Below are 144,179 nucleotides of genomic sequence, written 5' to 3' on the forward strand. Positions count from 1 at the left end.
GACGGCTAGCAAATTGCCCAATCAAAACGCGAAGATTTCGATCCGGGTAGGTGGTATAAAAAGGTGGAATTTTCTAATACATGTGCTCATTCTGCTCAACGTTGATGATCGCCTTAAATCGTCTCGTTATTTTTTACTTGTTTTAATTATGTCGCGTCCTGCGAAATCCAATAAACCGAAGGTTCCACAAAGTTCAGTCTCCTCGAAAACCCAAAGTTCCTTTATGGCGCAAACTCGTCAGAACAAAGATGTCTTCGCAAGTGCGTCGGTCAGCCAAGACCAAGCTCCGCTTCAACTAACCTCGCCGTGCAACAACACCTTAAAGATCCAACAGACACAGAGAAACGAGTCCGAAACTTCGACTCCTCCGACTCCAACAAAACGACCAAGTTCGCCACTAATCGCTTATGTACAAAGCCTGTCCCCTATTAAACGCAGTAAGAAAGGATCTCTGCTGTACTTCAATCTGAAGCTCCAGTCGGCATCCGCAACGCATCCTGCCATGTGCTTCTCGCGCTCTAAACGAAGCTTTTTGGATGACAGAGCTGCTACCAAAACCGCACTGAAACTCGAACGATACAACGTCTCAGAGGATGGCCGAACGATCATCATAAACGATATGACTAAGCTGTCTTCTCCAGCAACGTCCGAATATAACTTCCAGTTCACTGACATCCAGAAAACTGCCAATTCGACATTGCAGTCGATGTTGCAGAATGCAGTCGATATAGATATCGTTGATGTAACAGCTAAAGTTGTCTACAAAGACAATGAACCGCAAATCGTTGGAGCTTCTAAGCTAAAGAAAAGCAACTGTTACATTGCTGATCAAACTACTCAGTTAAAACTGATACTATGGGAAAAAACATCCAAGAAGTAAACGTGGAAGAGGTGTACTCCTTTAAGCAAGTCAGACTACGTAGAGATGGTCAAAGGACTGTACTTAATACCACTGTAGACACAGTAATTGAAAAGAAACTTGACGCCAACTTGAAGCAACTTGTAGTGGAAAGCGCTACACCCCAAGAGGAGTCGGAACCTAACATAAAGGTAGATTCTATTTATTCCATAGAAGAATTGTCTCGCTTCAAGCAGTGCTTGCATTGCAACAAAAAGGTCAAACAGGTTACTGTTTCTGCAGTCATTAAGTGTGATCATTGCGGTCACGTTGTAAGAAATTCGTCTTGTAAAGAAAATTTAATGGCTAAGTTTCTGGTCCAAAATGACAATTCTGATGAAAGGTTCCATCATTTTGTAATATTTCAAGAAGTTCTTCAACAAATGATCGGTAACTCTCTCCAAACCATGACAGATGACATGATCTTTGAAAAGTTGCTGCTCTTGAATAATTTCACCATTTATTACAACAACCAAAACATCGTTAAACGTGTCGCAATGTAGCAAAAAATTACTTGTCACAACTAAGTTTTGTTATTTTTGTTGTAGTTCAAAATTGTTTCTACTCATTATAGTTTTTCATTTCAAAGTCTACATTTGTCGTTCCTTACATAAATCATGTAAAACACGGTCTTAGTGGGAAATAATTCTGTAGTAATGTGGCAGAGAATTACTAACCGCAACTATAAACTGATGCACGTTTAGCACTTTTTTCCACTTCTGTTGTAGTTAATTCTTGCATTATTTTAGCTCGCCTAAAGTTTTTCCGTCACTTTTGTCATTGGTTATTTAACAAATCATGTAAAACACGTTCTTGGTGCGAAATAAATATTGTTGAGTTTAAAATGGCTGATTCATTGACTTAAATCAGTATACCTTAACAATTGCCAACTATCCTTTCCATTGTTTTTGGCATGATTTTCCAAGATGAGCTTCACTGAAACATTCAAATAAATAGCATGCTAGCCCAATAAATAGCAAGTGATTACAAATAAACTGTTTGACCCAAGTACAAGATCTAAGCAAATATGTCATACCTCCCCTTTTTATACCACGTTCGCCCTTTTTTTGACACATCCACTCACTAGTCCAGGGTTCACATGGGTCTTGTAAAGTCCTTGAATTTTCCCCAGTAGTCCTTGAAACTTACTAAATGCTCCTTGAATACGTTCGACCGTCTGAAACAGTCATATTTTGGAGACAGAAAATTTTAAAAGCTCAGCTATACACAGATTTTCTGTGTAAAATTACACGCAGTTGTTCAACTGGAATTGTTATTAACTGCGTGTAATGAGAACAAAATATTAACAGTACATGTAGTGAAAACAAAACATTTACCGTGTAACATTAACCGTACCGTGAACCGCGAACAAAATCGATCATTACAATTTTTCCGTGTGAAGCGACAAAAGGTTCCGGTAACTGACGAAATTAAATGTAAACACGAAAATGGCCTTAAGTTATCCATTACATTTCTAAACCTGTACGCGTATATGAGAAAGTCTCAAATGTTCGCTGTTTATGCAGAAGTGTGGGCAATTTACTTACTAAGAGAGGGTGACCGAGTTTCTGTTTGAATCTGTATTTTATAGTAATCGAAAGAACAAGAGTTGAACAGTGAATTAAATTTCGTGCGCGCGTAAACATTACGAGGTTGTGAACATCGCACAAGTTTCAACAAAACAAAAGCTCAGGCTACTATAAATTAAGAGAGGGTACCGTAAATCTTCGAATTAGCGCCCGGGGCGCTTATTTCAAATTTAGGAGAAGACGGGGAGCGCTTATTTAATTTTTCCCAAATCGTGGTCTGACATGATTATTTTTTAATAGCTGTTTATTGACATAGAAAGCTCATCCTTAAGTTTAAATCGCGGCACCGCTAGTACTTAACGTGTTGAACATTTTCCGTAAACGTGTTCAGAAATTGAAACAATGTACAAATCTAATACTACATGACGAAAACTATACATCTTTTGTTGCCTCATTACTCGTCCACAAAATGGAGGGGGGGGGGGGGAGGGGAGAGGGGCGCTTATTCGAGGGGGAGGCGCTTGTTTTAAATTTCGGCCGATAGGAGGGGCGCTTATTCGAGGTGGAAGGGGGGGGGGGCGCTAATTCGAGGATTTACGGCATTCGTTTGATATTTATTGCTCATTTATACACGAACTATTTCGCTAGTTTATGCAGTGCTTTAAAATAACTTTTTTTATTTTACTTCTTTTCGTTGTGAACATTGCAAGTAACGTGTCTCGGATGCGTGTATAAATAACAAAGACTTCTTCCTCCAATTTAAATACACGCATACGCGTAAAATTACACGCAAATACGTGTAACTACCAGGGCCGGGTTGTTCGAAAGCCGGTTAGCGCTAACCCAGGTTTAAAAGTTAACCAAAGTAGTAATTTTCCTTGTATAAAAACGTTTTTGACTACTTATGTTTTATGTAGTTTGAGATTATTCAAAGTCAAAACTGAAAGAAAAACAATATCAACAGAAAACCTCACCGAAAATTACCAAACTCAAATCCGATTTGAAGTCCAAAACTATCGGACATCCGGTTAAGTTCCGCCTAGCTCACAAACACGTGCCTCAATCGACTCGCTTGTGTTTTTCTTTAGCCTGCCAGAGCCCCCTGTTTTTTCAACACTTGTTTCATACGCAAAAAAATAAGATCCCAAATAGCCAGCTGGTTTGCCTCAGGCCAGTTGAGATTCTTAATAATGTTATGTTAAATTTGAATTATTTGTTTCAGTTGTTTGCTCGGCCCCCACTAGCGTTTGTGCTGTGCCGAGCCGAGGTAAAAAAGATATTATTTTATAATATTTTAATAATTATTAAGAGCGTAAATCCGAAAATATCGAGAATCGGCCGACAGAAGCGAAATAACGATATTTTTCTTATTTGACCAAAAGAACCCTTTTGGTTAACTGTTTTCGGAAATGACATCAAAAGGTTCGATTTCCTTTCTTTTCTTCAAAATTTGCAAAACTTGAAAATTCGGCCACAGGGCCTTCAGCGGCGGCCATGAGACTTGAAATTTGGCACATGTTTAACATACTCGTATGGACGTACCAAACGTTTTCTTAACATGTCCTTTACACAGTTTGTGGGGCATCTCTTAAACTTTACTCGGGACTAAATTTTGTTTAAAACTGTGTTTTTTGTACAAAATAGTTAACCTTCGGAAGCTGAACCATTTACGGACCTAAAGTGATAAGGCTAATATTAGCAAACTTTGAACTTGTCAAATGCTGTCTGTTATATTACAGTTAAGTAAATAAATATAACCAAATAAAAGCAGGTTCTTTATTCTACTCGCCTGGAAAAAATTACAAATGGCCCGTAAACACTCTTCCGTTGAGAGAGTTTTCCGTGAGGTCACTTTGACGCATATCTCACTTAATTATTCAATTGTTAATCATTGCGCAATTGTTATTATTTCCGACTATTTTTTTTTTTATTTTATACATTCCCAATAACTCTTGGACGGTAAAGAATTGAACGAAATCCAAGATAAGAAGTTCAAACAAGTTTTTACAACTCAGCTCAACTCTATAGACCAGTCTGTTTGTTTTTTCAATAGCACTAGTACTTTATCATGAATCACGCAAACTATTTCACACGGTAGCGAACTTGACTATGGCTTCGATGGATCCTTTTTAAGATGGGTCATATGCATTCTAACTAATAATTTTGTTTTAACGAGTACATATAACCACTCAAGCAATGGAAATACAAAATTCGTGAAACGTAAAATCGATATCTTTAAACATAGACAACAACTGTAATTAAATTAAACTAGGAACGTATCATTACCACTACTAAACACTTGCCTGCTTTGCTGTACTATTTTCAAATGCAAAATTTCCATTCAAGAAAACGTTTGAGATATGGTATATTCCATAATCTGTGTATATTAGTAAGACGTTATTTATGTTTCTTACTTTATGATTAAATATTTCACTCGAACTTCGGAATAAACTCAGTAGACATTATTAAATTAAACGGAAATCCTTGAGAACGTTAATTAACAGATTCATTCCTGGCTTTGGAGTTCTCAATACGCTAGTCACTTTGGAGCTTCATCGCATTGCTACTTTTTTCATAAAGTTTACCTTGATGAAGATACGATTTTCAGGCTAGTGAAAATACTTGCTCCTCAATCACACCCCTAACTTGTGTTGCATGACAATGTGATCAGCAATTAATTTGCCCTAGATGCGGATCGATATAACTAGCTACTGAGCGTGAGTGGTTCAGGTAAAAGTTATATAGAGCGAACACTTCACTTCACAGCGAACGCTTTCTGACTAACTATTTATATTCTATCATGGCATGCGCGTGTGATTATTCATCGCTAGTGGGTGGAGAGTGCGGCTCGAGTAAAGAGAGACCCGCTGATATAAAATGCGTCACCATACGAGAGTGTACAAAGGAAGTGTATAAATCATCTTGCATTTCACAATATCAGCGATGATTTCGGTGTTGACTCCGAGTGGAAGCTGCCTCTTGCAAGGGCAGGTAATGTGCAATGGCCAATTTACTGTAATCCTAAGACACCATTTTGACCTGCCTTTCCAACAAATTATAACTCTTTCGCTGGCATAAACTTTTTTTTTTTTCTGCGTGCAGGTGTATTTAAAATTGATGCCTCTCACTTAGAAATGACCATCTGTCCACGCCATCGGGGCTTATTTGGTTCACGTTGGCAATCTGAAAGGTCTATTTGCACTATCCCCGATGAAATTACTGCTCACAAATCCTTGTCAGCAAAAGGGTTGTGTGGCTTGCGGAGTAATCAGTCGGCATATGGTTACAGGTTCAAAACAGTCGTTACACCAACAACAATGGTTTTGGTACTTTAGTACCATGAGGCTTACGTGAGCCCGTTGGAACAAGCTGCTGGGTTTTAAAGTAAACATGTGCCGACTGATTACTCCGCAAGCCACACAACCCTTTTGCTGACGAGGATTATAGAATATAAATAGTTAGTCAGAAAGCGTTCGCTGTGAAGTGAAGTTTTCGCTGTAAATAACTTTTACCCGAACCACTCACGTTCAGTAGCTAGTTGTATCGATCCGTATCTCAGGCACGCAACACAATTCAGGGGTGTGATTGAAGGGGTGGCGAATGGTAAATGCGAGACTTTGCGAGACGGCGAGACAAGCGTTTTTCTTTGCGAACCCGAGACATTTTGACTTTTTAGATTGCGAGACCGAGACTTCAAAGTGTTTTGAGTGCGAGCGCTAGACGTTCAGACTCTTAAAATTCGAGTCCCAGATTTAGTTGAGAGCTACAATGAGCTTGTACAGTCTTTAGCCAGCTTCTCGGAATGACTGGAACTGGAAATTCGATTATAACACACTACGCTATGATATCCTAGAGAAAAATAACTGTTTTTCTGGCGCCAAAACGGACGTTGCGGTAGATTTTGTACCTTTTTGTGGAATTGAGACAATTAGGAGAAGTGTTATGAGAAAATTCGCCGTTGCACAGGCATTTCTTTATTATTTGGAAAATTATAGGAAAAAACCTAACGGTAGCCTCTTTTCAGTTAACAGCTGGGAATCTTAAGTTTTGTTCTTCATTGTACTTTGCGGATTCTTTGTATACCTGAGCGTGTGCAACGCTGTTTCACTAACTTTCATTTAGAAGACAAGTAGTTCGTTATCGGGTCATTTGAGTTTCTTTTTATTATTGAAATATACCTTCCGTTCCCTCAGAAACTAGCCAGCTGAACTACTTTTCACTAACGAAGTTTTATTAGTTTTCTCGGAAGTTAACCAGCTGAACTACTTTTCACTAATGGAGTTTTAATGCTTTCTATTCATAGGATAATTTTTCCTTGCTGTCGGTAACACCAATTCAGAAATTCATATTTAAGTATCTCACTTTTAATTTCCTAAGTTTGTCTATCTTAATCTCAGCCTGTGTAATTTTAATCCTAGCACTCTATTTTTAATTTTGGAAGCCTCGTGGTGTTGATTAGAATTCGCTATCTTAATTAAGTACTTTCCGCTCGTATTGTATACTTGAAGTTGCATTAGCATATTGGAAACACTTGTCGTGTGAAGGATGATATATAAGCAAGTACGTTTGTAAAGCTTTTTGGATTACATCGATTACATCGATTACATCGATTACATCGGCTACATCCTTACGATTTTTACAGCGGCTACTCCGCCGAGTATGTCAGTTTCACCCGCGACGTTAGAGTGCAGAATAAACTACTGTTGGACCAAGTTATGTCTCTTCCTTGACGTCCGTAGTGAAGACCATTGAAGTAGATCCTCGTGTACCAGGAAATTGTGACGAATTTCCGTTCCCGCAGCAAAGCAGTGCTCTCCAGAGTTAGATTCCCCCAGTTGTCAATTCAAGTGTCCGTTCAGTCCGAAAATTTACAGTGTTGCAGGAAAAACCTATCGTCACAGTAGCTTACCGAGAAAACCTATCGTCACAGTGATTGGAGAAGAGTGGTACTTTGTGGATCTTCCAAGGACGTTATCAAGGCGCCAGAGCAGATTCAAGTTCACCAAAGACGCTAGTTGTTGTAATCCCTTGAGTGCGAACAAAGGATAAAAGCCGCTCAAGTAACGTGAGTACAAAATCAATTCTTTGTCCTCATATATGAAGTCCGTGAAGAGAGTTTTTAAGAAGAAACTTTCGCCGTATAATTTACGAAGTAGGAAATCAGCCGTCCCCGTAGTTAAAGCCAGTACGCCTAAAGTAAATAAAGAAGTACAAGCTTCGTTGTCAGAAGAAGAGAATTGTACATTGTTGTGTGAATTACCATATTATCGAAGTGTCGTCCACGAGTCGTCGACGCACGCGTTAGATTTAAACGAGGAAATCCAGCCAAGCAAACCCAGCGACGGCCCACGTTTGTCCACCGCATTTTCCAGTCCAAGTCAGGCCGATAGTACGAACAGAGAAGCCATAAATATCAGTATAGATCAACGCCAAGAGTCGTCCATTGTTCAACCGAGTTCATCAAAACAAGCCACTCCCTGTGGACCGCGTGTAACAAGCGATAGCAGTTCCTTAGAAGACTTCACTCCAATTGACTCCAGGCAGTTACAGATTGGCCCTCAGATTGCTTTAGAAGTCGGAGAAATCAGCGAACCCGAAAACGAAGAGCCAGATCCAGAACAGAACTCGAGTTTAGCACATAACTCAAACCTGTTAATTAATTCACAGTTGACTAATCACAGTCAAGTAGGAGATAGCATAAATTATAAAAAACCAAAACAAAACAAAACAAAGACTCGCAGCGACTCTGTCCCTAGCGCCGACTTCAGATACACAGAAACGGAAAGCGAGCGAGAAGATTCAGAGGATAGCGAACACGAAGAAAATCAAACAATAACAAAGAAAAGAGAATAGAAAGCGAGAGAAATCAACCCGACCTATCAGTCATCATGGAAGCTGAAACACTTAGAGAATTAAGAGAACAAATGGCTACTCTACATACCCAGTTGAGGTTACAACAGAGGGCCCAACAGCAAACAGCCAGTGCATTGGAGCAAGCACCAATTCCAGAAACAGTCAGCACGCGAAGACCAGCCCCTTTCCATGGTTATGACTCTGAAGATGTGAACCGATGGTTGGATAAAATAGAAAATTACCTAACTCTTCGCCGCATAGACCTAACCAGTAGAACAGCACAGGCGGAGCTGGTAATGAATCTAGCCGGACCCGCAGAAGATTTCTATTACTCCTTACCCCTTGATCAGAAGTCCACGTACGCCGACCTGAGGGATTCTTTGAGAGAGAGGTTTGCAAATGATAACCAGAGCTGGATAATTTGGCAGGCAGTTACCACTCGCCAACAGGGAGCAATAGAACCTTTGGACACATATCTAACTGACTTAACAAACAAGTTCAGGCGGTTGAGCATTACTGACGCGGAAAAGATGCGTTACTTTGTCCAAGGGTTACGGCCAGAAGTCAGGGAGACAGTACTGTTAAGACAACCCAAGTCATTCCGCGAGGCTGAAGAAATAGCAAGGCTGACTTGTGCAGTGAAAAACACCATGGGTTCTCCTGTAACTGGCGTGGCGCGACAACCGAGTCATCCCACTGGAATAACTGAGGCAAGCGCGACCAGCCGTGCGCTCTTAGCAAAAATGGAAGAGATAAGCGAAAAACTTCAAAAAAATAAGGAACCCGCTAAGGCAGAGGATACGTTAACTGACGCTAAACTCCTTGCCAGGCTTGATGCATGGATTGCAGGCCTCCCGGCTAACCCAGGTATACAGCAACCGTCGCAATTACAAGCAAAATTAAATGAACTTGTAGAGAAAACGCCATCCAAGGGTGACAATACAGCGATTCTGGCAGCATATGCAGAACCAAACAGGAGAGAAAATCCAGATTTCATGCGCGAACTTCGACGAATGGAAGATAAATTAGAAGAACTTTCTCGCCAAATGGATGCTCGGATTAAAGGGCTGGCTCGACGAAATCCGCCAAATCAGGTTGATCAGCCGAGACAGCGAACACGAGAAGGTCGACCCATCTGTTATACTTGCGGAAGAGTTGGACATATTCAACAAAATTGTAACCAGAGATCTTCACGCGAAACCAGTAACTACGACCGATTCCAGCCGAACCAGCAGCGACGTCAAACAAGTGAAAATTATCCTTCCCGCTCAGGCTACAATCAATCCCAACGACGGAGCGAATTGCCTTCTCAGTTCAATGCAAGTGGCCCGCGAATGGCCGTGCTCGATGATGGAGATTACGATGATAGTTTCGTCGCTCCGCTAGAACAAAATACAATTCACCAGACAATTCCAAAAGAAGGAGGCGAGTTTCCAAGAATAAACTGGAGCGATGTCGGATCGCAAATTGGCAAGGAACTATCTCGGCAGTTGCCAAATACGTCTCACTTGGTCCCAGAAGTGTTCCAGCAAGGTCAAGTGAAGGAAAACCAGTCGCCAACTGTGGTTAATAAAGTATCAAAACCAAACTCCGAAAGTGGTCAACAAACAATGGCGCCGAATAATGAAAACAAAGCAACTGGTGAAGTAACAACCGCTGCCCGTCCCGAGCGCGAGTTACCTGGAAGCCTGGAAACTAAGCCCAAACCGGAAATCCGTCAGCCCCTGGTCACTAGTCCGCTGAAACCGAACAAACTCAGTGGAGACCAAAGGAATAACCTACCACAGAGTCAGAAAAACCATGATGTCCCATTTCCTAACGCTGTACGCCGTACCAAAACCAGAATTTCAGCGGATACAGATGTTGTTGTTGACCTCTGCACGGACGAGAACATCCGGAATCCCTCGGACCCAGATCTCTCTCAGCCAAGACATAGTACTTCCGCCGGAAGAGAATCCACTGAAGTCAACAATGACAGCTTGCCTAACCATAAGCCAGATCCTGCCCAGACAGAACGTGAAACTTCACCTTTAACCGATGAACAGTGTAACACTACAAATAATCAAGCTAAGCTACGTGACCTAACAGTCACCGCCCAGCTAAATGGCCAAGACATTAAGTTACTCGTAGATACCGGAGCAGGCGTGTCAGTAATTGATGAACAGTTTACACGAGATATCTATAAAGGTGAACTACCCAAGTCAGGCTTCCCAGGTAACCCAAGCAATCAGCAACCACTAGAGTTGCAAACAAAGTTGGAGAAACTCAAAGTTGGAGAAAAAGTATCAAGAAAATTTGACGGAAATCACGTCAGAGATGGAAATACAGGTAACATCGCCGCGTTTTCAGAAGCCAACAATAGAGAGACGTGGGAGTTGCTGAAAGAAATTCGCCGAATGGAAAACGGTTTAGAAAATCTGAACCAACGAGTAAATCGCATGGACCGCCTCGCCCGACGTAACCGCACCGTGTGCTATAGGTGTGGACGCACTGGCCATGTCCAATATAACTGTTACTATTATTACCAGCCAGGAAGCCCGTGCCAGAACCAAGAAGGGAGCCAAAAGTACCATGCAAATTACAATCAGGAAGAAAATCAGCGTCTGGCAACTCATCCCTCGGCGCGTTTGTCCGCATTAGATGCTCAGTATGCCCAGCGAGGTCTAAATTACCATGACAACAAAGTAAGGAGTTCAGGATCAGCTGAACAAAGCTCCCGTCAGCCAGTACGCACTTGCAAACTAACATTTGAAGGAGAAGAAAACTCGTCAGATCGTGTGTTAACCGCGCTACCAAAGCAAGAGAAGACAAACAGCCAGGAAAAAGCAACAAGTGCAACACAGTCACAACAAGAAGTGAAGCTGACAAGAGCCAATAAGCGACAACCACAAATCTCGCATAAGCAAGTATCTTTGCCCGCAACAAAACACCGTCAATCGAAGTCAGCAGCTCAGCCAAGCAACGATTTCTCGTCTGGTAAAAAGGATTTCAAGCTAAAGTGCAGTGATCTAACTACAGAAGGTGAAATAGCAGGCCAAGCAGTTCAGTTACTCGTGGATACTGGAGCGTGTGTATCAGCCATAAACGAACAGTTTTTCACGAAGATTTATGGTCAATTCCGGCCTAATATGAGCGAAGGTTCCTTATCGTCTGTCCAGACAGTAAGCGGAGAGAAAGTCCCAGTCTTAGGAAAGTTTACGATACCTTTACAGTTGCAGGCAAGAGAATATACCTGTGAGTTTCATGTCATGCAGAACCTGACCTACGATGCTATCCTTGGTCGAGATTTTCTACAAAAGAACGGAGCCCTTATTGATCTGGTAGACGGTACTCTTTCCTTGAAAGGAACAGGATACGTTCGAGAACAAGCCAGCACAAATACTGTGCCAGTGATGGGAACCTTCCTTTCCCAGCAGAAGTTGAAAGAAAAGAACACCGTGGTCAGTGATGCAAATCTAGCGCCTTTACCAGAGATTTTAAAGTCCAAATTTGTTCAACGTAATGAAAAGAACAAACTGATGTTTTCTCACCAGTCACTCCTACTTTTGCTGCTCATTGTCCTATACCTACTGACTGCTTCATGCACACCACCCACGGAAAACAACGACAAGCCCGTTATTCAGAAACTACCCAAGTTCTTCTTCCAGGAAACCCCCAATGATATCCTTCAAGGTGGTCACGAAATTTGTACCCCACTTAGCCTAGCGAATTACAAGAGATCTGACCAGAGTGAAGCCCAAAATGAAAGAAACGTACCGAGAGTTAAAACGTTGAAGTCAGCCGTATCGCTCTTTGGAACCGGTGACGTTCAGAAAACCTTAAGGGCCATGTCTTCAAGCAAAGAAAACAGTTCTAGGTTACCACAAGAGATTCATGTCTACCGAAATGTAAAGAATCAAGAGAGCCAGTTTACCATTGACCAGGAATTTTGAGAGAGGAAGAGGTGTTGATGACATTGAAGAAGTAACGCATTATTGACGCATATAGACAAACAGGTTAATGAGAAATATATCCTCACAGAAATGAGATTATAGGAGGGATTTCAGTGTCGAAGTAGACAAGTAGACAGTTTTCCCAAAAGAGACAAGCTAATGGAACGAAATTTGATAAGGAATATTAAAGTACCAAGAAAGATTTTTAGGAATTTTCTGGAGACCATTTTAACGCTTGTAAACCATGTTCAGATAGTCAAGTTGAGTTCTAAATTCCTTTTATACGTCTTGCTCGACCAGGAGGTCTCGATTTTAAGGTGGGAGGAATGTTATGAGAAAATTCGCCGTTGCACAGGCATTTCTTTATTATTTGGAAAATTATAGGAAAAAACCTAACGGCAGCCTCTTTTCAGTTAACAGCTGGGAATCTTAAGTTTTGTTCTTCATTGTACTTTGCGGATTCTTTGTATACCTGAGCGTGTGCAACGCTGTTTCACTAACTTTCATTTAGAAGACAAGTAGTTCGTTATCGGGTCATTTGAGTTTCTTTTTATTATTGAAATATACCTTCCGTTCCCTCAGAAACTAGCCAGCTGAACTACTTTTCACTAACGAAGTTTTATTAGTTTTCTCGGAAGTTAACCAGCTGAACTACTTTTCACTAATGGAGTTTTAATGCTTTCTATTCATAGGATAATTTTTCCTTGCTGTCGGTAACACCAATTCAGAAATTCATATTTAAGTATCTCACTTTTAATTTCCTAAGTTTGTCTATCTTAATCTCAGCCTGTGTAATTTTAATCCTAGCCCTCTATTTTTAATTTTGGAAGCCTCGTGGTGTTGATTAGAATTCGCTATCTTAATTAAGTACTTTCCGCTCGTATTGTATACTTGAAGTTGCATTAGCATATTGGAAACACTTGTCGTGTGAAGGATGATATATAAGCAAGTACGTTTGTAAAGCTTTTTGGATTACATCGATTACATCGATTACATCGATTACATCGGCTACATCCTTACGATTTTTACAGCGGCTACTCCGCCGAGTATGTCAGTTTCACCCGCGACGTTAGAGTGCAGAATAAACTACTGTTGGACCAAGTTATGTCTCTTCCTTGACGTCCGTAGTGAAGACCATTGAAGTAGATCCTCGTGTACCAGGAAATTGTGACGAATTTCCGTTCCCGCAGCAAAGCAGTGCTCTCCAGAGTTAGATTCCCCCAGTTGTCAATTCAAGTGTCCGTTCAGTCCGAAAATTTACAGTGTTGCAGGAAAAACCTATCGTCACAGAAGTTAGGGTTAACTTTCTCTCGGAAAATTTGTAAGTTACTTCATTGAAATTCCATATCAAGTTAAGAGAAGCCGTCATTTATAAAAACAGATAAAGGAACGAATTGGGACTTCGAGACCCTTAGCTTTGCGAAAAATCGAGACTCTGAGACAGCTTCGTAGAAAAATCGAGACTACGAGACGCACCTAACCGCTAAAAAAACGAGACTGCGAGACCCGTGAAATTCGACTAAAACTTTATGAGACCCAGAGCTTTTGAAGGACCATTCGCCACTCCCGATTGAGAAACAAGAATTTTCACTAGTCTGAAAATCGTATCTTCATCAAGGTAAACTTTGTGAAAAAGTAGCAATGCGATGAAGATCCAAAGTAACTAGCGTATTGAGAATTCCAAAGCTAGGAATGAATCTGTTAATTAACGTATTCAAGGATGTCTACTGAGTTTATTTCGAAGTTCGAGTGAAATATTTAATCATAAAGTAAGAAACATAAATAACGTCCTACTAATATTCACCGATTCTGGAATATATCATATCTCAAACTTCTTCGTGAATGGAAATTTTGCATATAAAAATAGTACAGCAAAGCAGGCAAGTGTTTAGTAGTGGTAATGATACGTTCCTAGTTTAATTTAATTACAGTTGTTGTCTATGTTTAAAGATATCGATTTTACGCTTCACGAATTTTGTATTTCCATTGCTTGAGTGGCTATATGTACTCGTTAAAACAAAATTATTAGTTAGAATGCATATGACCCATCTTAAAAAGGATCCATCGAAGCCATAGTCAAGTTCGCTACCGTGTGAAATAGTTTGCGTGATTCATGATAAAGTACTAGTGCTATTGAAAAAACAAACAGACTGGTCTATAGAGTTGAGCTGAGTTGTAAAAACTTGTTTGAACTTCTTATCTTGGATTTCTTTCAATTCTTTACCGTCCAAGAGTTATTGGGAATGTATAAAATAAAATAAAAAAATAGTCGGAAATAATAACAATTGCGCAATGATTAACAATTGAATAATTAAGTGAGATATGCGTCAAAGTGACCTCACGGAAAACTCTCTCAACGGAAGAGTGTTTACGGGCCATTTGTAATTTTTTCCAGGCGAGTAGAATAAAGAACCTGCTTTTATTTGGTTATATTTATTTACTTAACTGTAATATAACAGACAGCATTTGACAAGTTCAAAGTTTGCTAATATTAGCCTTATCACTTTAGGTCCGTAAATGGTTCAGCTTCCGAAGGTTAACTATTTTGTACAAAAAACACAGTTTTAAACAAAATTTAGTCCCGAGTAAAGTTTAAGAGATGCCCCACAAACTGTGTAAAGGACATGTTAAGAAAACGTTTGGTACGTCCATACGAGTATGTTAAACATGTGCCAAATTTCAAGTCTCATGGCCGCCGCTGAAGGCCCTGTGGCCGAATTTTCAAGTTTTGCAAATTTTGAAGAAAAGAAAGGAAATCGAACCTTTTGATGTCATTTCCGAAAACAGTTGACCAAAAGGGTTCTTTTGGTCAAATAAGAAAAAAATCGTTATTTCGCTTCTGTCGGCCAATTCTCGACATTTTCGGATTTACGCTCTTAAACAGGATGCTCTCGCATGCTAGTTCTTCCGATCATTTTCATTGTTTTTAAAGCCAATGAAAATCAAGGCTGTAACAGAACTAGATATTCTTCGCTGTCGATACTCTAGACATCTTGTTCATTCTATATTCTTCACCATCGGCATACCTACGTTGGTTACATGAGCTGGAAGTCTGTTCTGCTCTTTTTGCTTAATTTTCTCGCATTTTTCTCGGCTAAGAAAAATAACCCTCGTTTCCTCGTCGCCGTCTTGCAACTTGAAATGAAAATATTGCCTACACTTTTACATCAGAAACTTCCATCGAAAACGTCGTGAACGTGCCATTGTACGTCCTTACAAAGAGGACCTGAAAACACCATTTTGCAGCAAAAGTTAAAACTCGAATTTAATGTGAGAATTTTACAATGGGTAGCCTGACATACGTATGTTTTGTCCCTGCCAAGGGACTTATTAGAGACCTTTCAACTCATCAAACATCGCGTTTGAAGTCCCGCTAGCATCAAAATGATGGTGGCAGTCTGGGCTTATAACACTCAAAACTCGTGTCCGTTTATCTCATTTGATAAAGACAGAATGATTAATGTTTTCATTAATACAGTATTGCCTTGATTTTTCAATATTTACAAAGCTAGACGGTAAATTTCACTTTTCACCCACATTTACTACCAACTTTTTCTGTTGAACAAACCAGAAACAAAACTAAAACACATGACATCATCCACCCTTATCAAATTTAATACCATGATCATTTCAATTGTAATGCCATCTTATCCTTAAGTTACTTTGTTTTTTTTGGTACATTATTAGCGAACACTGAACTACGGCTCGTACTCTAAATATGACAATCAACCACAAGAATTCCCTAAACCAGATAACATTAAACATAATCCAAAAACTAATTTAATTCATCTGTCCAATTCACCAGTTTGCTCACAGAGCACTTTGATTCCTTTCGGGAGGGGGCGGGGGGAGGATATTAAAAGCTATTTCTCTTTTTTGCAGGTTTATGGACCAAGATGCATGCGAGGTCTATAAACATGCAACAACAAAAAAAATAAAGAAAGAAAGAAAACACAGAGCGAGACCAATATTCTCTCAATAAGGTGTTTATGATAATACTTTTTTTAATCTGCTGATAAACTGATGCGTTTTGGCCATCCGTTCTCGGTAAATGCGCGAAACTTAAGCATTTATTTACGTTTTTCGCGTCGCTTTTTTGAACTTTTAAATAAATTGCCCTTAAGACATGAAGGTAAAAGTGTCTGCTAGCAAAACAAAAAAACAAAAAAAAACCAGACTGTTTACTTTGAGCTATGGATAGAAAAGGCAATCCATCCAGCGGCCCGTATTGCAAAATTCGGACTACTAAGGGAACTAATCATAGTTATCATATCAACTAGTTTAAAGAATTCCCCTCCTCCTAGTAAAATCCTGCCTGATCGTTACTCATACACACTGTAAAGGGTACCCTGGGGAAACCACATCTTTTCCATTCGAAGACATCGAAAGACAATTAATGACCTCACGTTTTGTTGACGAGTTTGCAACTTCTTCGCATTATTTAGTTTCTGATTTTATTGCATCGGAAGACTGCTGCTTATTCACAATATTTTGATATCATTCCATGTGATGGCAATTCGCTAGTACGCCGCAACAAGCTTAGTCACAATTTTAAAGAAACAGTTCAAAGTTCAAAATCACTTTAATCGTAGACTCATTTGCCTGCTAAGTAACGTATGGCTTCCTGTGTTTCAATTAAAGGTAACAGCAGTCTTTTGTTTGTTCAAAGACAAAAAAAAAAAAAAAGAACTAGAGGTAAGAATTACGGCACTGGATCAAACAATAAAAAAGCAATTATTAGATATAAAGTTCAATTTGCTATCAATTTTGACGTCGAGTGTACCAGTTAAAATCACTTTTTTTTTTTCAAAATTTTGGCTACTGGGATGGCGGTACCTCTTCTACCATTATCCGGGACACTCGATGCCATCCTGTGTAAGCGTTACCCAGTGAATAACCAGAGCACTTGCCTACCCAGAGTTCAACGCTAACCGTGCCGCGTGGAAGGTTCTCACAGTAACCTTCAAGGGAATGATGACGGTGGATGTTTGGAATCCCTCCACTCCAGTCAGTGTAAAGCACCGATTCAATCGGCAAGGGACCACTACATTCATTGCCGTTAAACTTAAAATACCATCTGTTGCAAGCAACATCAGAGTATACTCGAATGTTTCCTTGGTAGGAGACTTTGAGGGCCGTATTGTCGTACAGCTTATTAAAAGAGCAGTCCTAAAACAGAAAAGAAAATGTGAAAAAAAATGCAGAAAAGCTATAGCCAAAAAAGAAAAACATGAATAACTCAAGGTTAAAATTAAAACTGTAAAGCCGTATAAGTAGGTTAAACATTAATCCTATAACAACTAACATATCGCCGCTCAAAGCTCGTCATGGGTTTAAGTTAGAAAACAAGTTGTTGTTTTCACCATCTTGTGGCTAAGTCCTGTCTGTCCGTTTGTATAAAGGCTGGTTTTTACTTCCGCATAAGCAGAAGCAGGAACAACATACGGAGACACAGTCAAATATAATTAATGCTGATCAACATAATTAATGTCTTTTGTTAGGATAACTTCCTGAACTTCACAGCCCCTTACTGCGTCTGCCCATGTTACTTACGCTTAGTTATTATATCTATCAGTTAGAAAGCGCGCTGTAATTGGTCAATTTAGCGAGCCGTAATCTATTGTACGGCCCGCTAAAATTTTAAACTGATTTTGTTGCCAAAATGTTTCGTGATTTATCGTCAGGTGTTCTCAACTTTTTTAAGCAAACTTTCTTTTACTTCTGAAATTGTGTAGAAAAACCTGCTAACGACTTAAGAGTCACTTAACGATTTCAAATTGACTCGTTTTGCTTTCGAGGTGCGTGAGAAATTTGAAGCCCTTCCGCGTGAATACAAATCGTTCTCGAACTCGTCAGACACACAGTAGAGATAAAATAAATACTCTACTAACCTCGTTTTCTCGGTCCTTGCTGTAAGTTACGGATCCTAGTTTTTCCCCTTCGATTTATGGGCCGAGCGCTTCGCACTTGGGCCATAAATCGATGGGGAAATATCTTGGTGGTATATACTTATCTGGTAGTGAAAAGCTGCCTTAAGGGGGTATATTATTATTTTAAAATATCATGATCAAATACGAGAGACACTTTCAGCACCGAAAAGAGAGTTAGAAATATTACGCGCAGTGTGGAAATGTAAAAAAGTAACTGTCTCCAGTGTTTGATATAATATATTCAATACGAAAGACCGTCCGAAAGAAATCATGAGCATGACATTCAGGAGGCCCAAACTTGCAAATGAGCCTCCCTTAAACTACATACATTAGTACTCAGGCTACGCAACAGTCGAAATATTGAGGATTTTTATGGGGGAAACGGTTGTATTTTTAAGCCTGAAAAATAGCAACTATGAATAAAGATAAACCTGCCTTGCTTTAGGTGTGTGTTTCTTTGACTCCCTGTGAGGTTTCTACGCCAATCAGTGGCAATTTATTTGGTCGTTAGCTTCACTGCTTTGACCTCTTCATATGCTTTCCCAAGGTTGCCCCCCCTCCCCACCCTCAGGGTGGGTGGGAGGTACTCCCAGAAAAATTGGGCGGGGGTGTGCGGCTCCCTTGCCAAAACCCTTACCATATTTATGACAACAATCTGCGATATTTCCTACCCTATCCTGCTGACCTGACCAAAAATTCGATTCCCTATTAATGACCGTTGCGATCGGCGCAGTTGCCCTAAACATAATTTATGAACGGCTTTTGTTGATGGCCTTATCAATAATGAAAAAAAAGTATCTTCTTCTTAAAAACATACCCAAATTAAGACTACCTTATTATATAAAATGTTAAAACGATTCACGTTGGTAACGAGTTAGTAAAGTGCATCGTTAATTTCCTATGATAAGTGCGAAAACTATACCCAATTTGTGACCAAAACGGCTGAAAAACCATTCTTTTGGGGGCCGCACCTACTTATATAGCCCATAAAAGGAAGTACCCCAAACAGTTAACAAAAATCTCAGAGATAAATTACAGTGGAACCTCGATTTAACGAAGTCGCTGGAGACCGGCCAAATTTGTTCGTTAAATCGAGGGTTCGTTATATCGAAAACCTCGATATAACGAATTTGAGGGGAAACGACCAAAATGTTCGTTATATCGAGGTCATAGTTAGTGACTGATTTGTAACACAGGTGACTTCTGTCACGCAATTCAATGCAATTTTCGTCACCCAGAAGTGCCGCGTTTTGAGATGCAATTCATTGAGTATGGTGGCTTTCAGTATCAATTATTTTCACTTTTTAGGAGACGCGCAGCTTTTGTTTACAAAAGAACGACACTTTCAGAGTAGCTATTTAAAAATGTTGGAACATAGAGGTTATACAGAAAATTGTCTATGTAAACAAGGAAATCGGCTTTAGTGTTGGTATGTTGCACTACCCATCATTTCCACTAAAACTAAACAAGCAAATGACATAGTTCTTAAGGAAAATGAAGTTCCCATCATAACTAAGAAACAGATTGCGGAGTTGATGAACAATCACTTCGTCAAGGTGACGGAAAATGCTGATGATGTAAAGGAAAGTGATTTGGAGAAGACTTCGTGAATCATCCGAGTATTTTGGCAATTCGTAATGCGCAAAGACATGCACCAGAACAGTTTAGCTTTCATCACACGAGCATGGTGTTGGTAGAAGAAATGCTTAAACACATGAATACACGCAAAGCATGTGGGTACGACATGTTACCACCCAGGCTGATTAAGGATTCTGCTTCTGCGATCGCCAAGCCGCTAACAGTGCTATTCAACTGCTCTATTGATCAGAGTAGGTATCCGGCATCTTGGAAGATGGGACAGATTACACCACTATTCAAAAAGGACGATGAACTAAATAAAGCAAATTACAGGCCGGTTACTGTACTTCCTGCGCTAAAAATATATTTGAAAGACTCCGGGCAGCGCAACTTGGTGATTTCTATAGCTTGATTCTCTCGGACTATATCAGCTCTTATAGGAAATTTCACAGCTGTGAAACTTCCCTGCTATGCATGACGGAGGAATGGAGAAGGATGAGAGATCAAGGGGACACTGTGGCAGTTGTATCTATGGACTTGTCAAAGGCGTTTGATGTAATCCAACACTCTCTTCTTTTTGCGAAGCTCGAAGCCTACGGATTGGACCAGGCAAGTTGTGCCCTGATTAAGGACTACCTTTCCTCAAGGAATCAGAGGGTCAAGATGGGGGATACTTTTTCAGAGTGGCTACATGCAAGACGAGGCGTGCCTCAGGGAAGCGTCCTCGGTCCCATGTTTTTCAATATTTTCATAAATGACATTTTCTTGTTTTGCGGGGATGTTAAGTTAAATGTTTATGTAGACGATCACCAAATATATTTATCGGACAGTGATCCTGTTGCGCTAGATGGGCGCATGCGTAACGCAGTCGAGACAGCAAACCGGTGGTACCGGCAAAATGGAATGTTGGCCAATGAAAGCAAACATCAGGCTTTGATCCTGGGAAAATCGGAACACACCTTCTCGTTTCCTACAAAGGTCTCAATTGAGATTTTGGGAATGAACATTGATAACAATTTAAATTTTCACAATTACATATCTCTTATTTGCAAAAGAGTCAACAACCAGTTTAATGTAATGCTTAGGTTCAGAAACCTTATTTCCAAAGACATTTTAGTGAAACTGTATAAGGCCTACATACTCCCTCATTTTGATTATTGCTCAACAGTTTGGCACTTTTGCAGTGCAAACAACAGGGACAAAATAGAAGCTCTTAACAAAAGGATTCTGAGATTCATTCTAAGCGATTTTGAATCGCCTTATAATGTGCTGCTAGACGGGGGTAAAATGTCTCCAACTTCATGATCAACGCATCTGTAAATTCCTTACTACCTTGTACAAAAGTCTATTTTTCACTAGCTATCCGGCCTATATGAGAAACATGTTCTCGTTCCGTTCTACTTCATACAACATGCGTGGAAACTATATACTGGAAATGCCCAAACCTAAAACAACAACTTTTGGCCTCCACTCCTTTACTTATCTGGCAACAAAAAAATGGAATTCTCTACCCAATTTTATAAGGTTATGTAACTTCTCAGACTTCAAAAAGCACATCAGTAAAACCAATTCATAAAACATGTAAATGACAATTTTATAATTAGTTAACATAAGTCAATTGTAAATATGTGAATAGCAATTTCTATTTTAATTTTTCATTATCAAATATTTTGTTGTTCGGAAATATTAGCTGGTCAAGCTACTCTGAAATTCGAGCTTAAATAAAGTTTATGTATGTATGTATGTATGTATGTATGTATGTATGTATGTATGTATGTATGTATGTATGTATGTATGTATGTATGTATGTATGTATGTATGTATGTATGTCCGGATTTCAAAGAAGATAGAGCAGAAGTTAATTGATGTCGAAATACTATAGTGCCAATGTCTATGACATATAATAAGCTGTTGACTGAAAGGTTGCTGTGTCTTTACCATAAGGATTACAAGGATTCGTTTACTGTTGATCTGTTCAGCGTTTATCTTCTGTCGCATATTGACCTTGTAATTCGTTATATCGAGGTAGATTTTACGTTTGGGCTTCTGGATTATGTTCGTTATATCGAAGAATTCGTTATATCGAGGTTCGTTATATCGAGTTTCTATTCCATACATTTTACTGTAACTTTGGCCGGGACATAGAATATCGTTCGTTATATCGAGGACTTCGTTGAATAGAGGTTCGCTAAATCGAGGTTCCACTGTACCATTGCATAAAAGTCCTTGTTTACAAAAGTTAAAAATGTATTTTGATCACTGCAAAACGTTTCTTTTAAAAGGCCTTGGGAGGGTCGCAATGGGGTTAATATAATTTTTGGCTTTTTTACGCCCAGAGGTTAATTTATTTTCCTTATGGTTAACAGAAGTCTTACAAATTAATTACCATTATTTATTTTGATTACTGTAAAACATATTTAGGGTCTTAAGACCATTCCGGAACGGAAAAAAAGTATGCTTATAAGAATTGTACATAGTGTAACATTGCTAATAAAGCACAAAACAAAAACACTGTCAAGGCCATGATTTCTTTTGAAGTATGTTTCCAGTCGAGCCTCAACCTAACAGGAAGACAGACAAATTCAGTGGCAGAGTACATCGGCTATTAAATTAACAATACACAGTCGAAAATCCCGTAAGCGACCACCCAAAATGTCAAGCCTAGGTGGTCGCTTACAGGACTTGGTCGCTTACGAGGGCTTAGACCATATAGAATCAAACTTCTGTTTCAGAAGCGTATGGTAACTGTAGAGACTTAGTGTCAGCGTCCATCTAAATTCATATAAAAACTTTTAGTGGTCACAAAAATATTTAAGCTATCCAAAATATTTATTCAGAGTATTATGGTTCGCTTCCGATAAACTACAACGTCCTATGATCCAATTTCCGCTCAATTATCTGTCAAGTTATGAATTATGAATTATGAATTATTCATTTATTTATTTTACGCCGGACCCATGTTGATAGCAGTTTTTATAAACGTAAATGGTCATCCTACATAAATATGTTTATTTATTATCCATTATTATTATTATCATTATTATTATTATTATTATTATTATTGTTGTTGTTGTTGTTGTTATTATTATTAAGTGGTCGTTTTGAGGACTGGGCTCGAGCCGTGAAACATGGCGGACACGACACGAACGAGCTCCTAGAATCTTTTGGTAGCCACAGTAATGGTTGTTATATCTTAAATGTGACAAAATGCCTAACGAACAAACTAATAGAAATGACGTGAAGGAGAAAGGGAGGAAAAGAACTCGAGAAGGAGGCTCCCAAACGGACAAAGAAGACTGCAGGCAGCCATGTGGACAATGCAGCGATGCAACGATCTCAAGACTCAGAAGCATTGAAGAGAAGCTCAACTTGCTTGTAAGTGTCCTTCCCGAGTTGGAAAATTATAAATCCAGAATCAATTAACTCGAAGAAGAAAATAAATCCCTACAAACAAGCCTGCAATATGCGGCAAGATTTCAGTATAACCCCATACATTTATTAAGCATACACGCGATGGCCGAAACTCCGGATCCCGTCCGATTATAGTCAAAATCTCCGCTTATCAAGACAAGAACTTCATAAAGTCGTTCATCAAAGCCTTCCCAAAGGCACCAACATTGGAATATCCGAGGCTTTCCAGAAGAAGTGGATGAGATAAGAAGGAAGTTATACCCCGTTCTCAAGGCAGCCAAACGTGAAAAGAAAGAAGCGTACTTTAAGGTAGAAAAACTTTTAATCAACGGCCCACTCTACCGAGGACCGGAAAAAGCTCTTTTCCCTCTGTACGGATGTTTAATGAACGATTAGTTTTAAATATGTTTAATTGACTCTCTTGCTCCGCCGTACAACTCAACCATTGCTTAATTGTTACCGCTAGTACCCCAATTTTGACCCAGTCAGTGAACGCCGCACAAAAGCATAGGTAAGTCTCAAGTAGTGAGTAGCTTGTGTTGTGTGTGTTGTTGTATTTCTGTTGTAAGTATGTTCAAATGTATTTATCTATCTAATTTTAACTCGGTCAACAAAAGAAAATTAATACTAAGTTATGATATCTCGCCGCACAGTGAGAACTATAGTATAAACAAGTGCTTAATTTTTTCTCTGGAATATTGTGACTTCGCCTTCTGCAGAGAATCTAAATGTATGAAATTATATCGCTAAATGCAAGAGGGTTAAACGGTTCGAGAAAGCGAAGACAGGTTTTTCGCTGGCTACATCAACAAAAATCGGATATATTTTTTTTTTGCAAGAAACTTATTCCTCGCTCGATACTATCGGAAGATGGGAGACGGAATGGGGAGGCAAAATCGTATCTAGCCATGGGTCGTCTCATAGCAGAGGAGTTATGATTCTTTTTAAACCACGGCTTGCCGTAAACATTGAAAAAATTGCCTCAGATGATCACGAGAGATATATTTTAGCAGAGATTGTTATTGATAATACAAAAGTTGTACTGGTTAATGTTTATGTACCAGACGATCCAAACCAACAGGCTGTATTCCTAAGGGGGCTTTCAAATAATCTCCTCGGCAAATATGGAAATGAAAATCTTGTGTTAGGGGACGATTTTAATTGCGTAATCCGCACTTTAGACAAAAGAGGCGGCAAACCTGTTGACATTAGAAAAGCATCGACTATTGAACTCAAGGCTTTGATTAAAACGCATAATCTGCTCGATACCTGGCGCTACAAAACCCGGACTCATTTGGCCCTACGTGGGCGAACCCCCCAATGAAAATACAATGTAAACTAGATCACCTCTTCGTTTCAAATCAACCGAGTAATCGACACGTAGGGGCCAAACCACCCCCCTAATGTTTCATGAAGGCTATATTTGCTTGGTTCATATATTTCTGAACCAAGTTTGGCCGAAGAGCTTTCTTTGTTCTCCAGTTTATTTTAATTTAAAAGTTGTGACAAAATGTCAGATTATGACGTCATAATTGATGACGTCACCACAACGTGCTATAAGTTTTTTGTAAAATCTGATGTAAAGATTATGTCATTGGAGAGGCCTTGACTTGAGGAGTAAAATGCCGGAAACCGTTTTTTGCTATGATGATTATTTTTCGAGATATGGTAAATTAAATATTTTTTTGCTGTCCCCCCCGGAATTTGCTTAACCATACTGTCCTTCTTAAGTCAGTCTCTCTGGTTTATTTTTTTCAGTTTTTTCTAGGAAGGCTAATAATCTAGAAAAATAGAAAGCTTGATGTTGTCAAAAATCGTATGGTTTTAGGAATTTGATTTTCGGCTTTGTTAGGATGATATTAACAGTTAAAAAACGGGTGACGTCACAGGTTATGACGTAACAAAACTAATTTTAACGCAATAACACTAGAGGGACAATTTTTTATTGAGATTTTCTTCTTTATTTTTGCTTTAGTCATCTGACACATCACATGTGCAACATAGCTGCATTTGCTGGAACAAAATTACAACTCCAATTTGGGGATTTTTCTCAAGGGGGGGACCCCATACTTTGCAGAGTTATTTTCATATTTAAAAATGCCATATTTCATTTAATTTTTGTGATATGGACAAAATTTTTTCAGCTTTCAACTCCCCTTGATGTGCTCTTTCGAACACATTGTAAAAATATGCATATTAAAAACTTCAAAACTGGCAAGAAACATGACGTCATCACTGTGACGTCACAACTTTGACATTTACTGACATTTTTCACGTAAATATAATTGGCAATAGGTCTCCTGCTTATCTGCCAAGTTTGGTGTAGAAAGAGTCAATACTTTTTAAGTAATGCGAAATAATGTGAAATATCCAAGAACTGACGAAACATTTGGGGTGTGGTTTGGCCCCTACCTGCGAATTTGCGAGAGCAAAATAATTCGAAATATTTATTCTGATCACTCTGCAGTCGTGCTCTCTATATCTTTCTCCGAACACGAACCCCCTCGTGGGCCCGGCTTCTGGAAATTTAACAACTTGTTGTTGTCGGACTCGAAATATGTAGAATTACTGAATTTCTTAATTCCAGAGTTCGCCAAAAAGCATCAGGGAACTGAGGACAAGGGTTTATTCTGGGAAATGATTACAATGGAAATCAGAGCATTTACAATAAAATTTTCGAAAAAAAAAAAAAAAAAGCAAAAAGCAAATGTGACGAAGAGTCTGCCCTTTTGTTGGAGATGATCAAGCTGCAGTGCAAGCTCCAGACAGCGTACAGCGATTCCCTAAGGAGTGAATTAGAACGAATAAAAAACAAGCTTGCAAAAATAGCAAGCGTTAAGACGCGTGGCACGATTATACGTAGCAGAGCACGCTGGTATGGACATGGCGAGAAAAACAGTATTTCTACAATTTAGACAAAAACAAACCAAAGGGAAAAAACATAACGGTCTTAAAAGTCAATGATCACGCAAAATTAATGAGCGCTTTTTTAAACAGGTATATACATCAAAAAACACGAATCCGAACGGCTCGGAGTTTATCGAATTCTTTAATACGGAAGATGTATTGTCAGAAGAAACTGCAAAAGTTTGCGAAGGTATGATGTCTATCGATGAATGTAAACGAGCGCTTATGACAATGGAAAGCAATAAAACACCAGGTACAGATGGCTTCACTTCAGAGTTCTATCGCTTTTTTTGGAACGCTGCCAGTAAATTTATGGTGGAAAGTTTTAATTATGCATTTCACGGATCACTTTCTATCTCTCAACGACAAGGTATTATTTCTTTAATCCCAAAAAAGAATAAGAACGCGGAATATTTGACAATTTGGAGACCAGTATCGCTACTTAATGTTGACTACAAAATTGCGACCTGACTAAAACTATTGCTCTTCGCCAGGAGCCATAATCGGGGACGGAGACCGTAAGCCTTGGGATCCGCGCGCACCTATGATATGGGACAATTTTTCTATTTTTAGAGCAAATTGCGCCATCCCGACGTCATATATCCGCGCGGATCCACGCACATGTCGGGGGGCTCTCGCGGGGATTTTGTCACGTTGCGTGATCAAATGGTGAGAGTTGAGAGACCTTGAGAGATTATCTTGCGTATTTTTCACAGCGATGGTAGGGAAAGAGGCAGGGAATACGAACCAGGGCGCTTATATGTAGTTTTATGCTCTGAGCTAACGGAAAAGGTGGGTTTTTCAGGGTCGAAAACAAGACTTCAATCTCGCGCTGGGAACGAATAAGATCTGCTCACGCTGGTTTTAAGCTTACGCGTATGTTTTTGCGTTTGTTCTGACTTAAGAATATAGCAAGAAAACTCTCTACTCTGGTATCGAGTTAATTTGTGAGTTTCTCAGACAATGGTTAATCATAACCAAAACCTGTTTTGATGGTTTCTTATTGTTTTTGCTTTTTTGGTGAGTTTGCAAAAGTTTTTGAAAGGAAAGTCTGACGCGTACAATTAGCTCATTTGCATAGTGCAGCTCGTGCACTTTCAAGTCCGAGTCGGTGTTTTCAATTCTCAACAAATCTTGACAAAGATTTCTTTCTTTATCTTTTGTGCTGAGATGCTGCAACAAATTTCACGAACGCAAAAAAGGCTACTAACATCATGTGTGTTTCTTCAACATAAGCATAGTGAAGTTTTACACTGCGAAAATGAAAATAGACAAGGAGTTTTGATAACTCGATCAACAAAATCAAAATCGTTATTCGAAGTTGATTGAAGAAAGCGTCATCGTAACTTTGCTGATTATTTCTGCTTTATTCACATATTTTCAGCTTAGCTTTTAATATGTTCTCAAACATTTATCAATCTTAAACATATTTAAAACTATAGAGTTATTGTTTGAGTTCGATGTACGCTTTCACACGAAAGTGCGGCGGAAGTACAATTTGTCATGTATACTGACTGTACAAAACACGCATCGGCGGGCGCTCTCATTCATTGACAACAGAGAATTTACTGGATTTTTACACGAATAAAACTGAGCAGTATCTACGGACGTAAAGTTATTGGGCCTTGATGAAACATCAAGCGTTGCTCACAATTCAGGCGAAACTCAAACTGACCAAACTAGCAATTATTTTGTTTTACTTTTTCAATCGCGATAGACTGGCAAATTCCTCGCAAGCTTGTGGCAAGAGGAGCTAGGAAAGTATGAGGTCCTGAAGCTCTGCTATATCTAAATATATCCAGCTAGGTTTTTGCAATCGTGGTGGTGGTTGCAACCGGAGGTTCGACTGTATTTCTAAACACCCAAGCGATTATAATTTTTCTTGTTTTGACTTGAGCAATATTAATCTCATAGACGAAGTTTAAGCTTGGCGATTGCTACGAAAAAAATCTGACTGCTTTAAACTTTAAGCGCTAGCGATTCAGTATCTATCGCGGAAATGAGTTTTAACCAAGATTTCTCAGCCTGCACAAAGTTGGAGAAGATCAAAGATTTAAGAAGAGCAATATTCTCTGAAATGACTTGACCTAAAAAAATTAATAGAAACTAAGCTGTTACCAACCTTTATTTTACCGTCATCTATGTGAGTTGCGCCTCGCCATGCGCATTGTTTCCAATTAGCTCTCTGTCTTGGGTCCATGTTTGCTGTGTCTCCTTTCTCTCCCTTTGCTCCGATGCCATTTTCTCCCTTGGACCCCTTTAAGCCCCTGAGGCCAATGTGCCCAGGGATACCCTTACTCCCTTTTGTTCCTATCGAACCTTTATCCCCTCTGGATCCTTTAAAGCCCCGTGGACCAGTGTTCCCAGGGATACCCGCATTTCCTTTCGTTCCCATCGTTCCATTTTCTCCTTTGGATCCTTTTAAACCCTTGGGGCCAATGTTCCCAGGGATACCTGAATTTCCTTTTTCTCCTATCTCCCCTTTGGATCCTTCAGGACCCCGTGGACCAATTTTCCCTGGGATCCCTATAGCGCCTTGTGAACCCCGCTTTCCGATGCTGCCCTTCTCTCCTTTGAAACCATCTCTACCCGGAGCACCCGGAGTTCCCGGGATTCCTGGGACGCCAGGCATTCCTGGCATTCCAGAATGAGGATCAGGCTGTTGAAACAGAACAAAAAAAACTTCATTGTTAATGAGCTGCATTAACTGATTGTGGAGTGTTTTTAACCAGGCAATAGGATCCTTTGTTTTCCTGCGCCGTGCATTGTGAGAACTTGATAGTCATTCACAAATAAAACATGTTTAAGAGACCAAGTTGTTGTCGCTATGTTGTAAAAGAATTGGTTCATGCTTGTAACTGGGGGGTATATCGAGTTATGGATGCACGCGGGAAGTATGGAGAGCACTCAAGAAGTTAGAGTTGCTCTCGGCTATCGTCTCGAGTAACTCTTACCCTTCTCTCGTGCTTTCCAAACTTTCCGCGTGCATCCATAACTCGATATACACACGCTAAGTATAAACCAATTCTTTAATTTTCATGCATTGATTTTTTTACATTTTGGATCGTTTGCTTTCCTTTGAGTCATTTTTGGCGGTTAGATGACGTTTTCAAAACTAACGACATCTAAAATGACGGATCCAAGACGGAGGCTGTTTAGATAAGGTGACATAATTACCACGTGACATGACGTCACACAACCAAATTGCATTCTTGAAAGAAAGATCTTGCCGCCTTTCCGAAAATCATAGCTGACCTTCTGTCGGTACCCAGACGAAATATTTATCAATCCGAAAACAACAGGCATAAAATAACTCATAGCACAAAAGTTCGATGTGACAATCTGGAGACAATCAAAGGGGTTGAAGACCTTCCGTACAGATAAGTTATCGAAACGATCCGTTATGTGCCCCTAATCAGTGATCGCTTATAACCTGTCCTTGAACGAAACTTCGTCCCTACCTTGCATTTGGATGTCGATGTGTTTGACTGCAGTTCGTTGGCGTCCGTCAATGTCAGCAAGAAAATAACCATAGGGATAAAAGAGAAGGCACCCTGCATGTTCAGCTCAATCGCTCGTGAATGCTGTGGACAAACTTGCTTTCAGCAATACTCTACAGCAAAACTGATCTTTCCACAACGAAGAGGGCTTTTTTTATAGCTTCCCGTCAGCTTGTCTCCTCAAAACAGGAACTTCATTCCACTGATCTGGAATGGGGAAGAGATTCGCTACTTTGAGTTGTACGTGACAGATCAGATGCAATGCTTTCAACGCATAGTTATATGAAGCGTGGTATAAGAGTTCAGTTGACACACGTTAAACTCAAATCTTCAGTTTCAGTTTACACTGATTGGTTGCTTTAGACTAAACTTGATTTTCTATTTTTTAATTAGAAAATATTTAAGCCACATATGGTCATTTAACATGTATGGAATGCAATGCTAAAGGATATCCTGAATTGGCATAAAATTATTGTAAACTGCCAAGATTTCTAATGATATTACTTTATATCGTAGTAGTGTTACAAGGGATTCTTTATAATTCGATATTTGCCCTTCGATGGCCTTGGGTAGGGGAATTTTACCACTTGGAAACAATCCGACATAAAACATGCGACGGTTATATTATGTTCCTTCAAGTGAATCTCCAAATGTTGTTTTCTAACACTTTAAATAAGTTGCGTGTTTAAAAGAAGAAAACTCTGCAAAGTTTATGTATAATGAGCTGAACTCTTCTTCCGCCTAAATTAAACTGATTTCGTGGAGTTAGTTATTTTTGACTTTGGACAATGATGAGGACTTCTTTTTAGTGCTTCCCATCAGCTTGTCTCCTCAAAACACGAACTTCATTCCACTGATCTTAAAGGAAGAAAACTCTGCAAAGGTCAAGTATTATCAGTGAAACTCTTCTTCCGTTTTCATTAAACTGATTTTGTGGAGTTAGTTATTTTAGACTTTGGACAACGAGGAGGACTTCCTTTCATTGCTTCCCGTCAGCTTGTCTCCTCAAAACAGGAACTTCATTCCACTGATCTGGAATGGGGAAGAGATTCGCTACTTTGAGCTGTACGTGACAGATCAGATGCATTGCTTTCAACGCATAGTTATATGAAGCGCGGTATAAGAGTTCGGTTGACACAAGTTAAACTCAAATCTTCCGTTTCAGTTTACACTGATTCGTTGCTTTAGACTAAACTTGATTTTCTATCTTTTAATCAGAAAGTATTTAAGCCACATATGTTCTTTAACCTGTATGGAATTCAATGTTAAAGGATATCCTAAATTGGCAAAAAATTATTGTAAACTGCCAAGATTTCTAATAATATTACTGTATGTCATGGTAGTATTACAAGGGATTATTTATAATTCGGTATTCGCCCTTCGACGGCCTTGGGTAGCGGAATTTTATTACTTGGAAACAATCCGACATAAAACTTGCGACGGTTATATTGAATTTTTTAAAGTAAATCTCCAAATGTTTTTTCCTAATACTTAAAATAAGCTGCGCGTTTTAAAGAAGAAAACTCTGCAAAGGTCATGTACAATCACTTGAACTCTTCTTCCGTTTTATATAAACTGATTTCGTGGAGTTAGTTAATTTAGACTTTGGACAACGACGAGGACTTCATTTTATTGCTATCCGTCAGCTTTTCTCCTCAAAACAGGAACTTCATTCCACTGATCTGGAATAGGGAAGAGATTCGCTACTTTGAGCTGTACGTGACAGATCAGATGCATTGCTTTCAACGCATAGTTATATGAAGCGCAGTGTAAGAGTTCAGTTGACACACTTTAAAGACAAATCTTCTGTTTCAGTTTACAATGATTAATTACTTTAGCGTAAACTTGATCTTCCATCTTGTTGCGAGAACGTATTTATGCCAGGTATGGTTATTTAACCTGTGTGGCATAGAATGCTTAATCAACGGATATTCTAAAATTGGCACAAAACTATAGTGAACTACCAAGATTTCTAACATTATGGTACTACTGTATAGTATCATGGTGGTATTACAAGGAGTTATTTATAATAGGGTATTTGCCCTTCGATGGCCTTCGGTAGGGGAATTTTACTACAGCTGGAAATAGTCCGACTTGAAACCTGCGACAGTTATCTTGGGTTCTTTAAATGAATTGCCCAAATGGTCTTTACTAAAACAATTAATTGAGCTGCGTATTTAAAAGAAGAAAACCTTACAAAGGTTATGAAAAGTAAACTGAACGCTTCTTTCGTTTTAAAATTTCGCAGAAGCGAATAAGTCATTTTAGACCTCGAAAATGACCTATGTTTCCGCTATTGTATCCAGTCGGGCCTTGAAACAAAATAACTGTTATCTCTATTTTCTTGTAAATGATTGCACTTCTTTACTTTCTCTTGTTCTCTTAATCTTATTCCTTTTTTGATCGACGTACATGAATGGAACAAAGCTCAATTAAGTCTAACCTAATTATAACCGTAAAAAGAAAGTTCTAAAGTAAGTAGAAAGTTCCATTCCTAGCTTGATTTCCGTCGCTGGTGAATGGCTGCCTAGCAGAAGGTTTCGTTAATTTCTACTCATATTGAGTCAAGACATTTGACTGGAGTGGAAACAATATTATAAATTATGGATTTTAGATAATTGGCAAGCAATTGAGAAATTTAATGCTACAGCGGGTAATACGGAGATCAAAGGGACACGAAAAACTGTCTGTATTATCCGGTTCCCTTATCGATCGCGTGCTCTCAGAATAAACGTTACAGACGCATGGTTTATCCATGCAAAGACTAATAGTTCGTCACTGTGAGAAAATCTGGGATTTGATTCCTAAATTCCAACAAGGATTTTGCGTAATTATTTGCATCATATAGTAAACTTCTATGCGACCCCTTTGAATGTTCTCGGAAAAGAAATCATTGCTAGCAACACAAAATGTCGAAGACAAATTTTGAAGTTTATATCAAACACCTGAAAGTACTGTTGAAATGACACTGATAATGTAATTTTACCTGTGTTTGCACAATTTCTCTGAACTTTGAAATTTATTTTTTCGAGTTCCTAAGAGAAATTGATCTTTGTGTTATTTTAGGCAATTTTTTACAGCTTTCAGAAAGTGCAATAAAGATATTAATAAACTTAACATTATGGCAATATTTTTGTCCACTAAAAACAGATGCACGATTTCCTATCAGATTTCGTCTCAACATTTAACCCATGCAAATGATAATATATCATGTATAAACAGTGTTGACGGTAAAGTCAAGTCAACCATTCGTAATGTGAGCGGACGTCCGTTTAGCGGGGTGCCATTAGTGAGTCCGTGCATAGCTTTTAGTCTCTTTATTTGTTTGCTTAGTCCCTATTGGGTCTCTTCTAGGCCTTTATAGTCAATTCATTTCCGTGACGTATAGCCGAGAGGTACGGCCTAGGACCACGTACGTGACCTGGAAGAGATTTACCACGTTAACGGGGAAATATCACCAAGGCATAATAGGAATCATAGAATGGCTGAACTGGACGCCATGAAAACGAAGATTTCTGGTTAGTTCCCTTAGCGGCCTAAATTTTACAACACGGACCGCTAAGATGGACCGTTCATGAATTAATCTCGGTAAATTTCATTTTTTAATTCATTACGAAACATAAAAAGTGTTTTGTTAAGTAGATATCTTGGTACACTCAAGTTTATTAAGGCCTCACTTCGAGTAACAAATCCCCCCCGCAAGGTTATCCGCGAGATCCCTCGCAACCCGCGCGATGTGAAGGTGCTCATCTTTGGAGGACAATTTTAGCGACGCAAGAAACGTAGATGAATGCTTATTTCGCGCGTTAGTCAGCAACTTCATAAAGACATTGAGCCATGCTTGATGTTAATTTGACCCAATTTGGCAATCTCATGACTACACCAGAGTCCTTTGCAGGGGAGTAATAATAATAATAATAATAATAATAATAATAATAATAATAATAATAAAATATTTATATAGCGCCAATATCCTAAAAGTTCAAAAGCGCTTTACAGTTAGAAATATTAAAAACACTTAAGACAAATAAAGTAAAAATAAAAAAATGTCGCTAAAAAGTTATAAAAATGCTTTCTTAAAAAGGAACGTTTTTAGTTTATCACTGGAAAAGTTGAAAATTTACATGGACATGTCAATTGTAATTTACAGTATGTAAATCTTGATTTACATTCTTTGTAAATTACAATTTACATGTTAGGGTTTTGTAAAATAAAATTACAGGAAATTTACAGCTCTTAGTACAGCATGTAAATGTTCTGTAAATAGTGATTTACATTGTCTTTGTCGACAATGATCATTTGAAGAACATGTAAAAACTTGTAAAATATTTTACGCACTTTTACAGTATCTGGCTTTGTAAAAAACATGTAAATTGCTTTGCTAAACCATGTGAGGAACGTGTAAATAATTCAAGCGAATGCTGTAAAAAGTCTGGAAATGTTATGTTTGTAACCCTGTAAAAACCATGTAAATGAAAAAAGGGGGCCTGTAAGAAACATGTAAAAACCATGTAAATGAAAAAAAGGGGCCTGTAAGAAACATGTAAAAACCATGTAAATGAAAAAAGGGGGCCTGTAAGAAACATGTAAAAACCATGTAAATGAAAAAAGGGGGGCTGTAAGAAACATGTAAAAACCATGTAAATGAAAAAAGGGGGGCTGTAAGAAACATGTAAAAAGCATGTAAATGAAAAAAGGGGGCCTGTAAGAAACACGTAAAAACCATGTAAATGGAAAACCTAGAAGTTGCACGGGTGCGACACCGCTCTAACGAAGCTGTCTTCTTGTGAACTTTCCGCGCACCCACAACGACAAAATAAAACTAGAATTGTTACTGCACATGCAGGCGTCCCAAGCTTACGTCTCTAGAAAAGAGAAAAATTAATTCTCGGACACGGACGTATTTATTCATGAAGGACCATGAAAGCGTCACGTGTTGTGTGAGGTCAAGACGGAAAGAGCCCTGGTGACCGAGTTTGAACTGACGCGGAGTTAGGCTAGGCAGGGAACCATAAGGAACACCCAACGACCGTTTCCTCTCGAATGCTTTTCAACGCTGTTTTAGGCTATCTGGTGTACTTTCAAAGCTCTGTAGGTTAATTTTAGGTTGTGCAAAAAAAATTTATCTGTTCGGTTATTCTAGAGGAGCTTGAGTATTCTCGAACTTATTAGGGCTTTTTTGTCCATTTCCCGAAAACATTAGGTCTTATCGCCTTTCCGAAAATGATAGCTGACTTTTTTTCGGTACCCAAAATGACATTTTTAACAATCCGAAAACAACAAACATTAAACTTCTCATATCGCGAAAGTTCGAGGTCACAGTTGTGCCCCTGAACCGCTGAGAATGAACGAAATATCATCGATTTAGAGCGTTAAATATTCCGAAACATGCACATTCTACAAGTAAAATTAATACAACTAAGTCTGCCCTTGCATGTTCACTGTTTCTTTGTTTTTTGTTTTGTTTTGTTTTGGTGATTTCTACCGTTTTGTACTTTCATTGCCATCACTGTTATCCCAGTCCCTTTATAAGAGCATACCAGCCTTGTGATTGCCCGATCTCCAACAAGCAGGAATCAGCGGTCTTCATGTTAGGTACCAGGTTCTCTCGGTTCTCCCGCCATGTTTGGCAGTTCGTTGGAACTTGCATCGAACTCGAGCTCTGTTTTAGCGGGCCAAAATCCACTCTACCTTCGCTTCGTCACCGTGCACGGTTTCAAGGCAAAGTTTACCGTTACCCAGAAGTTGAAGATAGCGATTACAGGCAACAAAAACAACAGGTAAGCAAGTTTTGCATAAATTGAACGAGCAGAGTAAAGTAACGTCAAGATACGTATACATTTCGTTTTGCCTTTGGTTGTGAATGTGTCATTATCAAGGAGAAGTTACATTGGTTGTGGAATCGACTTTGGTGATGTTTACCTGCCGTACATAAAGAGCTTTATTATCTGTTATTATCTGTTCTCGATAACTGAGCATGAGCATGCGACATTTGTTATTGGCTTATATGCACCTCATGATTCTTTCTGATGCATGCTCTTGTAAGGTTATGTTGCCCTCTGATGTGAATGCTAGTAAGCTAAAATGTAATGTGCCATCTTCAGCAGAGAAATTTCTCTTATGCTAGAGTAAGTATTCTGAAGTCACTCAAGTGTCTACAGTTGTACCTACATGCAAGTTACAATATGCTGTTATACACAACTGTACATGGACATTGCACCCACTGGTGCTGATACTGTAGTAAGTTAAATGTTGTGGTATTTTCTTTCACAAAAAAAACACTATGATACTTTATGAAGAGGTATACATGTACCTCAAACTGTCGTGAAAACTACACAGGACTTGAAAAAAAGGAAGAGTAACTTGCCCAGGCAGGAAAATCTACTTGTCTTGGATGACACAGTATAGTCAATTGATTATTTCATAATAATCAATAGAAATTAGTCAATGATATCAGAAATCAATAAAAGGATTCATCATGAGTCATCGATTGTGATCAAATTTTCAATAAGCATTATCAATTTTGCTGATACTAGCTTATCTTTTAAGTAACATTTAATAAGAAAGAAATGAACAAAAGATTTAAAGTGAAATATGAAATCATGAATACAACTGCATAAAAACATAACATTGTATCTCGTAAACAGAATATTTTGCTGGCATACATGTATCAGGGACTATGTTTTGGGGGTTTTTGGTAGTGCCTTTGAAATCTACATAAAAAAAGTTACAATCAAACACTGTGTTGAGGGACAATTTTTCAGACAGTTTAGGTGAACTAACAAAGAGAGACCAACTTTCAATTGATTCTCTAATGACTGATAAATTTGGTAAAATCAAACTGATAACTTGAAACTTTTCTAGCATGTGAGTACGAATTTCTTTCAATTGATTGATAGCACTGATAACACTTACATTAATTTCAATTTATTGATTTATATCAATTTATGGATCAATTTCAATCGATTACCTTACCCTGGGATGACCAGAGAGCACTTTAGAGCCCTGTCACAGCTGTACATTTTACTTGTACGAAATTGGGCTCATACCAAATACATGTAGGTTTCATGTGTCATGCATCTGTTCATGCATCTGTAGCAGGGCAGGAAAAAAAATTGTAAGTCACTTGCCCAGTGGGCCAGTCAATTTCAGTTTTCACTTGCCCCACTTAAATATTAGTTGCCAGTGTGGTGGCCAGTAAGGAAATCAGAGGACAAATGGGAATGAAGTACACTCGGATTCCAAACTAATTCTTGCTTTCAACCTAATAATTAACTAATCTTTAGGTGTTAAGTTTTGAAATGGAATGACTGGAAATTATCATTTATCAAGCTGGCATTTTTAGTCAGACTCACAAGACTACTGACGCTACATTGTAATTTCACTTGCCCACTGGGCCACTGAACTTTTTTTTTTCGCTTGCCCAAGAGCAAAATTTACTTGGCTGAGGAAATCAGACCTGGGTTTTTTCCTGCCTTGAGCAGATCACAGATAACATCAAAATGTGGTAAAAACAAAAAATAGTCACATAAGCCATTACTAGAGTGTGTCACAGAATCTGTGAATTTTTCAGGTGTGTGTCACTGATGTTTTTACCACATTTTGATGTCTTCTGTGATCTATTACTGAACAGATGCACAACAACATAGAATCTGTCTGCTTCGTAATACATAACAAAGAAGCAAAAACAAACTTTTATGACATCATCTGTACCTTTGTCCACCAATAGAGCATAAGTGCACGTAAGAAACAATCAAATTGTGCCTGCAAATAACTTGACTTATTATTTAAACGTTGTTTGATAGGAGTTTGATTTATTGTTCATGATTATTACAATGTAGGAGATAGTGAACATTGAATAGTTACTGCCATGGATTTTGAGTTTAGTTCTTCTACATCCTCTGACATTCAGTGCCTTCCAATCAGAGATGCAAATTTTTTGTCACACAGTAGCTACAGATGTAGATGTATGATCTGTTTGATTGATGGATATTCAGGGCTCAAAATAATGGCCGGTCAACGGGCAATGTCTGGCCAGAATGGTGACTTGACCGGCCAAAAACTTCACTCGCCGGTCATGTTCACCAGTCATGTCATGTTGAGACGGTCACGTTGTTCATTCTTGAATAAACAATCAAATCCCCAACTGTAAATCTGAGAGTTTTTATCTCTTTTTTTATCATGACCTCTAATGAAAACATACACCAATGCATACATGTATCTGTTCAAACGGCTAAAGACCATTCGCTTGGTGTTTGTCATGCGTTCAAGATCGATAGGAATGCCATTCGAGCGACTGGGGTTAAATCTGTTCAGAAAAATGTTAAGCCAATCTTTAAATGGTCTAGCAGTGACTGGAACAAACAAACTATATTTGTGGGTTTAATTTAGCTCACATTACGTGTACTTGATTTTTTCGTAAATATCTTGACCAGTCAGAAATGAGACGTGACCGAGCTAAAATTACTTTGGCCGGTTAACATGACCGGCTACAGTCCGATTTCAAATGTCACAGTATAAATTGGAATAATAAGAAACAAAATAATAACTCCAGTGTAAAATTTGCTGATTGATATCATACACAGAATTTGCTGATTCATACTCAGACATAACTTATCTTATTTAACGAAATGTTTTATGTTACTTGTAGGATGAAGTAAAATTGAGAGTGGTCAATACATGCATACTCCTTGGCATTGATGCTTGATCAGGAAACAGTCAGCCACTGAGAAGTCTACAGTACCTATGACTCTATAAGGGGTCCGAGGTCCATTTCTTGAAGGCCCTGGAAACTTTTTGGGCCCATAAAGCCATCTTTAATTGAGCTGTGTCTAAAAACTAAGAGCTGTATATGCCTGAAACTTCTTGTGTGAAGGAAACCTCTGTTCATATTGAGAATAAGCGAATAAAACAGCTCTGTAAGCATAAGATTTCAGATTTTGGTATGGCTTTCTGGGTGCGAAAACTTTTTGGGACCTTCGAGAAATGGGCCCCTGGTGCATTACAGTCTAACATGGTGACCTTCAACACTTTCTGGCATTTTGCTCTAAATCACATCTTTTTCTCAGCCAATGAGAATGGGGCAGTAAAACGAAACAACAAATCTGATTTCAAGATAAGTTTAAAGTAATCAATAAATTTCAGGAAAATGAAAGGCAAAAAGCCATTGTGTGGAGAATTTTGCAACTACTATCGCCAAAACTTTGTTGCTATTGTAGTGTTTTTCTAAAAAAAATGACGAATTTAATCAATTACAGTTTCTGAATGACGATTATGAGCTCCTTCAGGATGAAGACCTACTTTAATGGAAGTTTCCAACTTTCAGTGTCCATTTTGACGAATGTTTTGGCGATTTTTCTTCAACATCTGCTCAAGATCCGTATGATACCGAGTCCAGTAAAGCATAAACAAACGAAAACCACACAACAACAAATTCAGAGCCATTTCAAGGAGGTAGATGCTTCCACTGAGGTTTCCGGTAGTTTCAACCGAAGCAACAAAACAGCTCAACTCTGTCGCTGTGAATAAACATGGTCAAAATACGCCACACAGCACAAAATAGTAAATGAACGAACGTCTTACGAAGCCGGTGTCAGTCCCGCCATCTTGGAAATATCTTAAAACAAATGGCGCCGCAAGAACTTGACAAGGTCCTGACTATTGAGTCCTACGCCGAGGTCACAAAAAGAAACGGAGATGATAACGAGCTGGACTCCCTTAAAATCATGCCATTGAACGATATTTAAAAGAAACAAAAACGTACTATCCACTGGGCATCGTGCACTCGAGGGAGTTTCACAACTCAAAAGAAATCGATCGCAGAATTACACAGGATATGCACCTTTCAATTCCTTCTCCAAAGACAATGAAAAGTCTTAGCCTCAACCACAAAAGAAAGGAAGGCCTTCCATAATTGATTCAGGCGACGAGAATTGAACTTTTATACCTGAAGTAGACTATTTTCGTTCTGACTTCAGAACTGCTTGTTTCTTTGTCATGCTCGAATGAGTTTTCGTCACATGACATCGTTTTGCATACTAAATGAGACGTAAAGACGTTTCCGGTTCCGCTTTTTTTTAACAAACCGGCTACAGTAACAATACACCAAAAATTTAAAATTTAAGGCGATAAAATTGTGCGATTTCAAAATGAATCTAATAAAGTGGAAATTGAACTGAGTGGAGTGCAATTTTGGTCTCAAGTCATACTTGTGATTTCAAATCGAACTCGCGCTGCGCGCTCGTTCAATTTTGAAATCACGCGTATGATTTCAGACCAAATTCCACTCCACTCAGTTCAATTACCATTATGTATAGCGAATAAACAATCATTATTAAAAGTATATAAACTTGGATATGCATACATGGAATTTTCGCTAATTAAAATCATTTAATCAAACTGTATTCCTATCAAGTTCTAACGTTAATCGCTTATACAGCTTAATTTTATCTTTTTCCCAGTTATGAATATAAACAGCACTACTGGGATGGCGGTACTTCTTCAATCATAATCCGGGACACTGAATTCCATCCTGTGAAAGCGTCACCCTGTGTGTACCCAGAGCACTTGCCTACCCAGAGTTCAACGCTGACTGTGCCCCGTGCGAAGTTTTCACAATAGCCATCAAAGGAATGATGACGGAGGATGTCAGAAATCTCTCCAGCCCACTTAGTGTAAAGGACTGAGTCGATCACCAAGGGACCACTACATTCATTGCCGTTAAACGTAAAATACCATCTGTTGCATTTGGCATCTGAATAGACTCGAACGTTTCCCTGGTAGGAGACTCTAAGAGCGGTATTGTCGTGCAACTTGTTGAAAGAGCATTCCTGAAGTAGTAAAAAAAAAGTGACTAAAGATGTTTGAATAATGATACAGGTTACAAAGGAATTACTGCATGCATAAATTAGGGAGGTTTATACTATAATTGTAGTACCACGTAGGTAAACTACACTCTTTTTCTTTATAAGAATATATTTTATAAAAATATTCAGGCTGACATTTGCAAAATATTAAGAATATTTTAAGAATAAACCCGAAGCTGAGATTTTGTGAACAATTTAATTTTGTGCTTTCAAAATTTTTAAATATCATGCAATAATAATCTTCGTGTCTTTAAATGGTAAAACTAGTCAAAGAGCAATAAAAAAAAAAGGAAAAAAACATCATGCCCATATCACCAGCCGTATGTTCGATGCTAGTAACATTTCTAAAAGAAGGTATGTGCGTCATATCAGGCTTTAATGCCCGCAGGCTGGCTCCAAAATTACTTTAACATCAGCCAGACAACAAATACATTCCAAAACAGAAATCAGATCTTACACTATGACCTTAGAATATTCACAAGAATATTTTGCCTAAAACCGGCAGAAAAATAAGAATATTCAGCCTCGGCCGGACAAGCAAGTTCCTTATAGAAAAACTACGAGTATGGTCTCTCAATCGCTCGTGACGCGAAACAAAAACGCGCGAAAAAAGTTGCCGCGCGAAATCCTGGGGGCGCGAAAGGAGTCTGACGTCTTAGTGCGATTCTGCCAACAGGCTTTGGAAAGAGTTTAATTTATTAAGTTATTTGTTTGGAAAAGCTTTCCGCCGTGAATGTGTTGGTGATTTTGTCGCTCAATAGCGTCATATCATCGAAGAACAAGTCAGTGAACTGACTCAGCTTGGCCTGTCTGCCGTCCATCTCAAAGATTGAATGAAATCTATGCAGAATGCATGAAAGGCTCGATTGCCACCGCTCTCTCCAATCTGGATATCGAGACTAAACGTTTGGCAGCCATTTATAAAGTTAAGTTTCGCAAAGTTTCGCTGCATTTTTCGTTGTTCGTCTCGCCGGAGCGATATCAGTAGGAAGAATTTCAAACTTTGTTGACATAAGAACACGTAGGGCCTGACATCGAAATTGTTAATTGTCGTTGATGAATCATCACACACGGTAGAAATATGAAAAATGAGATCGGAAAAATGGATCATGAATTTCCTCTTGGATTGGCCGCGTTCTATCTACTCAGATCAATCAGTTGCCACGTATCCAGCATGGTTGCCACGATGGTGTAGCGACTAGTATGCGGGGAGACGCGGGTTCGAATCCTGCTTGGGACACGAATTTTCTTTCGTTTCAGAGACTTTCTATTATTGTTTCTAATTCTTTGTTCTGCCAGTCGATTAACATGTACATATAAGCCTAACCTGTTTTCAATTTGCTTACTAACCTCTCTTTTTGAGATAAAAAAAAAATAGAATAAAACAAAATAAAATAAAACATACGCTATGGACTGTCGAACCGTTGAAGTTCCGGGATCGGCTATTTACCGAGTTAGGAGTTGAGTTCAGTTTGAGTTGAGTTTGAGTTAAGTTTGTGTTAAGTTTGAGTTAAGTTTGAGTTACCGTTTTTTAACACTTTTGACTAAAAACGTACTAAAGAAAAGTTTCGCATCCCTTTTTCCTGAAAATAATTAGGTATTTACATTTCTTCAATACGCCTCAGTGCTTATAATCTATGCGCGGCGACTTTGTGCGAGCGCTCACACGTTTCGTTTAAATGTGTCGGAGTTCTGGGTTAGAGCCGTACAAGTTTCGTCTAAAAGTTATGATCATGGGATTTAAGGTCGTTAAATACGTTTCCTGGCGATTGCCAGTCCGGGGATCTTCGAAAAATTTAAATATATCAAGGTACTGAAATAATCATGCATTGCTACTATTCTTGCACAGTTGTATGACGAGTCTGCGCTTAGCTCCTAACATTCCATGGTGCTAAGACCCTGGGAAGGGCCGTCGATAAAACCAGGAACATGGAACATTCCGGAACATCCTGGAACATTCCGGAACATCCCGGAACATCGAATAATTATCATAATTATGCGAAAAATATGTAAAATCAAATTTTCAAAACTAAAATAAAACAAAAATAAAACTGGTATCAGCTCAAAAATGAAAAGATATTATTGGGGATAGGGGAGTCGCTAAGGGAGGGGTAGGAAGCGTTGGGTTTTCATTCAACTGGCTACAATGAGTGCAGGCATCTCTTCTTTGCCGCCAATTGCTTCACGTCGCTTTACAGCACTCTGTTTTTCAACACAAACATGGACGATTCGGACGATGAATGCCAGGTAATTCATTGATGAATGCCAGTGTAATTCATTCAACACAAACATGGACGATTCGGACGATGAATGCCAGGTAATTCATTGCGTCTTCTTTTTTGATCCCTGGTTTCTTCAACATCTGAGGTGTTCGTCTAAGCATTATACAGTTGCTTGTTAAGTCGGTAGCCATAGTTTTGTCACTGTTCGGTCTTCATGTTGCTATTTATCATCCCCAGTTTTCGCGCCGCTCCGCTAGGAACGTCTGACACTATGACCCACCAAGCCTTTCCGGAAGCCCGAGTAACAAGCAAGTTATTATTACCTAGTAGTAATCAAAGATTAGGGCAGCGCGTTCACTCGCACGCACGTACTTCGCATGTCTGGTCTACTCTGGTGGTCTACTCTGGTGGTCTACTCTGGTGTTTGATCGAATGCCAGATAACGATCTGCACGTGAAGTTGAACTAGCGATGAATAGATTATAGGCTGCGGTAAAAGTATTTTTAATTAATTAAGTATTGACTTGTACTGGACAAAACATTTTCCACTTTCAGACCGCCAACACTTGTAACAAATATTTCTTGAGACAATAAAGACAAGAGAGCGCGCGCGTTGCCAGATGTTTTTAAATTGTGTGTTTGTAGTTGTTTACACTGTCATCAGAGCTCGAGAAGTCCGAACTAGTTTAGACAAGAAGCTCAATGCCGAAGAGTTTCTATTTCTATCTCACGGAGAAACTATTTCTTCATGAGAAATCGCGTATACGGATATCTTTGTATTGACGTAATGAATTGAATAAAGAAATCACACTCGTACGTGTACCCATATTTTTAGGTCTGATTAAGGAGTTCGAACGCCCCCACCTTGGTTTTCTGTGAAGAACGAAATCTGGGAATAAGGGACAGTCACGTGATTAAACTGACGGCGAACGACTGGAAGGAATGGATTACTCTTCTTAGTTGCTAGCCTTCACTAATTGCAGTCACTTTCATTTTTCTTTCTTTTTCCCCCTTTTTTTTGTTATGTTTTTGTTTTTATTTTCCGAGCTGATACCAGTTTATTTTTGTTTGATTTAATTTTAAAAAAATTTAATTTTGCATATTTTTCGCATAATTATTCTAATTATTCGATGTTCCGGGATGTTCCGGGATGTTCCGGAATGTTCCATATTCCTGATTTTATCGACGGCTCCTGTGAAGTGTAATTGGAAAACTACGCACTCGAATTTCTCGAAGTGAGCACGTCGTGTGTTCCTAAAATTTCATTTGAAACCGGCTGGCCCCAAACCGAGGTGCGCAAAACCAGGCTTGCAAAAACAGTTTTCAGACGGAGACATTTGTATTTCAGTGCATGCTCTCTCTATATATATATCGGCTAATGAAACAGCTGATTGAAAGAGCTTTTCGGTGGAATTGAACGTACCTTTCGATTTTGTGCAAGAAAAGGGTGAATCAACACTCAACCAAAACAGAGTAATTTGATTCTGTCTCCAATAACTGTCTGCAGTCTGCATTTTGTACCTAATCTGCATTTAATTTTGTACCCGGTCTGCAGTCTGCAGTCTGCATTTTGTACTGACCGGTGAAATTACCTGCTTATTTTCCGTAAAAGGTGATCTGGACCGCTCATTTAACGCTTGTCTTAGTGAAAAATATAGAATACGGTATCTCAAACTTAACTCAAGCTTAACTCAAACTTAACCCAAATTCAATTTAAACTCAACTCAAAATCAACTCAACTCCTAACTCGGTAGTTCTCTTATCTCTGAACTTTCTTCCTCCTTCGGTGAATCTTTCCTTCTTAAATTTGCAGAATTTCCTGAATGTGGCAAACCTGACAGTCGCTTGAAACGTTCCGTTATGGACGATCTTGCGGCGCAAGAAATCCATGCCCGTCAGATATAATGTTATACGCTCATGAATTCAACAGTGATCCGAATTTTAGTGACACATTTCCTCCACACTCGGTTTTGATTCAGATATGTTTTTTGTCGGCAGAAAAATCAAGTTCTGTGACCCAATCGGCCAGACGACATATTTACATTGCTGCACCGACGTTTGAATATCTCAAATACATAATGTCAATACTCGCTTGAAATTCCCCGTGGACCAATTTTCCCTGGGATTCCTATAGCGCCTTGTGAACCCCGCTTTCCGATGCTGCCCTTCTCTCCGTTGAAACCATCTCTACCCGGAGCGCCCGGAGTTCCCGGGATTCCTGGCACGCCGGGCATTCCTGGCATTCCAGAATGAGGATCCGGCTGTTGAAACAAAATTTAACGCAAATCTTCAGAATCTTCACCCTTGCTCAATTAATTAGTGTATTGTGGCGATCAATAACATTGAGCAGAACGTTAGCAGCTCGTGTATTATGTAATCAGCTTGATTATTTTCATTTCTGGCGATTCATGGTGGATTTTTTGTTACCTTTATTTTATGCTTGTCATTTCATACATTACAGCTTAGCAAAATAACGTTTTTAATTGACTCTTAACCTGATGAATGTTCTTGATACGTTCTTAACATTTTCGTTAATCTCAGCCTCGACGTTCTTACAAAAAAGGTTCTTATATATAAAAAAAAAGAAAAGAGTGTAGTACTGTTCGTTACATATTTTATTACTTGCATAAGATTTCAGTTATTCCCGAATTGCAAAGGTCCCGTACCTGCCTTGACAGATTAGCTTTTAATCAAAAGTTTGATTCTGCGGATGCTTAAAATTATTGTGAACGGATCACGTAAAGCGGGAATACAAAATTGACCAAAAGAAAGTACATCTGAGTATATCTATAGTACTATCTGTATCGGTGTATCTCATCTAGTGTAAGCTCCCGTTGAAACAAGCAAGTTCTTAATTAAAACAAAACCTCAGTTTTTAACAGAATCTCATTGACCTTACCTACCTTACATGTAGAAGTCGAATCGTTTGACTGCAGTTCCTTCGAGTGCGTTCGTGTGAAGAACAAAAGGAAAACGGCGACAAGGGAGAAAGAGAGCATGTCTTTCATTTCTTTTAGCTCAAGGTACTCGTGTTACGGACTAACTTGCCTTCAAAGTTATCAAAATCGATTGCAAGAGGAGAGAGACTTCCCTGTATTTATACGTTCTCCTTCGGCTTGTTTTAATCTGTCACAAAGCGATTGGATTGGTTACTTTTGTTTAGACAAGACACAACAGATGCAGTGGTTTCAGCACAGATTCAGCGTGGAATAAGAGCTCAACTGAAACACGTTTCCTCTTAACATGTGTTCAGTTCTCATAACGATTGGTTAATTTGTGCTAAATTTGACAGATCACATGCGGTGCATTCAGTTACCGTATCATGCGTGATCAGCGTGATATTAGCGAAAAGCTCAAACACGATTCAATTCATTTTGTTGTTGTTGTTGTTGTTGTTGTTTACTGTCAAACACATGACGGCTTGTTCCTTTGGATTGAGGTTCACAGATTACATGCATATACATGTCAGCTCTCACGTCTAAAACGTGGCTCTCACGCCCTTGGTTCGAAAACCTCTACCTTGCGTTTACTCGCGCCTATAGCTAGGGACAAATCTCTCTCTCATCCAGACGAACATTGAGCTCAGTTACAGCCTTTGATGATACACTTTCGAAAACAAAAGTAAGCAGGACTAGTAAGAAACGTTTAGCCCATCAAACACACTCTTTTAAACCAGAGAATTAAAAGCAACAGAACAATCTTTAATTATATGTATGGAGCTTAATTTTAAACTAAACTGAAAGCCTTGCTCTCATTCAAATATGTCAAGTGTCTCGCATGGAGTTTTGCCAGAGTCGAACACAGTAAGAAATGAAAACAGTTGATAAACATGTCACGTTATTATACTACTGTATTGGTGATAACATCATTTAACATTGAACACCTGCAAATGATAATATACAGTGCACTGAGAATTAGTGTCGGCGGTAAAGTGACGTCGACCATTCGTAATGTGAGCGGACGTCCGTCTAGCTGAGTTCGACTGAACCTGTGCATGGCTTGTAATCTCTTCATTTTCTTGTATAGTTCCTGTAGGCTTTCTTTCCAGGCTTTTATGGCCAGTTCATTTCCTTAACATAGCCGCGAGGTACCACCATGGACCACTTGAACCGGAAGGGATATTGATCCCGGGAAATATTGTCGAGACATAATAGGCATTATTAAGGACGTTCGCGCGAACATTTCCCTGTCCATAGGTTTTTTTTTTAAATTTTTACTGCTGTCAGGTAATGAGTTACTTGTGTCAGAAATGCAAAAAAACATTGAGGGTCATGTTTGCTAGTGAATTATAACGTACACCGTGATTGGTCAATTGAGCAGTCGTGGCGGCTGAAATATGAAACTGCTTTTGCCGCCAAAATGTCACGTGATTTATCACCAAGTTTTGTTAACATTCACATCAAATAGACCTGGTAAACTTTTCTTTTCCCTAAAATTTTGACGTCATGTATTAACCCGTAATAAGGGACCGTTCATTTTTTATGAGGGAGGGGGGGCTGGTGGGATTTGGGAAGCACCATTTAAAAATCGCATGACCCCCCCTCAGCTTACCAATTTTTTCACATGCCCCCCCCCCTTATAGCGGTCATTTTTTGGGATGACCCCCCCCAAAAAAAAAAATTGAACAAACAATATTTAGATTTCAACTTTTTTAATATTTCTCTATTATCCCCCTACTTCACGTTATTGTGCTCACTATGAAGACAATATTTACAATCTCTATACGACAGAGAGCTGTTGTTTAAAAAACAAATCAAAAGAAAGAGAAGTCAATTTCGGATCTCCTAGTTATGGCTCGCCCTGAGCGTGTGGCATTTGGCCTCTCATTGGCATCTTCCTCATCTGAATTGATGAATGCAAGAATGACGTCACTTGAGTCATCTTCTCCCCCAGAGTCAATGGCATCACTGTCATACTCATCATTGTCACTTTCATCCGTTTCACTGCTGTCAGCACTTGCCCTGTTGTCATTTTGTGTCAATGTCTTGGCATTTCTCAGTGTTGGTTGGCCAGCTCTGAGAGGACTCTTCTGCTGCAAGCATGAATGTCTTACAATTGCCTTTACTTTCTCACTCTTGCTGCTTTTCAAATGCTGGTGCTGGTGGTTTGAGTACTTGTTTAGTTCTGGAACACGTAGCTTTTTAAGCTTGGTTAGATCTTCGCACAACTCAGTCCAAGGATAATCCTCCTCCCTACTTAACTTTGCCTTTTCTTCTGCTCTCTTTTTCCTTTTAAATTCCAGCACTTCGAGATGCTGAAGATAATCCACCACAAACTTCGATTTGACAATAAACTTATCTGCAAATAGAACAACGCTCTCTGGGTCAGATAAAACCAGCCTGCCACTTCCATGCTCTTTCTTCTTTATATTGTTAATCCAATCGGGGAAAGAGCCCATTACTACATGAGCATCATGAAAGAGGCTCATTCCAAAATGCGCAATAATGGCGAAAGCGACGAGTCGTTTAAGAAAAGGTTTACAGCTGAACGATCCAGGCAGTTTGACATCTTACAAGCAAAAGAAGCAATTTTTCTAGGTGCGGATGGTTGTTCAGAAAGGGCGAGTGAGTTTTCCATGCAAGGGTACCAGTTGAAGCCCAGTGATGGAAGAAAACTGAACTTCTCCATCAAAGAGCACAGAGCAATGTTGGAAAAGTTGAATGTCATATTGAAAGATGTAAAGGAACACGATTCCACACTCTTTCAGTCCAATGGGCTTGCTTTAAAGCAGGGCGAAGAATTTGCCCACAGTTTTAATGTAAAACAGATCAAATGTACAGAAGCTAAGTTGACGAAGGTCACGCAGGACATGGAAGCACTAGAAAATAAGAGGAGCAATTATAACAGCATATTCAAAGGCATACTCAAACAGCACATCAACAAAAGGAGAAGGAAAAAAGAAAACTGCAGAAAGTCAAATGAAAGAAAGAGGAAGTGGACTGAAAACAACGTCCAACGAATTTATGGAATCTGTGTTGGAAACCCGCTAGGAAATGATCTTCCACAATGCCTTGTGTACCCTCCTAGAACGGCCGTCCCGGAAGAGTGTCTTAAAGTTGAGGATGTTGCCACGTCGATATTTAGAAGAGATGGGCCATACATCGCACAGCTCTTGGAAGGGAATTATTTCACCAATGCTGCAAGAAGCAGAATCACCACCAACCTTGAGCGGGAAGTCAGAGATTATGTTTACACCTTCATGTACCCTGAAGAGTACACTCTGACGGAAAGCATTGCTGCTTCTTGCAACATTGGTGAAAGAGACTCCCATAGCAGCACAAGCGGCGACGAAGAACTCGACGACAGCGGAGATGAAGATGAGTGCCAGTGAAAGTTGCATTCGAAAATAACAGTGTTAAATACTTCTTTTCAGTAGCTACAAATGCTTTTTGTCGCCAAACGTTTTTTTAAAGCAGAAGGAAAGTTTGTAATAAATTGGTATCCTGCCTTCTATGTTTATTCTATAGCAATTTTTTTGATATTCAAACATTATGCCATTTTAAAGTTTTACTAAAATATTTCACGTGACCCCCCCCCCCCTTTTCCCTTATTTTTTTGGGATGGCCCCCCCTCGAAAGCCATTTTTTTTCGCATGCCCCCCCCCAAATCCCACCAGCCCCCCCTACCTTATAAAAAATGAACGGTCCCTAACGACTTAGCAACGGTATGCAATTGACTCCTTTTTGCTTTTGACGTATGTCAATCATTTGAAGATATAATAAATATCTGACTCATTTCATCTTCTCGGTCTGTGTTGCAAGTTACAGATCCTTTTTTTATTTCCTTCGACTTATGGCAAGCGGACTTCGCGCTTAGTCGGACCATAAATCGACGGGGAAAACATCGGTTGGTGATGGCTGGTTTCCATATGATCGCTACCGAAACACTCACAGCCAGAGATTATAGCAATCGTTGAACCGACAACGATCGCTGAGATAGATACTAGTTCTATGTCGACGATCCGGTAACTTTTTTGTAGCGATCCCAATAATGGCAGCGATTGTAGCTCGATATCGATCATATGGAATCCAGCCTTGATCGTCTCTGCGTCAAAAATCGAAGAATTCAAAAATAAACTATCTGAATACGCCAAAACAAGTTTAAAGAATAATTGACAGCGAATATGATGACTTGGTTATTCGGAGTTTTTGTTACCGATAGCAAACTTAAGAAAAAGAACTATCGCTAAGAACTGGGTTCGTGCTCTGTAAATGAACCAGAAATAAGAGTAAACAAATTTTATTTATAGATTTATTTTATCTATTTAGGAGCCACCGTCCAGTAAAGTGTTAACACTATGCACAATTTTGCACAAATAGTATCTGAAATAAGGGCGAGGAAAATTGCATAACTTTCGCATAAGTTTTTTCTAGTAGTCTGTTATTTCATTTGTTTTTTTCTTTTTCAATAAAGATTTTACTAACACATGTAGCTATAAAAATTTGTAGAATATAGGTTTAGACACTACACAACGTTAAGATACACTTTTCTTCAAAGAGAACAGTCAAGATCAGATACAGATTAAACTTTTCATGTTCTGCAATAAATGTATTTTACAATGTATTATATCAGCAACATTTCTATGCGTATCACGAGCAAACAGTTATATCACGAGTTATATCACAGTTACATCACGGCTGCATCACGAACGAACAGTTGTAATGGACAGTATATAAACTTGGCTATGCATATATGGAATTTTTTCCTAATTAAATCTAATAATTAAATCCAACTGCATTTCTATCAAGTTCTCACACTGATCCCTTATACCGCTTAAACTACACTTCTTCCCAGTTATGAATATAAACAGCACTACTGGGATGGCGGTACTTCTTCAATCATAATCCGGGACACTGAATTCCATCCTGTGGAAGAGTCACCCAGTGATTTACGAGGGCACTTGCCCACCCAGAGTTGAACGCTTACTGTGCCCCGTGCGAGATTCTCACAATAACCTTCGAAGAAATGATTACGGAGAATACTAGAAAGCGGGTCTCCATTCCAATCATTGTAAACGACTGAGTCGATCGGCAAGGGACCACTACATTCATTGCCGTTAAACTTAAAATACCATCTGTTGCATTTGCCATCTGAGTAGACAAAAGTGTTTCCCTGGTAGGAGACTCTAAGAGCGGTGTTGTCGTGCAGCTTGTTGAAAGAGCATTCCTGAAATAGTAGAACAAAAGTGACTGAAGACGAGTGAATACTGATACAGCTTACAAAGGAATAATTGCATAAATTAGGGAGATTTAGACAAGAGTTGTAATACCATATATATAGTAGACTACACCCTTTTTATATTTTATAAAAATATCGAGGCTGAAATTTGCGAAATATTTAAGAATAAACCCGAGGCTAAGGTTGTGAAAGGAACATAATTTTGTGCGTTGAAATTGTATAAATACAATACAATGATATGTTTTAGACTAAGCCGTATAAAATTCTTCGTTTCTCTAAACGGTAAAACTAGCCGGCCAAAAGGAAAAAGCGCTAGCCTTATGTTCGACGCTAGTAGCATTTCTGAAATAAGGTATGTGGTACTATGTGCGTCATATCACGCTTCAATGCCCGCAGGCTGGCTCCAAAATTACTTCAACACCAACCAGACAACAAATACATTCCAAAACAGAAATCAGATCCTACACTATGACCTAAGAATATTCACAAGAATATTTCAACACCTATAGCCGGCAGAAAAATAACAGTATTCAGCCTTGACCGGAAAAGCAAGACCCTTATAGAAAAACAGTGTACGAATATGGCCTCTCCATCGCTCGTGAAGCGAAAGAAAACCGCGAGAAAAAAGTTGCCGCGCGAAGTCCTTGGTGCGTGAAAGGAGTCTGACTTCTTGTTGTGATTCTGCCGACAGACTTTGGAAAGAGTTTAATTTATTAAGTGTTTTGTTTGGTAAAGCTTTCCGCCGTGAGTGTGTCGATGATTTTGCTGCTCAATAGCATCATATCATCGAAGAACAAGTCAGTGAACTGACTGAGTTTGGCCTGTCTGCCGTCCATTTGAAAGATTGAATGAAAACGATGCAGAATGCATAAAAGGATCGATTGATGCTGTTCTCTCGGATCTGGTTATCGAGACTAAATGTATGAAAGCCCTTTATAAAGGAATGTTTCGCTTCAGTTTTCGTTGTGCGTCTCACCGGAGCGATATCTGTAGGAGGAATTTCAGAATTTGTGGACATGAGAACACGTAGGGCCTGGCATCAAAATGGTTAATTGTCACTGATGAATCATCGCAGACGGTAGAAACATGAAAAATGAAATCGGAAAAATGCATCATGAAATTTCCCTTGGATTGGTTGCGTTCTATCTGCCTAGATCAATCAGCTGCCACGTATCCAGTGTGGTTGCCTCGATGGTGTGGTGAATATCACTGCACCCGGTGTAGTAGATGTCACGACACCCTGTGTAACGGATACCACGCCCGGCTAATATACGGGGAGACGCGAGTTCGATTCCTGCTCGAGACGAGCCTATCCTATGTCGAAAGCCGCCTGTAAGTTATGTGCATCTTTCTCTTATTGTTTCTAATGCTTTCCTGACTCAAAAAGGTTTTATTCTACTAGTCGATTAACATGTATATATAAACCTAATTTGTTTTCAATATGCTTACTAAACAAAATAATATAAAACATAAGTTATGGACTGTCGAACCGTTGAAGATTCTTCCGTTGAAGATTCTTTCTTGCTTAAATTTCCAGAATTTCCTAAAAGTGGCAAGCCGGATATTCGCTTGAAACGTTCCGTTATCGGCAACCATGTCATCAAAGCTGCGGGAAGATCTTGCGGTGCAAGAAATCCACTCCCGTCAGATATAATATTACCATCATGTAAACACCAGTGATACAATACCCCATGGGGGGATACTCCCAGGAAAATTGGGTGGTATTGTGCGGCCCACTTCCCAAAAGCCTTACCCTATTTGTGACCAAAATCTGCGATTTTCCCTTCCCTACCCTATGACCTGACAAAAAAAAAAATAGATTCCCATTAATGACCGTTGCGGCTGGTACAGTTGCCCTAGACATAGATTACGATGGGCTTTTGTTGATCGTCTAATTGATAAAGATGACAAATTAGCTTCTTCTTAAAAAACACACCCAATGCAAGATTAGAATGCAAAAACCATACCCTATTTTTAACCAAAATTGCCAAAATCGATGCCCTATTTATCACCAAAACGGCTGAAAAACCATACCGCTTGGGGCCGCACACACATCTCTATAGGCCATTTAAGGGAGTACCCCCCTCGGGTAAAATACCAGGTTAGCCTTCGCGCTTAAACAAGATATCTTTGCACGTGAAAATAATGTTATTTCACACGCTCACAAGTGAAAAGATCACCACTGCTTTGGTTAGATAATCCCTTAAACTGTACTTAGACGTGTTGCTGTATGATCGAAACATCGTCGCATCTGCCTCGGAAATCTTCGGTTATTTTCGGAAATCTTCAGTAATTTTCGGAAAAGTTCGGAAAATGTTCGGAAACGTTTGTCTGGCCTTCGGACAACTTTTGGAGAATCTTCGAACATCTTCAGAAAGTGTTCGGAAATCCTCGGAAAATCATCAGAAGAGTAGTCACTAGTATGTTTATATAATAAACAAAATAATGCATGGCTGCTTGTAGATATGGAATTTCTCTACTGTACTTGTGTTCAACTTTATATTTCACTCTTTAGCTGGGCCCACTCGTGAGATATCAAGTTGAACACTCGAGGAGAAACTCCATGTGTACGCGCACCCAGTACCTCTTGAATTCAACAGTGATCCGAATTTTAGTGACACATTTGCCACACCCTTGGTTTTGATTCAGATGCGTCTTTCTGTCGGAAGAGAAACCAAGTTCTGTGACCAAACCGGCCCAGAGGAAATTTTTACATTCCTGCTCTTTTGAACATCTAAAACCAAGAGATTATCAAGGTAAGAGAGTGAATCCTTCATATAGGTCCTCTAACTAAGGTAATCCCTCTTAAGTTATTTTTAGACATTGTACCCAGTTCTTACGCGGATATTACTCGCCCGTTTTGTAGATGTTTTCTTAGAGGATCTGTTTATGTTTCGGTTGGTTTCGTTTCAAAGCAAAGGAAAACCTCCAACGCTGTAAGGATGTCTTCTTTGACATTTTTATTACAATTCAAGCAAAGGAGCTTCGGCTCTCGGTATGTTTTAATACATTTCGAAACTTTACCTGGGGTTTAAATAAGAGGCGGATGTCCCCTGCACAAACAATAACAACTGAATGAACGGTGGAGAAATGAGTAGACAAACGAAAGCAAAGCAAACAAACGCCGGAACACAAGCTGGGCAACCGAACAAACAGATGGTCGAAAGTGTGGGAAGACGCTCGCTGCCCAAGTAGCAAAAGCAGTTTAAGCAGCAACGACAACAACGCCGAAGGCGACATGGATTAAAAAACGACTTAATATTCAATCTACAAATCTCGCGAGAACTAGATTCGTTCAGTTTGTCTATACAGTCAGAAATATTTCAAACAGAATATGTAAGACAGCGTCAAAATTCGAAAAAGAAATTTTAAAAATTGGTCGTCGTATAGTTCACGTTCTCTCAAATATGCAGAATGTGGCTATTTTACGTTGTTGCTTTGTGACCTTTGGTAAACAACGGCAAAGAAATGAACAAAGAATTATAACGCACGCTTACACGTTCATTGTACTCGTTGCCGTTGTCGTTAAAGTTTGCTTAATTAAACTTCCTAAACCCGAACAAACAGCCAAATGATGAACAGCCAAACGAGCACAAAACAAACGAAAGCCCGGCTGAACAAAAAGACGGCTGAGAGTGCGGAAAACATCTCTGGTCTGAAACGAAATCAAAACATATTAAATGAAGTTCTCGCCATTTCGTCTCAGGTGGTTTCGAGGAAATCGCTTCGGCTGTCCACCCATCGCGCGAGTAGCATCACGGGAAGAACTGGGTACAATGTCTAAAAATAACTTAAGAGGGATTACCTTAGTTAGAAGACCTATATGGGAGATTCACTCTCTTACCTTGATAATCTCTTGCACAAACACATAATGTAACTTCTCGGGTGAAATTCTGCGTTCGAAATCTCCGTAATAACTTTTAACTTTACACCCATAGAGACAGCAACACTCTTTGCAAGACGGACTCTTCGCCTCCTTCTCTTAACAACTTCTTTAGCAGTTTCGCTTAACGTAGCCTGAGGGCAGGCTCTTCGGGTGGCAAGAAAGAAGGACCCATATTTTTGCCTCACTACTTGAAGTGTAGAGCGATTTTTTTCAACACTTCTCCTGGGGCTAGGCGATAATGAGCAGTTGTTAAGATTAGGAATTCTATTGGATACAGTTAATAAGCTTAGAAATTCGCATCAAAAAAATCACTCGGCCATGAAAGGTCAAACTCTCTGTCTTTGTCCGTAGTCTCTCCTTTCGCGCTTCTCGCTCCCAGGGGTTGCCGCGGCCATTTATATTCTGGCGACTTTTTTTTTTCGCGTCATGCACGACGGACTATACCATCTTCCTAGGTAGGGTGCAGTCCTATCAATCAATCAATCAATCAATCAATCAATCAGTCAGTCAGTCAGTCAGTCAGTTAGTCAGTCAGTCAGTCAATCATTCAATCCATTAATCTATCAATTAATCAATCAATCCATTCATCAATCAATCAATCAACAAGTTAAAGAAAAAGGACTTCAATTTCAGCATTAATTTGCAGTGTAGACTGACAGAGTTATAGTCAAAAGACAAGATGCTGTTTTTCGTCATCTCGGGGAGCGTTTCCATTTGTTTTTGTATTATTATATTCAGCTGGACCATCTTACTTTTACTTTACCGCTATCAGTTTCCGTTCCTCCTCGCCATGCACATTGTTTCCAATTAGCTCTCTGTCTTGGGTCCATGTTTGCTGCGTCTCCTTTCTCTCCCTTTGTTCCGAGGCCATTTTCTCCTTTTGACCCTTTTGAGCCCCTGGGGCCGATGTTTCCAGGGATACCCGTACTTCCCTTTGTTCCCATCAAACCTCTTTCGCCTTTGAACCCCTTCGGGCCCCTGGGGCCAACGTTCCCAGGGATACCTGCACTTCCTTTGGTTCCCATGGAACCTTTATTTCCTTTGGATCCTTTTAAGCCGCGTGGGCCAATGTTCCCAGGGATACCCGCACTTCCTTCTGTTCCCAGCGTTCCATTTTCTCCTTTGGATCCTTTTAAACCCTTGGGGCCAATGTTTCCAGGGATACCTGAACTTCCTTTTTCTCCTATCTCCCCTTTGGATCCTTCAGGGCCCCGTGGTCCAATTTTCCCTGGGATTCCTATAGCGCCTTGTGATCCCCGCTTTCCGAAGCTGCCCTTCTCTCCTTTGAAGCCATCTCTCCCCGGAACACCCGGAGTTCCCGGTATTCCTGGGACGCCAGGAATTCCTAGCATTCCAGGAGAATGATATGGCTGTTGAAACAAAACCAAAAAACCTCAGTGTTAATAAGTTGAATATAAGGCCTCGCCTTGCCAGGTTACTCAAGAACTTAATTTTTAACCCTATTCAGGCAAGGGGTAACAATGAGTGCCAACGCTAACCATAACCTTCTAAAGCTTTTTCACGATTTAAGTACGACATGCCAAACTTATCTCTACCTTGAGGTATCAGCAAGGGGAAATTTTGCAATTTTGCGTAATTTTACTTTTTTAAGCGGTTGGATAAATCTTAAAGTAATCTTTAAGATAAAAAAAAAAAAAAACTCCAAGAAAAAATCTTATATCTGCCGCTAGTTATTGCGCGAGAAAGATTGTTTTGCATATTAATGACTTAATTGAGAGTTGACAAGTTCTGTCAAATGAATTAATTATCGAGGCAAGAAGTCACATGACATCAAGATCATGCTGAGTTGACACGCGATTCGCGCGCCATAATCAGTGGCGGATGTCTTCGAAGAAGACAAAGCGATCTTGCTCGTTTTCATCGTTAAAGGAAGGCCAAAGAAGGCGAAAAACACTTTCAACAAAGAGTGGGCCGCTAAATTAGCGGAAAGCGGCAAAGGGTTCGTTTTACAATCAAGAAAAATTGCTGGATGAACGCGACAACGATCGCGATCACGAAGCCAGTGAGCAAGCCGAAATGAGCGCAAGCCGCGCTAAAATACTGTTGCAGGAAACTGTCGAAGCAGAGGAGATTGACGAAGAGAAGTGGACGAAATTGAAAGGCAGATCGATTGTACAAAATTAGAATCAGTAGTCCAACATTTTTTTTTCTTACCCAGCTATTGTCATTTCTTCCAGTATCTTTGCCTTTGCATCAACATCAGTCGATGTAGTCCCTTTTACGACGTCCTCTCCAGCGTTTCCCTTTGAACGCTTGCTTTTTCTCGGGAACCTTCTACGGGCCTTCGGCATGTTAACAGTGACATGGTCATAATTTTGAAGATTAGTCAACCGATACGTAAAATTTCGAACGCTAATATGGTAAATCAAAAGATAATTTCACGTTTACTAACTTTGGAATGCTGACTTCACACATAAAAAAGCGGTTTATTCACTGGTGAATAATTTACCGCGCGCCGTAGCGGAAATTTGTACCTGTTCTATGTTAACTGTCACAGTCCTATTGTTATACAGAAAGTTGATTCCTCTGCGGTGTCTCCCTTGGGGTGATAATCTCATAACACTTGGATGCCGCCGAATTTTATTTTTTCTCTGTTTCTCGAAAGTAAAAAATAGGCGAGTTGTACGTGCATTTCGAGTTCCAGGTCGGCAGCCCCTGGACCAAATTGGCTGAAATTCGGAGAGAATGTTGTCAGAACGATCGCTGACAAAACCGTGTCTGCGAATTCTGATTACTCTTTTCATCAAAAAGTTATGCCTTTTTTTGGCGGGCAGTCCTATTTTTTTCCCTTTTCTAACTTTATCCTCTTGCAAAATAATAACAAACACATGTGCCAAAAATCTGAGACACGGTTTTTGAGGTCAGTGTGTGAAGAAACGGATGCCATGTTAATCGTTTTCTCCGACCTAAATTTAGCGGGCGTATACCTTGATTTATGGGTTCGTGAAGCTTTATAAATATTTTCACATTTTCGAAACACGGTAAATTTTTACCGTTTTAAACAGGTCAGGTCATAATCTGTAGTTATTAAGCTTCCAGTAAATATACGGTTTATATGGGTTTTTGTTAAAGCCACGAACGGTAGAGCGGACCGCGCGCGGATGGTCAAATGGGTTATACTGATACCTTAAATTCGTCTGGGAAAAATTTGGTATGACAATATTGTTTTCGGCGCTTGCTGCTTCTACTGTAACCTTATTTTGCCAGGCATGTTATTCCAAATTTGGAATTTCTTGTTTTAGGAACAAAAAGGTCACCTTCGTGCTGTCATTTTTCTGTGTGCGGAGCTCACACTAAGTTAGCAGACAGAGTTTACCTGTTTACGAGAGTCACGTGATCGAAAGGGTGAGATGACTGGGCACTAGTTTAGATCCTATAAATGAGAGGATTGGGTGCTAGTTGGCTTGTGCGAGTGGATTTTCTTCCTCCTTCGTGGTGACCGATTTGCTTTTGTGTACCATTTATCGGTTTTTGGATACTTCATTTTTATTTTCCCAGCTTTCAGTTGCCAAGGTAAGCTTTTTTCTTTTATGGTTTGTTTTGAAATGCGGTACGTTGTCGGTTTGCATGTATCGAAAATCTATCTTCGTATCCTTCGTAATTTTGTATGTAATTAAGCTTATGCTTAATTGCAAGTCCATTTTCATTTATCGAAAATCCAGCTTCCTAATTTTTTCTTGTGAGTTTTGAAAATATTGGTTGCAGTTGTATTGTTAATTGATAGCTTCCTTTTATCATTCCTTCAGGTGTCCATGTCGGGAGTTATTTTGCTTACGCAAGCCAAATCAAGACTCGGCTTGTGGTTGGTGCAGGTTGCACAGGGGCTGATATGCTTTTGAAAGCTAAAATTTATCGGCCTGAACGTTCGGCGCGGGTTGCCCTAAACAGCGAAAGGAGTCATTGTACTTTTGGAAGTCAATATCTCGCTGGCCAAAATTTATATTGACTTGAACTGATTGATGTAGGCAGCACTTCGAAGTGAGGGATATTGTCAGGGATTGTCAAAGATTGTTAGAAACTCTCAGAAACTGAAAAAGACTGCGGCCTTACACTTGCATTGTATTTGCATTGTTAAAAATACACTTGAAGAATGTTTGCAGTCACCCTGCTGTTACTTTTTTCAAAATCAACAGTTAGTATGCAAATCTCGATTGAACAATATCGGTCAAGGATCGCCATTCATAATCGTTTTGTGAATGCAAAGGATGCCTTATCGCGTTTTAAGGATCAGTTCTGGAATATGATGCGCGTGGCGCCAATTACGGACAACGGGTGTCTTATTGTGGAAAATTCGCTGCAATTTTCTCTCACGCCAAAACTGAAACAATTTGTTACACAGTACAAAATGTGGAATGAAGTGATGCTTTGGTTGACAAAAATGATGCACTGCAATGTTATAAGGCAAACGAATGATGTGGATGACAATCTAAATCCTACAATTTTTGATGTGACTGATCCGACCGTCATTTTCTGCAAATTAGAGCATGCATGAAATGACTACGCATATCAACTAAACGTAAACGCTCTAAACGTAAACACTATCTAAGATTACTTGTGTGTGGCTTCCGGAATAACTAGCTTGTTTGTTTCAACAAACTTCGAGGTAATACACTTGCCACAACACATTCGATATCAAAACAAATATTGCAGAGGGATTATTAAAGTTCAAGATAAGAATACTACTCCAAATAACTAAAATACTATTTTCTAATTAAAACTCCTCGAATTACTCCAATTGTGATTGTACAAATGTCATTGTGTCCTAAAGTAAAGTTAAAAAACTTGCCTTTGAAAAGTGTTTAATGGAGTTGACAACGTTAAGTGCTTTGACAAAATCGACACGGGTCAATTCAGGCCTCTTAGATTCCTACTTTCAGCATCTGCTTTTCTTTACAAGATCTTATCAACTTCAATGCCGCACAAAGAAGAAAAAAAGAGACAGCTAACAACGTCAACAACATCTCACTCAAAACCCTACCATGACAATCAAAGCACAAAACTATAACAATATCATCTGATAATTTCCAGCTCAAATGTGTATCATTCTTTGTAGCACGATATTCTTATTTCGCATATAATAAACCAAAGCTCTCTCTCTAAAGCTCTCTTCCTCTGAAGGTCTTTCACAACTGCAAATATTTCTCGTCAAAAAAGGCGCAACACTGCGACAACGGTACAGATTGACGTAATAGCGGGGCTAACGAGCTCGCTTAAGGTCATTCAACTGAAATAGAACCTGCACTGAGATTTTTGTGAAACTTTGCCTATTGCTTGTTTATATTATAGGAACTTAAATTTTGAAATAAAAATGAGGGGTCCCCGTGTTCGTTTAGGAGCAAAAGCACCTTGTTTATACCCATATAAATCCTTATAATAGCACCATGATTGTAGTCACGATTGCTTGCTAAATTCACGTTTCCGACAATTGCTTTTTGTTCTACACTGAGAATTGGTCCATATCTATTTTACACAGAGAAATTTATCACTCAGTTCAAAACGGCAGAAAAAAATGATAGGTCACCACACTCGTTTTCGAGAAAATGACGATTTACCTCTATGGCGAGGTCCAGCTGTAAAGTAAAAGCCGCCATTTTTTAATGCGCGCGCTAATCACGCGTGAAATTATGCGCAGTAGGAATGCGCAATGCAATACTGGAGAATAACCTTAAGCACAGTACCTATTTTCTAAACACACTAACACAAATAGCCTGCGTTGCAGGCGTCAGAACGGGGAAGGAGTAGGGATCGGGTGGCAAAAAACGCGAGGAAGAAGGGGAAGGAACAGCACCCTATCCGGATAAAGAAGCCCGTTTCCAATAAGCAGCCCAGTTTTCAAAGAGGCAGAAAAGGACGTTACGCACACACAAGTACGAAGTGCGGAGCTATTTTTTTCTTTTTGATGTTAACAGGAGCCATAATCGGGAACGGAGACCGTAAGCGCGCGCCATTTCTAGTATTGGGGCTGCCCCTATGATATGGTACAATTTTTCTATTTTTAGAACAAATTGCGCCATCGCCTGCGGCACTCGTGAGTACACGCTGCGAAGATTTTTGCGGATGTCGCGCGGGGGAAATGGCGTCCGAAATTTTCGAAATCTTTTATGCTTTTGGCCCACAATTCAATCCGTTTATGTGTGTTGGAGTTTTGCTTAAGTATTTTCGTCGTAAGCTGCTCCAGTTTGAGTGAAGTAAGACAGTGTACATGTCGAATTGAGATATGTCCCACTTTAAGCTTATATCACTGACCAAGTTTTGTTCCGCTGCTTCTTTTACAAGAGCTCTACATTACTTCACTCTAAATTTCACATATGTTGAAGAATAACAGCCTTTTCATGACACGGCAAAAAAAAATAGTTGGATATATTTGACTATAGCAGAGTTTCAGGACTTCAAAGTTTCCTAGCTCCTCTTGCCACACGCTTGCGAGGAACCCGCCAGAGTCTATCGCGACCAAAAATAAATAATAATAATAATAATAATAATAATAATAATTGCAAGTTTGAGTTTTACCTGAATTCTAAGCAACGCTTGTTGTTTTATCAAGGCCCATTAAGTTAACGTCTGTAGATACTGCTTAGGTTTGTTTGTGTAAAAATTCAATAGATTGTCTGTTGTCGATGAGTAATAGCGCCCACCGATGCGTGTTTTGTATAGTCAGTGAAACATGACAAATTGGACTTCGGCACTTTCGTCATCGAACTCATACAAAACCTCTAATTTTTAAATAGTTTAATGTTGATAAATGTTTGCAAACATATTAAAAGCCGAGCTGAAAATATGTGAATACAGCAAAAATAATCAGCAAAGTTAAGATGACGCTTTCTTTAGCCAACTCGAACAACGATTTTATATTTCTTGGTTGAGTTATCAAAACTCCTTGTCTATTTCATTGTCGCAGTGTAAAATTTTACTATGTTGAAGAAACACACATGATGTTAGTAGCCTGTTGGCGTTGGTGAAAATTGTTGCAGAATCTCAGCAGAAAACATATCGAAAGAAATCTTTGTCAAGATTTGTTGACAATTGACAACACTGACTCGGACTTGAAAGTGTACGCGCTGCACTACGCAAATGAGCTGCTTGTGCGCGTCAGACTTTCCTTTCAAAAACTTTTGCAAACTCGCCAAACAAGCAGAAACAATAAGAAACTATCAAAAACAGGTTTTGATTATGATTTGAGAAACTCACAAATTAACTCGATACCAGGGTAGATTGTTCTCTTACAAAAGTTAACTTTTCTTTACAGAACAAACTCAAAAGCATACGCTACAACTAGCGCGAGCAGATAAGCTTATTTATTTATTTACAGCGCGAAATTGTCTTGTTTTCGACCCTGAAAAACTCACCTTTTCCACTAGCTCACATATAAGCACCCTGGTTCTTAGTCCCTGCCTTATTTCCTGCCATATTCCCAAGAGAATCTCGCAACTCTCACCATCTGATCACGCAACGTGACAACATCCTTGCGAGAACACACGACATGTGCGTGGATTCGCGCGGATATATGTCGTCAGGATGGCGCAATTTGTTCTGAAAATAGAAATATTGTCCCATATCACAGGTGCGCGCGGATCCCAAGACCTACGGTCTCCGTCCCCGATTATGGCTCCTGATGGTGGTTTTCTGACGTTTTCGAAACATCAAAAATCCAAGATCGCATCGCAGATTCAAGACGATGGTAGTTTACGAAACATGACTTAAGTAGCCGCGATATGACGTCTTAATCCCATGGACATGTTGTTTACCACAAAGAAAGCAATTTTAGGCTTTTAATGATCCATATATGTTCCCATTCTCACTGGTTAAATATTGTTCAAGTTACCATGGGACGAAGGGGTGGGCTGGCGGAAAAATACTGTGTTCAGATGATTCTTTATTGCGATCGTATTTTGTCTAGTCAGTCAATAAGTCAGTCAGTCAGTCAGTCAGTCAGTCAGTCAGTCAGTCAATCGGTCAGTCGGTCAGTCAGTCAATCAGTCAGTCAGGCGGGTATTTTCGGCCATCTGGGGTGTGTTTAAAGCTCCGTAAGTTAATGTTGAGCTCTAAAGTTTTTACCTATCCAGTCATTTTAGAGTGGAACTTAAGTCTTCTCGAACTCATTAACTGAAGGGTTTTTATGTCCATTTTACAAAAAGCTTATGTCTTATTGCCTTTCCAAAAATCATAGCTGACCTTCTTTCGGTTCACAAAACATTTTTATCAATCCGAAAACAAAAGGCACTAAAATTTTCCTTGTCACGAAAGTTCCAAGTGACAATTCTCTTCAGAAAATCGGAGGGGTTAAAGACCCTCCGTACATATAAATAAGTTACAGAAACGATCCAATGGTTGTCCCTACTACATACTCGCTAATAATTTAATTGTTCGTGATAAAGAAAATGTTCTTGAACGACACTTTAATTTTTTCCTACCTTGCATTTGGATGTCGAAGTGTTTGACTGCAGTTTGTTGGCGTCCGTCAATGACGAGGACAACAAGAAAATAACCATAAGGATGAAAGAGAAGAAACCTTTCATATTCAGCTCAATTGTTCGTGACTGCAGCAAACTTGCTACGCTCCGCAAAGTTGCTCCTATACACTTCACTGCAAAACTGATCTTTGGATAACGCACGACGGAGACCTCCTTTTATTGCTTCGCGTCAGTTCGTCTCTGCAAAACAAGAATTTTATTCCACTGATCTGAATGGAACGATTGGCTTTAAGCTGTACGTGACAGATCATATGCAATGCTTTCAAGGCATAATTATGTATAGCTCGGTATAAGAGTTCAGTTGACAAACTGTCAACCCAGATCTTCTGTTTCATTTTACACTGATTGGTTAGTTTAGAATAAACTTGTTTTTCTATCGTTTAGTTAGAATACATTTATACCATATATGGTTATTTAAGATGTCTGGAATGCAATGCTGAAGGATATCCTGAATTGGCACAAAATTATTGTAAACTGCCAAGATTTCTAATGGTATTACTTTATGTCGTAATAGTGTTACAAGGGATTATTTATGATTCGGTATTTGCCCTTCGATGGCCTTGGGTAGGGTAATTTTATCACTTGGACCGACATAAAACATGCGACGGTTATGTTGAGTTTTTTCAAGAGAATGTCAAAATTTTGCTTGATAATACTTAAATTAACTTGCGTACTCAAAAGAAATATAAAACTCTGCAAAGGTTATGGATAATCAACTGCACTTTTTTTACCGCTTTAATTAAACTGATTTCGTGGAATTAGTCATGTTTAGACTTTGGACAACGACGCAGGCTAATCCCTTTTATAGCCTCACGTCAGCTTGTGCCCGCAAAACAGGAAATTCATTCCACTCATGTGGAATGCGGGTTGAAAAGATTGGTTATTTTAGACTAAGTGTGATCTTCTATATTTTTATCAGAAACTCTTTAAGCCATATATGGGTATTTAACCTGTATGCCATGTAATGCTAACGGATATCCTGAATTAGCACAGAATTATTGTAAACTGCCAAGACACCAAATGGAATTTAAATATAAAATGGAGTTTAAATCGCAAACATAGAAGCACACAGTGCACTGATACGTCGACACAGTGAATTTTATAGCCCATGACGACAGGGACCTGATACACACCACAACGGCAGAGAAAACGTCGCAAAACAAAGGGTTGAATGAGTGGTACAATGGCTCTGCACGCGTTATAAATCTTTGTACATTTCTTTCTGGGATGATCGTGGTGATGGCGGCCAAAAGAACTAGCGCTAAATAGAAAATTGCGAATTTACATACTTTCCGAAAAAAAGGCCTGACATCCTTGCGAGGTATACCCAAATTTTCAAAAACAATTATAGGGAAATTTCTGTTCCATCTGATTTTCATTCACGAATTTCCAAAATTTTCGGCTGAATAGTTCGCTTTTCGGAAATGTAACAATTTCCGGATTTTCTAGAACCTTACCGAGAAAATTTCCCTACCATTCGTCTCCGTTTCAAAAATTTCGGAATTTCTGGTTGAATGGAAAGCGCCCTATGTCATGGTATTATTACAAGAGACTATAAATAATAAATTCGGTATTTACCCTTCGATGGCCTACGACAGAGGAATTTTACCAGCTGGAAATAAACAATCCGATTGAAAACAGGCGACTTTTATCGCGAGTTTCTTCAAGTGAATCTTCAAATCTTGTTTGCTAATACTTTAAATAAGCTGCGTATTTAAAAGAAAAAAGAAAAAAAAAAACTTTGCAAAGGTTTTGTATAATCAGCTGAACTCTTCTTTCGCTTTAATTAAACTGATTTCGTGGAATTAGTTATTTTAGACTTTGCTATGAGCTGCCAGCTGTCAGATCGGATGCAATGCTTTCAACACATACTTATATATAGAGCGGTTTGAGAACTCAGCTGACACGCTTTCAACTCAAATCTTCTGTTTCAGTTTGACACTGATGATTGGTTACTTTACACTAAACTTGATTTTCTAATCTTTTTATCAGAAAGTATTTAACCCATATCTGGTTATTTAACCTATGTGACACTGCAGTGCTTTTTATTTAACGGATTTCTCTTTATTGGGCACAAAATTATAGTCAACTGTCAAGATTCCTAATGGTATTTACCATAGCTCATGGTAGTATTACAAGGGACTATTTATAATTCGGTATTTACCCTTTGATGGTCTTAGCTTGCGCAAGGGAATTTTGCCAACTGCAAACAATCCGACTTAATACACGCGACGGTTATCGTGAGTTTCTTGAAGTAAATCTCTTTTTTTTTTAATTTATTTTTTTTTTTTTTTTGCTAATACTTTGATTAATTTGCGTATTTAAAAGGAGAAAAATATCTGCAAAGGTTATGAAAAATCAACTGAACTCTTCTTCCGCTTTAATTTAACTGATATTCGGTTGGAGGAATAAGGTATTTTAGACTTCGATGATTAGGTATTTTAGCCTTTGGTCTCGGACAACGACAAAGCTATTTTATTTAACAGATGTCAGACATTAAAACAACGTAACTACTAGTTCTTCATTTGTTTGTAAATGATTGCAGTTCTTTACATAGTTATGATTGCAGTAATTACTTTCTCTTGTTCTCTTCTTATTCGTTTTCTGGCTGTCGCGTATAATTGGAGCAAAGTTCAATTAAGTCTAACCGAATTATAACTGAAAAAGGTATGTTCTAAAGTCAGAACAAGGTTCCATTCCTAGCTTGATTTCCGTCGTCGGTGAATGGCTGCCTAGCATAAAGAAGCAGCAATGGTTTCGTTCATTTCTACTGGTGTAGGGTCAAGACATTTGACTGGAGCGGAGACAATATTACAGATTATGGATTCTAGATAGTTGACAAGCAACTGAGAAATTTAATGCTACAATGGGTAATACGGAGATCAAAGGGACACGAAAAAATGTCTGTAATATCCGGTTTCCTTATTACGCGTGCTCTCAAAATAGATTAAACGTTAGGGACGCATGTCTTATTGATGCAACAACTCAATTTGGGAAAATCCAATATTCAATCCTTAAATCCCAACCGGATTTTGTGTTTTACTAATTAACGCATTTATCTCAAGATCACTTGAATTATGGAACATCAGAGAAGCCGAAGACCACTTGCTTAGAATGGATTGTTCAGTGTCATGCACCATGATGCGAGTGATCTTGAATTAATCTCTTTAGTTAAAAAAGGAAAAAAAATAATGTTTTTGGATTTAAAAATTCAATCTTCGAATTTCCCGAAAAACGCATTTTGAACGATACAATTAAAAGCTCAAGAACAATCTTTAATCAATGTGGTAATTGTATTTCATACTAAACTATAAACCCTACGCTTATTTACATTGTCAAGTGTCCCGCATCGAGGTCCACAAGAGTTAAACTCAGTGGGAAATAAAAACAGTTGTTAAACATGTCGCGTTATTATACTACTGTATTGGTGATAACATCATTAACATTTAACCCCTGCAAATGATAATATACAGTGTACAGATAATCAAAGTAGGGAAATATCGTCAAGACGGTCTGCGATGAAAAGGAAAATTCTATCTGATTGGTTCCCTTAGCAGTCTAAATTTTGCAACACGGACTGTTAAGATGGGCCGCTCCCGAATCAATCTCGGGGAATTCCTTTTTTTTTTCATTCCCTACAAAAAAAGTATTAAAAAAAGTATTTTGTTAAGTAGAAATCTTTGCACCTTCACGTTCGGAGTACAATTTCGGTTAAATGTCGACAAAAGCGACGTGAGAAACGTAAATAAAAGCTTATTTCGCGCGCGTTAGTCATCAACTTCATAAAGACGTTGACCCATGTTTCATGTTAATTTTTTCATCACTACGCCATAGTCCTTTGCGCGTGAGTAAACGGCCTATGAGACTTGAGAGCCCAATAGGCATTCCACCTTTAAAATCATGTTTAAGACAAGTACGCAGAAAATAAACAAGCAATTTTGAACGGTCTGCTTTTGAATCCCAGCGTTTAGTCGCCAACATTTTGCCCCGAAGAAGTTTGATCCCGAAGCGTTCAAGACAGTACTGATTACAAAACTTGATGGCAAAGACTTTTTTAAGGTGAGTGACCATTCTCGGAGGTTATTTTTCTTGTTCTTGTTGTCAGGAAAGATCGGGATTTTGATTTCGGATAAAGGAAGACAGTGGCGGATCCAGGCCTTGTGCTAAGGGTGGGGTGGGGTGGGGGGGATTGTTTGCTTGTTTGCTAGCCCTGCCGTCTTTTCTTCTTTCTGTTGTTTGTTCTTCTTTTGCCTAAAATAAGGGGGAGGGGAGGGCCGGGCCCCTCCCCTAGATCCACCATGTACTGGAAGATGAAGATGATAGACCGAGACAAAACAAACTGAGAAAACTTCCTTGTTGTCTTGTACTTGCCAACGCATCGCTCTGAGAAAACGCTTCTTCAATATTAAGCCCTTCCTGCCCGAAAATCAAGTTTGTAGAAAGTATTCTTATTTGCACTGGCTCTAATGTGAAATTAACGGAAGTGCGTTGATATCAGAACAAAGTTCCTATAAGTATTTCTGATATAAACCAAGTTTGGTAAATTACAATGATTTCTACAGCTTAGAAAAATCATGTCATTCCACTGCAAAGATAGTATATATTGTTTCTCATGTGAAGTAACATAATCCATAACATCTTCTTAACTGGTGAGTTATAACGTGCGCTGTGATTGGTCAATTGAGTGAGGGTGGCTGTTGAAATATGAAACTGCTTTTGACCCCAAAATATCTTATGATTTATCACCGAGGTTTGCTAAAGTACATAGCAAATTAACCTCTAAATCATTTCGAGCTCCTAAAATTTTGGTGCAGTGTTTTAACCCGTGCAGTGCTAAGGACTTAACAATGATTTCCAGTTGACTCGTATTTCTTTTCACGTACGTCAGTCACTTGGCACCATTCCGCGTGACTTTAAATGTTTTCTCAAACCCATCAGACACTCAGTAGAGATGTAATAAATATCTTAATAGTAACCTTGTCTTCTCGATCCGTATTGTAAGTTTCAGATCCTCGTTTTCCTTTTCGATTTCTGGTACGCCAGCTTCGCGCTTGAGCCATCGAAGGGGAAAACATCGGTAAGTAATAGTTGGTTTCCATATGATCACCACTGAAACGGTCGCAGCCATCACTACAATGGTTGGATAAAAACATTCAGCGACCGTTGGCATCAAATGAAAACTATACTCTTCAGCGATCATAACGATAGTTTTCACAACGATCGCCGAGATAGATATTAGTTCTATGTCGACGATCCGGTAACTTTTTTGTAGTGATCCTAATGATGGCAGAGATTGTAGTTAGATAGCGATCATACGAAATCCAGCCTTGATCTTCTCTCGGAGGTATATATAAAGTTTCTGGGTCAAAAATCGAAGAATCTGAAAATAAATTTTTGAATACGCCAAAACAAGTTTAAAGAATAGTTGACAGCAAATAAGATGACTCAATCGTTATGTGTTTTCGTTAACGATAGCAAACTAAAGAAAAAGAACTGGCGCAAAGAACTGACTTCGTGCTCTGCAAATGAAACACAAATACGAGTAAACAAATTTTATTTTATTTATTTAAGAGGCACTATTCACTAAATTATCGATAATATGAACAATTTTACAAAAATAGAAACTAAAATAAGGGCGAGGAAAATCGCATAACTTCCGTATAGCTTCAGTCTGTTATTTCATTTTTTTTCTCTTTTTCAATAAAGCTTTTACTAACACATGTAGCTATAAAATCTATAGAATATAGGTTTAGCCGCCAGCCAACGATAAGATACACTTTTTTTCAAAGAGAACAGTCAAGATCAGATACAGATTAAATTTCCATGTTCTGCAATTAATGTATTCACAATGTATTATATCAGTAACATTTCTATGCGTATTACTAGCAAACAGTTATAATACGAGTTATATCACAGGTATATCACGGCTGTATCACGAGCAAACAGTTGCAATGGACAGTATATAAACTTGGATATGCATATATGGAATTTTCCCTAATTAAATCTAATAATTAAATCCAACTGTATTTCTATCAAGTTCTTACACTGATCCCTTATACCGCTTAATCTTATCTCTTTCCCAGTTATGAATATAAACAGCACTACTGGGATGGCGGTACTTCTTCAATCATAATCCGGGACACTGATTTCCATCCTGTGTTAGCGTCACCCAGTGAGACACCAAGGCACTTGCCTACCCAGAGTTCAACGCTGACTGTGCCCCGTGCGAGGTTTTCACAATAACCTTCGAAGGAATGATGACGGAGAATTTGGGGAAGCCCTTCAGGCCAGTAGTTGTAAATGACTGAGTCGATCGGCAAGGGACCACTGCATTCATTGCCGTTAAACTTAAAATACCATCTGTTGCATTTGGCATTTGAATGGACTAGAGCGTTTCCCTGGTAGGAGACTCTAAGAGCGGTATTGTCGTGCAGCTTGTTGAAAGAGCATTCCTGAAATAGTAAAAAAAAATTGACTAAAGATGTTTGAATACTGATACAGGTTACAAAGGAATAACTGCATACGTAAATTAGGGAGGTTTAGACAAAAGTTCAAATACCACATAGATAGTAGACTACACTCTTTTTTTTTTTATAAAAATATACTTTATAAAAACATCTAGGCTCGCATTTGCGAAATATTAAGAATAATTTAAGAATAAACCCGAAGCTGAGATTTTGTAAAGAATATAATTTTGTGTTTTGAAAATTTGTAAATACAATGCAGGATATTCTTCGTTTCTTTAAACGGTAAAACTAGGCAAAAAGCAATAAAAACATCACCAGCCGTAAGTTTGATGCTAATAACATTTCTGAAATAAGTTATGTGCGTCATATCAGGCTTTAATGCCCGCAGGCTGGCTCCAAAATTACTTCAACACCAACCAGACAACAAATACACTCCAAAACAGAAATCAGGTCGTGCGCTATGATCTAAGAATATTCACAAGAATATTTTCAGTCTAAAACGGGCAGTAAAAAAAGAATATTCAGCCTTGGCCGGAAAAGCAAGATCCTTATAGAAAAACAGTGTACGAATATAGTCTCTACATCGCTCGTGACGCGAAAGAAATCCGCGAGAAAAAAGTTGCCGCGCGGAATCCCGGAGGCGCGACAGGAGTGTGACGTCTTCCGTCTATCTCAATATCTGGAAATAGAAATCTTTGAAACCGGAGCAAATCGAAGGGTCGGAATAGTGTGTAGCAGTTAGTGATGTTGCGATTCTGCCAACAGGCTTTGGAAAGAGTTAAATTTATCAAGTCTTTTGTTTGGTAAAGCTTTCCACCTTGAACCCGAATGTAGGTGTGTTAGTGATTTTGCGCTCAATAGCATCATATCATCGAAGAACAAGTCCGTGAACTGACTGAGCTTGGCCTTTCTCCCGTCCATTTGAAAGATTAAATGAAAACGATGGAGAATGAATGAGAGGCTCAATTGCCGCTGTTCTCTCGAATCCGGTTATTGAGAATAAATGTATGAGAGCCATTTATAAAGGAATGTTTCCCTTCATTTTTCGTTGTGCGTCTCGCTGGAACGATATCTGTATGAGAAATTTCAGAATTTGTTGACCTGAGAACACGTAGGGCTTGACCTCGAAATGGTTGATTGTCGTTGATGAATCATCCCACACAGTAGAAACATGAAAAATGAGATCGGAAAAATGGATCATGAATTTCATTTTGGATCAGCCGCGTTCTATCTACTCAGATGAATCAGTTGACCACGTATCCGGCATGGTTGCCTCGATGGTACGATTAGTATACTGGGAGACGCGGGTTCGAATTTTGCTTGGGACACGAATTTTGTTTCGTTTCAGAGACGTGTGTCGAATGCTGCCTTTAAGCTATGTACATCTTTCTCTCCTAGTTTCTAATTCTTCCCTGACTCAGATAGTTTTTATTCTACTAGTCGATAAACATGTACATATACGCCTGTTGTTGCACAGTTGTATGACGAGTCTGCGCTTAGCTCCTAACATTCCATCGTGCCAAGACCCTTGGAAGTGTGATTGGAAAACTACGCATTCGAATTTCTCGAAGTGAGATCGTAGCACTTTCTTTCTGTCGTGCGTTTCTAAAATCTCATTTGAAACTGGCTGGCCCCAAACCGAGGTGCGCAAAACCAGGCTTGCAAAGACGGTTTTCAGACGGACACATTTGTATTTCGGTTCGTGCTCTATATATACCGGCTAATGAAACAGCTGATGGAAGGAGCTTTGCGGTGGAATTGAACATACCTTTCGATTTTGTGCAAGAAAAGGATGTATCAACAGTCAACCAAATTATAGTAATTTGATTGTGCCTCCAATAACTGTCTGCAGTCTGCATTTTGTACCTAGTCTGCATTTTGTACCCGGTCTGCAGTCTGCAATCTGCATTTTGTATACTGACCGGTGAAATTACCTGCTTATTTTCCGTAAAAGGTGATCTGGACCGCTCATTTAAAACTTGTTTTAGTGAAAAATATAGAAAACGGTATCTCAAACTTAACCCAAGCTTAACTCAAACTCAACTTAAACTCAACTCAAACTCAACTCAAACTCAACTCAAACTCAACTCAAACTCAACTCAAACTCAACTCAACTCCTAACTCGGTAGTCATCTTATCTCTGAAGTTTCTTCCTCCTTCGGTTTCTTCCTCCTTCGATCTTTCCTCCTTAAATTTGCAGAATTTCCTGAATGTGGCAAACCTGGCATCCGCTTGACACGTTCCGTTGTCGGCAAACTTGGATGATCTTGCAGCGCAAGAAATCCATGCCCGTCAGATATAACGTTATACGCTCATGAATTCAACAGTGATCCGAATTTTAGTGATCGACACATTTTTCACACACTCGGTTTTGATTCAGATACGTTTTTTGTCAGAAGAAAAATCAAGTCCTGTGACCAAACCGGCTAGACGGCATATTTACACTGCTGCACCGACATTTGAATATCTCAAATACGTAATGTTAATTCTCGCTTGAAGTTCTGCGATTAAAATCCCGGTAATAACATTTAAATTTACGCCGACAGATAAGCGCTGAAAAATCGTTGAATTGCAAGATGACCCCTTCGCTTTAATTCTTCTTTTCACAAGTTCTTTGGCAGTTTCGATTAACAAAGATCGATATACTCCTCAAGGCATGTATTTGCCTCGCTACCTGAGTGTTGAGCGACTTCATTTAACACATCATCCGCGTTAGGCGATAATAAGAGCACGTCAATATTAGGAATTCAATTGGATACAGTTAATAAGCTTAGAATTCCATGCCATACATTTTTCTCGCGGTTTTTTTCGTTTTTTTTTTTTTTTTTTTTCGCGTCACGCACGACGGACTAAGCGAAATAGGGACTACACGTAGTCTACATAGGTAGGGTACAATCCTATCAATCAATCAATCAATCTATCTATCTATCTATCTATCTATCTATCTATCTATCTATCTATCTATCTATCTATCTATCAGTCAATCAATCAGTTAATCCATCAGTCCATCAATCGATCGATAAATTGATGAATAAATCAATCGATCAATCAACAAGTCTGAGGAAAAGGATGATTTTGTCATTTGCAGTGTAGACTAATAGTTATAGCTAGAACACAAGTGGTTATTACTTTTCGTCATTTCCATCTGTTTGTGTATTATCTATTGAGCTCGAACATCTGACTTGGCCATCATATACCACGGAAATAAGCTTTAAACGCTTTTACGGGTACCAAGCTTCCTACCTCTACTGACACAACGATCAAGAGGGATAGAAAAAGAGAAAGATGCCCTGTAATCGGACAACTGGAATTTAACTTCCTCATTGACCGCAAGTCAGTAAGCCAAGAAGTTTAATAGATCCAAATATGATGACTTACCTTTATTTTACCGTTGTCAATACCCGTTTCCGATCGCCATGCGCACTGTTTCCAATTAGCTCTCTGTCTTGGGTCCATGTTTGCTGCATCTCCCTTCTCTCCCTTTGTTCCGATGCCATTTTCTCCCTTGGACCCTTTTGAACCCCTGGGGCCAATGTTTCCAGGGCTACCCTTACTTCCTTTTGTTCCTATCGAGCCTCTTTCTCCTTTGAATCCTTTAAATCCCCTGGGTCCAATGTTCCCAGGGATACCCGTACTTCCCGTTGTTCCAATCGAACCTTTATCTCCTTTAGATCCTTTTAAGCCCCGTGTGCCAGTGTTTCCAGGGATACCCGCACCTCCTTTTGTTCCTATTGAACCTCTCTCTCCTTTGGATCCTTTCTGGCCACGTGGGCCAATGGTCCCAGGGATACCCGTACTTCCTTTTGCTCCCATCTCACCGATTTCTCCTTTCTTCCCCACCTCCCCTTTGGGTCCTTCAGGGCCCCGTGGACCAATTTTTCCTGGGATTCCTATAGCGCCTTGTGAACCCCGCTTTCCAATGCTGCCCTTCTCTCCTTTGAAGCCATCTCTACCCGGCGCACCTGGAGTTCCCGGTATTCCTGGCACTCCAGACATTCCTGGCATTCCTGGCATTCCAGAATAAGGATCCGGCTGTTGAAACAAAAGATAACGTCAATCTTCAGAATCTTCAACCTTGCTCAAGTAAGTAGTGTATTGCTGCAATCACTAACTTTGAGCTAAACGTTAGCAGCTCCGGTATTATTTAGTCCGCTCAATTATTATAAAGCGCGCTCCTTGTATTGGTTGAGCTCAGTTTGCTGGGAAGAAAGATTACGTGACACACCCTGCCATCTTTTGGCCACCGAAGTGGCCGTTTATTTTTAGTAAAATCTATGCCAACTCAGATGGAGCTTACTTTAAATGAAACTGTTCCCAGCAAAGGTTAGGGGATACCCGAACGTGTGCTAATAGTAGTTTTGACTGGAAAAACAGGGATGGGTGGGTGGGAAAAGTGTAGTTGGTTTCGCCTTGAATGTTTAAGACAAGAAGGATGAATATAGCTCATCTACGCCTCATAACGAGGAGTTAAATTGCAAGATCGTATTACTATCAACTGACGGGAAGCCTGAAAAGATTCATTGACCACAAGGAGCATAAAATCATTTATTGCTGGTTTTCAGTGTCACGCAATTCAAAATAGATCAAAATAAAAAAAACAAAACCGGTCAATAGATAAAGTCCAGAATCTGGGAAATAAAAGAAGGTAAATATGCAAAGACTCTCGCCAAAATTCTGGTCACAGAAATTTTTCTTATGCGAGATATGCGAAGAAATTTTTTACCCAAATTTACAGAAATTAGTATGGAGACGCCATGCTGGTGCCCATCCGTATGGGCACCAACATGGCGGCCGGAAACCACCAGAAACATCTGTCACTGAGTTTTGCTACAAAAGCGTGAATTTATCCCTCGAGAAACTCTAAAACATTAAAATAATACTTTTTCTAAGACATGAACTGTTCAGATAGCCAACTTCCCCGAAATAAGTCACTTTTTTAACCATGATGACAGCTTTCTAGGCCGTCATGTAAATGTCGCGTCACGCAAAAGCTTAGAAATTCAAGCGTAGTGTATCACAAAACCAAGAACCTATTCGGAGCGAAAATTTGTATGAATATTAGTTTTCAGCTGCTCTTATACATCATTAAAGTAAAATCGCAGGAAGATCAATAGTTTTGTTGTTTGAATTTTAGTGACGTCACGTGAAAACCAGCTATTTGCTAGATAAACATCCTTTCTGGCTATTCATGGTGGATTTTTTAGTACCTTTGTTTTATGCTTGTCAAATAATACATAGAGATTAGCAAAATAAAAACGTTCTTAATCGACTCTCAGCCTGACAAATGTTCTTAATACGTTCTTAAAATTTTGGTTAATCTCAGCCTCGACGTTCTTATAAAAAAGGTTCTTAAATATAAAAAAAAGAAAAGAGTGTAGTGCTGTTCGTCACACCTTTTATTACTTGTGTAAGATTTCAGTTACTCCTGAAGTACAAAGGTCCCGTACGTGCCTTGACAGATTAGCATTTAATCAAAAGTTTGATTTTGCGGATGCTTAAAATTATTGTGTACGAATCATGTAAAGTGGGAACACAGAATTGACCAAAAGAAAGTACATCTAAGTATATCTATAGTACTATCTATATCGATGTATCTCATCTAGTGTAAGTTCCCGCTAAAACAAGCAAGTTCTCACTTCGAACAAACCTCAGTTTGTAACGGAATCTCTTTGACCTTACCTACCTTACATGTAGAAGTCGAATCGTTGGACCGCAGTTCCTTCGAGTGCGTTCGTGTGAAGAACAAAAGGAAAACGGCAACAAGGGAGAAAGAGAAGATGTCTTGCATTTCTGTTTGCTCAATCTACGTGTTACGGACTAACTTGACTTCAAAGTTATCAAAATCGATTGCAAGAGGAGAGAGAATTTCCTGTATTTATACGTTCTCTTTCGGCTTGTTTTAATCTGTCACCAAGCGTTTGGATTGGTTACTTTTGTCTAGACAAGACACAACAGATACAGTGGTTTCAGCACAGATTCAGCACAGATTGAGCGTGGAATAAGAGCTCCGTTGAAACACGTTTCCTCTTAACACGTGTTCAGTTCTCAAAACGATTGGTTACTTTGTGCTAAACTTGACAGATCACATGTGGTACATCCAGTTAAAGAATCATGCGAGATCAGCGTGATATTAGCGAAAAGCTCAAACACTGTTCAATTCAATTTTGAGTTTTTGTTTACTGTCAAACACATAACCGTTGGTTCCTTTGGATTGAGTTTCACAGATCACATGCATATACCTGCCAGCTCTCGCGTTTAAAACGTGGCTCTCACGCCGTTGGTTCGAAAACTTCCATCTTGCGTTCACTCACGTCTATAGATAATAATAATAATAATAATAATAATAATAATTTATTTCTAGCCCATTACGTTAAAAAATCTCAATGCTCTTACAGAATAAAAATGAGAAAAACGATAACGAAACCAATATAAGGAAAATATATTAAATTACAATGATGATAAAATACTAAAATTCATTAAGTACTAATGGGACCCTAATAAGATAGGGACCAATCTCTGTCATCCAGACGAACATGGAACTCAGTTAGAGCCTTTGATGACACACTTTCGAAAACAAAAGTAAGTAGGAACTAGTAAGAAACGTTTAGCCCATATAAATTGACGAAACACATCCTATCGGACTTTGCCCGGAAAAAGTTTCGATTCTCGTCGTGAGCGTTCGACCTCATCGTACGGTCGGGTCATTTTGAAAATTCCACTACTTTTAGGATAGTAAATTAAACATTACGAACTCATGTTTAATCGATGCAAAGACTAATGGTACGTTATTTTGGGAAAGCCAAGATTTGATTCCTAAATTCCGACATGGATTTTTTGTTACCTTAATAAACAGATTAATCCAAGATCACACGGGCCATAGTGCATCAGCATCCTAGTCCAGAGTGGATTCTTCGGTTCCTTTGATGCACCATGATCCGAGTGATTTTGGATTAACCTCAAGTTAATAAAAAAACGCAAAAATCTTCGATTTAAATTTTCAATCTTAGATTTTTCCAGTGAAACGCACCCTTTTAAACCATACAATTAAAACCAACAGAATAATCTTTGATTATATGTATGGAACTTGATTTCAAACTAAACTGGAAACCTTACGCTCATTCAAATATGTCAAGTGTCTCGCATGAGGTTCTGCCGGAGTTGAACAAAGCAAGAAATGAAAACAGTTGTTTAACATGTCACGATATTACACTACTTTATTGGGGATAACATCATTAACATTTAACCCCTGCAAATGATAATATACAGTGCACTGAGAATTAGTGTCGGCGATAAAGTGAGGTCAACTATTCGCAGTGTGAGCCGATGTCCGTTTAGCGGGGTTCGACTACCGAACCTGTACATGGCTTCTAATCTCTACATTTTATTGCGCAGTCCATGTAGGCTTTCTTTCCAGGTCTTTATGGCTAATTCGTTTCCTTGACGTAGCCGAGAGGTACGGCCAGCGACCACGTGACCCGAAAGAGATATTGATCACAGGAAATATCGTGGAGACATAATAGGCATTATTAAGGATGTTCGCGCGAAAATTTTCCTGTCGATGCATTTTTTTTTTTTAAATTTTTGCTGAGTCAGATAATGAGTTACTTGTGTCAGAAATGTAAAAAGACAAAAAAAAAAAATAAAAAAAAATTGAGGGTCACCGGTTTTGTTTCAGAGATAAAAGCGTGTGGAAAACTACCCTGATTTTGAACAATTGGCGCATGTAATTAAAGGGGTTCATAGTTAAAAATATCGAAGATGTGTCAAACAAAGCAGACAACCTTAGTCATATTTTGTAGACCTGGGTCCGTTGCGTAAATAATTCCAAACGTTACCAACGCTTTCACAAAACTTAAACCTTCAAGAAAGCATTTGAAACCTCCGCACAGATAAACGAAGAGCTAAAAAGAACGAAATTCAATGGTGCATTTTGCAAAAAATTCAAACTTCTGATCGATAGATTTTCTTCAAACGTAGAACATCACACGTAGAAAATCGTAGAAAATCAAACGTAGAAAATCGGTAGAGAAAAGGATCCATGAAGAGAAAAATAGGGGTCATCGAACGTCCAAAATCGTTGAACTAAGGCAAAGCTATAGCAACGGTCATCTGCCCTATCATTGTTCATTTTATGACTTAGCGCGCGCATCGATGCATGACGTGGAATGCGAATTTGCATGCGCAGTAAGGATGCGCAGAAACCATTAGCGTGAACGTCCTTAAATGGCTGAACTGGTCCGCGACGAAAAGGTAAATTCTATCTGATTGGTTCTCTTAGCGGTCCAAATTTTGCAACACGGACTACTGAGATGGACCGCTCACGAATGGGCAATTCCCTCTGAGACGTGCTTGTAGGTAATCATGGTAGCTGTATTCATCAAAACAATTATCCAGTCCGAGATGATAAATGCAACTACAATGATTCCTTGCAGGCACGTCTCAAAGAGGGAATTGACCATTAATCCCAGGGAAGGGGGACTCCCATATAAAAAGGACAGGGGGTGTCCGTCGAAAACTTTAAAAAGAACCCCTAAGAGAAACCAAAATCCTGCTTTGTGGGCGTGGCTTGAATTTCTTTTACCCCGTAAATCCCTACAAGGTACCGTAAAAGCTCCCGCCGTGGACCTTTTGAGGCTAAACACCCTAAGGGGCACTGAAACCACTCCCCCTCCCTCTTCTCCAGCCCCCCCCCCCCCCTCCCCGCCCCCACTCTCTGGGCATTAATCTCGACGAATTTCTTTTTTTAATTCATGCAAAAATGAAAAAAATTATCTTGTTAATTACAAATCTTCGTACCTTCATGTTTGGTGGACAATTCCAATTGATTTAATGTTCATAAATGGAACGAAAGAAAAGTAAATAAATGCTTCTTTCGCGCGCGTTAGCCAGAAACTTTATAAAGACATTAATCCGTGTTTGATGTTAATTTTGACTTAATTAACAATTTCATGACGACACCAGAGTCCTTTGCGCGGGACTAAACAACCTTTCAGATTTAAAGGCCCGATAGATATCCCACCTTTAAAATAAAGTTTAAGACAAGTAAGTGGCAGAAAATAAACAAGCATTTTTTGAACGGTCGGTTTCTTAATCCCAGCGTTTAGTCGGCAACATTTTGAGTTTCATTTCAGATGATGGAAGATGAAGTCATAGACTGAGACATAACGGCCATCTAACACTTTTATCTACTTCCTATCTTTGTCAGCTTAACAGTCCTTTAGGGAAGGATATCAAGCGCTTACTTGTTGTCTTTTACTTGACAACGCATCGCTCTTATTAACTACGTAATCGTCCAGAAAGCCACACACGTGGAAACTATTTTTACTTGGCTCTATCGTGAAATTAACGGATGTGCGTTGATATCAGAACAAAATTTTTACAAGTATTTTTCATATAAACCAAGTAACATGAATTACAACGATTTCTTCAGCTGAGAAAAGTCATGCCATTCCACTGCAAAAGATAGTATATATTTGCTTCTCATGTGAGTTGACATAATCCATGACGTCATGTTTGCTGGTGAGTTCCTGCGTGCGCGGCGAATGGTCAATTGAGCGGGCGTGGCCGTTGAAAAATAAAACTACTTTTGCTGCCAAAATGTTACGGGACTTATCACTAAGTTTTGTTAACCCTTTGACGCTCAAGGAGCCATACACGGCTACTTAATGGTCGTGCTCTTTGAACCACTTGTGACGTCAACAATTTAAATGTCAGCACATATTCTTGTTAAGGAGATAATAGAGCTAGGATAGATCTACCCGCACAACAGTCGTTTATGGATATTGACGGCATTCTGACGTAGCAAACTGAAAACCAACGTTATCAGTTTTAGTGCAAAAAAGGTGGTAAAATGGCCCAGTATACCTATAATTGATCAAGGTGCCATTTCCAGGATTTGCCCATAATTAACACCCAACTTTTTAGGGCAGCCAGAAAGAATATGGAACGCAAAAGGTAGCGAGAGTAAAAAGGTCGAGAAAAAGGAAACGAAAAAGACAATAAAAAAATTCGGAACGGGCAATCGCAAAAAAAGGACAAAGTTTAGCTTATGCGCATCCACCAGATTAAAATATTCTACATTTTTGTACCTAATCTTAGGGAAATTTACGTGTTTGGTAAAAAAAAAAAATAGCTTTTTCAGCGTCATGGCAGCCAAAATACTGATTTAACGCTTAAAAACGGCTTTTTTGGGGTGTAAATTTGGTCCTGAAGACGACATAGACATCACCAGATGGGAGGACTGTGAACCAAATCGATCACGTCACCATCGGAAGAAAGTGGAGGAGAAGCTTGCTGAACGTTAGAGTCAAACGAGGAGCAGACGCAGCCTCGGACCATCACCTGGTGGTGGCAGACCTGAAAGTCAAGCTGAAAGTCTACAGAGACCGAGTAGACAGGCCATCCTACAAATACAACGCACACAGCTTGAAAGACAAAATAAAGGCTGATATCTATCAATGTGAACTGAGAAACTGGTTCAGCGCACTCGCCCACCAACCAGAAGAATCAGTAGAGGAGACATGGCGTGGCCTGAGGGACATCTGGAAGGCCACATGTAACGAGGTCCTAGGGAGGAAAACTAGACAACACAAAGAGTGGCTGTCAGCCAATACCTGGACCCTCATCAAGGAGAGGAAACAGCTGAAGAACGACATCAACCAGACCCAAGACCTGCAACAGAAGCAAGATCTACAGGCCCAGTACTGGAAGTTGAACCGACAGGTCAAGAAAAGCACCAGAGCGGACAAGGCGAGCTTCATACACGATCTCACAGAAGAAGCAGAAACAGTAGCTGGCAAAAGAGACTGTATGAGATCACAAGAACACTGTCAGGGAAGAACAAGGCCCCCTCAAGACCAGTGAGAGACAAGAACGGCGAGACCATCACAATTGAAGCCAAAGAGAGAGCAAGATGGGCAGAACACTTCCAAGAGACTCTCAACAGACCCCTACCTCAAGTCCCACCTGACATCCCACCAGCAGCAAACCCGCTAGAGGTGAACATCAATCCACCAACCAAGGCCGAGGTCAGCAAAGCCATCAAGTCCTTGAAGTCAGGCAAGGCAGCAGGCCCAGACGGCATTCCACCAGAAGCACTAAAGGCGGACGTCAAGACCTCCAGAGAGATGCTCCATCCACTCCTGATGAAGATCTGGGAGAACGAGCAGATCCCGGAGGAATGGAAGAAAGAGTACTTGGTGAAACTGCCGAAGAAAGGGGACCTGTCGTCATGCAGCAACTGGCGAGGAATCATGCTGCTCTCCATCCCAAGCAAGATCCTGACAAGAATCATCCTGGAGAGACTCAAGAAGGCCCGGGACGAAACTCTACGAGAGGAGCAGGCAGGTTTTCGCCAAGACAGATCCTGTACAGACCACATCGCCACGCTGCGAATTATCATCGAGCAGTCGCTGGAATGGCAGACCCCACAGTATTCAATATTCGTCGACTTCCAAAAGGCATTCGACAGTGTCGATCGAGGGGTCATCTGGAGGCTCATGCAACACTGCGGCTTCCTCTCCAAGTTCATTTCCATCATACAGCAACTTACCGTCGTGAGCGTTCTACATCATCGTACAGTCGGGTCATTTTGAAAATTCCAGTAATTTCAGGATAGTAAGTTAAACGTTACAAACTCATGCTGCGTTACTTTGGATTCTTCGGTTCCTTTGATGTACCATAATCCGAGTGATTTTGGATTCAACTGTTTAGTAAACAAACGCAAAAATCCGGTTCTCGGATTGAAACTTCAATCTTGGATTTTTTCAATGAAACGCACCCTTTTAAACCAGACAATTAAAAGCACCAGTACTATCTTTAATTATATGCATGGAAATTGATTTCAAACTAAAGTGGAAGCCTTACGCTCATTCAAATATGTCGTGTTTCGCATGGAGTTTTGCCAGAGTCGAACACAGTAGGAAAAAAAAGCAGTTGTTAAACATGTCACGTTATTATACTACTGTATTGGTGATAATATCATTAACATTTACCCTTGCAAATGATAATATACAGTGCACTGAGAATTAGTGTCGGCGGTAAAGTGAGGTCAACTATTCGCAGTGTGAGCCGATGTCCGTTTATCGGGGTTCTACTACTGAACCTGTGCATGGCTTGTTATCTCTACATTTGCTTACGTAGTCCCTGTAGGCTTTCTTTCCAGGCTTTTATGGGAAACTCATTTCCTTGAAGAGCCCAGAGGTATGGCCAGGGAACACGTAACCTGGAAGAGATATTGATCACTGGAAAATATCGTCGAGACATAATAGGCATTATTAAGGACGTTCGTGCGAAAATTTTCCTGTCAATAGATTTTTTTAAACTTTTTACTGCAGTCAGATAACGAGTTACTTGTGTCAAAAATGCAAAAACAGTTGAGGGTCACCGACTTCGTTTCAGAGGTAAAGGGTGTTTAAAACTACCCTGATTTTGAAAAATTGTCGCAGGTAATTAAAGGGGTGGTTAAAAATATGGAAGGTGAGTCAACGAAGGCAAACGATCTTAGTCATATTTTGTAAAAGTGGGTATATTACGTAAATAATTCCAAATGCTACCAACGTTTTCACAGAACTTAACCCTTCAAGAGGCATTTGAATCTCCATGGAGATAAACGGTGGCTCATTGTGCAAAAAATTCAAACCTCTAATCGATAGATTTTCTTCATGTTTACGCTAAACGTAGAAAATCGGTAGAGAAAATGATCCATCAAAAGAAACATAGGGGTCACCGAACGTCCAAGATCGTTAAATCCAGGCAAAGCTATAGCAATGGCCATCATGCCCTATCATTGTTCATTTTATGAGTTAGCGCGCGCATCGATGCATGACGTGGCGTGTAAATTTCCGTGCGCAGTAAGGATGCGCAGAAACAATTAGCGCCAACGTCCAAAAATGGCTGAACTGGTCCGCGACGAAAAGACAAATTCTATCTGATTGGTTCTCTTAGCGGACCAAATTTTGCAACACGGACCGCTGAGATGGACCGCTCACGAATGACCAATTCCCTCTATGAGACGTGCTTGTAGGGAATTATGGTAGCTGTATTCATCAAAACAATTATCCAGTCCGAGATGTTGAATGCAACTACAATGATTCCTTGCAGGCACGTCTCAAAGAGGGAACTGACTATTAATCCCAGGCAAAGGGGACTCCCATATAAAGAGGACAGGGGTACTCGTCGGAAACTTTGTAAAGAAACCCTAAGAGGTGCCAAGAGCCTGCTTTGTGGGCGTGGCTTGATATTTTTTTCACCCCGTAAATCCTTAAAAGGTACTGTAGAGGCTCCCCCCTTAGACGTTTTGGGGCTGAACACTCTAAGAGGCACCAAAACCGCTCCTCCACCCTCTTCCTTCTGGGCATTAATCTCGGCGAATTGCTTCTTTAATTCATGGCACAAATGATATAAAAGTATTTTGTTAATTAGAAATCTTTGTACCTTCATGTTTGAAGGACAATGCCAATTGTTTTAATGTTCACAAATGGAACCTGACAAACGTGAATAAATGCTTTTTTCGTGCGTTTTAGTCAGCAATTTCATAAAGACATTGAGCCATGTTTGATGTCAATTTGACTCAATTGGCAATGTCATGACTACACCAGTGTCCTTTGCGCGGGACTAAACAGCCTCTGAGATTTAAAAGCTCAATAGACATTCCATCTTTAATATCATGTCTAAAACAAGTATGTGGCTAAAAATAGACAAACATTTTTTAAATAGTCGAGTTTTAATCCCAGCGTTTAGTTGCCAACATGTTACCCCCAAAGAAGTATGATCTCGAAGCTTTCAAGACAGTAATGATTATAAATATTAACCCTTTGACGCCCAAGTGGCCATCTACGGCCACTTAATGGTCGTGCTCTTTGTACCACTTGTGACGTCATCAATTTAAAGGTCATCAGATATTCTTGATAAGCAGATAGTAGTTCTAGGCTAGGCCTTTCCGCACAATGGTCAAGTCCAAATTTTGGCTTATGCGCATGCCCGGAATTGAAATTTTGCTCAATTTTGTGCTTAATCCTTGAAAAATCTTTCCTTTTAGTAAAAAAAAAGCTTTCTTAGCAAAACTTAGGCTTATTTAGCGTCATGGCAGCTATAAAACCTGACTAAACGGTTGAAAACGCTATTTTTTGGCTAAAGTTTGGTATTCAAAGTGCTAAAAGATACCGCTTTTAAAAGGTGAGTGGCCATTCTAGGAGGTGATTTTTCTTGCTCTTGTTGTCCCGAAAGACCGGGATTTTGATCTCAGACGATGGAAGATGAAGTCGTTAGACTGACACATAACGGCAAACTGACACTTTTGTCTACTCCTTTTCTTTGTCACCTTAGCAGTCTTTTAAGGAAGGATATCAAGCGCTTACTTGATGATTTTTACTTGCCAACGCATCGCTCTGATTAACTTCCGAGCGGAGATTGAGCCACGCTTATGAAGACTATTTTTACTTGGCTCTATAGTAAAATTAAAGGAGGTGCGAGGCAGCAGAACAAAATTCCTATAAGTATTTCTCACACAAACTAAGTAACATGAATTACAGTGATTTCTTCAGCTGAGAAAAATCATGCCATTCAACTGCAAAAGATAGTATATCTTTGTTTCGCATGTGAAGAGACATAATCAATGACGTCATGTTTGCTAGTGAATTACAACGTTACACTGTGATTGGTCAATTGAGCAGTCGTGGCCGCTGAAATATGAAACTGCTCTTGCCGCCAAAATGTCACCTGATTTATCACCAAGTTTTGTTAACATTCACATCAAATAGACCTAGTAAACCTTCCTTTTCCTAAAATTTTGACGTCATGTATTAACCCGTAATAACGACTTAGCAACGTTATGCAATTGTTTTTGACGTATGTCCATGATTTGGAGATGCAATAAATATCTGACTCATTTCATCTTCTCGGTCTGTGTTGCAAGTTATTTCCTTCGACTTAAGCTTATGGCAAGCGGACTTCGCGCTTAGTCGGGCCATAAATCGAAGGGGGAAGTATCGGTTGGTGATGGCTGGTTTCCATATGATCGCTACCGAAACAGTCACACCCAGAGATTATAGTGATCGTTGCACCGACAACGATCACTGAGATAGATATTAGTTCTATCTCCACAATCCGGTAACTATTTTTGTAGTGATCACAATAATGGCAGCGATTGTAGTTCGATAGCGATCATATGGAAACCAGCCTTGATCTTCTCTTGGAGTCTCCGAGTAAAAAATCAAACAATTCGAAAATAAACTATTTGAATACACCAAAATAAGTTTAAAGAATAATTGACAGCAAATATGATGACTTAATCATGCGAGGTTTTTGTTACCGATAGCAAACTTAAGAAAAAGAACTAGCGCAAAGAACTGGGTTCGTGTTCTGTAAATGAACCAGAAGTAAGAGTAAACAAATTTCATTTATTTATTTATTTTATCCATTTAGGAGGTACTGTCCAGTAAAGTATTAATATTATGCACAATTTTTCACAAATAGAAACTAAAATAAGGGCGAGGAAAATCGCATAACTTTCGTATAGCTACAGTCTGTTATTTCATTTTTTCTTTTTTAATAAAGCTTTCAGTAACATATGTATCTATAAAATCTATAGAATGTAGGTTAATCCAGTACACAACACGTTTTCTTCAAAAAGAACAGTCAAGATCAGATACAGATTAAACATTTCATGTTCTGCAAAAAATGTATTTTACAATGTATTATATCAGTAACATTTCTATGCGTATCACGAGCAAACAGTTACATCAAGAGTTATGTCAAAGTTATATCACGGCTGTATCACGAGCAAACAGTTATAATAAACAGTATATTAACTTGGATATGCATATATGGAATTTTCCCTTATTAAATCTAATAATTAAATCTAAGTGTATTTCTGTCAAGTTCGTACACTGATCCCATATCCCACTTAAACTACACTTCTTCCCAGTTGTGAATATAAACAGCACTACTGGGATGGCGGTACTTCTTCAATCATAATCCGGGACACTGAGTTCCATCCTGTGTAAGCGTTACCCAGTGGTTTAACAGGGCACTTGCCTACCCAGAGTTCAACGCTGACCGTGCCCCGTGCGAGGTTCTCACAATAACCTTCGAAGGAATGATGACGGAGAATATTGGAAAGCCCTCCAGGCCAGCGATTGAAAAGGACTGAATCGATCGGCAGGGGACCACTACATTCATTGCCGTTAATCTTAAAATACCATCTGTTACATTTGGCATTTGAATAGACTTGAGCGTTTCCCTGGTAGGAGACTCTAAGAGCGGTATTATCGTGCAGCTTGTTGAAAGAACATTCCTGAAATAGTAAAAAAGTGAGCAAAGATCTTTGAATACTGAGACAGCTCACAAAGGAATAATTGGATGCATAAATTAGGAAGGTTTAGACAAAAATTGTATTACTACATAGATAGTAGACTAAACCCTTTTTCTTTTTAAAAGAATTTATTTTAGAAAAATTTCGAGGCTGACATTTGCGAAATATTAAGAATAATTTAAGAATAAACCCGAAGCTGGGATTTTCTAAAAAATATAATTTTGTGTTTTGAAAATTTGTTAATACAACGCAATGATATTCTTCGTTTCTTTAAACGATAAAACTAGCCAAAAAGCAATAAAAACATGACTTGCCGTATGTTTCATGCTAATAACATTTCTAAAAGAAGGTATGTGCGTAATATCAGGCTTAAATGCCCGCAGGCTGGCTCCAAAATTACTTCAACACCAACCAGACAACAAATACATTCCAAAACAGAAATCAGGTCGTACGCTATGATCTAAGAATATTCACAAGAATATTTTCAGCCTAAAACCAGCAGAAAAATAAGAATATTCAGTCTTGGCCGGAAAAGCAAGATCCTTATAGAAAACCAGTGTACGAATACAGTCTCTCCATCACTCGTGACGCAAAAGAAAACCCCGGGAAAAAAGTTGCCGCGCGTAATCCTGGAGGCGCGAAAGGAGTGTGACGTCTTGCGTCTGTCTCAATATCTGAAAATAGAAATCTTTGAAACCGGAGCAAATCGAAGGGTCGGAATAGTGTGTAGTAGTTCGTGATGTTGTTGCCATTCTGCCAATAGGTTTTGGAAAGAGTTTCATTTATCAAGTGTTTTGTTTGGTAAAGCTTTCCACCTTGAACCCGAATATCGGTGTGTTGGTGATTTTGCCGTTCAATAGCATCATGTCATCGAAGAACAAGTCAGTGAACTGACTGAGCTTAACCTGTCTGCCGTCCACCTGAAAGATTGAATGAAAACGACGCAGAATGCATTAAAGGTTCGATTGCCGCTGTCCTCTCGAATCCGGTTATCGAGACTAAATGTATGACAGCCATTTATAAAGGAACGTTTCCCTTCATTTTTCGTTGTGCGTCTCGTCAGAGCGACATCTGTAGGGAGAATTTCAGAATTTGTTGACATGAGAACACGTAGGACCTGACATCGAAATAGTGGTTTTTGTTGGTGTATCATCGCACGCGGTAGAAACATGAAAATGTGATCCAAAAATGGATCTTAAAATTTCCCTTGGATTGGCCGCGTTCTATCTGCTCATATCAATCAGTTGCCACGAATCGAGCGTGGTTGTCTCGATGGTGTAGTGAATATCACGACACCCGGTGTAGTGGATATCACGCCCGACTAGTATGCGGGGAGACGCGGGTTCGAATCCTGCTCGGGACACCGGTTTTCTTTCCTTTCAGAGACGTGTGTCAAAAGCCGCCTGTACATCTTTCTATCATTGTTTCTGATTCTTTCCTGACTCAAATAGTTTTTATTCTACTAGTCGATTAACATGTACATATAAGCCTAACCTGTTTTCAATATGCCCACTAACCTCTCTTTTTGAAATAAAAAAATGAAACGAAATAAAATAAAACATAAGTTATATGGACTGTCGAACCGTTGAAATTTCGTACTTCTTCGGTGAATCTGTCCTGCTTAAATTTCAAGAATTTCCTGAATGTGGCAAGCCAGACATTCGCTTGAAATGATCTTGCAGTGCAAGAAATTCATGCCCGTCAGATCGATATAATGTTATACTCTTAAGAATTCAACAGTGATCCGAATTTTAGTGAAACATTTTTTCACACACTCGATTTTGATTCAGATACGTTTTTTGTCGGAAGAAAAATCAAGTTCTGTGTACAAACCGGCCAGATTTACACTGCTGCACGTTTGAATACCTCAAATACGTAATGTTAATTCTCGGTTGAAATTCTGCGTTTGAAATCCCCGTAATAATATTTAAAGTTACACCTACAGACGAGCGCTGAAAAATCGTTGAATTGCAAGATGACCCCGTCGCCATAATTCTTCTTTTCACAAGTTCTTTGGCAGTTTCGATTAACAAAGATATACTTCCCAAGGCATGTATTTGCCTCGCTACCTGACTGTCGAGCGACTTTCTTTAACACCTCATCCGGGCTAGGCGATGATGATAGAACATCAAGATGAGGAATTCTACTGGATACGGTTAATAAGCTTAGAAATCCATGTCACACATTTTTCTCCTGGCTTTCTTTCGCGTCACGCACTACGGACTAAGCGAAAGAAGGATTACTCGTAGTCTACATAGGTAGGGTACAATCAATCAATCAATCAATCAATCTTTTAACCTATCAGTCAGTCAGTCAATCAATCTATCAGTCAATCAGTCAGTCAGTTAATCCATCAGTCCGTCAATCGATCGATAAATCTATAAATAAATCAATCAATCAATCGACAAGTCTGAGGGAAAGGATAATTTAGTAATTTGCAGTGTAGACTGATAGTTTTAGTTAGAGCACAAGTAGTTATTGTTTTTCGTCATTTCCATCTGTTTGTGTATTATTTATTGAGCTCGAACATCTGACTTGGTTTTACCTTTCAGCGCTAGCCATCATATACCACGGAAATAAGCTTTAAACGCTTTTACAAAGTTTCCTACCTCTAATGACACAACAATCAAGGGGGATAGAGAAAGAGCGAGATGCCCTGTAATTGGATCGCTGGAATTTTACTTCTTCATAGACCGCAAGTCAGTAAGCCAAGAAGTTTAATAGATCCTGATATGAGGACTTGCCTTTATTTTACCGTTGTCAATATCCGTATCCGATCGCCGTGCGCAGTTTCCAATTAGCTCTCTGTCTTGTGTCCATGTTCGCTGCATCTCCCTTCTCTCCCTTGGACCCTTTGGAGCCTCTGGGGCCAATGTTTCCAGGGATGCCCTTACTTCCTTTTGTTCCTATCAAGCCTGTTTCTCCTTTGAATCCTTTAAATCCCCTGGGGCCAATGTTCCCAGGGATACCCGCACTTCCCGTTGTTCCCATCGAACCTTTATTTCCTTTAGATCCTTTTAAGCCCCGTGGGCCAGTGTTCCCAGGGATACCCGCACCTCCTTTTGTTCCTATTGAACCTCTTTCTCCTTTGGATCCTTTCTGGCCCGTTGTGCCAATGCTCCCAGGGATACCCGTACTTCCCTTTGTTCCGGTGGAACCTATATCTCCTTTGGATCCTTTTAAGCCCCGTGGGCCAGTGTTCCCAGGGATACCCGCACTCCCTTTTGTTCCCTTCGTTCCATTTTCTCCTTTGGTTCCTTTAAAGCCCCTGGGGCCAATGTTCCCTGGGACACCTGAACTTCCTTTTTCTCCCATCTCCCCTTTGGATCCTTCAGGGCCCCGTGGTCCAATTTTCCCTGGGACTCCTATAGCGCCTTGTGGACCCCGCTTTCCAATGCTGCCCTTCTCGCCTTTGAAGCCATCTCTGCCCGGAGCAGCCGGAGTTCCCGGTATTCCTGGCACACCGGGCATTCCTGGTATTCCAGAATAAGGAACCGGCTGTTGACACAAATATATGCGTAAATCTTCAGAATCTCCACCCTTGCTCAAATAAGTACTGTATTGCTGCGTTCAGTTACTTTTGAGGTAAACGTTAGCAATTCGTGTATTTTTTAACCAGATCCATTTTTTTTGTTTCTGGCGATTCATGGTGCATTCGACTGTTCGTCACGTCTTAATACTTGTTTTAAGATTTCAATTATTCCTTAATTACAAAGGTCCCGTGCCTTACTTGACAGATTAGCTTTTCATCAAAATTTTGATTGTGCGGATGCTTAAAAGTATAATGTACGGATCACCTGGAGTGGAAATACATAATTGACCAAAAGAAAGTACATCTGAGTATATCTATATTACTATCTATATCGGTTTATCTCATCTAGTGTAAGGTCCCAATGAAAACAAAGCAAGTTCTTAGAACAAACCTCAGTTTGTAACGGAATCACTTTGACCTTACCTACCTTACATGTAGAATTCGAATCGTTTGACTGCGGTTGACTATAATCGGCAAGAAACGTTTAATCCATATTAATAGCATTGCTGCCCTCGATTCTTCATTTTTTTTTTTTTTTCTTTTTTTGCACTGAATTACTAGGACAACATTATTTTGATGAAACAAGTCCAAAAGAACCGTGCCCGGGAAATATTTCGAACGTCTTCGGGAATCTTCGGAAGTCATCGTACGGTCGGGTCGTCTCTGAAAATTCCAATACTACTAGGATAAAAGTCTTGAACTCGTAGAACGTTGTGAGGGTTTTGATTGAGGTACTTTCAACATAGACTTGTGGTGATATAAGAGCTTACACGTAGCTCACTTGACTGCGCGGGATTGTGTTCTTGACCCTAAAAGTTTAGTTGTTTATTTTGCAATTTGTTTAGTTCATTATATCATGTATCTTAATTTCCGGTGATTTATGATGATTAATTTCGACTATCCGTCAGGGCTGACCACTTGCACAAGATTTCAATAATTCTTGAATGGCACAGCCCCGTACATGCCCTGACAGAATGGTTTTAAATTATTTCATAAGTTTAAACACACGTAGCGGTTTATAAATATAATTATGAATTAATGGACCACGTCAGGGTCGAAGCCAGAGAAAAATAATACCTGAGGGAATGTTCGTGGTCATGGGCTCCTGTCGTGGTTAAATTATCTTCCTCGGTATTAAGGGTGTTTATGATGACTATAAATAACAAAAACGAAAACAATGACTGAGGCAAGTACCTGGGTTTGCCTGTAGCTGGCTACGGGCCTGCACGTGGAATTGATAACAGAGTTAACCAAATAGATGTACATCTGAGCTTAGTTTAAATTCCCGTTAAAGAGAGCATGTTTTCTGAACGACACCTCAGCTTGTAACGACATTACCTTCTGTCTTACATTCAAAAGTCGAGTCGTTCGACTGCAATTCTTATGAGTGCGTGCGTTTGAAGAGCAAGAGAAAAACAATGCCAAAGGAAGAAACAGAAGATTTCTCGCATTTCTGCTGCCTTAGTACTCATGCGTGACGACCTTAGTTGCCTTCAAAGTTATCAAAAACGATTAGAGGAGGAGAGAGAATTCCCTGTATATATGTTTCCCTTTAGCTCCTACACGTTTTAATCTGTCACGAAGCAATAGGATTTGTTACTTTTGGCTTAACGTGGCACAACAGCCACAACGTGGCAGCGATTTCACCACAGATTCAGCGTCGAATAGGAGCTCCGTTGAGACACGTTACCTCTTAACACGTGTTCAGTTCTCATAACGATTGGTTACTTTGTGCTAAATTTGACAGATCACATGCGGTACATTCGGTTACAGAATCATACGTGATCAGCGTGATATTAGCTAATTGATGAAACACTCTTCAATCCAAACGTTTTTTTTTTTTTTTAGTTTACTGTCAAACACATGACGGCTGGTTCCTTGGGATTGAAATTCACAGATCACATGCATATACCTGCCAGCTCTCGCGTCTAAAACGTGACTCTCAACCCTTAGCACCTAAAACTTTGATCTTGTGCTCACTCACGCCTAGGCACCAATCACTCTTGTCTAGACAAAAAATTGAGGTGTTTATAAAAGCTTTGATGACACACTTAACAAAAAAAAAATGTAAACCAGACCCATCGTTACTTCCTTCAATTCTTCAAACTTTCCACTAAATTACTGACGACAACATTATTTTGACGAAACTCATCCTATCCGGATTTTTTGCCCGGGAAACATTCGGCATTTCCAACGTCGTCGAGAATCTTCGGAAGTCAACGCACGGTGGGGTCGTCTTTGAAATTTCCAGTACTTCCAGGAAAGTCCCTCGCCTTGGTCTCGGAAAACGTTGTTGAGGGCTTCGATTGCAGTACTTTCAGCACAGACTAAATGTGATACAAGAGCTTACATGTAGCTCACTTGACCGCGCGGAATTGTGTTCTTGACCATCTCATATCAAACGCGTGCTCATGGAATAATTGTTAATTACAGATCTTAGGTAGTTGGCAAGCAATTGAGAAATTTAATGCTACAGCGTGTAATACGGGGATCAAAGGGACACGAAAAACTGTCTGTATTATCCGGTTTCCTTATTAAGCGCGATCGCGTGCTCTCAGAATAAACGTTACAGACGCGTGGTTTATCCATCCAAGATTTGATTCCTAAATCCCAACACGGATTTTGCGTCACCTTGATAAACATATTAATTCATGAACACTAGGATCATGGTGCATCAAATGAACTGAAGAATCCTAGACCAGAGTGGATTCTTCTGTTCCTTTGATGCATCATGATGCGAGTGAGTGTGTTAATTTGTTCAGTAAAGAAACGCAAAAATCCGTTTTTGGATATAAGAATTCAGTCTTGGATTTTCCAAAACAAACGCACCCTTTTAAACCACACAATTAAAAGCAACAGAACAATCTTTAATTTGTTATGGGAATTTGACTTGATTTCAAACTAAACTGGTAACTTTACACTCATTCTCACTGTCAAGTGTCTCGCATCGAGGTCTACAAGAGTCAAACACAGTAGGAAATGAAAACAGTTGTTAAACATGTCACGTTACTACACTACTGCATTGGTAACACCATCTTTAACATTTAACACCCGCAAATGATAATATACAGTACACTGACAATTAGTGTCGGCGGTAAAGTGAGGTCAACCATTCGCAATGTGAGCCGATGTCCGTTTAGCGGGCTTCGACTACTGAGCCTGAGCATGGCTTGTGATCTCTACATTTTCTTGCGTAGTCCCTGTAGGCTTTCTTTCCAGGCCTAACGTACCCTAACCCTAATTTATTTCCTTGACGTAGCCGAGAGGTACGGCCAGGAACCACGTGACCCGTGAGAGATTTATCACGAGGAAATATCGTCGAGACATAATAGGTATTGTTAAATGGCTGGTCTGGTCCGCCGTGAAAAGGAGAATTATATCTGATTGGTTCCGATTTAATGTTGACAAAAGTGACATGAGCAACATAAATGAATGCGTATTTCCAGCGCGTTGGTCGACAACTTCAAAAGATATTGACCCATATCAGGAGCGCGTTTTTGACAATTTTATCAAAATCAAAATCTTTTGCGCGGGAGTAGACGGGCGCTGAGAATTGAAAGCTCGATAGACATTTCACCTTTAAAATCATGCTTAAGACTAGCATGTGGCACAAAATAAACAAGCAGCTTTTGAACTGTGGAGTTTTTTTTTAATCCCAGCCTTTACTCGCCAACATGTTGCCCCCCCCCCCCCCCCGAAAAAAATGATCCTGAAGCCGAGTGTCAAGACAGTACTGATTTGAAAAATTTGAAAGGTGAAGTTTCTGTGAGGTAAATGATCATTGTAAGAGGTGATTTTCCTTGTTCTTGTTGTCGGAAAAGACAGGCATTTTGACCTCTGTTAGAATGAGACAGGATAAACTGACACTTTTATCTACTACACATTTTCTTTGTCAGCTTAGAAGTCCTTTCGGGAAGGATACAGAAAGCTTATTTGCTGTCTTGTACTTGGCAACGCACCGCTATGATGAAAATCCCCTTCACTATTAAGACCATCCGGCCGGGGAACCAATCTTGTCAGAGCTTTTTTTATTTGGCTCTAATGTGAAATTAACGGAAGTGCGTTCGCCGTTTAGATCAGAACAAAATTCCTCTAAGTACTTCTCATATAAACTAAGTAACGTGAATTACAATGATTTCTTCAGCTGAGAAAAATCACGCCTTTCCCCCGCAAAAGAAAGTATATTTTTGTTTCTCATGGAGGTGACAATCAATGACGTCATGTTATTTGGTGAGTTACAACATCCGCTGCGATTGGTCAATTGAGTGGGCGTGACTGTTGAAATGTGAAGCTGTTTTTGTCACTAGAATATTTCATAATTTATTACCAAGTTTAGTTAACGACTTAGCAACGATTTCCAATTGATTCCTTTTGGTTTTGACGTATGTCAATCATTTGGCACCATTCGGCGTGACTTTGATTCTTTTCTCAAAACCTTCTGACACACACTAGAGGTTTAATAAATATCTGACTCATTTCATTTTCTCGGTTTGTGCTGCAAGTTATGAATCCTCTTTTTGCTTCCTTCGACTTATGGCTTGCAGACTTGGCGCTTAATTGGTCCATAAATCGAAGGGAAGAATATCGGTTGGTAATGGCTGGTTTCCCTATGATCTCTACTGAAACGGTCACAGCCAGCGATCATAGCTATCGTTGCGGCAACGATCGCTGAAAGAGATACGAGTTTTATCTAAACGATCCCGTAAGTTTTTTTTTGTAGTAATCCCAATATTGGCAGCGATTGTAGCTCGATAGCGATCATACGGAATCCAGCCTTGATCTTTTCTTAGAGGTATATATGAAGTTTCTGCGTCAAAAATTGAAGAATTCGAAAATAAACTATTTGAATACGCGAAAACAAGTATAAAGAACAATTGACAGCAAATAAGATGATTTAATCATGCGGTGTTTTCGTTACCGACAGCAAACTGGCGCCAAGAACTGAGTTCGTACTTTGTAAATGAACGAGAGATGAGAGTAAATATATTTTATTTATTAAAATATTTTAATACGCCAAAACAAGTTTAAAGAATAATTGAGATCAAATAAGATGACTAAATCATTCGGTGTTTTCGTTAACGATAGCAAACTAAAGAAAAAAAACTAGCGCAAAGAACTGACTTCGTGCTCTGCAAATGAACCCCAAATACGAGTAAACAAATTTTATTTTACTTATTTAAGAGACACTGTCCAGTCAAGTAATAACAATATAAACAATTTTGCAAAAATAAAAACTAAAATAAGGGCAAAGACAATCACATAACTCTCTGTATAGCTTCAGTCTATTTCATTTTTTTTTTCTTTTTCAATAAAGCTGTACCTATGGAATATATCTTTAACCACCACACAACCTCAAGATTAACTTTCCTTAAAAAAAAGTGAAGATCGCATACAGATTAAAACTTCATGTTACGCAATTTTACATTGTATTATATCAGTAACATTTTTATGCGGTTGTCCGCTGTATCGCTGGCAAAAAAATGTAATGAAAAGAATATAAACTTGGATATGCATATATGGAATTTTCACCAATTAAATCTAGTAATTAAATCCAACTGTATTTCTATCAAGTTCTAACGTTGATCGCAAATACCGCTTAATCTTATTTTTTTCCCAGTTATGAATATAAACAGCACTACTGGGATGGCGGTACTTCTTCAATCACAATCCGGGACACTGAGTTCCATCCTGTGTAAGCGTTACCCAGTGAGGCACCAGGACACCTGCCTACCCAGAGTTCAACGCTGACTGTGCTCCGTGCAAGGTTCTCACAATAACCTTCGAAGGAATGATGACGGAGAATACTGGAAAGCCCTCCAGGCCAGCCATTGGAAACGATTGAGTCGATCGGCAAGGGACCACTACATTCACTGCCGTTAAACTTAAAATACCATCTGTTGCATTTGTAATTTGAATAGACTCGAACGTTTCCCTGGTAGGAGACTCTAAGAGCGGTATTGTCGTGCAGCTTGTTAAAAGAACATTTCTGAAAGAGTAAACCAAAATGACTAAAGATGTTTGAATACTGATACAGCTTACAAAGGAATAACTGCATGCATAAATTAGGGAGGTTTAAGCAAAAGCTGTAATACCACATAGATAGTAGACTACACTCTTTTTATAGGAATATATTTTATGAGAATGTCGACGCTGAAAACTGAGAAATATTAAGAGTATTTTAAGAATAAACCCGAGGCTGTGATTTGAAAGGAATATAATTTTGTCTGTTGAAAATGTGTAAATACAAAACAATAATATGTTTTTAACTAAAGCGTGTCAAATTCTTCGTTTCTGTAAACGGTAGATTTAGCAAAAAAGCACAAAAAAAAAAAAAAAGCACTAGGCGTATGTTCGATACTAATAACATTTCTGAAAGAAGCCGTATGTGCCCATTTCAGACTCTAATGCCCGCAGGCTGGCTCCAACATCCACACACCAAATACGTTCTAAAACAGAAATCAGAATATTCACTAGAATGTTTTCATTCTAAAATCGGCAGGAAAACAAGAATATTCAGCCTCGGCTGAATGAAACAAACAAACAAACAAACAAACAAAACAAAACAAAACCATTATTTAAAAAAAAAAACTGTGTACTTGTAGTTCCTCCGTCGTTCGTCACGCGAAAGAAAGCCGCGAGAAAAAACTTACCGCGCGGAATCCTGGGGGCGCGAAAGGAGTGTGATGTCCTGCAGGAAAGTTTATCTTGATCTCCGAGAATTGAGATCTTTCAAATCGAAGTGTTGAAATCGCATCTCGTAGGCCATGATGTTGTTGCGATTCTGACAACAGGCTTGGAAAAGAGTGTTAAACTCGGTTTACATTAGAGGAGATGTTTCCGAATTCGCAAATGTTTTCGGAATCATTAATTTTATAGTATTCAGATTCGTAAGCGTTTACACTGAAAGGATATTCGGATTCCTGACCATTAACATACAATGACAACTCAGGGAACATTCATGATGGAATGGTTAACAAGCTGTTTGTTGCCTCCACAACGAGAAACAAGAAACTAGATCCGCCATTTTAGTTCTACTGTAAACTCAAAAGATCACAGGCTGAAAATATTCGTATTAGAGAGAAAATTGTCGGGAAAATCGTTTACACGACAAAACTCTCCGGATTTAAAGTTCGTACTTTAAGTTCCGGATTCAAAATCTCCGTAGGCACGACCAAACCGGGGAGTTTTTATATCGGATTCGTCCACTTGTGTGTAAACGGGAAAACCAATCAGGTAGTAAAACATTCCGGATTCGTCACGAATTCGGAACAGTTTCCTCTAGTGTAAACCTAGTCCTATTCATCAAGTGTTGTCGAACCTCTCCGCTTCGAACCAGAATGCGAGTGGGTTAGTGATTTCGCCGCTCAACAACCGCAGAACAAGTCAGTGAACTGACGGTGCTTGACCTTGCTGCACGATACAAAAAGCATGATAGGCTCGATTCCCGCTGCTCTCTCGAATCTGGTAATCGAGCCTAAATATATAACCGCGGGGGGGTACTCCCTTATATGGGCTATATAGGTATGAGCGGCCCAAAGGGTATGGTTTTTCAGCTGTTTTGGTCGTAATAGGGTATCGATTTTAGCTGATTTTGGCCATTTTGGTCATAAATAGCATTCTAGCATTCTAGCATTCTGTGCATTCTAGCATTCTAGCATTCTATGCATTCTGGCCTTGATATCGGTATTTCTTTTTTTTAAGAAGAAGCCACTTTTTCATCATTACCGTAAAGAAAATAACAAAAGCCCTTCACAAATTATGTTTACGGTAATTTCACATTGGTCTGTACCAGGGAACGAATTATACCGCAGGTCTGAAACAGGGTTTGACGGTCAGGTCATAAACAGGGTTTCAAATTTTTGGCCAGGTCATAAATAGGGGGGGAATATCGCAGATTTTCGTCATAAATGGAGTGCGGGTTTTGGGAAGGGGACCGCACACCCCAACCCGATTTTTCTGGGAGTACCCCCCGGGATGTACGACAATCATTTCTGAGCGAAAGGTTCGATGTGCGTCTCTCGGGAGCGATGTCTGTCGGAGAAATTTCAGGATTTGCTGACATCCGAACTCATAACGCCTGACATCCAAATGTTTGTTGTCAATGACTCTTTGAATCTTAGATCGGATGCTGAGTTACTTGTAATGAGTTTGAACAATGTACATGTATTAGTGAGATTAACATGTAAATGTAAGCTTATCTTGTTTTCAATATGCTTACTAACCTCTTTTTCTGAGATAAAAAAAATAATAAAACCTAAATCAAATCGTTGAAAATTTCTTCCTCATTCGGTGAATCTGTTCTGCTTAAATTTTCAGAATTTCCTGAATATGGCAAACTGGATATTCGTCTGAAACGTTCCGTTATCGGCAAATATGATCTTGCGGTGCAAGAAATCCACTCTCTTCATGGATCAGATATAATACTGTACCTCACGAATTCAACAACGATCCAAATTTTAGTGACACATTTGGCACTCGCTCGGTTTTGATTCAGATACGCTTTTTGTCGGAAGAAAAACCAAGTTCTGTTTTACACTCGTGCTATTTGCAATATCTAAACACATAATGAAATTCTGCGTTTGAAATCTCCGTAATAACTTTTAAAGTTATGACTACAGAAGCAGCAAAACGCGTTGCGAGATCCCCACTTTGCCTTCTTTTCACAACATCTTTGCAGTTTCTCTTAACGTAGCGAACTTGTAGCACGATTTTCTTCGACACATCTCCCGGGGTTAAGCGGTAATGAAAAGACGTCAAGATGAAGAATCTTATTGGATACGGTTAAGAAGAGCAGAAATTTATATGGAAAAACTCTCTCGGCCAACAAAGGTCAAACTCTCTGGCTTTGTCGGTAGTTTTTCGCCCCCAGGATTTCGCGTGGCAATTTTTTTCCTGCGGTTTTCTTCCGCGTCACGCACGACGGACTAAGCGAAAGAGGGATTAATCGTAGTCTAAATACATAGGTAAGGTACAATCCTATCAATCAATCAACTAACCAACCAACTAACCAACCAACCAACCAACCAACCAATCAATCAATCAATCAATCAATCACGAACTAATCGATCAAACAATCAATCAAGTAATTATCAATCAGCCAAACAATCAATCAAGGCAATCAATCAATCAATCAATCCATCAATTAGTCGATCAATCGATGAATAAATCAATCGATCAATCAATCAACAAGTCTAAGAAAAAGGACTTCACTTTTAGCATTTGCAGTGCGGGAGAAGACAAGTTATTTTTCGTCATCTCGGGGAGCGTTTCCGTCTGTTTGTGTATCATTAATTCCAGTTCCAACATTTTACTTGGTTTAAGTTTTCAGTACAGTCGGACATGATTTTACTTTTCAGTGCCAGCGATCATGTAGTACGGAAATAAACATTTATTACGTTTACCAAACTTCCTACCGGGCTACACAACGTTGAAGTGGGTTAAAAAAGAGCAATATGCCCAGTAATGAGATCATTGGAATTTACTTCCTCGTGGACCGCAAGTTTGACGCCGAGACGTTAAGTAGATCCTACTACAGTGACTTACCTTTATTTTACCGTTGTCCTCATTTGTTTCTCCTCGCCATGCGCATTGCTTCCAATTAGCTCTCTGTCTTGGGTCCATGTTTGGTGTATCTCCTTTCTCTCCCTTTGTTCCGATGCCATTTTCTCCTTTGGGTCCTTTTAAGCCCCTGGGGCCAACATTCCCAGGGATACCCTTACTTCCCTTTGTTCCCATTGTACCGTTTTCTCCTTTTTCTCCGATCTCCCCCTTGAATCCTTCAGGACCCCGTGGTCCAATTTTCCCTGGGAGTCCTATAGCGCCTTGTGAACCCCGCTTTCCGATGGTGCCCTTCTCTCCTTTAAAACCATATCTACCCGGAGCACCCGGAGTTCCCGGTATTCCTGGGGCGCCATTTGTTCCGGGCATTCCCGGCATTCCTGGTATTCCAGAAGGAGGATATGGCTGTTGAAATCGAAAAGGAAATGTTTCAATAAGCCGGAAAGTGTTCATGATCGGCTGCTCTAAGAATTGAGTTTTCCTTGATGCTCTACTGATAAAGCTCTGTGCTAACCTATGAACAAGTTTCAGTTGTTTAATCTTGTTCCTTTATTTTCGCTTTGCTCGTCTTGTTCACCGTTTGTTGTAACTGAACACCCTCAAGTCGAAAATTACGCGCTCCTTAAGAAATAGTCCCGTACCTACCTTGCAGGTAGAAGTCGAAGCGTTTGACTTCAGTTCCTTGGCGTGTGTTCTTGTCGAGGACAACAAGAAAACAGCAATAAACAATGAAGAGAAGATATCCATCCCGTTTAGTAGCATGTGGTTCTTACGAACTAGCTTGCATTCAAAACGTTGAGAAAATGAACTTTGGAAGAGTCAAGGAGATGTTCTTTATTATGTATATTCCCGTTCTTTCAACTCGATGCCGCTAAACAGGAACTTCATTCCAATCTGAAACGAAACGATTGGTTACCTTTGGCTCACGTGCAGTGCGCACATTAGCAGTAGAATCAACGGTCGTGCCGTGTCCTTTAAGCTCGATTCCGCAAAACAGGAACTTCATTCCAATCTGAAACGAAACAATTGGTTAACTTCAGCTTACATGCAGTGCGCACATTAGCAGTAGAATGAACGTAGCATAAGAGATTAGCTGAAGCACGTTTCAATTATTCTAACCTCATTTTCATTTTACAGCTAAACTCATGACATTCAGTAACTTTGGACCAGGCTTGTCGTTCCGTAGGCGCCCGACTATTCTGCGAAAGTATTTAAATTATGAGATGCTAAAGAAAATATGGAAATAAAAGCCCTCACTTTCATAATTACTCTGACAGTTAAAACTGGCCGCCAATCAGATCATGTTATTTTACCCGGGAGATTAAGCGCAGTAATATTGCTACTAGCCGGCCAATCAATAACTCCATCTATATTATGAATAACCGCATGTGGTAACGTTATCAGCCGATCGTGTCAGATGTAAATACAGTTTCCCCATGGTATTTTATTTTCGCCTTCTTCATTGCATTTTCTGTGTTAGGTGTCGGAGAACGCTTATTGCGAAGTTGTGGTTGGTTGCTTTTTGCTATTTATACTTTACGGCACTTTCGCTTGACCTCTCTCACTTGCGACCCTACACTGATTATCCTTCGAGCCAGTTCACGTTCTGTATTTTACAAGAGTACAGCCCGCCTGCCCATCCTCTTTCAGATATGTTGATATGTTACTTTAATCTGTTCCTGTTTATCCATTGCCTGATACTGCATTTGTTTTCACCTATTTTCAGGCGACCGATCCAGTCACGACAGATGTAGAAACGCGAAAGAACGGTAATAAAACTTCAGGAACATCGCCGAAACAAAGAAAAGTACACCAGTGCATGTGTGATGTTATTTATGTGCTTCGATGTGAATCTGTTATTTTAAAAGTAGCAACCCTTCGTGAGCTATTGTTGTTATTATTATTTTTCTTTTTACTTAGCAACAAAACAACAATGAAAGATTGACATGTGTTAGACTTATTATTATAGCGCAACTAAACTAACTAGCTCACGGTGTAAATTAAAGTTTACCCGCTTCAGAATACTAACAACCAGGGCGCTAGCTATGAAAATAATGGCTCCAAATTTAAAAAAAAAAGTCGCCACATATGTGTTTTATCTGGCTTGGACTGAAAGTGAAACCTAGACAGAGATATGTATGTGGCAAGACACCGACTGATCCGGAAGTGAGCAAAAAAAAAACAAACAAACAAACAAACAAAACAATACAGGCTAGCAATGAATAAGGTTACTACATCGTACCGAAACTATCTATTTAAGCAATGGACCACAGGTTTTTATGGTTTATCATGCCTCTAAACCATAGAAATTGTAATCTATAGCTTTGAAATAATAATTCAGAAGACACGCGAAATTTCCATGAGTTTACTGGCACAATAAACCATAGCTGATTGACCAATCAGAGAGGGCACATTCATTTAATTATTATATAAACGAGCAATACCCACCGTAAACTCATCCTGTGCTATGTTAAGCTCGACAACCATCAGCGTTTTCGGCGATAGAATCAGCGTCGCATCAGAGCTTAGGTGAGAAAGGTATCAATTCTAATCTTCAGTTTCACCGTTTCAGCTAAACCTATGACGGTAAGCAACTTTGGATACAACTTATCGGTCCGATTTAAGTCATTTACAACTCTTTAACTACCCTACGACTATAGGCCAATGTTTTCCCATTTTTGCTCTAGAAATGATTAAGAAAGCCTTTAAGAACGAGGATTCCTTTGGAGTCCACACGCGACAAAAAGGGATTGATAGAGTTTTTATACAAAATTACTGTATTCTGGTCCCCGGAGCCGCTTGTCCCTCATAGCCGGCGCAGCCTTAGCACGAAGAGAAGATGGTTCTAACCCAAGACACATCATTTGATTGGCTAGATTTTCACTAAAAGAAAGTTGATTTCCTAACTGAAAGAATCCTCTGGTTGGTTTCTGGCTGAAATCTTTCGATTACAGTACCTTAACAGATATATATAAAATAAATAAATAAATAAATAAATAAATAAATAAATAAATAAATAAATAAACGAAGAGAATTTAAAACAGAAGTAAACTTTTGATTGCAATTAGCATTCATTATTTTTCGTTATGGAGGACTTCGCAGAAACGTTTCCCCATAAGTCCGAGATTTGCTCGGTTCAGTGAATCTTTCGTTTGGCAACATATTTAATTGGAATTCTCGCTGAAGAAAAAACAGTTTGGCTCAAACAATAGGGCCCTTCTTGTTCAGTTAAAAGTCGTATAATTACGGTTAAGAAACATAGAAAGTGTTGAAAATTCTGGCGGTTTTTCTTATCGCTTTTATCCAAGCCTAAATTTTTAAAAAGTCGCTGAGAACTGGAAAAAAGAATTTCGCAAAATTGGTTTATTCTATGCTTTTTTTCTGAGTATTTTTTACGAAGAAAACACTGCAAGTTTCCTGTAGACTTAATGACTTATTCCAAGTGAATTTACTTTACTGGTAAGGATAAGCATTTACGTCAGTTTTTCGCTGCTTGTTTCAATTTTGAAAGTGGCTAGTGTGCCTTAGCAAGATTTCTCATGGCATCGTCTAATGTCAACGTATGTGTTTAAAGCGCGCTATTTACAATTTGCTATTACAGTTGTCCTTGGATGAATTTGGCAGGAAATAACCCGCGTGAGACTTGTGGTATTTATTTCACAGCGCATTTCGGAGCATTTCAAATAACACTTTCATACAGACTGAGATTGACTTGAACAGATTTGTGCCGCTGTCTTTTAGCTTACCCTAACGAAATTCCTTTTAATATTCTCCAATTTTGCCTATCCATGCCCGTTTTTAGCTTTTAATTTTTTTTGTTGAGTTAATCTTTTCTGTTCTTCCACAATTTTAGGTCGTTATCGTGATTTTACAGTTAGTTGTAGGACCAGAAGGAAAAAGCTTAAATTGAATTGCCTTTAAGATTGGGTGACCTAGCCCGTGTAGTCTCACTTGCTTGATGTAAGCCGCGTTAATAAGATGCCGGTAATCTGATAATGCGTTTACCAAGCTAACAGTCATTCAGTGGCCTATGTTAAAATGAGTATAAACGACTCTGGTTCCTTTGTTGTAATGAGCAGTATGCCCTCATGTGCTGCTTACGAAAAAAAGGTAACGTGGCGTGCAGGTGATAAATAAAAGAAAAAAAAAGGAACCGTGTGAAACGCAATTGTAAGGTTAAGAGGTAAAGTCTGTATACGAGCGAAGTGGCCCATCAGGCCGGAGCTTATCCTGGTTTCTGTAGCATGAAGCGACTAGAAGTACTTCTAACCCCCCCCCCCCCCCCCCCCGCCCTTCCCTTGAATGGGATGCTAAGCCATCGCAGGGTTAACCCAGCATTAGGTTCACCAGTACTCAGATATACTCTTGGGTGGAGAGAGACTCTGTGAGAGTTAGTTGTCTTCCCCAAGTAACACAATATAATGTCCCCGGCCAGGTCTCGAACCAGGACCGCTCGATCCGGAGACGACCACACCAACCACGAGGCCACCGCGCCTCCACAAAACGCAATTGTAACCCAACTTTATTTTCCCGTTGCCTGTACTCGTTGATCCTCTCAATGCGCATTGTTTCCAGTTAGTTCGTTGTCGTGGGTCCATGTTCGTTACCTCTACTTTCTCTCCCTTTAAACCTGCCGGGCTCACTGAGCCAATATAGTTTTCGTTATTTTTTTCTTTCGCGAAGGATATTAAAAGCTATATTCTTTTTTTGTTTGTTTGTTTGTTTTGTTTTGTTTTTTTTGCAGGTTTATGGACCGAGATGCATGTAAGCTCTATAAACATGCAAGAAAAAAAAAAAATTAAAAAAAAACAAAATAGAGCGAAAGCAATATTCTCCCATACAAGCAAGCAAATTCAATGAGGTATGTATGATAATGCTTTTTTTTTTTTTTTTTTTTCGATAAATTGATGCGTCTTGGGATCCATTCTCGGTAAAGCGCGAAAGTTAACGCATTTATTTGCGTTTCTCGCGTCGCTTTTTTGAACTTTTAAATAAAACTACCCTTAAAACATGAAGGTCAAACTTTCTACCTAACAAAAGAAAAATCTGTTTACTTTGAGAAATGGATTGCAAAAGTTTAGCTAACGAGTTTGCAACTTCTTCGCATTATTTTAGTTTGTTTTATTTTATTTCATCGGAAGAAGTAACACTACGACACTTGCCTACCCAGAGTTGAACAATAACCGCGCCGCGTGGAATGTTTTCACAGTAACCTGCAAAGTAATGATGACAGTGGTTGTCTGGAATCTCTCCAATATTGACCCAGTCAGTGTAAAGCACCGATTCAATTGGCATGGGACCACTCCATTCATTGCCGTTAAACTTAAAATACCATCTGTTGCAAGCATTATCACCATACACTCGAATGCTTCCCTGGTAAGAGACTTTGAGTGCCGTATTGTCATACAGCTTGTTAAAAGAGCAGTCCTAAAGCAGAAAAGGAAAATTGTGAAAAAAAAAAAAAATGTAGAAAAGCCGTAGCCAAAAAAAAAAACAAAAAAAAAACAAAATGACTAAAGGTTAAGATTAAACCTGTAAAGCCGTATAAGTAGTTACAAAATCAGTCATATAACAATCAACAGGATTCAAGTTAGGAAACAAGTCGTTATTTTTCGCCATCTCGTAGCTAGCGGAGTCCTGTCTGACCGTTTGTGTAAACGCTGGTTTTCACTGCCACATAAGCATAAGATTGAACAACATACGGAGACACAGCAAAATGTTGATCAACAAAATTAGTGTTTTTTGTTAGGATGATTTCCAGAACTTCACAGCTCCTTACCCTTACTGCGTCTGCCCATGTTGCTTACGGTTATATACTTATCTGGTTGTAAAAAACTGCCTTAACGAGCCATATATATAATTATTTAGAAAACAGCCCTAAGAAAATACATGTGCTGATTAGTTGATAATCGTGTTTCTATTAAACAGTTATATAATAATCCAAGTAATTCTCGCATTTTGATTGGTTCTCGCCTGTGATCTATTAGAGGACAGACGCACGATTGACGTCATCATCTCAAAGTTTTTACCTCTGTGTTTTGAAATGGCGGAAAGTTTTGAGAATTTAGATAATGTTTTACATGACTGGGCAAAAGATAAAGTACAAAAAAGTCTTGTCGAGGCATTGAACAAGAACGAGAAGCATAGTCTAGCAGGAAGGAGAAAGATAAAGCCGTTTCTTTTTTAGAAAATGACCCAGAAAAAATACTCGAGCAGTCTCAGTCGGCAGTCGAGCGAGACTAAACCAAACACAAAGTTAGTCTTGGTAAGCCGAGAGCCATTGCTTCATCTCAAATTTAACAAACCCAATAAACAAAATGTTTACGAGATTAATTTATTTAAAACACTGAACTTTTCTCAGTCTCGAAATAATTGTTGACACAGTGATTGTCTGGAATAAAACATCAAAACCACTTCTTAAAATCAGTTAAAATAAAGACATAACCTTGCTTTCCGATGCGAATGTTCCAGTCCGTTTCAGGGCGCAACAGCGAGCAAAGTATAGCTCACTACAGCTCACGGCCAACTGTATCGCAGCTAAAAGCTGTCTCCGACACTATTTCAAACTGATTTGAGAATCACCAACCACAGAGGACACATTTCCACCATCACTAACGCTCCTTTCATTCAAAACTAGAATCGAATGGCCTACAGGTTGACAGCAACCGCAAGTTTTCCGAGCGCATTTTTTCAACTCCTGCAATATTCGAGGCAACATCCAAGCTTTTCGGCTCACAGGGCTGCTCTGATGGCAAAACCTGACTTGACTTATCCAGCATTTTCTTAAAGATTTGTAGATTTCGCAGTCCAACTCTGCTTTCGCTGTAAGTTTTCATTCCACGAGAAGCGACGCTCGAGATCAAGTTTGACAGTGGCGTGATTTTCCTGGACCAATTACAATTCTTTCCTACGCGTAGCAACCAATGAGATTGCTTCAATTTGTATAGACAACAGATTAGGTCAAATGGCTTTTTTCGTGTTTGCCAAAGTGGGCAAAGGGCGGTTTTCGAGTTATGTTGAAAGATTTTGAAATAAGAAATAAGCTCTATCTGTAGTAGTTTGTTGCGTTATTATATAAAACAAATAGATTCCATGTAGCGGTGCGTCTGTTCAGTAATAGATCACAGAAGACGTCAAAATGTGGTAAGAACATCAGTGACACACTCGGCTGTCGCCTCGTGTGCCACTTTTTTGTTCTTACCACATTTTGACGTCATCTGTGATCTATTACTGAACAGACGCACGGCAACATGGAATCTATTTGTTAATTAGATTATCAGCTCAAGATTTCTATCGCGTGATAGTTGACTCGCGCTGCGAGTCAATCTCAATCTCAATCGAGAGCGAAATGTTTAGTATAAATCTGCTAGTCTTTCAAACCTCAATCTAAATCCTTTTCACAGACACGCCAAGAAGCAGCCGTCATTTTGTTAACAAGGGAACACTGCTACGCTAATCAGTATCTATCACAAAATAGATAGTGAGTAACGTAGCCAATCAGAGAACGGCATTTGTGGTAGAACGCTAGTAGATTTACACTAAAACTCGATAGAAATACGGAGAACATGTTTTCTATTTCTTATAGCAAACACCGCGACGAAAAAAAAGGAAAACAACTTGTTTACTTTGATTATCAAAGTAAACAAGCAAGTAGCGTGATAGCGAGTAGCGTGGGAGTGGGTCCTTGTCAACAAAATGACGGCTGCTTCTTGGCGTTTTCGAAGTGTCTGTGAAGAGGATTTAGATAAAGTTTTGAACGACTAGTAGATTTATACCAAAACAATTAGATTATTCGCTCTCGATTTCTATCGCGCGATAGTTGAAAACTGGTGAAAGTTTGGGAGAACTCGAAAAAGCTTTGGAAACGCTCGATTGTGACTTGGGCTCCCACAGCATTTCTCGTTCACCCAAACTTTCACTCGTGTTTCTATAACTCGATAGAAACACGGAAAATGTTTTCTATTTCCTAAATGTTAAAATAATTCATCATGATCAAATACAAGAGACACTTTCTTCACCTAGAGGAGAGATGCAAATACCATGCGCAGCGTAATATTTTTTGGAAAATGTTTATTTTTTATGTCTTCAGTGTTTGATATAATATATCAAGAAGGAAAGACCGTTCAAAGGAAATCATTAGCATGACGTACAGATGGCCCAAACTTGCAAATGAGCGTCCCTTGTACTTCATACACTTGTACTCAGGCTACGCGACAGTCGAAATATTAAGGATTTTTATGGGAAAAAAGGTTGTATTCTTAAGCCTGAAAAATAGCAAGTATGAATAAAGATAAACCTGCCTCGCTTTGGTGTGTGTTTCTTTAGGTTCCCCTGAGGTTTTCTACACCAATCAGTGGCAATTTAGGTGGTTTTTAGCTTCACTGCTTTAACCTCTCAATATGCTTTCCCAAGGTTGGGCCCCCGGGTGGGTGGGGGTACTCCCAGAAAAATCGGGTGGGGATATGCTTCTCGCTTCCCAACACCCTTACCCTATTTATGACAAAAATCTGCGAAATTTCCTAGTTCCCTATCTGTGATGACCTGACCAAGAATTCGATACCCTATTAATGACCGTTGCGGCTGGCGCAGTTGTCCTAAGCATAATTTATGAAGGGCTTTTCTTGATGGCCTTATTGATAATGATTAAAAAGAATCTCCTCTAAAAAACACGTCCAATTCACAACTACCTTATTAAAGAACATTTTAAAACGATGTACGTTGACAACCCGTTAACAAAGTCCCTATGACAAGTGCAAAAACCATAACCAATTTATGACCAAAACGCCTGAACACCCATACCCTTTGGGGACTCACCTATCTATATAGCCCATATAAGGAAGAACCCCCAGTGGAGGAAGGGCTGGTCACTGTGTGACCCAAGCCGAACGAGTCCACTTGCATTTGCTCTAAATAATAGCACAGCACAAAGTGTCCTTCAGAAGTACGTATGAAGCAAAGAAAGGTCAAGAGACCGAAAATCAAACGAAAACAGCAAATGTACAAAATTCCACGAAGTACAAGGAGAGGTGGTCCCTTACGAGAGGTGGTCACAAACGGAGGTTCGACTGTATTTCCAAATACCCAAGCAATTTTAATTGTTTTTTTTTTTTTGTTTTGTTTTCTTTTGTTTTTTCCTTGTTTTCGATAGCTGCAAAAAAAAAAAAAAAATCTGGCTGCTTTAAACTTTAAGCGCCAACAATTATCTTTTGCGGAAATCAGTTTTAACCAAGATTTCTCAGCCTGTACAACGTTGGAAAAGATCAGAAATCTAAGAAGAACAATATTCCCTAAAATGGCTTGACCTAAAAAAATTAATTGAAACTAAGCTGTTACCAACCTTTATTTTGCCGTCATCCGTGTGAGTTCCGCCTCGCCATGCGCTTTGTATCCAATTAGCTCTCTGTCTTGGGTCCATGTTTGCTGCATCTCACTTCTCTACCTTTGCCCCGATGCCATTTTCTCCCTTGGACCCTTTTAAACCCCTGGGGCCAATGCTTCCAGGGCTACCCTTACTTCCTTTAATTCCTATCGAACCTATCTCCCCTTCGGATCCTTCTGGACTCCGTGGACCAATTTTCCCTGGAAGTCCTATAGCGCCTTGTGAGCCCCGCTTTCCGATGATGCCCTTCTCTCCTTTAAAACAATCTCTACCCGGAGAACCCGGAGTTCCCGGCATTCCTGGGACGCCAGGAATTCCTGGCATTCCAGAATGAGGATCCGGCTGTTGAAACAAAACAAAAAATCTTACTGTTAATGAGCTGCATATACGGTCTTGCCTTACCAGGTAGCTCAAGAAGTTAATGTGTCACCCAATGCCTTTTCCAGCTCGCGCTCTTGAAAAACATTTTCTTTATTAGTTGATATTATGGTAAAAAGAAAAGTCAAATGTGGTTTAGCGTTGTCTGTACTCTTATCGACAACGAAACGGCGTTATCCGTCAATGACGAGGACAGCAAGAAAATAACCATAAGGATAAAAGAGAAGGCACCCTGCACGTTCAGCTCAGTCTCTCGTGACTGCCGTGGACAAGTTGTTTCACGGAACACTTCACTGCAAAACTGATCTTTGGACAACGACGAGGACTTCCTTTTATTGCTTTCCGTCATCTTGTCTCCTCAAAACAGGAACTTCATTCCACTGATCTGGAATGCAGAAAAGATTCGCTACTTTGAGCTGTACGTGACAGATCAGATGCAATGCTCTCAACGCATAGTTATATATTTAGCTCTCTTTAACCAAGCATGCAGGAAGTCTGTATCGGAGACTGTTTACCTGAGAACGAGACCGTGAGTACAGACCGAACGAAGTGGGGTCTGTACACATGACCGAGGTCAAGATTCTCCCATACAGACCGAGTAAGCTCGGTTAATAAGATGTTTATTATATGGTAAACAAGAAAACTTGGTTTGTACTAGCTGACATTTGGCCTGCGAACGGCGATGAGCTGAACTTTAATCTGCCAAAGTTTGCTCGTCCTTTTTACTTTTTTTGCCAATCAGGCTTTTGGCACAAAATTTATGAAGAATATAGCCAATTTTTCTTGTATTTTAGTTTCTAAATTTTTCATCGCAGAAAGTAACCGATGTAAATGGGAAAATCTAGACCGCGGTCAATCATATTCGCGATTTCGGTAATTCCCAGACCTTGTAAGACACAGGAATAGAATAAGAACTCAGCTGACACACTTTCAAATCAAATCTTCCGATTCAGTTTATACTGATTGGTTACTTAAGACTAAACTTTATTTTCCATCTTTTTATCCGGAAAGTATTTACGTTTGTGGCAAGCAATGCTCGATGATTATTTAACGGACATCATGAACTTGGCACAAAAATTATTGTGAACTACCAAGATTTCTAATGGTATTACTGTGTCATGGTAGTATTACTTAGCTCTTATTAACCGAGCAGGAGGTCTGTTTAGGAGAATCTTGACCGAGGTCGTGAGTACAGACCTGACTGCGTTTGGTCTGTACACACGATCGAGGTCAAGATTCTCCCATACAGACCGACTTAGCTCGGTTAATAAGATGTTTATTATATGGCAAAGAAGAAACCTTTAATTCGTTTAATGTAACTGGTTTGTACTAGCTGACATTTTGCTTGCGAGCGGCGATGAGCTGAACTTAAACCTGCCGAAATTTGCTCGTCCTCTCTACTTTTTTTTTTTTTTTTTTTGTCATCAGGCTTTTTGGCACTTCCATGAATGATTGAGAAGAAAATAAAAGAAAATAGTGGATATTTTTGTATTCTAGTTTGCTACTTTTTCAACGCAAAATGAGACCGATCTAGATGCTGGTCTAGATGGGAAAATCTAGACCGCGGTCAATATCGATTTCAGCCAATCAAATTCGTGAATTCGGTTGTTCCCAGTCCTTGTGAGACACAGCCATATAATAAAAGGGATTATTTAAAATTCGATATTTGTCCTTGGACGGCCTAAAAAAATCCTCTGCAAAGTTTATGTATAATCAGTTGAACTCTTCTTCAGCTTTAATTAATCTGATTTCGTGAAATTAGTTATTTTCGACTTTGGGCAACGAAAAAGACTTCCTTTATTTGCTTTCCGTCAGCTGGTCACTGAAAAACAGGAACTTCGTTCCAGTGATCTGAAATGCGGAAAAGATTGGCTTCATTTAGCTGTTCGTAACAGATCAGATGCATAGCTTTTAAGGCATACTTACATATAGCCCAGTATAAGAGCTCTGGTGATACACATCCAGCTCATATCTTTTGTTTCAGCTTACCCTTATTGGTTACTTTAATTTAGACTACACAGTTGATCTTCTATCTTTTTATCAAAAAATATTTACCCATAAATGGTTATTTAACCTGTCTGGCATGCAATGCTAACGAATATCATGAATTTGCACAAAATTATCGTTAACTGCCAAGATTCCTGATGGAATTCCTGTTGTCATGGTAGTATTACAAGGAACTATTTATAGTTCGGTATTTGCCCTTCGATGGCCTAAGACAGGGGAATTTTGCCAGCTGTTAACAGTTCAACTTAAAACATGCGACGGTTGTCTTGAGTTTCTGAAGTGAATCTACAAATGTTGTTTATCAATACTAGAGTTTAATTGTGTATTTTTTTTTTAAAAAAAGAGAACTCTACAAAGGGTATAAAAAATAAACTGAACCTTTATATAAATTGATATCGAAGAATTTTAGACTTCGATAATAGCTTTTTTTCTTGGAAAAGTGAGACATTAAACCCGGCATAGTCAATTGAACTCAATCGAACTGTAGGTATTTCAATCTAACTCAATCGAACTAAATCGAACCAAGAGATCGAACTCAATCCATGGATTGAGTTCAATTGAGTTCGGCAATCGAACCAAATTGAACTCGCACAAAAATAATTGGGCATTCGAACTAAATCGAACTTTTGATTTCTGAACCCTTGATTTTTTGTAAAACTGGTGTTGAAACAGTCAATAACGAGTTTTTCGAGGCTCGAGTTACTTCGGTATAACTCGTGTTTTACGAGTTTTCAAGACCACATAACATAATCTTTGTTCAAGCGAGTTTACTCACCGAAAACAATCGAACGCAATCCATTGGATTGTGTTCGATTGAGTTAGTCTGCCGAACCCAATCGAACAAAATTTGATGGATTGAGTTCAGTTCGGTTCCATTTGTTCGACTGACTTTGATTGGTTCGGAGATCGAACTCACACAAAGATCGGTGTTCGATTTGGTTCGATGGCCAAACTCAATCGAACTCAATCCACAGATTGAGTTCGATTGAGTTCGATTTCCCAACGTTCGATTGACCGTGATGCCGGGATAAAAACAACATAACTACTACATTTGTTTAAAAATTGAGTAACTACTACTTCTTCATTTGTTCGTAAATGATTGCAGCTCTTCACGTGGTTATGATTGCAGTTATTTATTTACTCGTGTTCTTTTCTTATTCCTTGTTTGCAAGTTCATAAATGGACTAAAGCTAAATAAAGCCTGATCAAATTATGACTGAAGAAAGGAGGTTCCAAAGTCAGTGGAGGGTTCCATTTCTAGCCTGATTTCCGTCATTGATAAGCGCCTGCTGACATACAGAAGCAAGGTTTTGTTAATTTCTACCGGTATGAGGTCAAGACATTTGACTGGAGCAGAATCAATATTGTAAACTATGGATTTTAGACAGTTGGTAAGCAATTGAGAAGTTCAATGCTACAGCGTGTAATACGGAAATTAAAGGGACATGCAAATCTGTCTGTATTATTCGGTTTCCCTTTTACGCGTGCTGTCAGAATAAATTAAACGTTACAAAACGATGTTTTATCGATACAACCGCTAAAGCTTACAGTAGTAAAAGTAACCGAACAAACTTAATATGTTAAGTGTATATAACTGGATTTCAAACTGAACTAGAAACCTTACGCTCATTTACATAGACAAGCGTCTCGCATCGAGGTCTCAGAGTCAAACAAAGTAGGAAATAAAAACAGTTGTTAAACATGTCACGTTATTATACTACTGTATTGGTAATAACATCATTAACATTTAACGCCTGCAAGTAATAATATACAGAGCACAGATAATCAGTGTCGGCGGTAAAGTGAAGTCAACTATTCGCAATGTGAACGACCTGAACCGGCTGTACATGGCTTGTGATGTCTACATTTTTTTTGCCTAGCTCCTGTAGGCTTTCGTTCCAGGCCTTTATGGCCAATTCATTTCCTTGACCTAGCCGAGAGGTACGGCCAGAGAGCACGTGTCCCGTAAGAGATTTACCACGGGGAAATATCGTTGAGGTATCATAGGCATTATTAATATAAATGGCTGAACTGGTCCGCGATGAAAAGGTAAATTCTATTTTATTGGTTCCCTCAGTAGTCTAAATTTTGGAATATGGATCGCTAAGATGGAGCGCTCACGAATTAAGGTGGAATGGTCCCTGAAATGGACCCGGGGTGGGGGGTACTCCCTTATAGGGCTATATAGGTATGTGCGTTTCGAATTTTTGGTCAGGTCATAAATAGAGTAGGGAATATTGCAGATTTTGGTCATAAATAGGGTAAGGGTTTTGGAAAGCGGGCCGCACACCCCGAGCCGATTTTTCTGGGAGTGTCCCCCTGGAAATGGACCAAAAAGTTTGGTTAAATATAGTGAAGAAAGATCAATTGCATGCGACTGAACTCATAAAAAGACAATACAATTTTGAAGGTTTTACTGAAAATGGTTGCTATGGCAACTAGCCAAAGCATTTTTGGGTGTTATTTTGTAGCATTGACGCCAAAAGCTCCTGCTCTTTTACTAAACAAGATATGATTTTTAAACAAGCATAACTTCATGACGGGACGCACGGGGCTTCTACTGTAAGTAGCGTAGAGAAATGGTAGGAAATTTTCCTAGCATTCCTTACATACTCTCACTAGGGTTCTTCGTCTTGCGGCCAGGGAAGGTGTCATAATCTGTTTCAGTGACATGCCGATGATATTAAATAAAAAAATAAACCAGAAAGGGCCGATGGAATATGAGACAAGCTTTAAAATGAAGTCACTATACTAATAGTGCTTTAAAAGTAAATGGTGCGTTCGAGTCATTCCCCATGCTTTCAAATGATGGCGGACTCCACCGACGCCAATAATCTGGAACAAAACAAGGTCATTATATATCGATCACGTCTAAACCGGCACACGTGAAGAATGACTTGAGCAGGAAAAAACGTGAGCGGACAAAACCGGGGAATGCCGATAAATCAAGTAATCCCGCAGTGATGAACGAATTACACAACATGAACCTTCCTCAGCTTCTCCTCCTGAACCAAGTTCAGATCTACGAACTGAACTTAAAGATACCAAAGTGCCTACGAATGGATGTTGAGCGCGGCGAGCAGACGTAAATATCTTGTTTACCCAATGAAAGCTATCACAATAAAATCTGAGCTTGCGTCGAGATGCTTGTCCAAGCGTAAAGAAGCGTTTGATTAATCAATCTAAAACAGATCTTAGGGAATAAAAACCCAGATGATCTAGAATGCTTGTCTGAGTATATCGTTGGCAGTGGGAGCCACGTGCAGTATTATGCTTGGCAATTGAAGTTATGGTGTAGAAAATATCGCACAATTACACAGCCAAAGGGGAAAAAAAAAAGCGCGAGGAGAAACTTAGTACATGGAGCTAAGATAGATTGTCAGTGCTTTAGGTGACCATGCACGGCTACCAATGGCTTTGCCAATCGCTTGGCCAATGGCTCGTACACGCAACGAGTCGTAAAAGTCCGTAAGTAACGACCTCTGAAAGAAGTGAGCCCACCCCCCATTCCCTGAAAATAGAGGAACTAACGTCCAAAAGTATAATTATTTTTCCAATCAATAACCTGAACAACGTAGGATAAAGTGATGACGATTCAACTAGGGAAGGTACAGCTTATTCCAGGAGGCGTCATGAAGCGCCCTGGTAAAACAAACCTCGCAAGATTTTCTTCAACTAACAAGAAGATGCTAACAGGACCTTTCCTTCAAATTAAAATTGCTAAAATTGACAACTTTGCATCATTTTTAACAGGAACGCAAAAAAAGAACGTTTAATCATATTCAAATTAAAAAGTCGACCAGAGCGGTTAAATATTTATAAAGCAGACTAACGTAGCAATGCATCCTGAACAGTAAAAATAGTTTAACACCGGGAAGGGATACTTACAGTGGAAGTCATTTGTGTTCCCAAATGAGGTGAGAGATTTTCGCCCAGATCAAGTTTCCTCTCGCTCGTAAGTTCTCGCGCCTTTAGAGATGCGCCACACTCGCGTTTTAAGTGCAGGGGTCCCAACCAATGCTTACCTAACTTTTTAAAGATGCTACTTTTAGCTGTCCTCCAAATGTACACACGTGTATTTCACTTGTGGAAAACTATCGGTTTGCACAGTGTTTGGGTTGCACATTCTCGCGCATATAAACTTTCTTTTCTGTCGTAAGTTCTGGCGCGTTTAGAGATGCGCCACACTCACATTTTAGGTGCGGGGATCCCAACCAATGCTTACCTAACTTTTTAAAGATGCTACTTTTAGCCCTACCCCAAATCTGCACACGTGTATTTAACTTGTAGAAGTCTATCAATTTGTACAGTGTTTGGGTTGGACATTCTCGCCCATATCAACTTTCTTTTCTCTCGTAAGTTCTTGCGCGTTTAGAAATGCGCCACACTCGCGTTTTAGCTGCGGGAATCCCAACCAATCCTTACCGAACTTTTTAAGGATGCTACTTTTAGCCCTCCCCCAAATCGTCACACGTGTATTTCACTTGTGAAAGTCTATCGATTTCGACACTGCTTGGATGAAAGACTCTCGCCCCAATCAACTTTCTTTTCTCTCGTAAGTTCTCGTGCGTTTAGAAATGCGCCACACTCAAGTTTCAGGTGCAGGGATCCCAACCAATGCTGAACTAACTTTTTGAAGATACTACGTTTACCCCTCCCCCAAATCTACACACGTGTATTTCACTTGTGGAAGTCTATCGATTTGGACAGTGCTTGGGTAGGAGGTTCTCGCTCATATCAACTTTCTTTTCTCTCGTAACTTCTTGCGCGTTTAGAGATGCGCCACACTCAAGTTTCAGGTGCAGCAATTCTAACCAATGCCTACCTACCCTTTTAAAGATGTAACTTTTAGCCCTCCCCAAATCTACACACGTGTATTTAACTTGTGGAACACTACCGATTTGCACATCGTTTGGGTTGGAAATTCTCGCCCATATAACTTTCTTTTCTCAAGTAAGTTCTTGCATGTTTAGAGATGCGCCACACTCGCGTTTCAGGTGCAGGGACCCCAACCAATGCTTACCTAACTTTTTAAAGATGCTACTTTTAGCCCTCTCCCAAATCTACACACGTGTATTTCACTAGTGGAAGTCTATCGACTTGGACAGTGCTTGGGTGAGAGATTCTCGCTTATATCAACTTTCTTTTCTCTCCTAAGTTCTCGCGCGTTTAGAGATGCCCTACACTCACGTTTTAGGTGCCGGAATCGCAAGCAATGCGTATCTAACTTTTTAAAGATGCTACTTTTAACCCTTCCCCAAATCTGCACACGTGTATTTCACTTGTAGAAGTCTATCGATTTGGACAGGCTTGGGTGAGAAATTTTCGCCCATATCAACTTTCTTTTCTCTCGTAACTTCCTGTGCGTTTAAAGATGCGCCACACCCAAGTTTCAGGTGCAGGGATCCAAACCAATGCTTAACTAGCTTTTTAAAGATGCTACTTTTAGCCCTCCTCCAAATTACACACGTGTATTTCACTTGCGGAAAACTATCCATTTGCACAGTGTTTGGGTTGGACATTCTCTCGCATATAACTTTCTTTTATCAAGTAAGTTCTTGCGCGTTTAGAGATGCGCCACAATCCCGTTTCAGGTCCAGGGCTCCCAACCAATTCTTACCTAACTTTTTAGAGATGCTACTTTTAGCCCTCTCCCAAATATACGCACGTGTATTTCATTTGTGGAAGTCTATCGATTTGGACAGCGCTTGGGTAAGAGATTCTTGCCCCTATCAACTTTTTTTTCTCTCGTTAGTTCTCGCGCATTTAGAGATGCGCCGCAATCGCGTTTAAGGTGAAGGGATCCCAACCAATGCTTACCCAACGTTTTCAAGATGCTACTTTTAACCTTCCTCCAAATCTACACACGTATATTTCACTTGTAGAAGTCTATCGATTTGGACAGTACTTGGGTGAGAGATTCTCGCTTATATCAACTTTCTTTTCTCTCGTAAGTTCTCGCGCGTTTAGAGATGCGCCACACTCGCGTTTTAGGTGCAGGGATCCCTACCAATGCCTACCTAACTTTTTAAAGATGCTTCTTTTAGCCCTCCCGCAGTTCTATACACGTGTATTTCACTTGTGGAAGTCTATCGATTTGGAGAGCGCTTGGGTAAGAAATTCTCGCCCATATAAAGTCTCTTTTCTCTCTTTAGTTCTTGTGCGTTTAGAGATGCGCTACACTCACACGTTAGGTGCGAGAATCCCAACTAATGCTTACCTAACTTTTTAAACATGCTACTTTTAGCCCTCCCCCAAATCTGCACACGTGTATTTTACTTGTAGAAGTCTATCGATTTGGACAATGATTGGGTGGGAGATTCTCGCCCATATCAACTCTCCTTTCTCTCGTAACTTCTTCTGCGTTTAAAGATGCGCCACAATTAAGTTTCAGGTGCAGGGATCCAAAGCAATACTTACCTAACTTTTTAAAGATGCTACTCTTAGCCCTCACTCAAATCTACACACGTATATTTCTTTTGTGGAAAACTATCGATTTGCACAATGTTTGGGTTGGACATTCTCGCCCATATCAACTTTCTTTTCTCCAATTAGTTTCTGCACGTTTAGAGATGCGCCACACTCATGTTTTAGGTGCAGTGACCTCAAAAATGCTTACCAAACTTTTTCAAGATGCTACTTTTAGGCCTCTCCCAAATCTACACACATGTATTTCACTTGTGGAAGTCTATCGATTTGAACAGTGCTTAGGTGAGAGATTCTGGCTCCTATTAATTTTCTTTTCTGACGTAAGTTCTCGCGCGTTGAGAGTTGCGCCACACTCAAGTTTCCGGTGCAGGGACCTCAACCAATGCTTAACTAACTTTTAAAAGATGCTACTTGTAAACCTTCCCCTAAATTTCCACACGTATATTTCACTTGTGGAAAACTATTGATTTGCATAGTGTTTGGGTTGGACATTCTCGCCCATATAACTTTCTTTCCTCGAATAAGTTCTTGCGAGTTTAGAGATGCGCCACAATTCCGTTTCAGGTCCAGGGCTCTCCACCAATGCTTACCTAACTTTTTAAAGATGCTACTTTTAGCCCTCTCCCAAATCTACACACGTGTATTTCACTTGTGTGAGTCTATCGGTTTGCACAGTGCTTGGGTAAGAGATTCTTGCCCCTATCAACTTTCTTTTCTCTCGTTACTTCTCCGGCATTTATAGATGCGCCGCACTCGCATTTATCGTGAAGCGATCCCAACCAATGCTTACCTAACTTTTTAAAGATGCTACTTTTAGCCCTCCTCCAAATCTACACACGTGTATTTTACTTGTGGAAGTGTATCGATTTGGACAGTTCTTGGGTGAGCGATTCTCACTTATATCAACTTTCTTTTTTCTCGTAAGTTCTCGCGCGTTTAGAGATGCGCCACACTCGCGTGTTAGGTGCAGGGACCCGAACCAATGCTTACCTAACTTTTTAAAGATGATACTTTTAGCTCTCCCCCAAATCCAAACACGGATATTTCACTTGTGGAAGTCTATCGATTTGCACGTGGTTGGGTGAGAGATTTTCGCCCCTATCAACTCTCGCTTCTCTTGTTAGCTCTCGCGCATTTAGAGATGCGCCGCACTCGCGTTTTAGGTGAAGGGATCCCAAACATTACTTACCTAACGTTTTAAATATGCTACTCTTAGCCCACCCCTAAATCTGCACACTTGTATTTCACTTGTAGAAGTCTATCGATTTGAAGAGTGCTTGGGTGAAAGATTCTCGCCCACATCAACTTTCTTTTCTCTAGTAACTTCTCGTACGTTTAAAGATGCGCCACACTCAAGTTTCAGGTGCAGGGATCCAAACCAATGCTTACCTAACTTTTTAAAGATGCTACTTTTAGCCTTCCCCCAAATCTACACACGTGTATTTCTTTTGTGGAAAACTATCGATTTGCACAGAGTTTGGGTTGGACATTCTCGCCCGTATCAACTTTCTTTTCTCAAATTAGCTCTTGCACGTTTAGAGATGCGCCACACTCAAGTTTCAGTTCCAGGGACCCCAACCAATGCTTAGCAAACTTTTTAAAGAAGCTATTTAGCCCTCTCTTAATTCTACACACGGTTATTTTACTTGTGGAAGTCTATCGATTGAGACGTGCTTGGATGAGAGATTCTCGCCCCCATCAACTCTCTTTTCTCTCGTTAGTTCTCGCGCATTTAGAGATGCGCCGCACTCGTGTTTTAGGTGAAGGGATCCCAAACAATCCTTACCGAACTTTTTAAAGGTGCTACTTTTAGCCCTTCCCCAAATCTACACACGTGTATTTAACTGGTGGAAGTCATCAATTTGGACAGTGCTTGGGTGAGAGATTCTCGCCAATATAAACGTTCTTTTCTCTCGTAAGTTCTCGCGCGTTTAGAGACGCGCCACACTCGCGTTGGAGGTGCGGGAATCCCAACCAATGCTTACGTAACGTTTTAATGATGCTACTTTTAGCCCTCTCTCAAATCTACACACGTGTATTTCACTTCTGGAAGACTATCAATTTGAACAGTGCTTAGGTAAGAGATTCTGGCTCCTATTAACTTTCTTTTCTCACGTAAGTTCTTGCGCGTTGAGAGATGCACCACACTCAAATTTCAAGTACAGGGATCTCAAACAATGCTTAACTAACTTTTTAAACATCCTCCTTTTAGCCCTCTCCCAAATCTACACACGTGTTATTTCACTTGTGGAAAACTATGGATTTGCAGAGTGTTTGGGTTGGACATTCTCGCCCATATAACTTTCTTTTCTCAAGTAAGTTCTTCCGCGTTTAGGGATGCGCCACAATCCCGTTTCCGGTGCAGGGCTTTCAACCAATGCTTACCTAACTTTTTAAAGAGGCTACTTTTAGCCCTCTCCCAAATCTACACTTGTGTATTTCACTTGTGGAAGTCTATCGATTTGGACAGTGCTAAGGTGAGATTTTCTCGCCCCTACCATCTTTCTTTTCTCTCGTTAGTTCTCGCGCATTTAGAGATGCGCCACACTCCCTTTTTAGGTGCAGGGATCCCAGCCAATGCTTACCTAACTTTTTAAAGGTGCTAGTTTTAGCCCTCCCCCAAATCTACACACGTGTATTTCACTTGTGGAAGTCTATCGATTTGGACAGAGCTTTGGTGAGAGATTCTTGCCCATATTAACTTTCTTTTTTCTCGTAAGTTCTCGCGCGTTTAGAGATGCGCCATTCTCGCGGTTTAGGATGCAGAGATCCCAGCCAATGCTTGACTAACTTTTTAAAGATGGTACTTTTAGCCCTTCCCAAAATCTACACATGTGTATTTCACTTGTGGAAAACTATCGATTTGCAAAGTGTTGGGGTTGGACATTCTCGCCCCTATCAACTTTCTTTTCTCACGTAACTTTTCGCACGTTTGGAGATGGTCCACACTCAAGTTTTAGGTGCAGGGCTTCCAAACAATGCTTACATAACTTTTTAAAGATGCTACTTTTAGCCCTCCCCCAAATCTACACACGTGTATTTCACTTGTGGAAGTCTATCGATTTGGATAGTGCTTAGGTGAGATTTTCTCGCCCCTATCAACTTTCCTTTCTCTCGTTAGTTCTCGCGCTTTTAGAGATGCGCCGCACTTGGGTTTTAGGTGCAGGGGTCCCAACCAATGCTTACCTAACTTTTTAAAGATGCTAATCTTAGCCCTCAGTAAGTTTCTGTACTGTTCTATGCAATAAAATAAAGTTTTGACAGGTAACTCTTGTTTTCAGTGCTTTCTATTCTTGGGTTTCACGTGACCTCACAAGCGTTAATCAAATCAGTGTCCGCCATGTTGGTGTCCCTCGGGTGCCAAATTTATGCTAATAATAGTCCATTTCTACAGTGAAGCTTCTCTATTATCGCTTTATTATTTCGACAACTACATGAATTTCCAGAAAGAAAAAAAACGATAAAAGTACCGGGCATTCATCTAATGGTATCCCAGTGTTCTCTGAGTATGCCAAAAGCTTAGAGTCGAGTAAAGGAAAGATATTCGCAAAAGATCTCGGTCATCGGGTTTTACCCCGCAAGCATAACAGCCGAGCAGCTCAGTCCAGAATGCTTGCCTCCTGTGGAAGTCTCGGACCTGCTGAGTTACCTCGTTCTTGAGACCAGCTTCTACACCAACAAGCAGCTCAAGGCGTTCAAGAGTGTGGAGGCGTTTAATCAAATGGTGTCGGGATTTACAACCTCAGTTGTAGGCAAGGTAATCGCCGGCAAGTATGTCGTGAGAGCAAGCGTATGAATGATCCTTTAACTAGTGAACATTTGGGTTATTTCCGAAAACGATGGGACTATCTTGTCAGCCCTTTGCTTGGGATGCAAAGCTGGACTGGCTGAGTTATGCTCACATATCGCGAGTGTTTTATTTTGTTTAGAGGCAACTACACGAATTCATGGCAAGCTCGCTTGCACACCGGTAAAATGCTCATGGATTTTGCCGACATATGTCAATGAAGTGCCGGATGCAAGGGCTAAGTTCATCGATTTTCATCGGCTAACAAGCTCAAAGAAAAGTTCGACCAGAAAATTGAGGATCTACAACAGCCGCAAGCCTCGAAGCATGCAGCAGCTTCTAGTTCTGGGACTGCATCAGCCGGCGCCTCAGCGCATGCAGCGTGCATCGGCGCGGCCTTCGAAAGAGGAAATAGATCAGCTTTATGCCAAACTCAACCAGTGCAAAATTAAAGCAGAAGCTTTAAGTTTAATTGATCCTTTTGCTGACCAATTTATCAACCAAAGCCTCTCTGTTCCGGTAGTTTCAGAGCGAAGTGTTTGCTACAACCTTGTTCACTCTCTTACTAGCACTCTCTTGTTTGTAGTGTCGCCGCGACTCACCACATAAATCTATTCGTTTCTCCTCCTCCTCCTGATCTTCCCCTTGATTTGTAATAATCTTACGTATACAAAAAACCCCTAAACCTTTACGATTTCCACTTTTGCTCGAACAGCCAACAACAACGCATAAAACCATCCCTTCTTTCTCACATGAACTCTTCCTTGGATACGCTTTGTTTACGCTTGAGGGACACCAAGATGGCGGATAGTAAGCTATTGGTCACGTGGGTGAAACCCAAGAATAGGCTTTATTTGGAAACAACCCTATTTTGCATCAAACCCAGTGAACAAATTATCTAGTGTCACGTGACAGACGTTAAAATGTTATGATTTTTTTTAGGTTATTGCATCACGACACTGTTGGTCTTTGATTACCCCAAATATCAGGAATTTCTCTCAAATACCTTTCAACGTAGAAATGTTGGCACTTGGTACAAAAGTAGACCTTTGAAAAAATTGCACTTAAAGTTTCTTACATGATGGAGTAAGCAATTAACAAGCCAAACATTGCGGGGGGTTGCAGACTGGATCTTGGGAGTGGGGGGGAGGGGGGTGTGTATGGATGTTCTAGTTTGTAAATAGGTTTCCGCAGTTGTAGGAAATGTTCCTTTTCATAAGGGAAATGAATGAGCCTGTGATGGTAAATCAGTCGAAGTAATTATACCAATCCAGTTGTGCATCTCTTTACAGATTTACTTTAAAGTAACGGTCATATATGCTAAAACTAATCTATATTTTTGGTCATTCTCTTACCGTAAACAGCCGTTGCTGTGGCCGTTGCTACGTAAAAAAGCTTTGACCACTGTGTACTCTTCTTAAATTTCACATTTTCCTAGAGGCAAATTCGGCAAGATCGTTTCAAAATGTTTTTAAAAGGTGTTGTTTGTTTGTTTGTTTGTTTGTTTGTTTGTTTTTTAATGGAATTTTTCATCAACGTTACCATATTTTTTGGTATGAACCACCTGAAAGGGATATTGTCACGATACATTTGCTAAAACTTTATAAATTCACGAAATGGTCCCTAAATGTTATGTAATACGAACTTAATTAGCTCTAACGAAATGATCAAAAGCAGTTTCTTGAAGAACATCCACACTGCCGCAACATTTTTGCAAAATTTCAACGATTTTCGAGCCAAACTGGAACTTTTGAAAAACTGACAACCTGACGCTTTTTCAAAAATCCATATTACAATTCGTTTCCATTTTCTCCATCGTTAGCCATCCTCAGTTCCTAATGGGCTTTAATCATTGTCGGGTACTACTCTAGAAAATGAAACCATTATTGTTCAGCTTCCAATGATCGACATATGTTTTTGAGATTTTCAAAATCATGCTAAAAATGGTGACAATGTTCCTTTAATCTCGGCGAATACCATTTTTTCTAATTGATTACAAAAAAAAATAGAAAAAAAAAGTAGTTTTTTAAGTAGAACTTTATGTATCTCCATGTTTGGAGGACAATTTCATGTTGACAAAAGTGATCTGAAAAATGTAAATAAATGCGCGCGTCTTTCGAGCGCGGTAGTCGACAACTTCATAAAGATATTGACCCCTATCAGAAGCCCCTTTTGACAATTTTATCAGAATCAGAATCTTTTGCGCGGGAGTAAACGACCTGTGAGAATTGAACGGTCGATAGACATTCCACCTTTAAAATCATTCTTAAGACAGCTATGTGTAGGCACAAAATAAACACGCATCTTTTGAACTGTGGTTTTTTTTTTTTTAATCTCAGCGTTTACTCGCCAACATGTCGTCCCCAAAAATTGATCCTGAACCTTTCAAGACAGTACTGATTTGAAGAACTTGAAAGGTGAGGCTTTTTTAAAGGTGAATGATCATTCTAGGAGAAGATTTTTCTTGTTCTTGTTGTCAGGAAAGACCTGAATTTTGACTTATATTGAACGAAGATAAAGTCGTTTGACTGAGACAAAACAAACTGACACTTATCTACTACACATTTTCTTTGTCAGCTTAGCAGTCCTATCGGGAAGGATGCCGAAAGCTTACTTGCCGTCTTGTAATTGCCAACGCACCACTCTGATATTAAAATCTCCTTCACTATTAAGACCATCCGGCCGGAGAAACAATCTTGTGAAAGCTCCTTTTATTTGGCTCTAGTGTGAAATTAACGGCAGTGCGTTCGGCGTTTAGATCAGAACAAAATTCCTCTTAGTAATTCTCATATAAACCAAGTAACGTGAATTACAATGATTTCTTCAGCTGTGAAAAATCATGCCATTTCACTCCAAAAGATAGTATATTTTTGTTTCTCATGGGAGGTGACATAATCAATGACGTCATGTTTGCTGGTGAGTTACAACGTGCGCTGTGAATGGTCAATTGAGCGGGCGTGGCCGTTGAAAACTAAAACTGCTTTTGCCGCCAAAATGTGGCGTTATTTATCACCAAGTTATATTAACCCTTTGAAATCCAAAGAGCCATACGGCTACTTATTGGTCGTGCTCTTTGTACCACATGTGACGTCATCAATTTAAATGTCACCAGATATTCTTGATAAGCAGATAATAGAGCTAGGAAGATCTATCCGCACAACAGTCGGTTTTGGATATCGACGACATTCTGACGTAGCAAATTGAAAAACGTTATCAGTTTTGGTACAAAAATGGTGGTAAAATGGCCCATTCTACCTATAATTGATCAAGATCCCATTTCCAGGCTTTGCCCATAATTAACAATCAACTTTTTAGGCCAGCCAGAAAGCACATGAAACGCAAAAGGCAGCGAGAGTAAGGACGAAAAAGGGCAAAAAAATTCGGAACGGGCAATCGCAAAGAAGGCCAAATTTTGGCTTATGCCCATACACCAAATTAAAATATTGTACATTTTTGTACCTAATCTCAGGGAAATTTATGTATTTGGTAAAAAAAAAAGTAGCTTTTTCAGCAAAACTAAGGCCCGATTAGCGTCATGGCAGCCAAAATACTAATTTAACAATTAAAAACGGAATTTTTTTGGTGTAGATTTGGTCGTCAAAGCGCTAGCATTCACATCAAACAGACCTGGTAAACTTTTCTTTTTCCTAAAATTTTGACGTCATGTATTAATCCGTGATAACGACTTAGTAACGGTATGCAATTGACTACTTTTGTTTTTGACGTATGTCAATCATTTAGAGATACAATAAATATCTGACTCATTTCATCTTTTCAGTTCGTACTGCAAGTTACGGATCCTGTTTTTACTCCCTTCGACTTATGGCTTGCGGACTTCGCGCTTAGTTGGGTCATAAGTCGAAGGGGATGGCTGGTCTCCATATGATCGCTACCGCAACAGTCACAGCCAGAGATTATAGTGATCGTTGAACCGACAACGGTCGCTGAAGTAGATATTAGTTCTATCTCGCCAATCCGGTAATTTTTTTTTTTGAAGCGATCCCAATCATGGCAGCGATTGTAGGTTGATAGCGATCATATGGAATCCAGCCTTGATCTTCTTTTGGAAGTATATATGAAGTCTCTGCGTCAAAAATCGAAGAATTTGAAAATAAACTACTTGAATACGCCAAAACAAGTTTAAAGAATAATTGACAGCAAATAAGATGACTTAATCATTTGGTGTTTTCGTTACCGATAGCAAACTTAAGAAAAAGAACCGGCGTTAGAAATGGGTTCGTGCTCTGTAACTGAACCAGAAATAAGTGTAAACAAATTTTATTTATTTATTTATTTATTTTATCTATTTATGAGGCACTGTCCAGTAAAATATAATTACTATGCACAATTTTGCAAAAATAGAAACTAAAATAAAGGCGAGGAAAATCGCATAACTTCCGTGTAACTTCAGACTGTCATTTCACACTTTTCTTTCTTTTCCAATAAAGCTTTTAGTAACATATAAAGCTATAAAATCTATAAAATATAGGTTTAGCCACTACAAAACGTTAAGATACACTTTTCTTCAAAGAGAACCGTCAAGATCAGATAAAGATTAAACTTTTCATGTTCTGTAATAAATGTATTTTTCAATGTATTATAAGCAATTATCATTGGATGGGGTTTCTGCCATAATTATGCAGAATAATCAAGGTCAAGGTAGGGATTATCAGCCGAAGCCGAAGGCTGAGACAGATAATCCTTACCGAGACCTTGATTATTCTGAATATCACAAAAAAAAACTAATCTAGTAATTGTTTTATTATACATTGAACAAAAACAAAATGTAACTCGTGTTTTTCCTTCTTCACTGCCCGCGAGCAACACAAAGCGCGCGAACTTGGCATAATTACCCTAAGAAATCATGCACCGCGGTCATACATGACATGATTACCCGTGACCTTGAATGGTTTTCAGATGATTATTGAATAATTTGCAGCCAGATGACGTCACAGGCGCTGATTTCCAAAAATTACTGTACGCTTTCGGCCAATCAGAAAGGAGAGAGTATAATTATCAGTAACATTTTAATGCGTATCACGAGCAAACAGTTATATCACGAGATATATCACAGTTATATCACGGCTGTATCACGAGCAAACAGTTATAATAAACAGTATATAGACTTGGATATGCATAAATGGAATTTTCATTAATTCAATCTAATAATTAATTAAAATCCAACTGTATTTCTATCAAGTTCTAACGTTGATTGCATATACCGCTTAATCTTATCTTTGTCTCAGTTATGAATATAAACAGCACTACTGGGATGGCGGTACTTCTTCAATCATAATCCGGGACACTGAATTGAATCCTGTGTAAGCGTCACCCTCTGTGCTGTACCCAGAGCACTTGCCTACCCAGAGTTCAACGCTGACTGTGCCGCGAGCGAGGTTTTCGCAATAACCTTCGAAGAAATGATTACGGTAATTATTGCCAATCCCTCCAGGCCAGTTATTGGAAACGACTGAGTCGATCGGCAAGGGACCACTACATTCATTGCTGTTAAACTTAAAATACCATCTATTGCATTTGCCATTTGAATAGACTTGAGCGTTTCCCTGGTAGGAGACTCTAAGAGCGGTATTGTCGTGCAGCTTGTTGAAAGAGCATTCCTGAAATAGTAAAAAAAAAAAAAAAGTGACTAAAGATGTTTGAATACTTATACAGCTTACAAAGGAATAACTGCATGCATAAATTAGGGAAGTTTAGACAAAAGTTCTAATACCACATAGATAGTAGAGTACACTCTTTTTTTTTTTATAAGAATATAATTTATAAAAACATCGAGGCTCGCATTTGCGAAATATTAAGAATAATTTAAGAATAAACCCGAAGCTGAGATTTTGTAAAGAATATAATCTTGTGTTTTGAAAATTTCCAAATTCAAAACATCACTAGCCGTATGTTTCATGCTAATAACATTTCTGAAATAAGTTATGTACGTCATATCAGGCTTTAATGCCCGCAGGCTGGCTCCAAAATTACTTCAACACCAACCAGACAACAAATACATTCCAAAACAGAAATCAGGTAGTACGCTATGATCTAAAAATATTCACAAGAATATTTTCAGCCGAAAACCGGCAGAAAAATAAGAGTATTCAGCCTAGCCCGGGAAAGCAAGATCCTTTTAGAAAAACAGTGTACGAGTATAGTCTCTCCATCGCTGGTGACGCGAAAGAAAACCGCGAGAGAAAAGTTGCCCCGCGGAATCCTAGAGGCGCGAAAGGAGTGTGACGTGTTGCGTCTATCTCAATATCTGAAAATAGAAATCTTTGAAACCGGAGCAAATCGAAGGGTCGGAATCGTGTGTAGCAGCTCGTGATGTTGTTGCGATTCTGCCAACAGGCTTTGGAAAGAGTTTGATTTATTAAGTGTTTTGTTTGGTAAAGCTTTCCACCTTGAACCCGAATGTTGGTGTGTTAGTGATTTTTCCGTTTAATGGCATCATGTCATGGAAAAACAAGTCCGTGAACTGACTGAGCTTGGCCTGACTGCCGTCCATCTAAAAGAATGAATGAAAACGATGCAGAATGCATAAAAGGCTCGATTGCCGCTGTCCTCTCGAATCTGGTTATCGAGGCTAAATGTATTGACAGCCATTTATAAAGGAAAGTTTCGCTTCATTTTTCGTTGTGCTTCTCGCCGGAGCGACATGCGTAGGAGGAATTTCAGAATTTGTTAACATGAGAACACATAGGGCCTGACATCGAAAGGGTTGATTTTCGTTGATGAATCATTGCACACAGCAGAAACATGAAAAATGAGATCGGAAAAATGGATCACGAATTTTATCTTGGATTGGCCGCGTTCTATCTACTCACATCAATCAGTTGCCTCGTATCCAGCATGGTTGTCTCGATGGTGTAGCGACTAGTATGCGGAGAGACGCGGGTTCAAATCCTGCTTGGGACATGAATTTTTTTCGTTTCAGAGACATGTGTCGAAAGCCGCCTGTAAGTTATGTACATCTTTCTATCATTGTTTCTGATTCTCTGCTGACTCAAAAAGTTTTTATTTTACTAGTCGACTAACATGAACACATAAGCCTAACCTGTTCTTGATATGCTTACTAACCTCACTTTTTGAGATTAAAAAAAAAAAAATAAAACAAATGAAAATAAAACATAAGTTATGGACTGTCGAACCGTTGAAGTTTCTTCCTCCTTCGGTGAATCTGTCCTGCTTAAATTTCCAGAATTTCCTGAATGTGACAAACCAGACATTCGCTTGAAAAGTTCCGTTATATCGGCAAACTTGGATGATCGTGCAGCCCAAGAATACCAAGCCCGTCAGATATAACGTTATACGCTCATGAAATCAACAGTGATCGGAATTTCAATGACACATTTTTCACTCACTCGGTTTTGATTCAGATACGTTTTTTGTCAGCAGAAAAATCAAGTCCTGTGATCAAACCGGCCAGACGACATATTTACACTCCTGCACCGACGTTTGAATATCTCAAATACACATAGGTTATTGACCAAGTGTGAGGTCAAGATGGCTGGATATTGGCCAAGTTCTTTTTTTTGCGTGTTTATGGACCGAGACTCCGTCTCGGTCCATATACACGCAAAAAAAGAACAAGGCCAATATCCAGCCATCTTGGCCGAACAAGCTTGGTCAATAAAGAATTTATTATATGGCTTTCGGGGAGATTTTTCTTGCGGGACACGGCGGGTAGTCCCGAGCGGGCAAGATAGCTCCATCTTGCCCGCTCGGGTAGCCAATCACGGCGCAGGATTTGTTTCATCTTGCCCGCTCGCGGAGCTAGCCATATAATAAATAATGTTAATTCTCGCTTGAAATTCTGCGTTTGAAATCCCCGTAGTAACATTTAAAGTTACACCGACAGACGAGCACTGTAAATCCGTTGAATTGCAAGATGACCCCGTCGTCATAATTCTTCTTTTCACAAGTTCTTTGGTAGTCTCGATTAACAAAGATATACTTCTCAAGGCATGTATCTGCCTCGCTACCTGAGTGTCAAGCGACTTTCTTTAACGTATCATCGGGGCTAGGCGATAATGATAGAACATCAAGATGAGGAATTCTATCGGATAGGGTTAATAAGCTTAGAATCCATGTCACACATTTTTCTCGCGGTTTTCTTGCATATCACGCACGATGGACTAAGCGAAAGAGGGACTACTCGTAGTCTACATAGGTGGGGTACAATTATATCAATCAATCAATCAATCAATCAATAATTATATCAGTCAGTCAATCAATCAGTTAATCCATTAGTCCATCAATCGATCGATAAATCGATGAATAAATCAATCGATCACTCAACAGGTCTGAGGGAAAGGATAATTTAGTCATTTGTAGTGTAGACTGATAGTTTTAGTTAGAGCACAACTAGTTATTGTTTTTCGTAATTTCCATCTGTTTCTGTATTATTTATAGAGCTCGAACATCTGACTTGGTTTTACCTTTCAGCGTTTTACCTTTCAGCGCTAGCCATCATATACCATCATATACAAAGCTTCCTATCTCTACTGACACAACGATGAAGCGGGATAAAAAAGAGCAAGATGCCCTGTAATTGGATCACTGGAATTTTATTTCCGCAGAGACCGCAAGTCAGTAAGCCAAGATGTTTAACAGATCCTAATATGATGACTTACCTTTATTTTTCCGTTGTCAGTACTCGCCCCCGATTGCCATGCGCATTGTTTCCAATTAGCTCTCTGTCTTGGGTCCATGTTTGCCGCATCTCCCTTCTCTCCTTTTGCTCCGATGCCATTTTCTCCTTTGGACCCGTTATAGCCCCTGGGGCCAATGTTCCCAGGGATACCCTTACTTCCTTTTCTTCCTATCGAGCCTCTTTCTCCTTTCAATCCTTTAAATCCCCTGGGACCAATGTTCCCACGAATACCCGTACTTCCCGTTGTTCCCATCGAACCTTTATCTCCTTTAGATCCTTTCAAGCCCCGTGGGCCAATGTTCCCAGGAATTCCCGTAGTTCCTCTTGCTCCCATCTTACCAATTTCTCCTTTCTTCCCCACCTCCCCTTTGGATCCTTCAGGGCCCCGTGGACCAATTTTCCCTGGTATTCCTATAGCGCCTTGTGATCCCCGCTTTCCAATCCTGCCCTTCTCTCCTTTGAAGCCATCTCTACCCGGAGCACCTGAAGTTCCCGGTATTCCTGGGACGCCGGGCATTCCTGGAATTCCAGAATGAGCATCCGGCTGTTGAAACAAAATTTAATGTAAATCTTCAGAATATTCACCCTTGCACAATTAAGTAGTGTATTGTGGCGATCAGTGACTTTGAGCAGAACGTTAGCACCTCGTGTATTATTTAGTCAGCTCAATTATTTTCATTTCTGGCGATTCATAGTGGATTTTTTTGTTACCTTTATTTTATGTTGTCATTTAATACATACGGATTAGCGAACTAAAAACGTCCTTAATCGACTCCTAGTCTAAGGAATGTTCTTAATACGTTCTTAAAATTTTGGTTAATCTCAGCTTCAACGTTCTTATAATAAAAGGTTCGTATATATGTAAAAAAGAAGAGTGTAGTGCTGTTCGTCACATCTAATTACTTGTATAAGATTTCAATTATTCTTGAATTACAAAGGTCCCGTACCTGCCTTGGCAGATTAGCTTTAATCAAAAGTTTGAGTTTGCAGATGCTTAAAATTATTGTGTACGGATCATGTAAAGTGGGAATACAGAATTGACCAAAAGGAAGTATATCTGAGTATACCTATAGTACTTTCTATATCTGTGTATCTCATCTAGTGTAAGTTCCCTTTGCAACAAACAAGTTCTTAATTAAAGCAAAGCCTCAATTTTTTAACAGAATCTCTTTGACCTTACATACCTTACATGTAGAAGTCGAATCGTTCGACTGCAGTTCCTTCGAGTGAGTTCTTGTGAAGAACAATAGGAAAACGGCGACAAGGGAGAAAGAGAAGATGTCTTGCATTTCTATTTGCTCAGTGTACCCGTGTTAGAGACTAACCTGCCTTCAAAGTTATCAAAATCGATTGCAAGAGGAGAGAGAATTCCCTTTATATCTATGTTTTCCTTCGGCTTGTTTTAATCTGTTATAGAGCGATTGGATTGGTTACTTTACTCTAGACAAGACACAACAGATGCAGTGGTTTCAGCACAGATTCAGCACAGATTCAGCGTGGAATAAGAGCTCCGTTGAAACACGTTCCCTCTTAACACGTGTTCAGTTCTCAAAACGATTTGTTACTTTGTGTTAAACTTGACAGATCACATGCGGTACATTCAGTTAAAGAATCATGCGAGATCAGCGTGATATTAGCGAAAAGCTCAAACACTGTTCAGTTCAATTTTCAGTTTTTGTTTACTGTCAAACACATAACCGTTGGTTCCTTTGGATTGAGTTTCACAGATCACATGCATATACCTGCCAGCTCTTGCGTTTAAAACGTGACTCTCACGCCGTTTGTTCAAAAATTTCCATCTTGCATTCACTCACGTCTATAGATAGGGACCAATCTCTCTCATCCAGACGAACATGGAACTCAGTTACAGCCTTTCATGACACACTTTCGAAACCAAAAGTAAGCAGGAACTAGTAAGAAACGTTTAGCCCATATAAATTGACGAAACACATCCTATCGGAATTCGCCCGGGAAACCTTTCGATTATCGCCGTGAGCGTTCGACCTCATCGTACGGTCGGACCATTTTGAAAATTCCAGTACTTTCAGGATAGTAAATTAAACGTTACAAACTCATGTCTAGTCAAGGGAAATACTAATGGTGCGTTACTTTGGGAAAACCAAGATTTGATTCCAAAATCCCAACACGGATTTTGTGTTACTTTAATAAACAGATTAATTCAAGATCACACAGGTCATGGTAAATCAGCAACCTAGTGCAGAGTGGATTCTTCGGTTCCTTTGATGCGCCATGATCCTAGTGATTTTTGGATTAACCTGTTTAGTAAAGAAACGCAAAAATCAGGTTCTTCGATTTAAAAATTCAATCTGGATTTTTCCAATGAAACGCATCCTTTTAAATCATACAATTAAAACGAAACCAACAGAACAATCTTTAATTATATGTATGGAGCTTGATTTCAAACTAAACTGGAAACCTCGCGCTCATTCAAATATACCAAGTGTCTCGCATGGAGTTTTGCCAGAGTCGAACACAGTAGGAAATAAAAACAGTTGATAAACATGTCACGTTATCATACTACTGTATTGGTAATAGCATCATTTAACATTTAACACCTGCAAATGATAATATACAGTGTACTGAGAATTAGTGTTGGCGTTAAAGTGAGGTCAACTATTCGTAATGTGAGCGAACGTCCGTTTACCTGAGTTCGACTACTGAACCTGTGTATGGCTTGTAATCTCTTCATTTTCTTGTGTAGTTCCTCTAGGCTTTCTTTCCAGGTCTTTATGGTCAGTTCATTTCCTTGACGTAGCCGATAGGTACCGCCAGGTACCACGTGACCCGGAAGGGATATTGATCCTGAGAAACATCGTCGAGACATAATAGGTATTATTAAGGATGTTCGCGCGAACATTTCCCTGTCCATAGATTCTTTTTGATTTTTACTGCTGTCAGGTAATGAGTTACTTGTGTCAGAAATTCAAAAAAACATCGAGGGTCACCGACTTTGTTTCAGAGATAAAGCTGTGGAAAACAACCCTGATTTTTTGGTCCATGTAATTAAGGGGGTTTACAAATAAAAATATCGAAGGTGAGTCAAAGGCAAACGATCTTAGTCATATTTTGTAGAAGCTTGTCTGTCGCGTAGATAATTCCAAATGTTACCAACGTTTTCACAAAACTTAATCTTTCAAGAGGCATTTGTAACCACCGCACAGATTAACGAAAAACTAAAAAGAACAAAATTCGATGGTGCATTTTGCAAAAAATTCAAACTTCTAAGTAATAGATTTTCTTATTTTTTTGCTAAACGTAGAAAATCGGTAGAGAAAATGATCCATCAAAAGAAAAATAGGGGTCACCCAACGTCCAAGATCGTTAAATCCAGGCAAAGCTATAGCAATGGCCATTTGCCCTATCATTGTTCATTTTATGACTTAGCGCGCGTATCGATGCATGACGTAGCGTGTGAATTTGCGTGCGCATTAAGGATGCGCAGAAACAATTAGCGCCAACGTCCTAAAATGGCTGAACTGGTCCGCGACGAAAAAGCAAATTCTATCTGATTGGTTCTCTTAGCGGTCCAAATTTTGCAACACGAACCGCTGAGATGGACCGCTCACGAATGGCCAATTCCCTCTGAGGCGTGCTTGCAGGGAATCCTGCTTTGTGGGCGTTGCTTGAAATTTTTTTCACCCCGTAAATCCTTGAAAGGTATCGTAGAGTCTCCCGCCTTAGACCTTGTGGGGCTGAACACTCTAAGAGACCGACCAAAACCGCTCCCCATCCTCTTCCTTCTGGGCATTAATCTCGGAGAATTGCTTCTTTAATTCATGGCGCAAATGAGATAAAAGTATTTTGTTAATTAGAAATCTTTGTACCTTCATGTTTGAAGGACAATTCCAATTGATTTAAGGTGGCTGAACACAGTTATTGATGCCTGTGTTTCATTCACCTTTTCTCTAAAACCCTTGATCTCTCGGTCGTCAAAAATGGCCACAAGCTAGTTAACAACACGAACTTTGGTTTTTTGATCGTGAAGCTGACGTATATGTCGTTACCATGGCAACATGAATAAATGTAAACAGGCCTTTAAAATCGGTTTTGTTTATTTGCAGAAAATCTAGTCATTAGATTTTCTTTATAATTTGCATGTAACAAGTTTGTAACGATTCTCACAAGTTAACACCATTTTGCTAATAATTTAACAGAGAGATCTCTAATTATCCCTTGTTGAAGGTTCACTGGAATATCTAGAATTTCCTTTGTTAAAGATCAATTATTTTCGATACTTCAGTTACTTATTTCCTGAAGAATTTTCGTGTCAACTTTCGTGAAATTCTAATGAGTGGTTCTCGAGAAACAGGCGTATTTCCGAGAGTGCAATATTCATTCAATCGCATTTTTTTGACTTACTACGCATGCGCTGCATTTAACTGGGTTCTCTCGGTAAGAAAGAAAAAGCTGAGAATTGCTGGGTTCTTTACATCGTTACCTTTTCTAACTTATCTTTGTAATAAAAGACTAAAGCCACCAATACGTTGCGTTCAATTATAGAGAAAAATAGCACAGGTACTACGGGTGTTGAGTAAATAAAATGATCGCTCTATTGACGGCATGTTTGTTTTTGCAATCCTTGTGCACGCGCTGAATTGCGTCAGCAAAAGCGCGCGCGAAAACTGTGTTCGGCCACCTTAATGTTCACAAATGGAACGCGACAAACGTAAATAAATGCTTTTTACCCGTGCGTTAGTCAGCAATTTCATAAAGACATTGAGCCATGTTTGATGTCAATTTGACTCAATTGACGATGTCATGACCACACTAGTGTCCTTTGCGCGGGACTAGACTGCCTCTGAGATTTAAAAGCTCAATAGACATTCCACCTTTAATATCATGTCTGAAACAAGTATGTGCTAGAAATAGACAAGCATTTTTTAAATAGTCGGTTTTTGAATCTCAGCGTTTATTGGCCAACATTTTGCCCCCAAAGAAGTATGACCCCGAAGCTTTCAAGACAGTAATGATTGTAAATATTAAAAGATACTGCTTTTAAAAGGTGAGTGACCATTCTAGGAGGTGATTTTTCTTGCTCTTGTTGTCCCGAAAGACCGGGATTTTGATCTCAGACGATGGAAGATGAAGTCTTTAGACTGACACATAACGGCAAACTAACACTTTTGTCTACTCCTTTTCTTTGTCACCTTAGCAGTCTTTTAAGGAAGGATATCAAGCGCTTACTTGTTGTTTTTTATTTGCCAACGCATCGCTCTGATTAACTTCCGAGCGGAGATTGAGCCACGCTTGTGAAAATCATTTTTAATTGGCTCTATTGTAAAATTAAAGGAATTGCGAGGCTGCAGAACAAAATTCCTATAAGTATTTCTCACACAAGGCAAGTAACATGAATTGCAATGATTTCTTCAGCTGAGGAAAATCATGCCACTCCACTGCAAAAGTTAGTATATTTTTGTTTCTCGTGATAAGACATAATCAATGACGTCATGTTTGCTAGTGAATTACAACGTACACTGTGATTGGTCAATTGAGCAATGGTGGCTGCTGAAATATGAAACTGCTTTTGTTGCCAAAATGTCACGTGATTTATCACCAAGTTTTGTTAACATTATTCACATCAAATAGACCTGTTAAACTTTTCTTTTTTGTTAAAATTTTGACGTCATGGATTAATCCGTGATAACGACTTAGCAACGGTATGCAATTGACTCCTTTTGTTTTTGACGTATGTCAATCATTTATAGATGTAATAAATATCTGACTCATTTCATCTTCTTAGTTCGTATTGCAAGTTACGGATCCTCTTTTTACTCCCTTCGACTTATGGCTTGCGGACTTCGCGCCTAGTTGGGTCATATAAGTCAAAGGGGAAAATATCGGTTGGTGATGGCTGGTTTCCATATGATCGCTACCGAAACAGTCACAGCCAGAGATTATAGCGCTCGTTGAACCGACAACGATCGCTTAAGTAGATATTAGTTCTATCTCGACCATCCGGTAACTGTTTTTTTGTAGCGATCTCAATCATGGCAGCGATTGTAGGTCGATAGCCATCATATGGAATGCAGCCTTGATCTTCTCTTGGAGGTATATATGAAGTCTCTGCGTCAAAAATTGAAGAATTCTAAAATAAAATATTTGAATACGCAAAAACAACTTTAAAGAATAATTGACAGCAAATAAGATGACTTAATCATCCGGTGTTTTCGTCACCGATAGCAAACTTAAGAAAAAGAACTGGCGCTAAGAACTGGGTTCGTGCTCTGTAAATGAACAAGAAATATGTGCAAACAAATTTTACTTATTGATTTATTTTACCTATTTAGGAGGCACTGTCCAATAAAGCATTAATACTATGCTCAATTTTGCAAAAATAGAAACTAAAATAAAGGCGAGGAAAACCGCACAACTTCCGTGTAGCTTCAGACTGACATTTCACTTTTTTTTCCCCTTTCAATAAAGCTTTTAGTAACATATAAAGCTATAAAATCTATAGAATATAGGTTTAGCCACTACAAAACGTTAAGATACGCTTTTCTTCAAAGAGAACAGTCAAGATCAGATACAGATTAAAATTTTTATGTTCTGTAACAAATGTATTTTTCAATGTATTATAAAGAATTATTATTGGATGAGGTTTCTGTGATATCCAGAGTAATCAAGGTCGAGGTAGGGATTATCAGCCGAAGCCGAAGGCTGAGACTGATAAACCTTACCGAGACCTTGATTATTCTGAATACCACAAAAAAACGAATCTAATAATTGTTTTATTATACATTGAACGAAAACAAAATGTAACTCATGTTTTTGCTTCTTCACTGACACAAAGCAGGCGAACTTGACATAATTACCCTAAGAAATCATGCACCGCTGTCATACATGACATGATTACCCGTGACCTTGACTGTCCTTCACATGATTATTGTATAATTTGCAGCCAGATGACGTCACAGGCGCTGATTTCGAAAATTTACTGTACGCTTTCGGCCAATCAGAAAAGAGAGACTATAATTATCAGTAACATTTTGATGCGTATCAAGAGCAAACAGTTATATCACAAGATATATCACAGTTATATCACGGCTGTATCACGAGCTCCTTGGGAGCATTGTAAGCAAGAAGGGAGGCACTGACGAGGACATTCAGGCACGAATTGGAAAGGCAAGACAGGCATTTGCGATGCTGAGACCAATATGGCGATCCACGGCACTAACAACCAAGACCAAGCTGAGAGTCTTTGGGACAAATGTGAAGGCGGTGCTCTTGTATGGTTCTGAAACTTGGAGGCTGACCAAGGGATTGGAGCAGAAGTTGCAAGTGTTTATCAATAAGAGCCTGAGGAACATCTTGCGGATTTGGTGGCCTAGAAAAATCAGCAACAAGGACCTTTGGAGTCAAACAGGGCAACGACCGATAGAGGAAGAGATAAGACAGAGAGCTTGGGGCTGGATCGGCCACACACTGAGGAAACCAGATGGACACGTAGTCAAGAGGGCACTAGAGTGGAACCCACAGGGGAAGCGAAAGAGAGGGAGACCCCAAAACAGCTGGAGGCGCACGAGAATGGCAGAGTTGGCGGCGAAGCATGTTACGTGGAATGAGGCAAAAGGCACTGCACAAAATAGGGTTAGGTGGCGCGCGCTAGTTGAGGACCTATGTTCCACTTAGGAACGAAGAGGATTAAGTAAGTTAAGTAATCACGAGCAAACAGTTATAATGAACTGTGTATAGACTTGGATATGCATATATGGAATTTTCCCTAATTAAATCTAATAATTAAATCTAACTGTACTTCTATCAAGTTCTAACGTTGATCCCTTATGCCGCTTAATCTTATCTTTGTCTCAGTTATAAATATAAACAGCACTACTGGGATGGCGGTACTTCTTCAATCATAATCCGGGACACTGATCTCCATCCTGTGTAAGCGTTACCCAGTGTGTACCCAGAGCACTTGCCTACCCAGAGTTCAACGCTGACTGTGCCGCGAGCGAGGTTTTCGCAATAACCTTCGAAGAAATGATTACGGTAATTATTGCCAATCCCTCCAGGCCAGTTGTTGTAAACGACTGAGTCGATCGGCAAGGGACCACTACATTCATTGCTGTTAAACTTAAAATACCATCTGTTGCATTTGCCACTTGAATAGACTTGAGCGTTTCCCTGGTAGGAGACTCTAAGAGCGGTATTGTCGTGTAACTTGTTGAAAGAGCATTCCTGAAATAGTAAAAAAAAAGTGACTAAAGATGTTTGAATACTTATACAGCTTACAAAGGAATAACTGCATGCATAAATTAGGGAAGTTTATACAAAAGTTCTAATACCACATACATAGTAGAGTACACTCCTTTTGTTATAAGAATATATTTCATAAAAACATCGAGGCTCGCATTTGCGAAATATTAAGAATAACTTAAGAATAAACCCGAAGCTGAGATTTTGTAAAGAATATAATCTTGTGTTTTGAAAATTTCCAAATTCAAAACATCACTAGCCGTATGTTTCATGCTAATAACATTTCTGAAATAAGTTATGTGCGTCATATCAGGTTTTAATGCCCGCAGGCTGGCTCCAAAATTACTTCAACACCAACCAGACAACAAATACATTCCAAAACAGAAATCAGGTCGTACGCTATGATCTAATAATATTCACAAGAATATTTTCAGCCGAAAACCGGCAGAAAAATAAGAGTATTCAGCCTAGCCCGGGAAAGCAAGATCCTTTCAGAAAACAGTGTACGAGTATAGTCTCTCCATCGCTCGTGACGCGAAAGAAAACCGCAAGAGAAAAGTTGCCCCGCGGAATCCTAGAGGCGCGAAAGGAGTGTGACGTGCTGCGTCTATCTCAATATCTGAAAATAGAAATCTTTGAAACCGGAGCAAATCGAAGGGTCGGAATCGTGTGTAGCAGCTCGTGATGTTGTTGCGATTCTGCCAACAGGCTTTGGAAAGAGTTTGATTTATTAAGTGTTTTGTTTGGTAAAGCTTTCCACCTTGAACCCGAATGTTGGTGTGTTAGTGATTTTTCCGTTTAATGGCATCATGTCATGGAAAAACAAGTCCGTGAACTGACTGAGCTTGGCCTGACTGCCGTCCATCTAAAAGAATGAATGAAAACGATGCAGAATGCATAAAAGGCTCGATTGCCGCTGTTCTCTCGAATCTGGTTATCGAGACTAAATGTATTGAGAGCCATTTATAAAGGAAAGTTTCGCTTCATTTTTCGTTTTGCTTGTCGCCGGAGCGACATCTGTAGGAGGAATTTCAGAATTTGTTGACATGCGAACACGTAGGGCCTGACATGGAAATGGTTGATTTTCGTTGATGAATCATCGCACACAGCAGAAACATGAAAAATGAGATCGGAAAAATGAATCATGGAATTTCCCTTGGATTGGCTGCGTTCTATCTACTCAGATCAATCAGTTGCCATGTATTCAGCATGGTTGCCTCGATGGTGTAGTGACTAGTATGCGGGGAGACGCGGTTCGAATCCTGCTTGGGACATGAATTTCTTTCGTTTCAGAGACGTGTGTCAAAAGCCGCCTGTAAGTTATGTACATCTTTCTATCATTGCTTCTAATTCTTTCCTGACTGAAAAAGTTTTTATTCCGACTAGTCGATTAACATGTACATATAAGCCTAACTTGTTTTCAACATGCTTGCTAAACTCTCTTTTTGAGATAAAAAAATAAAACAAAATAAACTACAACATAAGTTATGGACTGTCGAACCGTTGAAGTTTGTTACTCCTTCGGTGAATCTGTCCTTCTTAAATTTCCAGAATGTGGCAAACCGGACATTCGCTTGAAACGTTCCGTTATCGGCGAACATGTCATCACAGTTGAATGATCTTGCGGTGCAAGATCCACTCCCGTCAGATATAATATTTTTTCATATAAACACCAGTGAAATACCCCGGGGGAAATACTCCCAGGAAAATTGGGTGGGGTGTGCGGCCCGCTTCCCAAAAGCCTTACACCATTTATGAGCTTTCATTACCAAAATCTGCGATTTTCCCTACCCTATTTATGATCTAAAAAAAAAAGGATTTCCTTGCACAGTTGCCTTAATTAAACATAGATTTTATTGGGCTTTTGTTCAAGGTCTTATCGATAATTATCGAAAAGTATCTTCTTCTTAAAAAACATACCCAATCAACCGACACTTCCAAAAGCGATGCCCTATTCATGACCAAAACGGCTGAAAACCATACCCTTTGGGGCCGCACATACCTATATAACCCATATAAGGAAGTACCCCCCTTGGGTGAAATACCAGGTCAGCTTTTACGCGTAAACATGATGTCTTCACACGTGAAAATATCATGTTATTGTCACAGGTGAAAAGATCACCCTTTCTATGGTTAGATAATCCCTTAAACTGTACTTAGATGTGTTGCTCTATGATCGAAACATCATCGCGTCTTCCTCGGAAATCTTCGATTATCTTCGAAAATCTTCAGTAATGTTCGGAAAATGTTCGGAAAAGTTTGTCTGCCCTTCGGATAACTTTTGGAGAATCTTCGGAAATCTTCGGCAAGTGTTCGGAAATATTCGGAAAATCGTCAAAAAAGTCGTCATTATTATGGTTATATAATAAACAAAATGTTACATGGCTGCTTGTAGATATCGAATTTCTCTTCTCGTGTTCAACTTTATATTTCACTCGTTCGCTGGGCTCACTCGTGAGATATCGAGTTCAACACTCGAAGAGAAATTCCATATCTATGCGCACCCATGCATTATCCCCTATATACCTCATGAATTCAACAGTGATCCGACTTTTAGTGACTCATTTGCCACACACTCGGTTTTGATTCAGATACGTTTCTTGTCGGAAGAGAAACCAAGTTCTGTGACCCAGCCGGCTAGATGATATTTTCACGCTCCTGCTCGTTTGAAGATCTCAAACGCACAATGTAAATCAGCTCTCGGTTGAAATTCTGCGTTTGAAATCCCCGTAAGAACTTTAAAGTTACACCTACAGACATAGGCGTACGGGCACCTTTGGACCTGGGAGGGGTGAAGTGACCTTCTTGCCCGAAAACTTACGCAATGCCCGAATGCGAGAGTGTTGAAATCGGGATGGAAACAAACTCAAATAGCATAAAAAACGAAAAAATGTTCACAATTCCCACATCTAATAAAACTGCTACAATTCCAAAAATAGTTATAATCAAAGCCAGAAGCACATCACCTAGTCTGGGTGACATGCTTCTGTCAAAGCTTACATAATCAATCAATCATACTCTATCAACAGTCTCAATCCGAGTAAAGTTATTAAAAGAACTTTTAACTTAACTAACTAACTTTAACTTATTAAAAGAAAACAAATTCTAAAAAGGTAACTAACTAGAAACTTTATCTCCGAGTTCTGGAAATCACACAAACATCATTTTGTACTGTTTTCTCTTAAGTGTCGTTGGCTGAATCATTAGCGTTTGGCCCCAAAAATGATATAATTTCCGTAGCTGGGGTGGGGAGGGGGGGGGGGCGGGGCGGGGGCGCAAACCCCCTCGCCCCCTAGCTCGTCCGCCTATGCTACAGACTCAGCAAAAATCGTTGCAGGATATCCCCTTCGCCGTCTTCTTTTCACAACTTCTTTGGCAGTCTCGCTTTACGCAGCCTGCGGGCAGGCTCTTCGCGTGGCAACAAAGAAGGACCTATGTTTTTGTGACTTTTTTGTCTCGCTACTAGGTCGAGTGCAATGCTATCAATCAGTCAATCAATCAATCAATCTATCAATCTATCAATCAATAGATCAATCAACAATTCTAAGGAAAAGGACTTCAACATTTGTAGTTGGAACGGAAGTTGTTGGTTTTCATCATCCTAGCCAGTGAGTATTTCCATCTGTTTGTGTATTATTAGTTCCAGTTCGAACATCTGACTTGGTTTAAGCTTTCAAAGCAGTCAGACTTGGTTTTATCTTTAAGTACGGGTGATTACTGTACTACGGAAATAAGCTTTTATCGCTTTTACCAAGCTTGCTACCTCTTGTGCCCTGCACCTGATGGGATCATTGGAATTTCACTTACTCATAGACCGCATGTTTTAAGCCAAGACGATTAAGAGATTCTAATACCATGACTTACCTGTATTTTACCGTTGTCAGTACCGTCGTATCTTTTCCATGCGCATTGTTTCCAATTAGCTCTCTGTCTTGGGTCCATGTTTGTAGCATCCCCTTTCTCTCCCTTTGTTCCAATGCCATTCTCTCCCTTGAATCCTCTAAGCCCCCTGGGGCCAATGTTCCCAGGGATACCCTTTCTACCTTTTGTTCCCACTGAGCCTCTTTCTCCTTTGGATCCTTTAAAGCCCCTTGCGCCAATGCTCCCAGGGATACCCGTACTTCCCGTTGTTCCCATGGAACCTTTATCTCCTTTAGATCCTTTTAAGCCCATTGTGCCAACGCTCCCAGGGATACCTGCACTACCCTTTGTTCCGGTGGAACCTGTATCTCCTTTGGATCCTTTTAAACCCCGTGGGCCAGTGTTCCCAGGGATACCCGCACTTCCTTTTGTTCCTGTTGAACCTCTTTCTCCTTTGGATCCTTTCTGGCCCCTTGTGCCAATGCTCCCAGGGATACCTGTACTTCCCTTTGTTCCGGTGGAACCTATATCTCCTTTGGATCCTTTTAAGCCCCGTGGGCCAGTGTTCCCGGGGATACCCGCACTCCCTTTTGTTCCCATCGTTCCATTTTCTCCTTTGGTTCCTTTAAAGCCCCTGGGGCCAATGTTCCCAGGGACACCTGAACTTCCTTTTTCTCCTATCTCCCCTTTAGATCCTTCAAGGCCCCGCGGACCAATTTTCCCTGGGATTCCTAGAGCGCCCTGTGAACCCCGCTTTCCGATGCTGCCCTTCTCTCCTTTGAAACCATCTCTACCCGGAGCACCCGGAGTTCCCGGTATTCCTGGCACGCCGGGCATTCCTGGCATTCCAGAATAAGGATACGGCTGTTGAAACAAATGTTAGAGTAAATCTTCAGAATCTTCACGCTTGCTCAAGTAAGTACTATATTGCTGCGATCAGTTACTTTTGAGCTAGACGTTAGCAATTCGTCTATTCTTTAGCACATCAATTATTTTTATTTCTGGCGATTCATGGTGCATTCGACTGTTTGTCACGTATACTTGTATAAGATTTCAATTATTCCTGAATTACAAAGGTCCCGTATCTGCCTTGACAGATTAACTTTTCATCAAAAGTTTGATTGTGCGGATGCTCAAAAGTATAATGTACGGTTCACGTTGAGTGGGAACACAGAATTGACCAAAAAGAGAGCACATCTGAGTATATCTATAGTACTATCTCTATCGGTGTATCTCATCTAATACAAGTTCCCGTTGAAAACAGCAAGTTCTTAGAACAAAACCTCAGTTTGTAACGGAATCACTTTGATCTCACCTACCTTACATGTAGAAGTCGAATCGTTTGACTGCAGTTCCTTCGAGTGCGTTCGTGTGAAGAGCAAAAGAAAAACGGCGAGAAAGGAGACAGAGAAGATGTCTCGCATTTCTGTTTGCTCAGTATTCCAGCGTTTCAAACTCACTTGCCTCCAAAGTTATCAAAATCGACTGGAAGAGGAAAGAGAATTCCCTGTTTACATATGTTTCCCTTCAGCTCGTCTCAATCTGTCACAAATTAAGCGATGGGATTGGTTACTCTTGGCTAGACGTGTCACAACAGATGCAGTGGTTTCAGCACAGAATCAGCGTGGTACAAGAGCTCCGTTGAAACACGCTTCCTCTTAACACGTGTTCGGTTCTCATAACGATCGGTTACTTTGTGCTAAATTTGGCAGATTACATGCGGTACATTCAGTTACAGAACCATGCATGATCAGGATGAAATTAGCTAATAGCTGAACCGTACTTGAATTCAAACGTTTTGTCTTAGTTTACTGTCAAAAACATGACGGCTGGTACGTTAGGATTGAACTTCACAGATCACATGCATATACCTGCCAGCTCTTGCATCTAAAACTCTCAACCCTTAGCGTCTAAAACTTTGATCTTGCGCCAACTCACGCCTAGGCACCAATTACTCTCGTCTAGATAAAAATTTGAGCTGTTACAGCCTTTGATGACATACTTTCGAAAAAAAAATGTAAACTAGACCCAAATTTTCCATTGAACTACTGGCGACAACATCATTTTGACGAAATTCATCCTATTTAACTTTGCCCGGGAAACATTCCGAACGTCGTCGAGAAGCTTCGGAAGTCATCGTACGGTCGGGTCGTCTCTGAAATTACCAGTACTTCTAGGGTAAATGTTTTGGACTCGTAAAACGTTTTTTGGGGCTTTGATTCAGAGTACTTCCAACACAGACTTAATGTGATTTAAGAGCTTACATGTAGCTCACTTGACCGCGCCAGATTGTGTTCTTGACCCTAATAGTTTAACTGTTTGCAATTTGTTTATTCTTTCATTATATCATGTATTTTAATTTCCGGTGATTTATGATGGCTTATTTCGAGTTTTTGTCAGAGCTGACAACTTG

At 39.6% G+C, this 144,179-nt stretch overlaps 7 protein-coding genes, 2 long non-coding RNA genes and 2 pseudogenes across 11 annotated transcripts; 3 read left to right on the forward strand and 8 right to left on the reverse strand.

The window, feature by feature from the left end:
- The first annotated feature begins 6,371 nt into the window (after positions 1 to 6,371).
- Positions 6,372 to 13,313, forward strand: LOC149096161 (uncharacterized; annotated as a pseudogene).
- A 3,327-nt stretch (positions 13,314 to 16,640) lies between these two features.
- Positions 16,641 to 29,708, reverse strand: LOC149096162 (uncharacterized). The gene is made up of 3 exons (XM_089281536.1): positions 29,500 to 29,708; positions 28,161 to 28,697; positions 16,641 to 17,381 (listed from the first exon to the last, which is right to left on the reverse strand). The coding sequence occupies exons 1-3, from the start codon at positions 29,596 to 29,598 to the stop codon at positions 17,031 to 17,033; spliced, it is 987 nt and encodes a 328-aa protein (XP_089137662.1). The 5' UTR covers positions 29,599 to 29,708; the 3' UTR covers positions 16,641 to 17,030.
- Positions 29,709 to 34,743: 5,035 nt separating this feature from the next.
- Positions 34,744 to 40,372, forward strand: LOC149096163 (uncharacterized). Of its 2 annotated transcripts, none has more exons than XR_016204663.1 (2): positions 34,744 to 35,666; positions 38,189 to 40,372. It is a non-coding gene; the product is annotated as an uncharacterized LOC149096163 (long non-coding RNA). The 2 variants fall into 2 exon arrangements; XR_016204662.1 differs by having other exon boundaries at positions 34,972 to 35,318.
- LOC149096164 (uncharacterized) lies at positions 40,017 to 75,535 on the reverse strand. 2 transcript variants are annotated; one of them, XM_089281523.1, is made up of 3 exons: positions 75,331 to 75,535; positions 73,026 to 73,679; positions 40,017 to 40,367 (listed from the first exon to the last, which is right to left on the reverse strand). In XM_089281523.1, exons 1-3 carry the CDS (start codon positions 75,433 to 75,435, stop codon positions 40,017 to 40,019), a joined length of 1,110 nt encoding a protein of 369 aa, XP_089137649.1. In that variant the 5' UTR covers positions 75,436 to 75,535. The 2 variants fall into 2 exon arrangements, with proteins under 2 accessions (XP_089137649.1, XP_089137648.1); XM_089281522.1 differs by lacking the exon at positions 40,017 to 40,367 and adding an exon at positions 68,718 to 69,632 and having other exon boundaries at positions 75,331 to 75,533.
- Positions 44,800 to 45,820, reverse strand: LOC110066154 (uncharacterized). The gene is made up of 2 exons (XR_016204668.1): positions 45,528 to 45,820; positions 44,800 to 44,885 (listed from the first exon to the last, which is right to left on the reverse strand). It is a non-coding gene; the product is annotated as an uncharacterized LOC110066154 (long non-coding RNA).
- On the reverse strand, positions 49,848 to 63,401 carry LOC149096165 (uncharacterized). Its single transcript, XM_089281526.1, has 3 exons — positions 63,121 to 63,401; positions 55,441 to 56,058; positions 49,848 to 50,790 (listed from the first exon to the last, which is right to left on the reverse strand). The coding sequence occupies exons 1-3, from the start codon at positions 63,223 to 63,225 to the stop codon at positions 50,437 to 50,439; spliced, it is 1,077 nt and encodes a 358-aa protein (XP_089137652.1). The 5' UTR covers positions 63,226 to 63,401; the 3' UTR covers positions 49,848 to 50,436.
- A 13,184-nt stretch (positions 75,536 to 88,719) lies between the features above and the next one.
- On the reverse strand, positions 88,720 to 89,456 carry LOC149096166 (uncharacterized). The gene has a single exon (XM_089281487.1). It carries the CDS (start codon positions 89,428 to 89,430, stop codon positions 88,720 to 88,722), a length of 711 nt encoding a protein of 236 aa, XP_089137613.1. The 5' UTR covers positions 89,431 to 89,456.
- A 5,007-nt stretch (positions 89,457 to 94,463) lies between these two features.
- On the reverse strand, positions 94,464 to 99,886 carry LOC149096167 (uncharacterized). Its single transcript, XM_089281540.1, has 3 exons — positions 99,695 to 99,886; positions 99,035 to 99,454; positions 94,464 to 95,477 (listed from the first exon to the last, which is right to left on the reverse strand). Exons 1-3 carry the CDS (start codon positions 99,809 to 99,811, stop codon positions 95,127 to 95,129), a joined length of 888 nt encoding a protein of 295 aa, XP_089137666.1. The 5' UTR covers positions 99,812 to 99,886; the 3' UTR covers positions 94,464 to 95,126.
- Positions 99,887 to 120,396: 20,510 nt separating this feature from the next.
- On the forward strand, positions 120,397 to 121,481 carry LOC149096168 (uncharacterized; annotated as a pseudogene).
- A 3,810-nt stretch (positions 121,482 to 125,291) lies between these two features.
- LOC149096169 (uncharacterized) lies at positions 125,292 to 131,750 on the reverse strand. Its single transcript, XM_089281534.1, has 3 exons — positions 130,873 to 131,750; positions 129,669 to 130,232; positions 125,292 to 126,647 (listed from the first exon to the last, which is right to left on the reverse strand). The coding sequence occupies exons 1-3, from the start codon at positions 130,975 to 130,977 to the stop codon at positions 126,294 to 126,296; spliced, it is 1,023 nt and encodes a 340-aa protein (XP_089137660.1). The 5' UTR covers positions 130,978 to 131,750; the 3' UTR covers positions 125,292 to 126,293.
- Positions 131,751 to 137,367: 5,617 nt separating this feature from the next.
- Positions 137,368 to 143,309, reverse strand: LOC149096170 (uncharacterized). Its single transcript, XM_089281513.1, has 3 exons — positions 143,086 to 143,309; positions 141,770 to 142,630; positions 137,368 to 137,887 (listed from the first exon to the last, which is right to left on the reverse strand). Exons 1-3 carry the CDS (start codon positions 143,188 to 143,190, stop codon positions 137,537 to 137,539), a joined length of 1,317 nt encoding a protein of 438 aa, XP_089137639.1. The 5' UTR covers positions 143,191 to 143,309; the 3' UTR covers positions 137,368 to 137,536.
- Positions 143,310 to 144,179: the final 870 nt, after the last annotated feature.

Source organism: Orbicella faveolata, unplaced genomic scaffold (assembly GCF_042242905.1).
Source record: "Orbicella faveolata isolate gen_17 unplaced genomic scaffold, um_ofav_v1 contig_48, whole genome shotgun sequence".
In the NCBI taxonomy this organism is placed as follows: Eukaryota; Metazoa; Cnidaria; class Anthozoa; order Scleractinia; family Merulinidae; genus Orbicella; species Orbicella faveolata.

Excerpts from the sequence above, each read along its gene's own strand:
- LOC149096162 (XM_089281536.1), bottom strand. The coding sequence starts at position 29,598 with ATGCAGGGTGCCTTCTCTTTTATCCCTATGGTTATTTTCTTGCTGACA. Across the intron at positions 28,698-29,499 it reads CATCGACATCCAAATGCAAG|CCTGATCCTCATTCTGGAAT; the intron begins GTAGGGACGAAG and ends CTGTTTCAACAG. Across the intron at positions 17,382-28,160 it reads TAGATGACGGTAAAATAAAG|GACTGCTCTTTTAATAAGCT; the intron begins GTTGGTAACAGC and ends TTTCTGTTTTAG.
- LOC149096165 (XM_089281526.1), bottom strand. The coding sequence starts at position 63,225 with ATGAAAGGTTTCTTCTCTTTCATCCTTATGGTTATTTTCTTGTTGTCC. Across the intron at positions 56,059-63,120 it reads CTTCGACATCCAAATGCAAG|CCATATCATTCTCCTGGAAT; the intron begins GTAGGAAAAAAT and ends TTGTTTCAACAG. Across the intron at positions 50,791-55,440 it reads CTGATAGCGGTAAAGTAAAA|GAATGCTCTTTCAACAAGCT; the intron begins GTAAGATGGTCC and ends CTACTATTTCAG.
- LOC149096164 (XM_089281523.1), bottom strand. The coding sequence starts at position 75,435 with ATGCAAGACATCTTCTCTTTCTCCCTTGTTGCCGTTTTCCTTTTGTTC. Across the intron at positions 73,680-75,330 it reads ATTCGACTTCTACATGTAAG|CCGGATCCTTATTCTGGAAT; the intron begins GTAGGTAAGGTC and ends TTGTTTCAACAG. Across the intron at positions 40,368-73,025 it reads TTGACAACGGTAAAATAAAG|GAATGCTCTTTCAACAAGTT; the intron begins GTAAGTCATCAT and ends TTACTACTTCAG.
- LOC149096166 (XM_089281487.1), bottom strand. The coding sequence starts at position 89,430 with ATGCCCGGTGTGCCAGGAATACCGGGAACTCCGGCTGCTCCGGGCAGA.
- LOC149096167 (XM_089281540.1), bottom strand. The coding sequence starts at position 99,811 with ATGCTACTAAACGGGATGGATATCTTCTCTTCATTGTTTATTGCTGTT. Across the intron at positions 99,455-99,694 it reads CTTCGACTTCTACCTGCAAG|CCATATCCTCCTTCTGGAAT; the intron begins GTAGGTACGGGA and ends CGATTTCAACAG. Across the intron at positions 95,478-99,034 it reads AGGACAACGGTAAAATAAAG|AAATGTTCTTTTAACAAGCT; the intron begins GTAAGTCACTGT and ends TTACTCTTTCAG.
- LOC149096169 (XM_089281534.1), bottom strand. The coding sequence starts at position 130,977 with ATGCAAGACATCTTCTCTTTCTCCCTTGTCGCCGTTTTCCTATTGTTC. Across the intron at positions 130,233-130,872 it reads ATTCGACTTCTACATGTAAG|CCGGATGCTCATTCTGGAAT; the intron begins GTATGTAAGGTC and ends TTGTTTCAACAG. Across the intron at positions 126,648-129,668 it reads CTGACAACGGAAAAATAAAG|GAATGCTCTTTCAACAAGCT; the intron begins GTAAGTCATCAT and ends TTACTATTTCAG.
- LOC149096170 (XM_089281513.1), bottom strand. The coding sequence starts at position 143,190 with ATGCGAGACATCTTCTCTGTCTCCTTTCTCGCCGTTTTTCTTTTGCTC. Across the intron at positions 142,631-143,085 it reads ATTCGACTTCTACATGTAAG|CCGTATCCTTATTCTGGAAT; the intron begins GTAGGTGAGATC and ends TTGTTTCAACAG. Across the intron at positions 137,888-141,769 it reads CTGACAACGGTAAAATACAG|GAATGCTCTTTCAACAAGTT; the intron begins GTAAGTCATGGT and ends TTACTATTTCAG.